This window comes from Acomys russatus, chromosome 3 (assembly GCF_903995435.1).
Source record: "Acomys russatus chromosome 3, mAcoRus1.1, whole genome shotgun sequence".
Classification (NCBI taxonomy): domain Eukaryota; kingdom Metazoa; phylum Chordata; class Mammalia; order Rodentia; family Muridae; genus Acomys; species Acomys russatus.
This window is the reverse complement of record NC_067139.1, coordinates 36,861,906-36,992,244: the sequence shown is the minus strand read 5'-3', so window position 1 is coordinate 36,992,244 and position 130,339 is coordinate 36,861,906. Positions and strand designations below refer to the sequence as shown.

At 46.2% G+C, this 130,339-nt stretch overlaps 6 protein-coding genes and 1 non-coding gene across 14 annotated transcripts; 4 read left to right on the top strand and 3 right to left on the bottom strand.

Annotated features, from left to right (window-relative positions):
* The first annotated feature begins 14,908 nt into the window (after positions 1 to 14,908).
* LOC127187263 (small nucleolar RNA SNORA48) lies at positions 14,909 to 15,052 on the top strand. Its single transcript, XR_007830424.1, has one exon. It is a non-coding gene; the product is annotated as a small nucleolar RNA SNORA48 (small nucleolar RNA).
* Positions 15,053 to 18,865: 3,813 nt separating this feature from the next.
* Positions 18,866 to 38,326, top strand: Cltb (clathrin light chain B). Of its 2 annotated transcripts, XM_051171709.1 has the most exons (6): positions 18,866 to 19,152; positions 23,630 to 23,676; positions 32,406 to 32,523; positions 32,734 to 32,845; positions 34,461 to 34,514; positions 37,769 to 38,326. In XM_051171709.1, the coding sequence occupies exons 1-6, from the start codon at positions 18,966 to 18,968 to the stop codon at positions 37,938 to 37,940; spliced, it is 690 nt and encodes a 229-aa protein (XP_051027666.1). In that variant the 5' UTR covers positions 18,866 to 18,965; the 3' UTR covers positions 37,941 to 38,326. The 2 variants fall into 2 exon arrangements, with proteins under 2 accessions (XP_051027666.1, XP_051027676.1); XM_051171719.1 differs by lacking the exon at positions 34,461 to 34,514 and having other exon boundaries at positions 18,870 to 19,152.
* Positions 38,327 to 41,092: 2,766 nt separating this feature from the next.
* Higd2a (HIG1 hypoxia inducible domain family member 2A) lies at positions 41,093 to 42,000 on the bottom strand. The gene is made up of 2 exons (XM_051171729.1): positions 41,776 to 42,000; positions 41,093 to 41,433 (listed from the first exon to the last, which is right to left on the bottom strand). Exons 1-2 carry the CDS (start codon positions 41,927 to 41,929, stop codon positions 41,267 to 41,269), a joined length of 321 nt encoding a protein of 106 aa, XP_051027686.1. The 5' UTR covers positions 41,930 to 42,000; the 3' UTR covers positions 41,093 to 41,266.
* A 91-nt stretch (positions 42,001 to 42,091) lies between these two features.
* On the top strand, positions 42,092 to 49,045 carry Nop16 (NOP16 nucleolar protein). Its single transcript, XM_051171751.1, has 5 exons — positions 42,092 to 42,321; positions 42,409 to 42,517; positions 44,131 to 44,200; positions 47,234 to 47,340; positions 48,741 to 49,045. The coding sequence occupies exons 1-5, from the start codon at positions 42,215 to 42,217 to the stop codon at positions 48,882 to 48,884; spliced, it is 537 nt and encodes a 178-aa protein (XP_051027708.1). The 5' UTR covers positions 42,092 to 42,214; the 3' UTR covers positions 48,885 to 49,045.
* Positions 49,046 to 52,629: 3,584 nt separating this feature from the next.
* On the bottom strand, positions 52,630 to 60,317 carry Arl10 (ADP ribosylation factor like GTPase 10). The gene is made up of 4 exons (XM_051171604.1): positions 60,050 to 60,317; positions 59,389 to 59,587; positions 55,663 to 55,838; positions 52,630 to 53,284 (listed from the first exon to the last, which is right to left on the bottom strand). Exons 1-4 carry the CDS (start codon positions 60,230 to 60,232, stop codon positions 53,111 to 53,113), a joined length of 732 nt encoding a protein of 243 aa, XP_051027561.1. The 5' UTR covers positions 60,233 to 60,317; the 3' UTR covers positions 52,630 to 53,110.
* Positions 60,318 to 75,806: 15,489 nt separating this feature from the next.
* Kiaa1191 (KIAA1191 ortholog) lies at positions 75,807 to 87,837 on the top strand. 7 transcript variants are annotated; one of them, XM_051171538.1, is made up of 9 exons: positions 75,811 to 75,959; positions 76,552 to 76,661; positions 76,898 to 76,985; positions 79,378 to 79,556; positions 82,322 to 82,448; positions 84,853 to 84,977; positions 86,848 to 86,951; positions 87,096 to 87,235; positions 87,320 to 87,837. In XM_051171538.1, exons 3-9 carry the CDS (start codon positions 76,958 to 76,960, stop codon positions 87,523 to 87,525), a joined length of 909 nt encoding a protein of 302 aa, XP_051027495.1. In that variant the 5' UTR covers positions 75,811 to 75,959; positions 76,552 to 76,661; positions 76,898 to 76,957; the 3' UTR covers positions 87,526 to 87,837. The 7 variants fall into 7 exon arrangements, with proteins under 7 accessions (XP_051027538.1, XP_051027547.1, XP_051027495.1 ...); XM_051171556.1 differs by lacking the exon at positions 76,898 to 76,985; XM_051171547.1 differs by lacking the exon at positions 76,552 to 76,661 and having other exon boundaries at positions 75,817 to 75,959.
* Positions 87,838 to 89,491: 1,654 nt separating this feature from the next.
* Positions 89,492 to 128,683, bottom strand: Simc1 (SUMO interacting motifs containing 1). Its single transcript, XM_051171522.1, is given in 12 exon segments — positions 89,492 to 89,894; positions 94,948 to 95,032; positions 95,167 to 95,323; positions 97,781 to 97,909; positions 99,389 to 99,541; positions 102,903 to 103,057; positions 112,601 to 112,670; positions 113,292 to 113,524; positions 116,413 to 117,038; positions 117,429 to 118,131; positions 118,133 to 118,651; positions 128,424 to 128,683. Coding segments are annotated over 12 exon segments (3,210 nt in total). The 5' UTR covers positions 128,553 to 128,683; the 3' UTR covers positions 89,492 to 89,643.
* Positions 128,684 to 130,339: the final 1,656 nt, after the last annotated feature.

The window sequence follows — 130,339 nt, the reverse complement described above, 5'->3', positions numbered from 1 at the left end:
CTCTGACGAAATAGTGCTACTTTGATGCTTAACCCTTTCCTAAAATTGGATGCCTTATTAGGAGAGACTGTGGAAAGGCATCGCGGTCACTTACTAGGACTGTTTGTAAACGGGTTAATGGGGCTGCCAGACACTCAGAACTCTGTGTCCGGCTGGGAGCCTCTTTTGGCCTGAAACCCAGGGCGTCTGGCCACTCCACCTTCATCCCTTTGACAGAGCGAAGATAGATACTTGAACTAGGTCCAGGAGACTTGACTTTAAGTGTGTTTGACACCTTGCAAACAAAGAACATCCAGGAGCAAGCCATCTGGACTCTGTTACTTTTTGTTGAATGTGATTAATTTATAGCCCTATGATTCCTCCCCTGCCTTTTCCAGGGCCATAGAGACACACTCCTATAATCCCAGCATATGGGAGGCCAAGGCAGAAGGATCTTGAATATGTTTTGGGGCTACATAATGAGACCCTGTATCAAAACAGCCACAATCAGCCAGGCGTGGTGTCCTACACCTGTAATCCCAGCACTTAGGAAGGCACAGCAGATCTCTGTGGGTTCAAGGCCAGCCTGGTCTACAAAGAGAGTTCAGGACAGCCAAGGCTACATAGAAAAACATTGTCTTGAAAAAACAAAAACAAACAGACAAACATTTCCTCTCCTGTATTTTTTTTTTTTCTAACCTTCAGAACCTTCTAGAGTAATACTATCCAATAAAAATACATGGGCCATATTTTTGTAATAGTAGTTACACTAGAGAGAAGTGATATTCTGCAGATGGGAATGTAAAATATTACTCTATTCACTAAGGGAATCAGTGTAAAGATTCTCCTCAAAATCAAAATTAGCTTTCCTAGTGGCACAGGCTTGTAATCCCAGCACTCTGGGAGGCAGATCTCTGTGAGTTCGAGGTCAGCCTGGTCTACAAAGAGAATCTAGGCCAGCCAAGGCTACACAGAGAAACCCTATCTTAAAAAAAACCAACAACCAAGCCAGGCGTGGTGGCACACGCCTTTAATCCCAGCACTTGGGAGGCAGAGGCAGGGGGATCGCTGTGAGTTTGAGGCCAGCCTGGCCTACAAAGTCCAGGACAGCTAACAGCCAAGGCTACACAGAGAGACCCTGCTTGGAATATAGTAAGTTATGAGGATTAGAGTACTTTATTTTAGTTTGTTAGTACATTAGTAACAGTTTAGATTCTGCCCAGGGTAGTGCTTGTAGCTTTGAATTATGTTTCAGTCTCATTGTGTCAGCTACTGGCTTCCCAGGCCATACAGATATAAAGATGTAGGCTCAATTTTCTTAACAATTATAGTTTATTATGAACTTATCAAATGAGCATACCTCTCTTATAACCTGGTTAGAATAAACCTAAGGAAAGAAGATTAAAGAACACAAAAACGAAACCTTCTGGGTATCAGTTCCCAGGAACGGCTCTCCTGGTGCTGTCAGCAGAATTTCTTCTGCTGGAACCCGGAGCAACTGGAACCCGAACCTCAGTCGGAGCCCAAAGCAGCAGCCAAAGCCAGAGCCCAGAAGCCTTCACTTGAGCGGTTCGCTGAAAAGCCAGCGATGAACAGCCACTCAATCCCTGAATCTCCAAAGACCATACCTCCTGTTTTTGGCTCACATTTATATCTCCTCTCAGAATTTGTTCAAAGATGTTTTTCAGCCAAGCTCCCCCAACAAAGTGGTGCGACTTCGAAGGGGATAAACATCACCTGCTCTCTCACAAGTCTGTTCCTCATCCCACACTGGGGATCTAAACAAAAACATGTTTCTCTCTCCTTTATAAATAACTGCAACAAAATGGCACCCAACGATTTAGTGTATCCACACTGTTGAAAAATCATACTTTGTTATAGTTTGGGGGGTGATGGTGTTGGGGGCCAAGGAGGAGATAGATCCCAAAGAGATAACCCAAATAATAAAATAGAGACTGCTATAGTCCCTCTCCAAGTCGCTATGGCAGAAGGTTCCTGGGTCCTTTTTGGCTTTTGTTGTTCAGTAAGAAAGGCAGAAAGCTGAGACATGCAAGGCTAAGTTACCAACAATGAGAATGGAAGAAAGAACCAAACTCTTTTTTTGTTGTTGTTGTTTGTTTTTCAAGACAGGGTTTCTCTGTGAAGCCTTGGCTGTCCTGGGCTTACTTTGTAGACCAGGCTGGCTTTGAACTCACAGTGATCCTCCTGCTTCTGCCTTTCCAGTGCTGGGATTAAAGACATGTGCCTCCACTGCCTGGCCCAAACTCTTTTTTTTAGTGGCTGGAATTCAGAACTCATTAGCTGCAAGGTGTTTGTCAGCTCTCTCTGGAAAGGGTCCACCTATGCGACTTAGCAATAACTAAATTCAAAAGAATGGCGGACAGGGCTTCACTTGCTGAAGCCTAAATTGGTGCAACTGACCCAAGACTTAGATTTTTTTTTTGTTAACTCCTGAATTTTACTTGAGATTTCTGTAAATTTTGACTGGAATTGAGATGAAATATTTGTGCAGGGTGGTGGTGGCACACACCCTTAATCTTAACACAATGGAGAAAAAGACAGGTGGGTCTCTGTGAGTTCTAGACCAGCCTGGTCTCCACAGGCTGTGACCCCTTGCTGATAAGTTACTTGCAGAGACAGTTTAGGATTTAAACTAACAATTTTTTCCTTAAATTTACTATGTAAGTTCCTTTTTCTTTTTTCCTTTTTTTTTTTTTTTCTTTTTAGGTTTTTTCAAGACAGGGTTTCTCTGTGTAGCCTTGGCTGTCCTGGACTCACTTTTGTAGACCAGGCTGGCCTTGAACTCACAGCAATCCACCTGCCTCTGCCTCCCGAGTGCTGGGATTAAAGGCGTGTGCCACCACTCCCGGCTCAAGTTCCTTTTTCTTAATAATAGATTATATGTCTTTACTGATCTAAAGGATGGATACACATCAATCTTAGGTTTATGTAAGAAAAATGATGTCACTGCTCTAAAAAGGCCAGCCATCTCCTTAAAAGCGGAGCTTCCGCCGACGTGGTGGTGCACGCCTTTAATCCCAGCACTTGGGAGGCAGAAGCAGGAGGATCTCTGTGAATTCAAGGCCAGCCTGGTCTACAAAGCCAGTCCAGGATAGCCAAGGCTACACAGAAAAACCTTGTTTCGAAAAAAAAAAAAAAAAAAAAAAAAAGAAAAAAGAAAAAAGAAAAAAAAAAGTGGAGCTTCCACGGGAGAACTGGTGCCATAGGGTCATTGGCCTAAGAGATATGTTCTTTTGGTCTATGTAAGGACCAAGGTTGGACAGGGAGACAGACACGCAAGCTGCATGCCTCCCACGTCAAAAAGCCTTTGTATGCTGAGTTGGAGTGTCATTGCTCTAGCAGCTAGCTTATCCCTCTAAATGTGAGCTACTTTCGTGGGGGACAGGTGGTGGTCACACCAGATGCAAAAAGACACAGAGGACTTACAGGTGACAAAGTACATGTCAGCCTAGCTATGTCCCCAAAACTCAAAGGCTACAATTCATACATGCTTAGAAGGTGGAAGCGTCCACCCCTATGTTATCTTGGCTGTCCTGGACTTGCTTTGTAGACCAGGCTGGCCTCAAACTCATAGCAATCGACCTGCTTCTGCCTCTTGAGTGCTAGAGTTAATGGCATGTGCTACCATGCTTTTTCTTTTGCTCAGGGCAACCAGCTTGTCTCTAAAAGGAGATACATTTTCTCAGGAGACAGGTAGCGGCCCAGCCTATACATCAGGCACCACAGAGCCTAGAGAAGGACATTTAGAACTAAAGGGTGGAAGTGTCCGTCCTGTATGGAGAGAAGAAATGAGACAAAAACACCCGCAACAAATGTAAAAACCCAGGTACAAGATGCCTAGGGTATGCATAAGTTTATTTAAAGCTTAATGCCTTTTCTTTTGCTCAGGGCAACTGGCTTGTCTCTAAAACAAGATATATTTTCCCGGGAAACAGGGAGTGGCCTGGACTATACATCAGGTGCCACAGAGCCTAGAGAAGAACATTTAGAACCATACAATCTTGTTTTGATTTCAGTTAAATAATGATGGTATGTTCTCTGGTAATGGTAATATTATACTTCTTCTTTGAAAGAGGTCAAAATGAAACAGACCTGGATGAAAGGGAGACTGCTGACTTAAGTCAGTCTATACTTACATGAATTCAAACTACAGAACCAGCCTTAATTGTTCTGTGCATCCTGCATACCTCATGCATTTATAGTTTTAGAACTGTATAATGCTTGTGAACAATGATATATTTTCAGAACAAAAGAACAGGACACTGATGCTGGATCAGACCCGACAGGATGCATCCTCCCGCATGCTGAGATGCTGACATCCTGCATTCCTCATGTTCCAGCCACGAGTGCTTCGGTCGCTGTTCATCATCAGAACAGAACACCTCCCAGGACAGCTTTGAAGAAAGCTCCTGATTCCAATTGGTCTGCATTTCAGACTGTCCCACACAGGACTTTCTTTAAGCCTGGAATATCTCAACATTAAAGATTGGACCATAGCACTCGAGAGGCAGAGGCAGGCGGATCGCTGTGAGTTCGAGGCCAGCCTGGTCTACAAAGTAAGTCAGGATGGCCAAGGCTACACAGAGAAACCCTGTCTCGAAAAACAAAAAAAAAAAAAAAAAAGATTGGACCATAAATGATATCTCTAGCTTGTTTAGCCATTTCCCCATTTTTATTTGGGCCCCTACATAGGTATCATTTGTCCCAAATCAGCCAGAAGAAGCCTTAAAAAGAGAACAATGTCCCATTTCCCTTAATGGGGGGTTGGGCAAGATTTGAGGCTATGGATGTTTATTTTCATTGGGAGTTGGTTATGTTATTATTGATCTTATTCAGAGAAAGAACAAGATTGGACTCAGGGATTTCTCTCTGAGGATATGGAAATAAATGAGGATGATAGGACAAAAGGTAATTATTGAATCTACTCTTCAACTTAAGGCCTTATTTGTTACTTACAGGTTATTTTTAATTCATTGGTATAGAATTTTGTATATTGATGTAAAATAAGTTTATTTTTAATTTGATTTACCACTCAATTTTATCACAAGAATATTTATCCTAGGTTCAATATATAGATAAGGTAAACTATTTAGATAAGGCCTTCAAAAACCTCAGAGACCTACAGAATATGACATTTAAATTTTTTTTTTGAGGATTCTTTGAAAATGAGACAGGTTGACTCCTGGCAACACCCAGCCTGCCTCAAAGAAGGTAATGAGCATTGAGGAACCTCCTTATGGAGATGGCTTCAGATGTGGCAAACCAGCCACTGGGCAAAAATGTCCTTGATTTCTGTCACGGACAGAACTCTACCTGAAATGGGCAAGCTTGGATGCAGGTGGAGTTGACAGCCAAACTCTGCCAAGACAGGGTAGGCAAGTCCTGTCCTCAATAGTCCCCGATTCACAAATATGTCTGTCAGATATACTGGACCAGAAGGCTGAAGATCATGCTCAAATGTGTTAGAGAGTTTTGGTTGACTGTTCAGGCAGCAAAATGGCCCTGTTATTTTTTCCATTTTGGAAGCTGCTAACCTGTACTTCCTATTTACTCAGGTAATTAATTTTATTCCTCCTCAAGTCTCTGATGGGGTTGAAGGCAGCAAAACACTATGAATATAACATGAATATAATGATTGTTTCATTGTTCTTGTGTGTGTGTATTGTATATTGGTGTAATAATATAAATGTATAGGTAGAGTTTTTTTTTAAAGACTTAAAAGGGGAGTTGTGGAGGAATGCCTTGAGTGGATGTAACAGTTGTCAATAAAGTGCTGTTTAGCCAATCAGCTGGGCAGAAGGACAGGAAGTGGAAGGGAGGGCTTCCTGGAGAGGAGAAGGAGGTTGCAGTTGACAGTTAAGAAGGGACAGTTGACGGAGGGAGTTGATGGAGAGAAGCTGCCCAAGGAGGATCAGATTGGCAAGTGCTTGGGATACAGTAGGTTATGAGGATTAGGGTGGTTTATTTTAGTTTACTAGGACATTAGTAGCAGTTTAGACTCTGCCCAACATAGTGCTTACAGTTTTGAATTACACTTCAGTCTCATTGTGTCAGTTGTTGGCTTCCTAGGCCTTATAGATACACTAACTGCCACAAAACCCTGTCTCCAAAAACAAACAAGCAAACAAACAAACACAACCAATCAATAAGTAAAACAAACAAACAAAAACTAAGGGGCTGGAGAGATGGCTCAGAGGTTAAGAGCACTGGTTTTCTTCTGAAGGTCCTGAGTTCAATTCCTCGGCAACTACATGGTGGCTCACAATGATCTATAAGGTGATCTGGTGCCCTCTTCTCACTTGCTTGATCACATGCAGGCTGAATACTGTATGTGAGAAAGAAAGAAAGAAATCTTTTTTAAAAAATTAAAATTAGAACTGTTATACAATCTAGCTATATCAGTAGTTCTGGTATACACCTGCAAGACTCAAAGTCAAGTTAACTATAGACCCGTATCTACTTATTTACTGATGCAAAATAAATTAGAGAATCAGCTAAGTGTCTACTAACAGATGAATGGACAAAGAAAATCCTGTGTGTAACCAGGGATGGTGTTACACACCTTTAATCCTAGTACTCGGTTAGCAGAGGCAGATCTGAGTTCCAGGCCGGCCTGGTCTATGGAGCAAATTCCCAGACAGCCAAAGCTGCACAAGAAACCCCATCTCAAAAACAAAACAAAACACAATACTGGCTGTGGAGCAATAGCTCAGTGGTTAAGAGCACTAGCTGTTCTTCCAGAGAACCTATGTTTAATGCCCAGCATCCATATGGCAGCTCACAACTCTCTGTAACTCCAGTTCCAGGGGGTCTGACACCCTCACGTCTATACACATGCAAGGAAAACACCAATGCACAGAAAACATATTTCTAAGTTCTATGTATTTGTACAATGGAATTTTATTCAGCCGTTAAGAACACAGGCATGGAGCCGGGCGTGGTGGCGCACGCCTTTAATCCCAGCACTCGGGAGGCAGAGGCAGGTGGATCGCTGTGAGTTCGAGGCCAGCCTGGTCTACAAAGTGAGTCCAGGATGGCCAAGGCTACACAGAGAAACCCTGTCTCGAAAAACAAAAAACCAAAAACCAAAAACAAAAAAAAAAAAAAAAAAAAGAACACAGGCATGTTGTTTGCAGAGAGATAGATGGGTCTGGAAAGCATGTTAAGTTAAAGTAAGCTTTTCTCACAAAATGCCACATATTTTCTATCATATGTAGAATCTGAAACTGAATGAAAAAGGATGATTATCAGAGGTGAAGGGCAAGGTGGAGTGGGTAAGGGCAAAAGAAAGGATAATGAGATGATCAAAGTATACTCACAGACACGCGGAGACATCCTTTACTTTGTGTAATTAATACAATGCTAATAAAACCTCCAAGGAAAGGGCTAGGAGCATGGCTCAGTTGACCAAGTGTCTGCCAGGCTAGCACGATCCCCAGAACTAACATAAAAGTCAGGCCCTGCAGTACTGATCTGTAGTCCCAGCACTGAGGGGCAGAGAGAGCTGGGTCCCTGGGACTCGCTGTCCAGCCAGCCTCCCTTTTATTTCATGTGCATTGGTGGTTTTGTTTGCATGTCTATCTGTGTGAAGGTGTCAGATCTTGGAGTTACAGGCATTTATGAGCTGTCATGTGGGTGCTGGGAATTGAACCCAGGTCCTGGAAAAGCAGCCAATGCTCTTAACCGCTGAGCCATCACTCCAGCTCGCATATTTGTTAATTATATTCTTCTTTGTTTGCTTTGAGGTCAGATGTCATCAAAGGTAAACAGTGCATGGTCAGTGTTCTCTAAAACCACACAGATAAGTAGAAAATGAAATGGATTTCATCAACTCTCTGGAAGTGTGTGTGTGTGTGTGTGTGTGTGTGTGTGTGTGTGTGTGACACAGATGTTATAGTATGTGCTGGGAGCTGGAGAGATGGCTCAGTGGTTAAGAGCACTGTCTGCTCTTCTAGAGGTCTTGAGTTCAATTCCCAGAAACCACATGGTGGCTTACAACCATCTATAATTTGATCTGATATACTCTTCTGGCCTGCAGGTGTACATGCAGGCAGAGCACTCATATACATAAAAATAAATAAAGAAATACAGTATGTCCTGATCCAAGTCCTATGCCTATACCATACCAAGACTTGTGACCAACAGTTATCTCAGAGATTTTAATTTGTATTTGTTCCCCTGGTGTTAAGGGTTTGCCACTGCCTTCCTATTTTGTTTCTTTTTTTTCTTTTAGTTTCTTTTGTTTTATGTGTATGGGTGTTTTGCCTGCATGTGTGTAGGTGCAGCACTTTCACGCTTGATGCCCTCAGAGTCCAGAAAGGGCATCAGACACCCTGGAACTGAGTTACAGAAGGTTGTGAGTCCGTGCCTGGGTGCTAGGAGTCAAACCCATGTCCCTGGATGACCAACTAGTAACCTTAACTGCTGAACCATCTCTCTAGGGTACTTTTTTATTTTATTTTTAAATTTTATTTTATTGAGACAGAGTTTATCAGTGTAACACCCCTAGCTATCCTGGAACTCACTTTGTAGACCAGGCCACCCTCAAACTGAGAAAGATCCACCTGCCTCTGCCTCCCGAGTGCTGGAATTAAAGGTGTGCCTAATTTATTTTTATTTCTTAAATTTGTCCTGTCCAAGCCGGGTGGTGGTGGCGCATGCCTTTAATCCCAGTACTCAGGAGGCAGAGGCAGGCGGATCGCTGTATGGTCGAGGCCAGACTGGTCTTACAAAGTTAGTCCAGAGTAGCCAAGGCTACACAAAGAAATCTTGTTTTGAAAAAAAAAAAAAAAAAAAAAAAAAGTCCTATCCATTTTTTTACTTATTTATTTTATGTGTATAGGTGTTTTGCCTGACTAAGCAAATGTGCACCATATGTGTGCCTGGTGCCTTTAGCAGTCAGAAGAGGACATGGGACTCTTGGGAACTGGATTCTGGATGGCTGTAAGCCACCAGCTGGGGGTGCCAGGAACAGAACCTAGGTCCTCTGCGGGAGCAGCACATGTTCTCAACTGTGGAGCCACCTCCTCAACCTTATAATTTGTTTGCTGACAAAGAACAAATTCTGTCCTGTAGAGACATGAAAATCCTAGAATAAGTCTGCATTTTTTGAGTATATAGAACATAGGAGGTTTTCTTTCAGTTGGAAACACAGCACCTTGATTGCAGCTGAATACAGCATGTGGTAACATGTCAGCAAGTTTTTACTGATTATCTGTTAAAGAACCTTAGGCTTCTGAGAAGGCCAGCAGGACTGATAGAACAAGTTATGCTTGGAGGCCAAGTTCTGCTCTGTGTAAGTCACAGAATACATGTCACACTCTTCAAGAAGATCTGAGTACAAATAGTTCTCGGGAGGCAGAGACAGGGAGATCTTTGTGAGTTTGAAGCCAGCCTGATCCATATAGTGAGTTCTAGGCCAGCCAGGTATAGTGGAAGTTTTAGTTTCTTTTAAAACTCAGCTATGTTATGTAAATATATATTTTTTTAAATCCCAAGTGGGGGATATTGGGCTGCTTTTAGTTTGCCCACAGCTGATAAGTGTTTCATACAGGCTTCGAGAGGGGCATGGTCCTTGCCAGCTGCCGTTGAATTCTGAGGACTCGGAGAGGGTAGAAATACCAGCGCCCAGAGAGAAGAGGCGAGCTGAGAGATAGATAGATAAATAGATAGACAGATAGATAGATAGGTAGATAGATAGATAGATAGATAGGTAGGTAGGAGAGAGAGGTTTGCTATTGTTGGTTCTGCTAGGCTGATGGATGTCCTGATGGCTGAGACTGATATTGCCCCAAAGAACCTGCTGACTTGAACAAGAGGGAAGCAGTAAAGAGACCTCCACCCCTTCTCCCCACTTACTTCCTTCTTTCCTACCTGCTGTTAGGGTGCTGCTGGTAGGTATTTAGGGTAGATAAAGGTTGGAAGGGAGGTAGAGATTCAAGAAACCATTAAAATAGTTTTGTTTTTTTTTTTTTGGTTTTTCAGACAGGGTTTCTCTACGTAGCCTTGGCTGTCCTAGACTAACTTTGTAGACCAGGCTGGCCTTGAACTCACAGCGATCCGCCTGCCTCTGCCTCCCGAGTGCTGGGATTAAAGGCGTGCGCCACCATGCCCGGCTTAAAATAGTTTTTAAAAGTAGTGTTTGGGCATGGTGGCACAAGCCTTTAATCCCAGGACTTGGAAGTCAGAAGCAGGCAGATCGCTGTGAATTTGAGATCCAACCTGGTCTACAAAGTCTAGGACAGCCAAGGCTACACAGAGAAACCCAGTCTGGAAAAAACAAAAAAGAAAAAAGAAAAAGGAAAGAAAAGTAGTACTTGCCTTTAGGGCTATGTAGAGAGACCCTAGAGCTTTTTTTCTTTTTCTTTTCTTTTCTTTTTTTTTTTTTTTTTTTTTTTTTTTTTTTTTTTTTTTTTTTGTCTCAATTCCACATGACACACTCTTTATCAAATTATACAGAGAATGGGCAACTGGGCTAGGTGGGGTATAAAAATCCTTGAATATCCAAGGGATCCCCAAGAATGCCTGTGGCTCCTTTTATACTTACAGGCATAGACTTTTGAACAATGTTTTCAACAACATTGTTGGGTATCATACACATCTTGCCAGACCATAATATTCTCAAGAATGTTACAGCTGTGCTGCCCTTCTTTCTCATTCTTTAGATGCACCAGTGTCTTTTAGAAGCTTTTCTAAACCTGTGAAACAAGGTGAGCACTGTCATCTGTGTAATGAAATCTCTTTGCAGAAATGAACAGGATGAGAAAGCACGGTCCTGAGCCACCATCCATCACAAACAGAGGGACTGTGGAGGTAATTGTAGAGGGGACTGTTCCTGATGATTGCAAGTTGGCCCCAGGAACCAGGAGCTACACAAATACTAAGTGGCCTAGTGGTTAAAAGAACTTACTGCTCCTGCAGAGGACCTGAATTTCATTCCTGGCACCTGCGTGGTGATTGACAGTCATCTGAAATTCTACTTCCAGGGGATCCAACACCCTCTTCTGGCCTCTGTGGTCACCAGACACGCATGTGGAGCACATGCATCCTTGCAAACAAATACTCATGTATCCAAATACTTATATATAAAAAATATATTAAAATAAACAATTTTCAAAAGGCCTGAATATGGTGGTGTACACCTTTATTCCCAGCACTCAGGAGGCAGAGGCAGATGGATCTCTGAGTTTGAGGTGAACCTGGTCTATGAAGCAAGTTCTAGGACAGCCAGGACTACACAGAGAAACCCTGTCTCGAAAAACCAAAAACACAGTGATGATGATGATGATGATGATGATGGAATACTTTTAAAATGCACCAGGAAGGTCTAATGCAGCAGAAAAGACCCCATCACTTATGTCAGTTGTGTCTAAAGAACAATGCTGGGCACAGTGACACAGGGTAGTAATGTAAGGTAACCCACAGGCATTCTCTAGGCTCCAGACTCCTTGGTGGCGTCTGTTGTCCTGCCATAGCCCTAGGCAGTACTGCTGGCCGTGCATGAAGGCAACCCAGGTGAGACGATCGCTTCCAGCTCCATGCCATTTCACCCATTTTATCCTGTGGAATTCCAAGACATTAAGCAAATTGATAGCCAACCATCTCTACTGTCCTGCTATTTTCCATTGTCAATCTGGCAAGGCTGGAGTCGCTTGAAAAGGGAGTCTCAACTGAGGGATTGGCCAGCTCCGATTGGCCTGTGGGTTCACCAGGGGAAATTGTCCTGGTAGTTCACTGATGTAGGAGGGGCCACAGCACTGTGGGTGGCAGTCCTGAGCTGTGTAAGAAAGCCAGCCAGGAGCTGAAGAGATGGCTCAGCCATTAAAGGCTAGGCTCACAACCAAAAATATGAGTTCAGTTCCCAGCACCAACAGTCATCTCTCCAGACACACACTCGAAAGAAAGGAAAGAAGGAAGGAAGGAAGGAAGGAAAGAAGGAAGCCGGCAGGCAGTGTTTATCTTTCAAAACCTTTCTCCAGTTCCTGTCCAGACTTCCAGTAACGATGGATTGAGACCTGTGAGCTGTCCTCCCCTCAGTTGCTTTGGCCATGGTTGTCACAGCAACAGCAACACTGTATCCTACTGTATCCACGAGCTACTCGCCATCTCCTGCTCCCTCCGCCACTAGGAAGCATTAACTTACACTTTGCCTCTGTGACTTTGCCTATCTTAGATAGTTGATATAAGTGGACAGTGCACTGTGCTGGCTTTGTACCTAGTTTACCTTAATGCTTTCAAGGTTCCCTTATGCTGAAGTATGTCTAAATAGTGTTGTACTGTTTGGTGGGACCACAGTGTTCACATGTCTGTCAGCTAATGGACATTTGAGGGTTTTTTCATATATCTTATTTTGTTGTGTTTTGTTTTGCTTGTTTGTTTTCTTTGTGAGACAGGGTCTTTGTTGTTATAAATCAACCTGTCTTCAAGCTTCTGATCCTATTGCCTGAATCCTCCAAGCGCTGGCTGTGCAGACTCACTCCCCCATGCCTTGCCTACTGTTGACTATCATTAATAACCCTGGGATTGAAGTTGCTGGGTCATCTGGTAATTCTATTTTTAACTTTTTGAAGAAACACCAGCTACATTTTTACATTCTACAGTCTGAAGAGGATCCAAGTTTTCAGTGTCCTTGTTAACACTTTTCTCTTAAAAAAATTTTTTTTTAAAGTATGTGTTATGGCAGGACTGTGAAGTGCTAAGTGAGGTTTTGATTTGCATTTCTGTAATGGCTAATGATGCTGCGTTTCTCTTTCATGTGAATGCTGGCCATTTGTACACCTTTTTTTTTTTTTTAAGGTTTATTTATTTATTATTATGTATACAGTGTTCTGCTTGCATGTACACCTGCATGCCAGAAGAGGGCATCAGATCACATTACAGATAGTTGTGAGTCACCAAGTGGTTGCTGGGAATTGAACTCAGGGCCTTTGGAAGAGCAGGTGGTGCTCTTATCCACTGAGCCATCTCTCCAGCCCTTGTACACCTTTTTTTGTTTTGTTTTGTCTTTAAGATAAGGTCACACCATATAGTCCAGCCTGGTCTTCACTTTATAGTGTTCTGCCTGCATTGTATGCCTGGACACCAGAAGAGGGCACCAATCTCATTATAGTTACTTGCAAGCCACCATGTGGTTGCTGAGAATTGAATTCAGGACTTTTGGAAGAGCAGCCAGTGCTCTTAACCTCAGAGCCATCTCTTTGACCCTTCTCCTATCTCATTTGTATACATCTTTTGGGGAGGGGGGACTGATGGCCATTGAAATCTTTTTGGTTTTTTTGTTTGTTTGTTTGTTTGTTTTTTGAGACAGGGTTTCTCTGTGTAGCCTTGGCTGTCCTGGACTTGCTTTGTAGACCAGGCTGGCCTCGAACTCACAGAGATCTGCCTGCCTCTGCCTCTCAAGTGCTGGGATTAAAGGCGTGGGCCACTACATAACTTTTTTTTAAAAGACAGAATCTTGATATGTTACCTGGTCTTGACCTCCTACAATCAAACTCCTGTTGCTTTAAACTTTTGGGTAGCCGGCACTACAGGCTCATGCCATCTCACTTAGAGCTTGCTTATTATTATTTTGGTGATACTGGGAATCAAATTCAGGGCCTTGAACAAACTACGCAAGCATCTACCACTAAACTATGCCCCAGCCTTTGCCTTAAATGTCTTAAGCAATTGAAGAGTAAAGAACATTCCATGTGGGCTGGAGAGCTGGCTCAGCAGTTAAAACACTAGCTGCTCTTTCAGAGGACCCGGGTTAAATTCGCGGCACCCACATGGAAGCTCAGAACTGTCTGAAACTCCAAGATCGGACATTCTTCACACAGATATATGTACAGGCAAAGCACCAATGAACATAAAATAAAAATAAATTATTACAAAAAAAAAAAAAAAAAAAAAAAAAGAACATTCACTGGGCATGGTGGTGCATGCCTTTAACCCCAGCACTTGGGAGGCAGAGGCAGGTGGATCTCTGTGAGTTCAAGGCCAGCCTGGTCTACAAAGTGAGTCCAGGACAGCCAAGGCTATACAGAGAAACCCTGATATATATATATATATTGTGTGTGTGTGTGTGTGTGTGTGTGTGTGTGTTTCTGTATGTGTACTGTGTGCATGCAGTGCCCATGGAGACCAGAAAAGGGCATTGGATCTCCTGAAATTGGAGCTACAGGCAGTTGTGAGCCACCTGTTGTGGGTGCTGGGAACTAACTGATCCTGGGTCATCTGAGAAAGCAGTGAGCGCTCTTAACCTCTGAGCCATCTCTCCAGCCCAGATAAACCCGTCTTTATGAATAAAGAGAGCACGATGACAGATGCACTCCCTAGGAGCAGAAAGCAGAGCAGGTGTCCTGGGGCTGGGCAGAAGTAGACAGGGGCTGACTGAGAAAGGACACAAGAAGCCTTTTGGGTGGTGGGCGTCATTTCTTCACTGAGCCAGTAGTTATGCTCATGGCACAGAGCTTTCATAGTGCTAGAAGGTGCTGGGGTGCAAAAACCATCAACAGTACCCCGATAGTCATCTCTCATGCTACGACATCAGCCTGCTTTGTAAGATGTTTCCATTGCGGATGGTAGTTAAGAGCACATGCTACTCTTGCAGGAAACCTGAACTCAGCCCTCAGCACCCACATGTAACAGCTCACATCCTCCTGTAACTCCAGCTCCTATGTATCTGGCTTTTATACCTCTGGCCTCTGCAGGTTCCTGCACACACATGCACATACCTATACACAGACACACATACATACATATAACTTATCAATTAAAAAAAAAAACATTCATGAGGGAGAAGCAGGTGGCTCTCTGTGAGTTTGAGGCTAGTCTGGTCTACATAGCAGGCTTGAGGCCAGTCAGGACTGCAAAGCGAGACCCTGACTCAAAATAAACAAAACAAAACAAAAACAAAAACAAAAACAAACAACCCTGGCAATGGGCAGAGAGACGCCTTGGTGGTGCTGTTGCTCTTTCATCAGTCAGGGGCAGAGCAGATGGCAGGCCTTTGTTCATCCTAGCTTGATGCCTGGCATGGTGGCCAAAGCTGTTTTATGCCTAGGACTCATTAAAGTCAAATCAAACCCAGGCAGCACAGAGAGGGAGGAGAAAGACACCTAGAGGCATGTGGACCACCATGCTCCTCATAGACCTGCTTTCCTATGCACACAGCACAGCAGGCCATAGACAACCACTTGCTGCCACATGATGCATCACCCAGGGCGCTGCCAGTGGCATGGCCACAGTGTGCAAGTATGTGGTGGACAGAGGAGAGAGAAAGAGAAGTGGAGCAGCCGGGACTGGAGACTCAGGGGTGGAGAGGAGTAGCCTGTTGTGAGGGGCCAGCCCCTCCATCTGGGCCATGGCAAGGGCCCAGCTAGGTTTGAGATTGTAGTTACACTATGGCAGGGGTTGATGATGATGTCTTTGGTTCATATTACCACTAGAGAACGTGGATGGGATGTCCCTGGTCAGGGCAGCTTCCAGGGTGGCCGGGGGCTGTGCAGAACTGGCCCTGCCCCTCCCTCACAGGCTGTGGCTGTCTGGAAAGTTGGCCCCATCTCTAACCGGGCAGCAGGACCTGGGCAGCACAGTAGAGCTGGCCTCGGTGGAGGAGAGCTGGCCCTGCCACTCATCTGCTGTGAGGTGGGGTGGGTGTAGGGTAATGCCTCCCCCCCCCCCCCACACACACACCTCTGCTACCTGTAGTACTTGGGAGAGCTGGTGCTGAGGGCATGGGAGCTGGAGAACTAGTGCTGCACCTCACCTGTGCAACTTAGGGGAGCTGGCCCTGATGGCAAAGGCACAGGGAAGCCAGCCCAGAGGGTAGGAGAGTGGCAGAGCTGGTCCAGCCCAAGAGGCTGGCTCTGGAGGAGAGAGGGGCAGCTCCAAGGGCATGAGAGTGGGAGAGCTACTGATGGTGGCATTGGGTGGTCTAGCCAGAGCAGTGCTGGAGAGCTCCATCCTGGTGGTGTAGATAAGGGAGAGCTAGGGCACCAACCAGCTCAGCTGCCACCCAGGCCCATATCCAGGGCACTGAGTCAGCCCACCCCCAAAATCTACATAATCTGTAAACAGTTGGGATACATGGAAGGGCCAGTCCTGCTGATCCAGCGTGGCAGGATCTCTACACACAGGGGAACAGCAGGGTAACCGGGAGGAGTCCTGTTGGGGTTCTAATACTGATGGTGCCAGAAATCTCGAACCAGATCAGTGACTCATTGCAATGAACATTTGCAAGTGAAGATGTGCGGACAGAGGGATACACTGTGGGACACGCTCTCACATACTACAGCTTCCATGATGAGATTTGTTTCATGCTTTGTGTTTTGGAGGCGGGAGGTTGCAAGAGCAAAGGGTACATAGGAGAGGATGGAGAGGAGCAGGACTGAGGTGCATGATGTGAAACTCACAAAGAATAAACCTTTTTTTTTTTTTTTTTTAAAGTTCTCACTGGTGCAGCAGTGGCATGAACATTATGGGACAACCAATGGCTTCTGGATTGGATTTGAGGCTGAATCCACAGGACAGAATTCATATCTGGTAGTGAAAACTAGTCAAAAGTACCATGGTTTGAGAGGTCACAGGCTCTAGACTGCCTTCTAAATACTTATGCTTACACCTATAAATTAGATTTGCTCCCAACTTTGGCCAAGAGAATCTTCTTCCTGCAGTGGCCAGATGTCGATGCAGACTGATAACTAGTTAAAGTGCTGAGCATAAGTGACTGTTGGGTGCCTGGCCCTAAGTGGGACAGCTATGGCAACGTCACCCACCAAGGGCCAGGAAACCCGGCAGAAGAGGAGGAAAGGATGTTAAGAAGCACAGAACGAAGGTGAATGCTGCAAAGGGCTGTTTTGGGGTCGACATCAACCATGAGCTCACTGCTGCTGTGATGACCTGTGCGAAAGCAATAAGATCAACAAACAAACATTCCCTCAGGCGTGTCGCGTGCCTTTAAGTCCAGCACTTGAGAGGCAGAGGCAGGCAGATCGCTGTGAGTTCGAGGCCTACCTGGTCTACAAGGCAGTCCAGGACAGGCAAGAAACCCTGTCTCGAAAAACCAAAACCAAACCAACAACAACGGCAACAACAACAGCAAACCCACCCCCCTAAAAACATTCTATAAGGCATTGTTAATTGAACTCAGTGGATTACTAACACAAAAAAGGAGACAAGGGGCTGGAGAGATGGCTCAGAGGTTAAGAGCACTGTTTGCTCTTCCAAAGGTCCTGAGTTCAATTCCCAGCATGGTGGCTCACAACCATCTATAATGAGATCTGGTGCCCTCTTCTGGCCTGCAGGCATATATGGGAGCATAGTACTGGATAAATAATAAATAAATAAAATCTTGTTTAAAAAAAAAAAGATGATAAAAAGGGGGAGGGAGAGGTGTTGGGGGTACCTGGGAAGAGTGACATATATGAGAAGGGGTGCATATGATCAAGATGCATTACTTATATGTGTGGAATTGTCAAAGAATGAGAAAGAGATACTAGCAGGGCAGTGGTGCTGAACATAGTTAATTCTAGCACTCCAGAGAGAGGCTGATCTCTGAATTCCAGGCTGGCTTTATCTACAGAACTAGTTCCAAGAACAGCCAGGACTACGCAGAGAAACCCATCTTGAAAAACAGAAACACGGCCAGGCGTGGTGGCACACACCTTTAATCCCAGCACTTGGGAGGCAGAGGCAGGTGGATTGATGTGAGTTCAAGGCCAGCCTGGTCTATAATGTGAGTCCAGGACAGCCACGGCTACACTGAGAAACCTTGTCTTGAAAAAAACAAAACAAAAGAAAACAAAACAAAAAACAGAACCAGAACAACAACAACAAAAGATGTTCTATTTTTAAAAAGGTCACTCACTAGTTTGAAGCCAGCCTCAGCTGTATGAGTTTGAGATCAGACAGGCTACATCTTAAAAAAAAAAAAAAAAAAAAGTGAAAATGATTGCGATGGGAGTTTGAGGCATGCCATAGAATCTGCAGTCTTTTTCTTTTTTTAAGATTCATTTATTTATTATTTATATAGTGTTCTGCCTGTATGTGAACCTGAAGAGTGTACCAGATCTCATTATAGATGGTTATGAGCCACGATGTGGTTGCTGGGAATTGAACTCAGGACCTTTGGAAAAACAGGCAGTGCTCTTAACCTCTGAACCATCTCCCTAGCCTCAGAATATGCAGTATAAATATATATTATTTACCAAAGAAAATGGCAATTTTACTGTGGAGAAAGCAGGCTCCACCTTAACTGAGTGATCAAGTTGACATTCTGCATTAAGAACTCACTTTAACCCGAATAACTAAAGAAATGTATCGACTAGCTGCTACATGAACATCAGTGTCATCATACAGAGAAAGAGGAACCAGCGCACGCCTTTAATCCCAGCTCACGGGAGGCAGAGGCAGGTGGATCGCTGTGAGTTCGAGGCCAGCATGGTCTACAAAGTGAGTCCATGACAGCCAAGAGAGAGAAACCCTGTCTCCGAAAACAAAAACAAAACAAAACAGCAACAACAACAACAACAAAAGAGGAACCGTCTCTGGTTTCAGGGGATCAATCACACAGGCGGCGGGATGCTACACGCAGCCCTGGGCCAAGTGAAACAGGCTCTGCTGCACGCACCCAGGGCAAGCCTTCCCCTTCTTCATTTCCCTCCTGTCACGCAGGAAGAGGAGCGTCGTGTCACGCAGCTCATAAAGTCCGCTCGGGAAGAAACTTTTGGTGAATAGACCTGGAGCCTGCAAGCTCTGGAGCTGTCAAAGCGGGAGGTGGGCTGCGGGGGCGGGAGGGGGGTCTGAACCAAGGGCGAGGCGGGCGGCGAGCCTCGCGGGCCCCGCCCTCCGCCGCTGACGTCACCACATTCCCGCCGCGACTCCTCCCGCCGCGACTGCAGCCGCAGTGACAGGCGAGCCGGGCGGGTGACGGGAAGTGCGGGCCGCGGGCGCGGGCGGGAGGTGACAGCAGCCACGCGGGGAAGATGGCTGAGGACTTCGGCTTCTTCTCGTCGTCGGAGAGCGGGGTCCCCGAGGGCGCCGAGGAGGACCCGGCAGCCGCGTTCCTGGCCCAGCAGGAGAGCGAGATTGCTGGCATCGAGAATGACCCGGGTTTCGGGGCACCTGCCGGCAGCCAGGTGGCCTCTGCGCAGCCGGGACTCGCGAGCGGGGGTGAGTCAGCGCAGCGGCCTGGAACCGGGAGGTAGTGCGGAGTAGGGTGCCTGAGGCCACCCCGGGGGCAGGAGGCCCAGTCTCGGTCACACCCGGTCTGGGTCCCTGCAGTAGGTTGAGCCGGGCTATCTGGGCTGACTAGGGGTACCCTGGCGGGGGGAGGGGGGCTGTGTGTGTTCCATGGGGCCTGGGCAAAGAGGGAGGAGCCGGGGTATGAGTTGGAGACTGCGCTGAGACTGGATCTGCTGACTCTGGGGACAGGAATTTAGTCATGACATTTCATCTCCAGGCCAGCTCCTCCACAGTCTGGCTCTGGAATCCAACCCCCTGCTCAGTTCTGAGAGTCCCAGGCTGTCCCAGTGTCCTAGCTAAGTGGTACAGGTGTGGAACAATGACAGTCCTCCTGACCCAGGGCTTAGCGTTCATTCTGCAGGGTAACAGGGGGACACTGCAAGAACGTGCATCTCTTCCTTGGGGACCACCTGCCGTTTTGCAGCAGTGGAGGAAACGTGTTAATTACATTTAATAATTTCACACACACATTACTGAACCCATTTCAGAACTGGCCATAGGAAGCCGCAAAAGATATACCATTAAAACGACTAGGAAGTGGCCATCAAGAATTAAACCCCTTCTGTCTGATTCTGAGTCCTTCCTGTCCAGACTACAGTCTTTCATTTGCCTGACTGTAAGTCTGGACAGGGGCACAAAGGGCCATGAGTCCTGCCCTTCCTGTTTGTAACTGACTGTTTAGTGGTTTACAAAGGTCCAGGGCCTCTGTGAAAGCTTCAGACATAAGGGCCCAAGACCTGTTTCTATTATTGACACTTCCTCTGAGGAACAATTTCTTATAAATATATTTAAATATTTAGTAAGAACATGGACCTTCCTGGTTATATTCCTAATAGATCTTGTTTCTTATTTTTTGTTGCAATTTTAGAGAGGTTTAATGGATCTGCTGCAAATACATATTTTGTGTGTATGTTCACAAAGCTCTTTAACAGTCATATTTCTTTCATACAACATTTTGCTGTGTTGCTGTCCCCACTGGGGACACAGAATGGAGAAACTGTATCGATGACTGAGGGGTTGAATCAACTCTGACATGAGAAATGCAATGAGCCTTTTGTAACACACAGAACCTGGAGTTTGGCTGGGTGTGGTGGTGCACGCCTTTAACCCCAGCACTCGGGAGGCAGAGGCAGGCGGATCGCTGTGAGTTAGAGGCCAGCCTGGTCTACAAGGTGAGTCCAGGACAGCCAAGGCTACACAGAGAAACCCTGTCTCAAAAAAACAAAACAAAACAAGAAAACCAAAACAAAACAAAAAGAAAAAGAATAAAAGAAAAGAAAAAGAAAAAGAGCTTGGAGTTTGATGGGGTTTTCAGGTTTTCAGGATGGCTTGGTGGGTAATGAATGGTAAATCAGCTTGGCCTGATGACACCTGAGCTTGGTTCCTGGAACCCATGTGGCAGAGAGAACCCACTCCTGCAAATCATCCTCACAAATATGTGTGCAACACACACACACACACACACACACACACACACACACACACACACGTAAATGAAGTGTAAATAATTAAAAAGAAAAAACTGGAGTTTGAGTATTTGGCCTAGGGTCACAGGTCACATAGGCCTGGGGCTTGACCTCAGGCCTCCTAGCTATACTCTTGTTTTTCTAAAGACCAACTGTGCACGTCTCCCTGGGAGGCGATTGGATGTGACAAGAAGAAGCAGGGAGCAAACCAAGCCAGGTCTGAAATAGCAGCTCTTAGTCCCTCAGCATGGGCCATTCATTGTCCCAGAGAACCTGGCCAGCTTCCTGCATGGGACTCGCCTGTCCACAGATACCCTTTGAGAACACTGTTCCCCCTCATCAGGAGGTCCCAAGTCATTTGAAAGGCTCGAGAAAGACAGATGCAGTTCAGGCTGAGGATGAGCATCAGGGCCTGGGGGGCTGACAGGCTGGATGGGTAGGGCACTGACTGGCCCTAGATATGAGATGACAGGGAGAGAAACAGTGGTGATAATCCTTGGGGGAGCTGCCAGGGACAAGGTCCTCTGAGAGAGAAAGAGTCTTCCCGACTCCTACACTTGACGTTGCAGTTGCTCAGCTGCCCTCCTGAATGGCAGTTTGGGGAACAAGGAGGTGCTTCAGGAGGGAGCTCAATGGGTGTTCAGGCACAAATAGAACCGACTTGATTCGCTTAAGCCTAGACAGTGTCCGGCAGTCATCCTCCTCTGGGCGGCAGACGGTGGCAGGGGCCTGGGTAGTCTGAGGGAAAGGGCCTGGGCCTTCTGGGAGCTGGAAAGAAGCTGGCTCCAACAGCAGCCACCAATGCACACCTCTGAGTCACCTTCCCTTAAACAATGAGGTCTTCTGATAGCAGCCTGGGTGCTCAGTTCACTGATGCTGGCTCTCTGGAGGCCCTGGGGAAAGCTTTGGGGTGCAGGCCTGAGCCAGAGCCCCACTGAGCCTTTGCTCTGGGCAGCTCTGCAGCCGGCCTAAGCCATGGACACTTTGTTTCCATTCATCAGTCTTGGGCAGTGCCCAAATGGTCTACACTTTCACACCCAGTTCTCCAGGCTCTCTGCCTGTTACTTATGGGCCAGCTCTGTGTAATCCTGTTGCCTCTGTGGCCTCAGTAAGCTCACAGAAATGTTCTGGATCCTTTGTCCTTCTTCCCAAAAGGGTCAGGCATCTGAGGAGCCCACACACCAAAGAGCTTATCGCTGGGACTTGTATTTGCCTTGCTGTATTTGTTTTGCGGGCTCTGTTGTAGACTCAGGGTTATAAATACACAAGAGCCAGAGAACCCTGTGGAATAGACGCCAGTAATTCTGTGAGTGGGTCTGTATGCCGCCACAAAGAGGCTAACAATGCTCCATCTTTCTGGAGGCCGAGATGGGCACCAGGAAACTCATGTAGCCTTGCCAAAGAGGGGTCTGCTGGGGCCAGAGCAGGTTGAAGAGATATAGTGCAACTTCTCCAAAAGGCTGTTCCCACAGGCACAAGCATCAGGAATGGACACTGGGGAGGTAAAGCTAGGTACGGAAGATGCCCTAGAGTCCCTCTGAGGAAGATGCTAGCTGGCGCTCATACCTTTTAGGGATCACCTTCACTTAGAGAGCAGGCCACCTGTGCAGTAGAAACCCTATCAGAGCGGGTGAGGTGAGAGCTGCCGTAGTGGGTCAAGTAACTACTGCTGGACTGTAAATAAGTTATACTTTCTGTCAGTGGCAGATGATTGACATGCGCTTTAGTATCCCCCCTCCAGCCTTTCAGGCTCAGGCCAGAAGCACTGTTGCTCCTCACAGGCCTGTCTATCCCATACAGGGCTAATGGTCCTTCTGTGGTGACCTCATTAGGCCTGCTATGGCTCAGTTGGGAGGCATGGCAGTTTCAGAGAGGCCTTGCCAATTACAGTGAGCCCCAAAGAGCAATGCAAATCTCATTTGGCCAACTGTCTGTGTTCACCCATTCTATGCAGGGAATTGCATTCGGAGTCTGCTAAGGAGTACCATGCCCCTGGGCATACCACGTCACTGCACAAGAGAGTGGGACACCCTGTGTAGTTGTCTAGAGTACCCAGAGATGAGACCTTCCTTTAGTGCTTAAGGAAGTAGAGGACAGAGGCTAAGGTTCCCTGTAGGAGGTGACTTGCACACCATTAAAAAAAAAAAAAAAAGAGTTCATTTGTTTATTCAGCATCTAGTGACTGAACCTGTAGTGACTCAGTGAACTTGAACTGACTCAGGGTCTTGCATGGGCATGACTCTGAAGAAGACAGCCATGGTGCCCTTCCCAGTGTTGACCACTAGCAGGGCAGACCAACCAAAGCAAGGGTGTAGGTATGAGATGGCGAGGGACCAGGATGGGCTGGGTATGGGAGTGAGCGGCAGGCAGCTTTGAGGGTCACCGTGGCAGCAGAAGCTACAGGTAGTCTGTGACTGACTGGATGTTGGACAAAGGGGTTGGGAGGAGCCACCAGGAAGGCAAAATGAAATCTTGGGATGGGCACAGAGAGGAAAAAAATAGGCCAAGTGTTGCCCAGGGGGAGCTGTAAGTCCTGCTCTCCTAGGCAGGGTTGTTGCTCAATGTTCCAGCAGGACATGCCTGTCTACTTACCAGGGTCTCAGCCCCACAGTTAACTTCAGGTAGGCAAGGAACAGTGCACTGGTAGGTGACCCTAAGCAATCATAGTAGCCTTTCTGAGCCTCCACTTGAGAATCTGTAAAATGGGTCACTGACAGTTTCATCATAGGGCGGTAGTAGTAAATATTAGGTATGATAGTAGTTCATATGGGAACAGTCAGGGCCCGAGCCTGCGTTGTTTAAATGTCCATCAGTTCTGGTGGGGAGGGTGTCAGTACACCCATGGGTGTATGCACAGGTTGCCTGCAGAGGCTAAGGTTGGACCATTCTGTGCCTGTAAACCGAAACTGTGAATGATGCTGTTTCCTTGTTCTTTCCAGCTGGTTCTGAGGACATGGGGACTACAGTCAATGGAGATGTGTTCCAGGTAAGCAGAGGTGGGACTGACCACCTCAGGCTCAGTAAACTGGGCCTCCACTTGAGGTCATTCAGGGCTCACCACGATTGCTGCATTGACTGTTTTCTTGTCCTGTGGGGGAAGGCAGGGACTGATGGGTCACTCGGGTTGTCTTCATGGCTTCTAGCTCTTGGAAGGAGCCACTTGGGATGAAGGAGATTGGAACTCTGCCTGAGCAGGAACCTTTGGGGGGGGCTGACCTAACTGCCTTAAACCTCCCCCCATTCCTGTGAGTACGTTAACTCTTTGATCAGAAGATTATATGTGGAATTTCCCCTAAGCAAATGGTTGGGAAAAGATACCCAGATTCTCTGAAGGATGGTTTGTAACAGCAGGCAAACTAGTTATAGCCTAATGTGTCCAGACTCAGGGGCCTAGGTAGACTGCTACACAGGGCTGTCACAGCTTCCTATTCCTATAGGTATGCCTGCCCTTATAAAGCAACTTGCAGAATGAATGGTGTGCCATCATTTTTTTATTTTGTAAGTGTTTGCACAAAATATTTGGAAAAGGCACTACAGTTGTTAACGATGGTTGGCCCTGAGAGTGAGAGGCCCTGGCTTCCTGTTTCCACCACGTGGACTGGGAGGGGGTGGATGGGAAGGTAGAGGGTGTTCCAGTTAAAGACAGTCTGGCAACGGAGCTCAGTGGAGAAGCTCTGCGTTAAATCTCCAGCACCACAAAAATGCATCAGAACACAACACACAAAGACCGAGAGCGTGCAGGTGCCAGTGGTGTCCCCAGAACCCCACCTAGGTGTGTAGAACCCCTGGTGTTGAGGTGGGGGCTTGGCCTCCACTAAGTGAGCTTTAAGACACCAAGGTCAGGGCCTGCAGCTTCCGGATCTCCTGAGCCCCACCCTGTGGAGGAGTTGGCTTCTTGGATCCTGGGAGAATAAACAATACTTTCTTATGTAAGTGGGATGGGCTCGTCCTAACACAGGAAAACTGGCCTAGCCCCATTTCTGGAAAATGACTCAACAGCGAGCTGAAAGGCTCTCTCCTAGGACCCCAGCAGCTTCATGCCCTGTTGAGTGTTGCAGAGCTGAGGAAGGGGTGCTGTTCTTGTGCTGTTCTGGTGTTTGCCTGACCGTGTTTAGCTTCTAGGGACATTCACAAGGACTTGAGCGGCCCTAAGGGTCTCGAGTACTTAGAAAATTCTGAGCAGCATACTCTCACTCTTCAGCCTAGGAGAAGCTTGAGAGTCACTGGTGCTGAAGAGACTATGGAAGTCACACAGAGTGACATCGGCCATCGCTCGGGTTTTCCTCACTTAATGACTGGGCTCTCCTGGCCTTGTCGGCACTGCTCACTCCAGCATTTCCACTTGGGGATGGGAAGAGCTCCGCCTCAGCAGTAACTCTTATTCTCCTGCTATCCCAATGCCCTGAAGTATGCTGACTTGTGGGTCACATCACGCTGGTGCTGCCCTAGAATCCCCCTGGGCAAGGAGGGTCACAGAAGAGACCGTTCATTTGGTTTAGCAGCAAAGCTCCTTCCCACCTGCATGGCCTAAACTCTGAACTGTGTTTTGTTCTGCTGTGGCTAAACTCAGAAAACTCATCTGTAGGATAAGCACAGCAGTAGGTGGCATGCGCTTTCAGGGGCAGGAGCCTGGGTCTGTGCAAACCCAGCACATCCTAGGTAGAGGCTTGTGCCTCGGTCTTTTCCTGTAGACTGCGTAGGTGACCGGCTGCAAACCCCATCCCCAGCACAGCCTGAGGATAAGCCTGCCTGCACCTGTTCCAACTTCTTTGGCCTCACAGGTGACAGGGACAGGCATGGAGGACCCCTGCAGGGCTCATCTCCTTTCCACCCTCCACCCTGCCCCCTTGCATCTCTTCTCCCCTTCCTGGGAGCTACTTAGAGGAATCAACAGCTCAGCTGAGCTTAGCTTGAGCCGCTGGATCCTGAGAGCCCGGGCCAGGAGGCTGGGAGATCAGCTGACCTGTCTGTGGCCTCCTGCTTTCTGCTCCTGACTATACTTAGCCCTTTCTTCAATGGAGCTTTGGAGGAGTTCAGAGAACTTCTTCAGCCATTAGTATGGTCATTATAGCCCTGGGCTGCTAAACCTTCTGGAAGTGACCTCATCTTCTACCTAGAAGGTTCAGATGGAATGGATGAGCCTCAGTGTGGCCTCTGATGCTTACTGGCATGGACAGGAAAATAAATCCAAAGCCACCGTGAGAAAAGCCAGTGAACTATGTCTTGGGACCTGTAAGAAAAGCCAGTGAGGTATGTCTTGGGACCTGCCTGCCAGAGACCCCACTGTGCTCATGTTGTCTGGTAGTGAGAACTCTAACCACATGGTGACAGTGAGCAGTAATAGCCATGCTTTTTACATGAGTGGGCCGTGGGAGTGATTCCGTGGTCGTGGGGTGCTGAACCTTACTTAGGTACATTGAGTGGGATACTGTCACCCCATTTCATAGGTCTGAAATCAAAGTTGCCCAGGGAAGAGTTTCTCAACAGTCACCACCCAGTGCGTGGCAGAATAAGCCCTTTAAGTCAGGCCTCTCTGATACAATGTCCGGCGTCTTTCCTGGGCCCTCCCCCGGCTTTATAATCAGCCGTTTGTTCACTTCTCAACTCCCATTCTTTGTGGGCCAGGCCTGTGCTGTGGTGGTGGATGTGAAGGCAAAGCCAATGCAGTGTGTGTCTCCAGAGTTCATGTCTAATGGGGCTCAGAAACCCGGAAAAGAAGTCACTATAGCCCAGGAGCTTGGATCTGAGGGTAATGCTGAGAGAGGAGGGTCATAAGTTCAAGGCTAGGATGGGGCACGTTTTGAGGCCCTTTAAAAAAAAACAAACCTAATAGCTTGAGTTCTTTTTGTTGTTTTTGTGTCCCAAAACAACTGGGAGCTTTACAGGGATTAACCTACTTGATCCTCTGACACCCCACTGCGCAGTTCCCTTTATTTTCCCCATTTTGCTCAAGATGATTTAATAGCTGTTCTAGTTATAAAGCCTGAGTGACTTCAGGATCTTAAGTCTGGAAGCCCAACAGGGAAGTTAGACAGGAGGTGGGCTTCAAAGCTGCTTAGGGAGGCATGGCAGGTGCTGGCTGAGGGAACTGCCATGTGTAAGGGTAAGACACTTGGTTCAGGCCTCATCTAGAGACCTATGGCGTCTGCTGCACAGAAAGACATGCCAGGAAAGCCCCAGGAGGCCACAGACACAGGGCTGGTAGGATGGCCTAAAGAGGGATCACACATAACTCCCAACCACAGCATATCAGCGGCCTCTTGCGCAGTGCAGGAGGTGGGCCCAGCTTGGGTGGGTTTCATAGCCCGGGACTGGGACAGGCCACATCTACTTCAAGGGCTGGGAGGTGTCTCCTGTGCAGTGGGTGTGTAAAACTGCTCCAAGGGCTGCCCAAGCTTCAGACACATGCACACCACAGGCAGCACCGGGAGCCCAGACTTCATTTTCTAGCTTTTCCCATCTGGAGGACCTCGGATTAGTAACTTAACCTTTCTGAGCCTGCTTTCTCATTTGTAAAATGGGGGTTCAAGGCCCTGCCCTGCTGTCCCCACAGGGTTGTTGGGAAAAGTACTCTGTACCTATGATAGCTTCTTATAAATTACTGACTTGTCCACTAAGTGAGCTGAGGAGTGGCCTGGGGGCAGGAAAGAGGTGTGAGTGTGTGTGTGTGTGTGTGCGCGCGCGCGCGCGCGCGCTATGGGGGGGGGTAGGCAGAAACCCTAATGGGACAACACCTCTAATCTTTTTTTTTTTTTTGGTTTTTCAAGACAGGGTTTCTCTGTGTAGCCTTGGCCATCCTGGACTCACTTTGTAGACCAGGCTGGCCTCGAACTCACAGCGATCCGCCTGCCTCTGCCTCCCGAGTGCTGGGATTAAAGGTGTGCGCCACCACGCCTGGCTAACACCTCTAATCTTGAGAAGGTCACTTAGCAGCAGCCAGGCTAGGGCCTGGGAGTGTGGCCAGGTGTTCGTGTTTGCTTGGCATGCTAAGGCCTTGGATGCAATCCCCAGCACACAGAGGACCAACAGAGGAGACGAGGACAACACGGAAGCAGTGGTGCTCCTGTTAGCTGTGCTCTAGCAAGGACGCTCACACCCAGTTATTCACTTTGAGCCTGGCTCTGTCACTTGCGTGCCTAAGGCGACTGTGGCACTTGGGAACTAGAGTCCCCTTACCTATAAAACAAGGGCAATAAAACCTGCCACTTGGAATTGTAAAGATTAAAGACATCTGCTTAGTCACAAGTGCTCTGGAACCCTAACTTTAGGTTGGCACCTCCGTCACTTCCTCCTACACGTTAGCACCTATGTACTTAGGAGTTTCCCAAAGGCACCTGTCCTGTTTGGTTCTTTAGCATGCTAGATTTTGGCCCACAGTGCCTCAACCCCTTTCCTGTTCTCTGCCCTCAAGCAAGAACAGCCATGCCATTTGTTGAGGCTCTTGCCTCATAGTCCCCCCATCAGCTATGGCCTTCATTGCTCAGGGACTTCCCCTCTACAGCTAACAGAGGCAGACCATCTTGTCCATCCCTGTCCATAAGTACCCCCACATATAGGAATTTACTCTTGTCATCTGGGTTGTTTTGGGGATTATACTTGAACCCAGGGTCTCATGATTGTTAGGGATGCACTCTACCATTGAGTTCTGTCCCAGGCCTCAATAAGCTCTCCCTCATCTGGGCCCTCCTGCTCTGGATACGGTATGGAGGCAGCCAATCTCTGGTTTTATGGAGCATACTTTCTTAGGTGGGTAGAGAAGGCTGGCAGGAGGACAAAAGCAACCATGTAAACAAGCAAGCCATTTGCAACAAGTGCTATGAAGACAAAACACACTTGTCCCCCAGAATCCAAGTGGGATTTGTTCTAGAACCCTTGAAAATATAAAAATCCAAGAATTCAAGTTATTTTAATAAAATGGTAAAGTGTTGGGGTTATGGTATGGCTCAGTAGTAGAACACTTCCAAGGCTCTGGGTTCAATCCCCAGCAGTGTGTGTGAGGGGAAAGGCATAGCATTTGCATGTAACCTACGCACATGCTCCTGTGTAAACTATCTTTAGATTATTTATAATCCCTAATACAATGTTGCTGCTTTGTAAATAGTTGTTCCATGATGCTATTTAGGAAACAGAGACAGAAACAAAGCTCTGCATATGTTCAGGACAGTGGCCACCATTGTGGAAGTAACCGTATAGTCCATGCTCAGTGACAGTTTGACCTCAAGGATAAGCAGATCCAGAAGGAAGGCCAATTGGATGGTGGCAATACCTGTAATCTCAGCCACTCGGAGGCCAAGGCAGAGGATCAAAAATTCAGGGCCAGGGCTGGAAAGATAACTTAGAGGTTAAGAACACTGCCCGTTCTTCCAAAGGTCCTGAGTTCAATTTCCAGCAACCGCATGGTGGCTCACAACTATCTCTAATGAGATCCGGTGCCCTCTTCTGTTGTGCTGGTGTACATGCAGGTGAAACACTGTATACTTAATACTTAATAAATACATTTATTTATTTATGCCAGATTGTGTAACTTAACACAACCCTGTCTCAAAACAGAAGGGAAAGAACGGAGGGAAGGAGGGAGGGAGGGAGAAGTTGCACTATGGCACACAGAAGGCACTTGTCCTCAATCCCAATGGCTTGAATTTGACCCCTGGGATGGATATGGTGGAAGAAGAGGATTGATTGTAAGTTGTCCTCTCACCTCCATGCTTACACCCTGGTGCACGCATACACACAAAAAATAAATAAATGTAGTTTAAAGACAAAAAGAAAGTAGGAAGGGGTCGGCTATGGATGGAGCTCAATGGACCTGAGTTTATTCTGTTACTAACACAACAAACAAGCACTGGTCGCTACTGGATTGAGACAGAGCAGGGGAGGTGGAAGTCCTAGATCTGAGGGGAAGAGACTCCAGGTGGGGTGGGAGGTACCACAGGAGTTGTTCAAGGATGGCTTGCCCAGAGTGAGTGCACTGACCAAAACGGGAATCAGGAGCAGGAGAGAGCAGACACTTCAGAGTTTTATTCAAATTGCAGTGGAAAGCCTTTGGCTTTTTGTTGTTGTTATTGTCATTGTTGTTTTTGGTGTGTGCGTGCGTGCGTGCGTGCGTGCGTGCGTGTGTGTGTTAAGACAGGCCTCTGTAGCCCTGGCTGTCCTGGAACTCTGTAGACCAGGCTGGTCTTGGACTCATAGATCCCCCAGCCTCTGCCTCCTGAGTGCTGAGGTTAAAGGCGTGCACCACCATATCAGGCTTTGGGACAGTTTAAAAGTTAAGGCTTTGCACAAGTCATTTTATTTTGCATCTGGGGATTGACTCCAGAGCCTCACACATGCTACGCAGGAACTCTGCCATTGAGCTACACCTCCAACACGTAAGCTCTCTACTACTGCTCCAGCACCATGCCTGCCTGCCTGCTGCCGTGCTCACTGCTATGATGGTCATGGACCCAAATAAACTCTTCTCTAAGACACATGGGTTGTTGTGGCCAGTAGGGGCACAGTCAGGTGAAGGCTGGAAGACCAGCCCAGGACAACGTTATCAGGGGACGAAAGGGAAGAAAATGGGAACTAATCTGATTGGGGACACGTCTTAGGGAGTACCAACACAGCTTCCTGTTAACGTGAACATGGGACAGATAAGGGGGGAAAATCAAGGACACACATGGGGCTCAGGCTTCAGCAACAGAGTCTGATGAGGTAGGAAAGAGGCATCAGCGAGTCCTAGGTGCAAGGTTGGGCATGTTTGGACCTGGGCATTTGGCCCAGGGCTGGCCTGCCCTCACTGCTCAGACACCTGACATGGAGCCCTGCTGTACTGCTTTACAAAATCGCTTGCCAAGTTCCTCCCCACAAGCAGCTCCTGCTAGCTCTGGGGTCTTGGTTCACTTAGCCACAGCTCACTAAGCACCCCCTATATGCTCAGGGCAGTGGTGGGACAGAGGGCTCCCAGAGACTGTCCTGTGGAGAAGCCATGAAACAACAGCAGAGCTAACACTGGTGTTTGCCTGCTTGGATGTCTGTGTGAGGGTCAGATCTTGGGGTTATAGACAGTTGTGAGCTGCCATGTGGGTCCTGGGATTTAAACCCAGGTTCTCTGGAAGAACAGTTGGTGCCCTTAACCATGGAGCCATCTCCAAGGTTAAGCCCCCATTCCAGCTCCCGGGAATAATAATTCTAATACCACCCACTATGTTATCATTCTGTGGCACTCTTATTTACTTTTTTGGTTTGTTCAAGACAGGGTTTCTGTGTAGCCTTGGCTCATTCCTTGACACTCTTGTCTTACAAAGGGTTGCGCATGGATCGCACCTGGAAGAGGCTTGCTAAGCACACATTTTGGGTTTCATCAATGCAATGGAACACAACACTACATAAACCTGGCATATATAGTGGCACTCATCTGTTTTCTGCACTCTGCAGGTGGAAGCAGGATAGTCAGAAGTTCAAGGTTATCTTCAGATATAAAGCAAGTTCTAGGCCATCTTAGGCTATGTGAGAGCCCCTCTCTACATAAAGAAATAAATACCTTACAAATTCTGTTGCATCAAGTCCCAGCATCAGATCTGAGAGACCATCTTGGTATGAATCCCATTTTCAGTGCAGAAAACAGGCTGGGTGTATTTGTTGAAGAACTCAGCCAGGCATCCACACACCTTGCAGCTTCAGCAATAGGAGTGTATGGCTTTGGAGTCCACGTTTACCACAACAGAGTTTTATTACTATTAGTTTAGTTTTTTTGTTGTTTTGGTTTTTCGAGACAGGGTTTCTCTGTGTATCTTTGGCTGTCCTGGACTCACTTTGTAGACCAGGTTGGCCTTGAACTCACAGCGATCCACCAGCCTCTGCCTCCTGAGTGCTGGGATTAAAGACGTGCACCACCACGCCCGGCCGAGTTTTATTATTTTATGTGCATGAATATTTTACTTTTGTCACACGTTCCTTTCTATTGCTGTGACAAGACACCATGACCAAGGCAACTTAGAGAAGAGTTTATTTAGGGCTTACAGTCTCAGAGGGTTAGAGTCTATGACCATCATAGCTGTGAGCATGGCACTAGGCAGGCACATGGTGCTGGAGCAGTAGCAGAGAGCTTACATCTTGACCCACTAGCATGAGAGAGAGCTAACTAGCAGTGGGATGGGCATCTGAAACCACCAAGACAGCCCCTAGTGACACAGCCCCTCCAAAAGGGTTGCACCTCTTAAGTCCTTCACAAACAGTTCCACCAACTGGGAACCAAGCATTTAAATATTTGAGAATATGGGGGCCATCTTCATTTAAACCACCACAGCCCTCATGTGTGTGTGCAACATGTATGCCTGGAGCGCTCACTCAGTTCCTCTGGAACCGGAGTGACAGCTCATTGTGAGCTTCCATGTGGGTGTTGGGAACCAAGCCTGGGTCCTCTGCAAGAGCAGTAATACTCTTACCTGCTAAGCCATTTCTCCAGCTGTTCCCTTCCTTACTGTCATGGCAAAGTTTTATTTTGTTTTGGTTTTTCAAGACAGGGTTTCTCTGTGTAGTCTTAGCTGCCCTGGCTCTCACTCTATAGACCAGGCTGGCTTTGAACTCACATAGAGCTGTCTCTGCCTCCTGAGTGCTAGGAGTAAAGGTGTGCCTCACTATTGTCCAACCATGGCAAAGTTTTAGTCATGGTTGCTCTGCCTGTCTCTGGGCTTCATGCTCACTCAGCAAATGTCTGTTGTGTTTATGCTGTAGGAGGCTAATGGGCCTGCTGATGGCTACGCTGCAATTGCCCAGGTGGACAGGCTGACTCAGGAGCCTGAGAGCATCCGAAAGTGGAGAGAGGAACAGAAGAAAAGGCTGCAGGAGCTGGGTGAGGGTGTATCTGGGGGAGATGGTCCCAGCAGGGATGGTTTCTGCGACACGCTGGGTGGGGACAGGGTGAGGCAGCCTTGGAGGCTGTGCAGGCCCACTTGGCTGAGGGTGGGCCCTGGGGCTGCTGGCCAGGGCCAGGAGTGGAGCAGCCAGGGTGGCTGTTCTCCACAGAGAAGTTGCTGTGCTCACTCTCCTGCTGGGCTCACAGATGCCGCCTCGAAGGTGACTGAACAGGAATGGCGGGAGAAGGCTAAAAAAGACCTAGAGGAGTGGAACCAGCGCCAAAGCGAACAGGTGGAAAAGAACAAGATCAACAACAGGTGAGTGGAGTCCTGCGGACCTGGGAGGAGCCAAGGAAGCTGAGGGGAGCCATGGGGACACAATGAGAACATGAGAGGGGCTGTGGAAACTTCCAGTGAGCCATGGGGGCAGTGAAGGGAGTGCTGGTGCTGGGGACTGTCTTGAGATGGGTGATACAGTTAAGGACAGAGAGAAACGTAGGATCCCTTACAGTATGCCCACTCCTAAGCTCTTACTCCTCTCCATTACCGAGAGGGCGCGGAATGAGTGCCAAGGCCTGGAGTGTGACCTGACTCTCCAGGGTCCTGAGCCCTCTGTGGGCAACTAGAGAGATGGCACAGCCCTGGGGGAAATGAAGAGCTAGCCTGAGTATTTGATGTCATTTCTTCTTCTTCTTCTTTTTTTTTTTCCCGAGACGGTTTCTTTGTGTAGCCTTGGCTGTCCTAGACTCACTTTGTAGGCCAGGCTGGCCTCGAACTCACATTGATCCATCTGCCTCTTGCCTCCTGAGTGCTGGGATTAAAGGTGTGTGTGCCACCATGCCCGGCTTTGATGTAATTTCTTACAGTTCTTCAACCCAATGTGACTAAAGAATGAAAGGACGTCAGTGGAGTACATGAATGAAAAGGCCAGGACCGTGAGTGGTGACAGGGCATGAATACGTCTGTTAGAGCTCACACTCTAGGGCACTCAGCTCTGCTTCCTTCAGTTCTGGCTCTGCTTTTGGACACGTACGCCTGTATGGCAATAGCAGCTTCCGGCTTCGGCCCTACCATCTTGGCGAGCTCAGTGAAAAAGCAAATATTGCTGGGCATGGTGGCGCACGCCTTTAATCCCAGCACTTGGGAGGCAGAGGCAGGCAGATTTTCATGAGTTCAAGGCCAGCCTGGTCTACAAAGTGAGTCCAGGACAGCCAGTGCTCCATAGAGAAACCCTGTCTCAAAAAACCAAAAAGAAAAGAAAAGAAAATTGCAAATATCTAGTGGCTCCTGCCTGAGCTGGCTTGGGCTATATGCCCATGCCAAGCCCCTGACAGTTAGCACGCTGGAGGTTCTCAACCTGAGGGTCGTGACCCACAGGGGGCATGTAGCAGATATTCTGTATATCCGAGGTTTATATTATGTTTCATAACAGCAAAATGCTAGTTATGAAAGCAGTAACAAAGTAACTTTATGGTTAGGGGTCACCACAACATGAGGAACTATATCAAAGGGTCGCAGGATCAGGAAGGTTGAGAATCACTGGTCTAAAGACTTTGAGGGATGGCCATGTTCATCAGGAAAGGGGGGCTGATATAAGGGAGAATTCTAGACCTGGGAGTGTCGTGGCAGGAAAGACAGGATTTGCTGTGTTGGCCTACAGCAAGTCAACGTGTAGAAGTAATGGTTTGGGGAAGTGGGTGGTGTGTGGGCGTGACACTGGAAGGGCCTTGGGAAGAGACCTCAGCGAGCAGTAGGCAGCCATCAAAGGCACAGTACTCCTAAGTCTCTTATGGGTGATTGTTAGCATCTGCACTGCACTTCTCACCCTGTCTATTGGAGGTACTAACACTGTTTCTCTTTTCTCTTTAACCCTATGCCTGCTTGTCTTACTGTCTGTCCTCCCCCACCTAACTCCTCCTAACTTTCCCTCAAGGATCGCTGACAAAGCCTTCTACCAGCAGCCAGATGCTGACGTCATTGGCTATGTGTACGTGTCTCCTTTGCTCTCTGCAGGGGCAGCTGTGAAGGGTGGCCCAGCGGTGTTTCAGTCTCTTGTCTGTGTGGTATAAATGAATGGGGCTGGGCTCAGAGCGATGGCCAGAGCAGGAGGCGACCTCCAGGACTGCCACAGGCACCAGCCCTTGCCTTCCATCCTTTCATCTCTATCCTTCCAGCAAACTGGAGGGAGCTTTGCCCAGTAGAGTTCCCAAGTGGGGGGCGGAGGAAGGAATGCACTAGCCAGCCTCACATGGGAGGGCAAAGGACAAGGCAGCCTCACTCCTCTCTGAGAAGCCTCTTGGGGCTGCATAGGTGAGATGAAGGGGACTTTTTCTGGACAAACACCAAGCATAGAGTGCTGAAGGCATAAACACTAAGAAAGGTCTTTGTGTGTCTGCCCTTGCCCCGCCTCTAAGAGCACTGACTTGCCATGAGCCCCTGCCCACTGCACAGCAGTTCCTCTCCCAGGTGTCAGGGTTTGGAGTCTGGCTGGAAATGTACCTGCTCCACGTGTGGAACAGCAAGCAGGCTTCCCTTGCGCCAGCCCTGGGTGATAGATAGGTAATGCATTCTGAGTACCGTTTACTCAGCACATTTCCTTACTGTTCCTGCTGGAACTGGGCCTTGTCAGAGCACACTCTGGAGGAGCACACTCTGGAGCCTCTCCTGTCATCTGCACTCACCCTCCCTTACACAAGGACACAGCAGGTGCAGCCTTCCTTCCTTTGCTTCCACTCACCCCCTCCTTCTCCTATCTGGCCTGTATCTGCTGGTACTTATTCTATGCCAGTCACTGGTCAAACAGAGAGAGGAGACCTCCCAGTGCAAGTTGCTCATGGGTTGGAACATTGTATTATGAGCTCTGGAAGCCATACTCGCTGCTGGGGACCAAGTGCATGCTTCAGAGACTCATGACCCTTAGTTGCATTTTATGATTTAAAAATGAATTTGCTGGCTAGCAAGGGTTGACAAGGACACTCTAGATGGGAGAAGCAGCCTGGAGAGCACAGAGAGGCTGAGTCTGCAGGGATGGATGGGAGCTTAAGCTGGGAGGCCTCCACGTGGGAGCTGGACCCTCTGTTGTGCCAGGCTAAGGAGCTTAGACTTGACTCTCAAGGCAACCATGGAAGGGGGCATCTGGTAGGTGTGGGTGCTGTAGAAAACTTCTGGGTTCAGTGCTCCTATTGAACCCAAGGAAATGGTCCAGAGAACCCCAGAAGGCTCTGAAGGAAAAAGAATTGGAACCAAGACTTCTCAGCCTTTCACCTGCCTAAGCATTGCCAAGGGAGCTTGAGCAAAGCAGATTCTGGTTATGTAGGACTGAGGTGAGGCTCAGGCTGTTGCTAACAAGCTCCATGTGATGCCCATGCTGCTGGCCAGGGCCCACAGATCAGCAGTAAAGACAGCAGTGACGCCGACAGTGTCAAGGATCAAGCACTTTACCCACACTCACTGTCTAAGCACCCAGCACAGACCTTTCACCACACTGGACGCCATGCTCCTCACCTCACAGGTTAGCTGAACACACAGCAGAAAGGCAAGACCGTGATGTAGGGTCCCACCACTGAGCCTGCGCCAGTTCTTCAGTACACAGCACTGTGGGATCACCCAGAGTGTTCTCTATCGTCCAGACCCACCTCCCAACTGCTCCCCAACTTTGTATCCCCCCCTAATATGTGAGTCCAATCTGTGCTGTTCATAAACTCCTCAGTGCAGACTCATCAGGAGCCATACCCTTAGAGAAAATTGACTTTCTCCTAGAGGCCACAGGCCATCAAACTTCCTCAGGGGTATGGTTTATGAACCCCCTCCCACTCCAGACTGTTGACTGGTTTGATGCAGCACAGGCAGCCACAGCTACTGTGAGTTCATGACTGCAAGGGTCCTGTCGTGTCCCGATGACACTGCATCTCTCCATCCCTCCTGGCCTCTGGCTGTATAAAATCTTTCTGTCCCCTTTTCCACTACGGTCACTGAATCCTGGTGTGTGCTGTAGTTGTCCCTCTTACGGCTGAATCAGTGTTCAGCCAGAACTGTCAACAGAAATTCTTGCCCGGCATACACATGGACAGAAATTCAACACCCAGCACCATCAAAATAAGCGGACTCCTGAAAAAGAAAGCACGCCAGTTCTTATCCTAACATGACTCCAGCTGGAGCAAAGCTTCCAATACAGCCTTCTCCAAGCTGTGGCTCCATCGAGACAGATCTGTTCTGGGCTTGGAAGGTGTCTGTAGTCAGACATGCCTGAGACATGGAGGAGTCAACATCCATCAAATGGTTGGTTAGACAGTTTGTCAGTGTCTTCTCTTGGTCAAGGTCTTAGAGATGTTGAAAGCGTGTGTGGTAGAAGTGGAGACATAGCTCAGTGGTAGACTTACCCATCATGTCTGAGGTCTAGGTCCAACCCCTAGTAATGAAAAAAGAAGGAAAGGAAAGGGAAAAAAAAAGCTGCTGGCTTTTATGTATCAAGAATCCCAGGTGGAAACTTCTGATGGAAAAATATTGAGTGAAAAAAAAAAAAAAGATACTGAGTGAGTCAGGTGTGATGGCACCTGTAACCTCAGCAAGATCAGGAGTTCAAGGTCAACCTTGGGTATGCACCTAGCCTGGACTATATGGAGACCCTATTTAAACAAACAAACAATGAGGACAACAAAAAAACACCACCACTACCACCACCACCAATAAAGTTACTGAACACAGACTACCTGGACTAGGAAGGCCTTTATGAGGAGGTAAAGCCTACTAAACGACAAGCAACAAGTTAGCCAGGTACAGTGGTACACACTTGTAATCTCAGAACTGGGGAGGCTGAGGCAAGATCTCTTGAGCTCAAGAGTTCAAGACCAACTTGGGATACATAGTGAACCACAGCCGCAAACAAAAAACAACAGGCCATGAGCTGGTGTGAGAAAGCCTCTCAGGAAGAAGTTAAGTGACAGTAAGTTCAAAGGCCTGAGTCCAGATGACTTAGGCCACAATTAGGCCTAGGTTTCTTTCTTTTTTTATTTCGAGACAGGGTTTCTCTGTGTAGCCCTGACTGTCCTCTTCCTCCCAAGCACTGTGATTAACAGTGTGTGCCACTGTTAGGCCTAGGTTAGGCCTAGGTTTTTTTGTCAAGGATGTGCCTGGTGGCTGAAGTCATAGGGCACCCAGTAGCTGTACAGCAGAGACTGATGGGAGCAGATGATAGTACACAGAGGACAGCCATGAACACTTCTGTCCTCTCTCCACCTTCAGGGCATCTGAAGAGGCTTTTGTGAAAGAATCCAAGGAGGAGACCCCAGGCACAGAGTGGGAGAAGGTAGCCCAGCTGTGTGACTTCAACCCCAAGAGCAGCAAGCAGTGCAAAGACGTGTCCCGCCTGCGCTCGGTGCTCATGTCCCTGAAGCAGACACCACTGTCCCGCTAGGTTCCTGCCATAAGGACGGCCATGAAGCATGGGCCTTGCTGGGGCAGAGGAGCAGCTGCTTAGCCAGGTGGGACTTCCTCTGGCAGCTGCCACACACAGCCTGTTCTGTTCCTCTGTGTCTTTGGGAGCTGGGAAGTGGCACCCTAACCCTTTACACCCCTCACTCCCTCTCGGCTCCATGTTGCAGCCCCTCATGACTCCTCTCAGTCCACTCAATTGTGACTGTCCCTCCTGATGTATTTTTCTTGGCTTAAAGGGTATGTTAACTCTTTTTACACTGACTTATTACTATCCTCATTTCTCTGGAAGCTGCAGCTGGTGTCAGGGCTCCATTTGTGCTTAGACCTTTACCAGCTTCATGTCCTAAAACGAAGCAGGAACCCCAACCTGTGTGTGTCTGCTGTCTGCCCCTCAAGAAGAAAGATGAGCTCTCATAGAACTGCCTGTGTCTGCTATCCCCTGCCCCCAAGAAGAAACGCAAACTCACAGGACACTTTGGCAACCTTGGCTCTTTGTGATTCTTTAACAAGCTGAAGGTAGGGACTCTGCTCTCCTCATACATAGCCAAGAAAAGTAAGGCTCCCCAAACAGAGTCTGCTGGAGGGTAGAAAGGAGGTGCGGCCAGTGGCCTCTAAGGAGGTGCCTAAGCCTGAGTAAGAGGCTGGTGAAGGCATCAACTGCCAGACCGTCTTCCTTGGTAGGGGCAGGGCCCTCTAGCTGTGGCAGGCCTGCTCAATTGCCTGTGTGCCTCCCTCTTGAGCTGTCCCCTCCTGTGGACTCAGGATAAACAGCAGCAACCACACCTTCTTCCTTTAGCAGAGGCTGGAAAGCAGGATGTTGCGCCATTATGATCTACGCTGTGTTTAAAAAGACTTGAGTAACTGCCAACAGTATTCATTCCCTAAGACTGCCATTAAGAAGTACCAAAGACTGGCTGCCTTAGAGCATCAGAAATGTGTTGCCTAACAGTTCAGGAGGCTAAAGTCCCAAATCAGGAACCGCCAAACCACTCCCCCTTTTTCTAGCTTCAGTAGCTCAGGCCTTCCTTGGCTTACAGATACAGCCCTTCAGTTTTGCCTATACTCTCACATGGCTGTCTTCATTTTCCTTCCAAATATGTCTTGTGTGTCCAATTAAAAAAAAAAAAAATGGCCGGGCGGTGATGGCGCACGCCTTTAATCCCAGCCCTCAGGAGGCAGAGGCAGGCAGATCTCTGTGAGTTCGAGGCCAGCCTGGTCTATGAAGTTAGTCCAGGACAGCCAAGACTACACAGAGAAACCCTGTCTCAAAAAAAAAAAAAAAAGATACCGAGCTGGGCATGTTGGTGCACATCTGTAATCCCAGCACTCAGGGAGGCAGAGACAGGAGGATCTCAGTGATATTGAGGCCAGCCTGGTCTACAAAGTAAGTCCAGGATAGCCAAAGCTACACAGGGGAAAAAAAAAAAAAGATATGCGCGCGCGCACACACACACACTCTCACACCCCAGTCTTACTATTTTAACGCCCACTTTAAAGACTGTATTTTAACTATTGATGGTTATGAAGCCCCTATTGTCGGATAAGGCCTAAAGAATTGAGAGTTGGAATTCAGCTCTGAGATGCATTTTAAGAGTGGGTATCCTAACACTAACACAAACAGTGGATATTACCTTTAAAAGTGGCATCATCTTCAGCTTTATGCCCTGTCCTTGTAGCCTGTGGGCTTCACAATGCACTTTTTGACAGTGGCAATATGCCTCACACTTAAGACCACTGTTGTGGTTAATTATCACTATGGCCTAAAGTGTTTATTTTTAGGCCTAAATTATTATTATGGCAGTATTTTCTAACCCGCTTGCCATCAATCAAGACACACACACCTGTTATATTTTAAAATAGCCTTAGTTACCCTGGGGCAGGGCAGATATTAATCCCCTAAACTACTTCCCATAGTGGGGCAGGTATGGGATCTCATGCCATCTGCTTCTAAGAATTTCTGCCAAGCTACCCCCCATCCATAACCCCAAATACTTGCTAATTATCATCATCTGGGCCAAGTCTCCATCCACACGGGCCATGTGCTTCTCCTACACCTAAACCATGGCCCAGCCTTCTCCTCTCCGCTCTCTCTGGGTCTCCTTCTCCCAAGATTCTCTCTGTCTCCCCAAGCCCTGGAACCTTAGCCATGCCTATCCCATTTGCCCTACCCAGGTGTGATGGCTTTTTATTAGTCAAACAGGTTAGGCTCTCAGGCAAAGTACAGGTGGGGCAGAGACAGCAAGCAGGAATTAGCATAAAAATACACCAGACCAACCTCCAACAGACCATAATGGATCAGAGACCTAAAACACACACGTGAGGGCACTAGAAATGTCTATTTTCTTCCCTTCTCCCAGCTTGAAGCAGGTGTTCTGAGGGGCAGAAACACTCATTCCCAGTTCCTCAAGTCAACACAGAGCTGACCACAGACCACAAATGCCTATGAGACTTTGGTGTCAAAAGCAGGAATGGGACACATCAGTGGAACACGAGGGCAGAACCGGAGAGGAAGTAGACAAAGAAAAGTGGTGGTGTGGGTTTGAACATCCTGACTCCAACAGTTCTGTGACAGGCCTCATCTAAAGGCTACAGAAACGGGAACTTGCTGACAACGCCACCCTATGCCATCACACAGCACCGGTGTTGGCCCACTGAACTAGAACCCCAAGAATGAGCATTTGAACCTCTACTGTTAACCAGCGCCCCGAGTGACTTTTCTGCTACCAGCCGAGTTTGGATGGTACTAGGCTCTATGTTCCTTTCTCACAACTGGGAAAGAACCTCACAAGGACCACATTTTGTACCACTGAGCTGTGTCCTCAAGACCGTTTTACTAAGTTACTCTTCTGCAGGCTGACCTTGAACTCTTGAAATCACTTACAGGCAAGATTCTTCTTCCTCAACCTTCAGAATAGTTGAGGCTGTAGGCATGCACTATCAGGCCCAGCTGATTTCCAAAGGCCAATCCTACCAGCAGCCTGCTCCTTCCCAAAAACATAGACCAAAAATCATGGTTTTGATCATAGAAACGAGGTTAAGAAAGAATTCATCACATATAAGTGTAGTAAGGTTTTATTAAGTAAGTAGCTAAGGAGCCGCATCACGTATGGAAGTATGCAACCCAACTGAAGCTAACCTGAGACTTCGGGGGCGGCAGAGCGGGAGTCAGTCACAAACCCGGCCATTTCCTCACCCAAATGATCATAAGGTCCTGTTAGAAAAGGAGGGAGCAAGTCTGCTAAGGCTGTTTGTTGCTCCTGGGTTTTGTAATGATTTCCATGGAGCTTTCAAGTCCCGTCCACACACTCAGGGTCGAGACTTCATAGCAGACGCCGCTAACCCCAACAAGATGGCAGCGACCGTGAAGCCCTGGGCAGCGATCCGGGTGCGCATCATTAGTTGGGAGCGGTGGCTCTGGCCGCGGTGGAAGCAGTACAGGCCATAGGAGAGGGCAGCCGCCGTACCCAGACAGCCTGGGGAGAGGACAACACACACAGGAGGCAGCAGGTTGGGTCCTGCAGGGCCCTTGAGGATGTAGCTCACCCGGCTTTCCCAGAGCCACGACTTGCAGACCACACAGGAGGGCGGCGGCAGTGGGTCGTTCTAGGGTCCGCTTCATCTAGGTCCGTAATGCGTTCCTATCCCTTTCAGTCATTCCCTCTCCCGCGAACCCCGCGTCCTTTCGTCTTATCCCTGGTCAGCTCCCCTTCCCATACCCAAGGCATATCTGGTCTTCCCTCTACTTCATCCCCCCCCCGCCCCAGCCCCCACGAAACCACTGTCGTCTCGGTCTTCGGTTCCTACAGCACACTCACCTATGGGGACCAGTGGGTTCTCACGGGTCTTGCGAATAAACTTCTCCTTGACGGTCTCTGGGTTGCTATAGACCGTGGGGCTGAAGCCCTCGATGACTGGGGCCCGAGACGGATCAAAAGGCGCCTCTGTACTCACAGGACGAGGAGCCGCCATAACCACAGGGACAAGAGAAAAATCCTGACACCGATCCGGCCTCCTGAAGGAGTCACCACGAGGGCGGGGATATGGCCTGCTGAGTATATTGCGCAGGCGCTATCGTCCGTTGCATTCTGGGAGTTGTATTAAATCAATGTGCAGGCTCTACTAATAAGACTACATTTCCCAAGAATCCCTGCGCCTGCTGGGTGACGGCGTCTGTTAACACGAGGCTCCGAGAACGTGGTTCGGGGTTTGAGCGGCTGTTTCGGGGTTTGAGCTGCTGGTGCGGCAGTGTGCACGATGCCCAAGGCCAAGGGAAAGACTCGGAGGCAGAAGTTCGGTTACAATGTTAACCGAAAGCGTCTGAACCGGAATGCTCGTCGGAAGGCAGCGCCACGGATCGAGTGGTGAGAGGCCAGTTCGGAGGCAGGGGCCTTGGCAGGGATCGACGGCGAGATGACAGAATCTCTCTCTCTCTCTCTCTTTGCGCTTAGCTCCCACATCCGACATGCCTGGGACCACACCAAATCCGTGCGGCAGAACCTGGCGGAGATGGGGTTGGCCATGGACCCCAACAAGGCGGTTCCCCTCCGTAAGAGGAAGGTACTAATAAAGCAAGGTCCAGGCACTTTCCCCATCTCCACATTAGCCCTTCCCTGTTTCCTTCCCCACCACCTTCTTTCACTGAGCTGAGTTTCAGAATTTCTCTCTCTCTCACACTCACACACACACCCGCGCGCCCCCGTTTCTATATTTGCGACTGTCTTATTTGTTTTCACTATTTCTGGTCAAAGCTTCCTAACGAACTCTTTCATTCACACTCTTTTCTCAGCACATATATGGGCTTTGTAGTTTCTTTCCTCCTCTGCTTACATTTCCTCTCGGGCCTGTTTAGCATCTCAGTGGCATTTTCTAGAATGTATCTTTTTCTGTCCTTGACTCCCCAGAGCTTGAGTTTTTTTGTTTCTTATACTGTCTTTGGTTATCCTTAACCTGAGATATACAGTTACTTCCCGACAAATCTTTCTGAACCACTCCTTGAAGTTCTCAAAAATAGCACTCACTTTACCCACTAGCCTCTCTGCTGCTTGCTTGCTTGCTTCTGGTTTTTCGAGACAGGGTTTCTCTGTGTAGCCTTGGCAGTCCTAGAGCTCACTCTGTAGACCAGGCTGGCTTTGAACTCACAAGAGATTTGTCAGCCTGTGCCTTCCAAGTGCTGGGATTAAAGGCATGCGCCACCACGCCATGCTCTTTCCTTCTTTATTACATAGTAATTGTAAGTACATAAGATTACAGGCCTGGGACAGGGCATCCAGCTTGGATGTGCTTCTCATCCCTTAACGTGATCTTGAGCTTTGTTTGCTACTAAATTCCTAGGATTCTGTTTGTTTGCTTGTTTGTTTGTTTTTGTTTTTTGAGACGGGGTTTCTCTGTGTAGCCTTGGCTGTCCTAGACTTACTTTGTAGACCTGGCTGGCCTCGAACTCAACAGCTATTCGCCTGCCTCGGCTCCTGAGTGCTGGGATTAAAGGTGTACGCCACCACCGCCTGGCTGCAAATTCCCAGGATTCTTAAGATGTTAGTTAACCTAATAACTGGGCTTGCTGAGTGAATTTGGTCCACTGACTTTAAAAACTTGCCAAAGTGGAAACTTGCCAGAGGAAAATGGCAGAACAAATTTTTAAAGCAAAGCTAAAGCTCTAACTAATACTGTCAGGTAAGTTCTTCCCATGGAAAAGACAGACATCTGACATCGCTCTCGTGTGAGCATAGAGCACTTTTCATGTGCAGTGTTTCCCTGGGTTACCACAGAGCAGAGCATAGATAGTCACAGAAAGATGAGTTGGTTATTAAAAAAGATACCGTGGCTGTGAAGTACATGAGTGAGCATGACATGCAGGGTATGTCGTGTGTGGATGTCGGAGGACAACTTTCAGGAGTTGGTTCTCTTTGCCCAGGGTTCTGGGGATTGAACTCTGGTGGGCACTTTTACCCGGTGATCCATCTTTAGAGCCCTGCTGTGTTTCTTTTGAAGATTTCAGTTGTTGGGACTTGGGATGCTAGCTCTTGTTATCTAGCTCTGCCTGATCTCGGGCAGGGATTTCCTTACACTAAGTATAGCTGGGTTGTGATAGGCAGTGTCCTTCCTTAACCCTGGCCAAGCTTTCTCTGACCAAAGCTGCTTGTCTATTGGTGTCATAGCTCTGTTCTTTACAGGTGAAGACCATGGAGGTAGACACAGAAGATAGACCCAAGGATCTAGTGAGGAAGCCCTATGTGGTAAATGGTGAGTGTGGGCTGTCTTCTGGGCGGGAAAGGGCACTCAGTCTCTTCGTTTACAGCTGGGGAGACCAAGATTGAGAGAGGAGAAAGAAACTGGTCCAGGGCTCAGAAGGAGTGCTGTGTCATAGCTGAGACTATTAATGAGATTGAAGTGTCTCAACTACGGTAAAGGGGAACATAAAGTCAGGTGTCTGAAAGGAGGAAGAAGAGAGCATTAAGTCTTAGATTTGTTCCCAGTTTCACATGAGCTTAAGGATGAACTGCTTTGTAGAGATTGTGCTGCCATTTCATCTTTCCAGTGGCAAACTTATTCCCGGGTATTCATGCTATGGAGAGTGACAAAGCCCCGCAGGAAAGAAAGAATATTCTGGAATTTTTTTTTTTTTCTTCCCCGAGACAGGGTTTCTCTGTAGCCTTGATATCTTGGACTCACTTTGTAGTCCAGGCTGGCCTCGAACTCACAATGATCCACCTGCCTCTGCCTCCCGAGTGCTGGGATTAAAGGCGTGCGCCACCACGCCCAGCTCTATTCTGGAATTCTTACCTATCCTTTTCCTTCCCTATTGTGGATTTGTTATTTTCGTTTTGTTTTTGGGTTTTGTTGTGAGACAGGGCTTCTATGTGTATAGCCTTAGCTGTCCTGGAACTCACTCTGTAGACCAGGCTGGCCTTGAACTCACAGCAATCCACCTGCCTCTGCCTCCCGAGTGCTGTTGTTATTTTTGTATTTGTATGCTGGGAATTGAGCCCAGGACCCCGTGGATGCTCAGCACTCAACCTTTTAGCTACACCTTCATTCAGATCTTTTTTTTTCCCATTCACATCTTCTGATATGAAGAAACAGATATTTAATATGAAATTACTTGAGTCCTGTCTTTTTAGCTTATCTTTAGCTGACTCATAAGAATTTTGCATAGTTCAGTGTGTGGGGGGGAAATAATTACTGTGCTCTACTGTATATATAAAGCCACATGAACTCAAAATGGTAAGATAACTGGGATTTTGTTGTTTATTTGTTTGTCTCTAGACAGGGTCTATGTTGCCTTGGTTGGTCTTAAACTCACAGAGATCCACCTGCCTCTGTCTCTTTAAGTTCTGGGATTAAAGGTGCATGCCATCATGCTCTGGAAAAAAAAAATTGTTGTTTAGTTTTAAATTGTAGCCAAAGAACTGCATAGAATTTACCTTCTTAGCCCTTTTTAAATGTTTTGCCTGGTGATGGTGGCACACACCTTTAATCCCCGCATTCGGAAGGCTGACGCAGGTAGATTTCTGAGTTCGAGGACAGCTAAGGCTACAGAGAGAAACCCTGTTTTGAGAAACAAAGAAAAGTACGGTTTAAGAATGTTGAGTGTGCCGGGCATGGTGGCGCATGCCTTTAATCCCAGCACTCGGGAGGCAGAGGCAGGCGGATTGCTGTGAGTTCGAGGCCAGCCTGGTCTACAAAGTGAGTCCAGGATGGCCAAGGCTACACAGAGAAACCTTGTCTCGGAAAAAAAAAAAAAAAAAAAAAGAGTGTTGAGTGTATTCATACTGCTATATAATACACCCCTGAACTCTGGTTTTGCAAAGCTGAGACTGCCTAACAACTAGGTCAAAATGATTCTGACTGTAAGAAATTTTAGTGCCTCACACTTAGATCAGATTTGACTATATCATTTCTGTATTTTGCCCACTTGCCTGGTTCTTTCCCCCTAGCTGTGCTGGAGATGGAATGCAGGGTCTTGTATATGCCAGGGAAGCATGCTCTGCTACTGAGCTGTACTCAGTTTGGCTTTTTTCTTTTATTGGTGGGTCTTGATTGTTTGGACAGAGTCTTTTTATGTAGCTGAAGCTAGCTGTGGACCTTGCTTTTGCCTCCTAAGTGCTGTGTAGACACATTTTAATGTAGCAGCATGGCTACTCTGGCTGGAATACAGACACACCTTTAATCCAGGAGACAGAGGCAAGCAGATCTCTGAGTTCAAGGCCAGCCTGGTACAGAACAAATTTCAGATAAAGAAAAGCTTAGGTCCAGGTGTGCTGGGGCATGCCATTAATTCCAGCACCCAGGAGCTAGAGGGATGCAGATCTCTTGAGTTCTGTCAGTGCTGTTCGGGCATTTCAGTTGAGTCAGTGAGTTGAAAGGCAGTGCAGTAGGGTTGAGTTTGTGACAGTTCAGTTAGTGGAAGTCAGAGGCAGTTTTACAGAGAAGTTGAAGAGATAGCAAGCCAGAGTGAGCCTTAGAATGAGGAGCCAGAAGATGAGAACAGATTGCTAGAATTAGTTCAAGAACAAGCAGAGCTATTCCATGAGACACTGAGAAAAGCCAGGTTGAGTCAGTCAGCTTGGAGAGAATTTTGAGCCAGAACAGCTAAGTTGAACCAGTCAGAGTTCAGAAAAATCTAGAAAGGGTGAGTTTATTAGGCAGTAAGTCTCAGGATGAAAACATCCTAGGTCTAGATTAGATTGCACAGAGGCTAGAACCCTTCTGTCTAGGTTAGCAGATGGAGACAGTAAGCTTCCAAGAGAGCAATTATCTCAGGAGAATAAAAGTTCCTTTTACAGTGTAGTGCTACCTCCCCATTTTAAAAGTGCAACTATTGTCACCATGGTCAAGTTTTCTCTTCATGTGGAGCAGTGAGGTATCTGGGTCTAGCCCTGCAGCTGTAGTGTTCAGCAACTCAGACCTTCCCATGTCAGATACTGGCATAGTGCCCCAAGAAGAGACACTCTAGTGGTAGCAGGGCTGAGAGGGACCCACCTTTTCATCTTCCTGCCCCTGGGGACCAGCACTAATTAAGATTGGTGAGCTCAGGGTTTCTCATTTGAAATCATAAGTTGAGAATTGCTTTTCAAGGAGTTTAACACTGATGGGTGAGTAAGTGGCAGAATTTGGGGTTCCGGGGCCTGAAAAAGTGGCTCCTGGATTTGAATTTGGGCCTGTGCTGCTGGTACAATAATTCTTATGTCATGGGATTGGATGGAGGGTGTTTGGGCAGCTCAAGTAATGCAGACGGTAAAACTTTATTCCATTTCCTGGCTTCTTTTACCCCAGACCTGGAGGCAGAAGCCAGCCTCCCAGAGAAGAAAGGAAACACCTTATCTCGTGACCTCATTGACTATGTTCAGTACATGGTGGAGAGCCACGGGGAGGACTACAAGGTGAGGCCCACCAGGAAGAACCACTGGCCTTGTCAGGAAACACGGGGCTATTTCAGCCTGGTCTGCACTGAATAGAAAAAGAAGAGTCTAGGAAGGCACCCATTGTTTAAATATTTTTCGTGTATGTGAGCATTTTGCCTGTATGTGTGTGGGTGGGTACCACTTGCGTGCCTGGTGCCTTTGGGAGTCAGAAAGAGGGTATTGGGTCCTTTGGAACTGGAGTTGCAATTATGAGATTCCATGTATTTGAGAACTCTTAACTGCTAAGCCATCTCTCCAGCCCTTTGGGTTTTCTTTGAGTTTGTGTGTGTGTGTGTGTGTGTGTGTGTCTGTCTGTCTGTCTGTCTACACACACACATGTACAAATGTGCCATGGTGTCTGTGTAGGTGTCAGAAGAGAGTTTTCAGGTTACTTCTTGACATTTTCCTTATTGAGGCAGGGTTTTCCATTTTTGTTCCTGTGCTGTATAGTCCAGGCTAGCTGGCCTCCTAGGAGCTTCTTCTCTTTCTGCCTCCCATCCTACTGGAGTAGTGCTGGGATTACAGGTGCACATCACTCAGGGCACCATGTCTGGAGTCGCTTTGTAGACCAGGCTGGCCTCGAACTCACAGCGATCCACTTGTCTCTGCCTCCCGAGTGCTGGGATTACAGGTGTGCACCACCAAGCCCGGCTGTAGGATTTTTGTTGTTGTTGTTGTTTTAAAGATTTATTATTTATAGTGTTCTGCCTACATATATGCCTGCACTCCAGAAGAGGGCACCAGATCTCTTTACAAATCATTGGGAGTCACCATGTGGTTGCTGGGAATTGAACTCAGGACCTTTGTAAGAACACACAGTGCTCTTAACCTCTGAGCCATCTCTCCAACCCCCGTAGGGCATTTTCTTAATTGGTGATTGAAGAGAGGTGCAGCCATTCCTAGGCTGGCCCCTTCCTTAAGGAGGGTGCTCTTTTCCTCAGCCCTTTAGTGCAGAAGGGCTCTAAGTCTATGGCTGTTTTTTGTTTTGTTAGAGACAGGGTTTCTCTGTGTAGCCCTGGATGTTCTGGAGTTCACTCTGTAGACAAGGCTGGCCTCAAACTGACAGAGATCTGCCTGCCTTCGCCTCCTTTATTACTTTATGTGTGTGAGTGTTTGCCTGCACGTGTATGTGCACCACATGAGTGGTGCCTGTGGAGGTCAGAAGAGGGCACCAGATCCCTTAGGATTGGAGTTACAGACAGCCGTGAATCTGCTGGTCCTCTAGGGCAGCCAGTGCTTTTAATCACTAAACCAACTCTCCAGCCTCTGATGGCTTTTGGGGTGAGAAAGCTGGACCTCAGAGATAGGAAGTGACATGTTCAGTTCAGATGAAGCTAGGGTTTGGATTTGAACTTCTGTGTGTTGTCCTTCCTTCACAGGCCATGGCTCGAGATGAGAAGAATTACTATCAAGATACCCCCAAACAGATTCGGAATAAGATCAATGTCTATAAGCGCTTTTATCCAACGGAATGGCAAGCCTTCACCGATTCTTTGCAGAATAAGAAGATGGAGGTAGACTGAGTGGTGTACATCCCCAGACTCAGGCCTACTGGACCAAAGAAACCAAAGCCAGGCTTTAAAAAGGCAAGGAACGTACAGTTTCAGATGATGCTGGCAAAGTCCTGTGGAATCAGGTTTTACACACTTTCTCTCTCTCCTGGAGAAGGAGCTCAGGGTTTTTTGTTTTGTTTTGTTTTTGTTTTAGAGAAGGTCTCTAATACTGCTGGCTGTTCTGTAGACTAGGCTGGCTTTGACCTTACAGAGATCAGCCTGCCTCTGCCTCTCGAGTGCTGGGATTACCACTTCTGGAAGAAGGACCTGTTTTGAGGCCATGGTTTATGTTCAGTTGGGCCTCACAGAAAGCTAGGGCTTGCTGTTCTGTGTTCAGAGGGGATGCTTTATTTGACTGTGGAGTATTTTACCTGTGTAACATGGTTTGTTTTTGTTTTTGAGACAAGGCTTCTCTGTGTAGCCCTGGCTGGGATTAAAGGCGTATACCGCTACTTGTATACTAGTTTTGTGTCCACTATGCTCAACGAAGCTCTGAGCTGTCCCAGGGAAAGCTAACCTTATTAGTGCAGATGGATCATCCACCTCTGCAGCAAGTACTGCAGTTGGGGGCTTTTGTAGGCCCCACATTCTTCCTCTTGGATACTCCCATCATTGGTTTCCTCCAGACACTTGCCAAGAGGCCTGGGCTGCCTGTAGAAGAGTAAGGAGCTGGGTCTTGTTTGCTCTCTTTTGATTGGTTTTGTTGGCCATAGCTTGAATCAAACATCAGGGACCCAGCCTGCTAGGGTTGGACTGTCAGCCTGCTAGGTACTACACAACTGGGTGCCACCCACTGGGTTTGCCTGTCTAGTTGCAAGGATTGCTCTTTTCTTCAGCACTCTTAAAAAGCATTTTATACTTTGCCTATGACATTTGGTAAGATGTACTTATATCTTTATTATAGGGAAGGAGAAAGGTCAGAAGTGTCCAAAGTGGCCATGGGGTATGGCATCAAGTGTGTTCTGAAGGTAGCGGGCCCATCCTTCCATTGTATTAGGTGGCTTAGAGGGTCCTACACGCGTGAAGTACATAGAACAGTCCTTAGGATCCAGTGTGTACAAGAGCTCCTGTCATTTGCTTTATATCTGCTGCCCTCTACAGAATACAAATTTGTGTCAATGACTAGAAGGTCCCTTTAACTTGTTTATAAAGTTCGGATAACAACTTCCAGAAGCCATCTGTTCTGCCTTCCTGCTCCCAAGGCACATCAACTTCCTGTGCTCTTTCACCTGTCATGGCCAGGGTTGCCTGGTTTCACAGTTGCTGGAGGTAAAGCCACTATGCAAGCATTCTTGACTGAGCTGCACTCTCACCCGTGATGCCTTTCATTTTGCCTGGTGGCTGGGACTCTAGCATCTGGCCCAAGGCACATGCATGAGACATGCTTCCAGAATGTCCTGTGTGTGCTCTCCTAGGCCTGAGCATAGAGGCAGTTTTGAAACACTGTTGTAGACCAGGCTGGCCTCCAGCTTGGATCCACCTGCTTGAGTGTTTAAAGGCGTGCCCATTATGCCCAGCTGACAGAAGACAGTTGAGCTAGTTTCTGACTGCTCACTCTGTCCCTATCACCTAGATCCCCTCTCAAGGGTTAGAAGGCTCTGTGTCACGGTCTGTCTAAGAACTGTCAACTTTCCAGAGTTTCCTGGACTGGAACTATAAGCACTCAACACACGCATCAGGATGAGGATTCACTGAACATAGCATTTAGCATTTATAGTGTACCTCAGAAAGAAAGCTAGTGACACAGTTCACACAGGTGTCCTTGGTGGCCCTGTGCTCCTGGGTTCATGGGGTAGACAGACCATTTCCACACTGAGGAATTCCACTCCTGGTCTCAATAGTCATCTTCCAGATACAGCAGTGAGGGAAGGAGAGCCCCTTTTCATAGCACCCAGAGGTAAAGTATCTGCTCAGACCTGAATCTGGCTTGAGGTCTGGACCTGTGGCAGTAGGTGCATGCCAGCCCGCAGCTGGCTTCTCTTAGCAGTTCTTCCCCAACTAGTCTGAGTATACAATGGCCAGAGAGTGGCTGTTTTGGTTTTTTCCTCTAGTACACACTGGGCGAGCATTCTGCACTGTGAACTACATCCCAGATCTGCTTCTGAGGCGTCAATTCTCTCCATCCTCCTTTACATGGACCCTGGGGATCAAACTCAGGCTACCATCAGGCTTGCATGGCCAATGCCAAGGGGCTGTCTGGCTTTTATTTTTGTGTCAAGGTCTCACCTAATTGTCCAGGCTGTCCATGAACTCACTCTGTAAACAGGCAGACCATAACTGTCTCCTAAGTAGCTGGGGCGACAGACCACTAAGCCTGGCTTCAGATAAAGTTAGTTCAGCAAACACAGTGAAATTCTTTTATTTTTAAGTTCACCCCTCCCCCCCACCTTGGGAAATATGATAGTTGTACATGATGATACTCATTAGACAAGGGACTTTAAATTAGGAAAAAGAGTCCCTCTCAGCAAGTCTGATTCCAAGGTAAGCTTTGAGCACTGGACAGTAAGGTGGGATCCTCAGAACAAACAAGGTTTCTCACCTTCCCGCCAACAAGATGAAAAGTTGCCAACAAAATTTCAAATACTCTAAAATCCAAGTCATTTCTTAAATGTTTAATACAAAATCCACTTCTAAACAGAATGATTTGTCTTGTTGTAATTCCATTCTCATGGGCTGGAGTCCAGGGCACATTAAGTAGGCCTCTCTTCTGATGATTGTGCTCACTTCAACTCGGAAGCTTTCCACTTCCTGGGTTGCAAGTTGGACATCTGGCAAGCACAGCACACAGTCTATTTTCCAAAAGCAAACTGAAAGCCAGGCATGATGGCACTACAATCCCAGCACATGGGAGGTTGAGGAAGGAGGACTGCCATGAGTTCAAGGCTAGCCTGGGCTACAAAGAGGCACCCTGTCTTTAAAAAGAAAAAGAAAAAGCATGGGACATAGCCTCTGAGAAAAACAGTCAGACAGTAGCCCCTGGGAGCCCACAGGCTCCTTTGTCTGCACCAGTGTCAACACAAAGACCAGCTTTGCACTGGTTGATCACTGGTCAGGGAATAATCACTGCAGAGAACACAAAATTTCAGTCTCTGCTTTGGCTGGCAAGTAAATGGCCCCAGAGGCTTGGTGACATGCCCAGGGCCGCTCTGATGGCTCTTCTAGTAGTCCTGTCTTGTGTTCTGGACCATATGGTAGCATCTGTGTACTAGATTCTGAAGTACTTGTCTCCAGTTATGGTTTCAAGGCCAGGCTGGGGGAAGGGAAAGCTATAGTTCTGTCTCCATTGACACCCATAGGTTACCTCATGCCATGATTCCAGGCAGTGCTCAAAGTTCACATTTTCTATGACAGTCTCCTAGGGTTTTCATTACAGCACCTAGAAACAGAACTTAGAACTTTGGCCTATTCATTTGATAAATACATAAATAAATAAAATGCCATTCTGAGGTTAACCCTCCAGTCTTGTCCAGGACGCAGGCTCCCTCTAGGTTTATGTAAACATGGGCATTGGCACAATTAGTACAAAAGAGCAGGCTGTCTCCAGACCTGGAGGAAGCTATTCTACCCCCCTGTTTGGTGCACTGCACTTTGTAGTCAATAAAGGTGGGCAGGCCAGGCCTTAACCGCAGGGAGGTGTTCAGAAAATTCTTAGCTAATGTCTAGAGGTTGATCCTCATTTGGCATTGCCAGAGCTGGCTTTGAGAAAACATGGATATCCCCTGCCTTTGAAATGATGGCTCCGGGGCCAGAGGGGCAGAAACACAAGGCCACAGAGAGAGTAGGGGCTGGAGGATAATGAAGGCCTGGGAGCAAAGACATGACGTGCTCCACCCAGAACCTTCCCACACAGCAGGTGTATGATGTCACCAGGAGTGGACAGTGAGGTGGGAAACCCAAAGGCTCAGGAGTACCTGTGATATCCACACTGGTTCTTCAACCTGTGGGAGGGCCCTGCAGGGAAGGACCAGTGAGCCTGCGGGGCATCAGACTGTGCAGGAAAGCAAGGGAAGCTAGAGCTGCAGTCAGCGCCCTGCGGCAGGCCCATGTTCACCTTCTGCACGGTTTGGCCTCACTCTTGAGGGGAGAGAGGAAGTGCTGCTACAGTGCTCCTGCCCAAGGCCTAGGCTGGCAGTGAAGATGCAGGAGGCAGCGGGACTGTGGTCTCCAAGGCTGGGCAGCAAGCAGGTGGCTCCAGTTTAGGAGAGAAGCTCCAAGAGCAGTTTCCAGATGCGCACAGTGCCAGGTTCCTCGAAGCCAGATCCTGCAGGGGCAATGCTGGCTGCCAAGAGGAAAACCTCCCTCTGGTTGTCACTGGCAAGCAGGCCCAGCTCCTGCTGCAGCTCCACCATACTCATGGCCCCACTCAGGTCCTGCAGTGAACACAAGCCAGCAGCGTGGCTGTCAGACAATGCTCCTAGTGTGATGCCACCCTTGCCGTCCATGACAGAAATGTTCAGCTACTCCAGGAAAAAGCAGGACCTGAAATCCCAGGAGGTGCCTGTAGATCCCATGATTAGGCTCAGTGCCCTCCTTCATCCTGACTCTCCTTTATGGCACTCTTTTTATGGAGCTACCTACCAGTGTCTAAAGAAGGAGCCCTTACTATTAAGACACCTACCTGCCAAGTCTGACTCTCACAGTCCACTTAACTGATGAGGAGGCTGGCTTGGTAAGTCATTTCACTCCACAGTGACAAATGACAGAGCTAGGTTCCAAGTTCATGTTGATGACCAAAGGTTTAAACTTTTGGAACCCCAACCCATGTCTTATATAATGTAAGAGCATATAGTGGGGTAACTTCTGGACAATCTAGCTTGGGTGGGGACGGGAAAAGGCTACTGGACACTAGCTGGCAATGATACTTTTGCATTTCATCATTGCTTCAAGATTCTTGGAGCAGGTCCTCCATGATAGGACCTCACCTGTTGACTCCTGTGTGGTGTGAATGAAAATGGCCACCATGAGCCGGGCGTGGTGGCGCGCGCCTTTAATCCCAGCACTAGGGAGGCAGAGGCAGGCGGATTGGTGTGAGTTCGAGGCCAGCCTGGTCTACAAAGTGAGTCCAGGATGGCCAAGGCTACACAGAGAAACCCTGTCTCGAAAAACCAAAAACAAAACAAAAAAAAAAAAAAAAGAAAGAAAAGAAAAGAAAATGGCCACCATACGCTCATATATCGGAATGCTTGGTCCAAGGTTAGTAGAACTATTTGAGGTGTTAGGAAGTGTGGCTTTGTTGGGGGAAGTGTAAGGGTGGTCTTCAAGATTTCAAAAGTGAAACTGTAAGCAAGCCACCAATACACTCTTCTGTTAGTTGCCTTGGTCATGGTATCTTCACAGTAACAGAATAGTAAGTTAACTCTTGCTGGCTCAAAATGCTATAAAGTCATTTTTAAATTCATTGTCCTGGGTAGTTCTAAAGCTCCAAGAAAATACCATTACTAGTGGCATGAGGGCTGGGCTTGGTGGCACAAGCCTTTAATCCTAGCACTTGGGAGACAAGAGGCTGGTAGATTGTCAAATCTTAAGACCAGGCTGGTCTACATATCTGTATCAAGACCCCATGTCCCAAACAAACAAGTTAGACCAGAACAGGCATAAATGGGGATTGTCCCAGGTGGGCCAGGACATATGGTAGCCGTGTGTGTGTGTGTGTGTGTGTGTGTGTGTGTGTGTGTGTGTGTGTGTGTGTGTGTGTAAAACCTTGGCTGTCTGGAACTCACTCTGTAGACTAAGCTCACCCTACACTCAAAGAGATCAGCCTGCCACTGCCTCCCAAGTGCTGGGATTAAAGGTGTGCACCCCACTGCCATGTGATAGCCATATTTATAATTATGAAGTGTCTCTTGATAGGCAGGACAAATCTGAGATCAAAGAGACAAGTTAGAAATGTGGGCACAAGCCCCAAGGAAAACAGAACGCTATACAGTGGTGTTTGCCCTGGAGTTGATGGTGCATAAAATGCCTTCTGTGATCCTGGGGGCTTCTGGGCCAAAGAAAGCCCTCTAGATCCAAGGAGGGTATAGTGACCTCCAGGTCTCATGCACACTACATAAGTGACGCTACCAGAGTTCCAGTTTGGTCCAACAACACCAACTCTGGGGAAGACCTGAATTCTCAAATCAGCCTTTGCTCCAGTAGTAACTTCAGGCATTGCGACAACAGAGCCTGCCATAGGGTGTGGCAGGACTGCAGTGGGGTGATGGCTATTTGGTATTCACAATGTGCCCAAATACTGAGTGCTCATATAATTATTGCTAATGTACCCAACTTCTTAGTGCAGGGGCAGGATGGTCCTAGAAGCAGGCATTCCAGCTCCGCCCCTGTAGAGTTCCCACGTGTAAAGCAGAAGCAGTGTTCTATACCTTGGATTAGACCAATAAAAAACGCCATTCAGGACAGGTGTGGCAGTGCACAACTACAATCCCAGCACTCAGGAGGGGCAGAATTATGAGTTCCAGGTCAGCCTAGGTTGCATGGTACAGCTATCTAAGTGCTCAAGACAGGTGTCTCGGGAATACAGGAAAAGAAAATAGTTAAAACTACACCTGACATACAATACTTAATAACTGTTTCTTGTATCTCTCCAGGGTAACAGAAGACAGAGAGACAAAGAGAAAAGATAGGTTAGAATGGGAAAGATGAGAGGCAGAAGAGGTGGGGATAGTATCTTAGACAGAGCTCAGGCTCCAATCCTTCTATGCACCCCCTTGCCGTGCCTAGGCCTCAGCTCACATCCCCGAGTTCTCACCTGCTTGTTGGCCACTACAACAACAGGCAGATCAGGGTCCTTGTCCAGCAGTCTCTGCAGCTCCTGCCGAGCCCAGGGCAACCTTAGCCGATCGGTCGAGTCCACCATGAACACCAGCACATCCACTTCATTCACAAACTCCTTCCAATAGAAGCGCAGGTTCTGGCTGCCACCAACTGAGGAGAAGCCAAGGGCCAGCTCAGAGCCCAATGCTCCCTGTAGCATGGCTCTGACCATGGCCCCAACCCACTTCCAGCTCCTAAGTTTTCATTAGTCAGGGACAAAAGAAGTGCCATAGTCCAGAGCCAGTTAGATCTCTTAAGAGAGGCCACCATCTTTGTGTGCCAGTCTCTTACTGAGTGAAGAGGTGTCAGCACGCCCTAGATGTACCATCTGTGACGTTCCCTTCACAGGACTGGCACACTATGCTCTACAAATGGTAGTCATCAGCTGTCTGTCTTAGGCTGCCTTGTCCCTTACCAGTTCCTAGCCCCTGGTCAGAAGCTGGGGGCCCGATGCCTAGCAAGCCAGAATCCCTTGCTTTGCAGTGTGCTGCTTTTCTCAACTCAGTCCCCATTCAAGCTTGTCATCCCTTTCTCCTGGAAACACTGTAGGGACTCATACTGAACAGGGTTACCCCACATAGTGTCTGCTTTTCCGTTCCTCTTTGCTCCTCTGCTCAGTTTCCCCCGAACCCCATTCTGCTCTGCTTCTATTAGCTCCACTCTAAATCCCCCCAAAGCCTCAGCACAATGCCTTGGCACACAGCAGGCACTCATCAAGTCTTTACTGAGTGCTTACCAGGTGCCAAGCACTGATCTGGGTGCTGGGGATATGGAAATGAGCAGGCTGGAGTCAGGCTTTTAAGGAACTCATTCCCTCCCCAACCAGAACAGACCAGGCAACCAGATAAGACATACTCTAGAAAGCCAGGAATCAGAACAAGCGAAGGTGGCTGGAGGGCTGTGGGTGGTCGTCTGGAAATGTCTCTTCAAGGAGGCTGGGTGTGAGCTGAGTAGAGGATGAGGAGGAGCGAACCATGGAGCAAACAAAAGCATCTCAGGCAGAGCAAAGAAATGAGCTCTGTGCATAAGAGAAAGATAGTGGGCAAGACACCTCCAGAGAGTGAGGAGAAAAGACAGAAGCTAGCCCTTAATGGTCCAGAATGTGTTTCTGAAAATACACTGCAGGAAGATCTGTAAGGAAGCAATTGTAGTATTGATGGGAAAGACTAAAGTGGCTGGAACCAGGCAGCAATAACAGAGGGTGTAAGAGAAAGACAGTCTATCCAAGTCCACAGCTAACACAACACAGATTCCATGGGTGAGTTAAAGTGTCACCAGTAATGAATTTGCCCCCTTAGCAGTTTTGCCAAAGAGTGCATTCTCAGTTGGACCCCAGGCCAGAAGGGATTGTGGAGGAGGAAACCTCTGGGACTTAACTGGAAATTTGGGATTTTTTTGTTGTTTAGTTTTTTGAGGCTGAGTCTCACTATAAAGACCAGGATGGAGCCGGGCGGTGGTGGCGCACACCTTTAATCCCAGCACTCGGGAGGCAGAGGCAGGTGGATCGCTGTGAGTTCGAGGCCAGCCTGGTCTACAAAGCGAGTCCAGGACAGCCAAGGCTACATAGAGAAACCCTGTCTCGAAAAACCAAAAAAAAAAAAAGACCAGGATGGACTCAAATTTGTGGCAATTTTCCTGCCATAGCCTCCTGAGTGCTGGGATTATAGGTGTGACCCACTATGCCTGACAGCAATCTGGGTTTGAATCCCAGATGAGTGGATCCACTGTACCTGGACTGTTTGGATGACCCACACATATTGTCTCAGCTGACTGTGAAAATGAGTTCCTATATTCTCAATTGTTACTTCTTGTGCCAGCCGCACCAGGCTAGCAGGATATGAAAATGTTTGTTGCTTCCTCACCTGCTCAAAAAAGAAGCCGCAAGCTGCCTGGTGAAGGCCACCTAGTCCCCAGTGCCAGCTGGATGAGTGAGGAGTGCAGCTTTTGCATAATAAAAGAGCTGAGGGCTGGAGCTGGGGCAGAAGGACCAAGAGAAGGGAGGGAAGCAGAGATGTGGGAAGAGAAGCAGCAGGGAACTAGCAGGGAGGTAGAGCACACAGAAAGCCGCGTGGAGAGGGGCAGTGGCGGAGAAGGTAAGTTAGATGGCCTACCTGAGAGACTTCCCCAGCAAACAGGCCATCAGCCTCACACTATATAGATGTCCCTGTGTCTTTATTATTAAACCTCAGCCTCCCCAAAGCCCACAATACTGGATTGTCACCGGTGAGCACACAGGCACATGAAAACACCTCACATGGGTGGGAAAATGAATACTATTTCTGTCAAACAGTACTGTCACTGTACTCATGTCCTTGTCATAAGAGACAGAGAACAGCCAGGCGGTGGTGGCGCACACCTTTAATCCCAGCACTTGGAAGGCAGAGGCAGGTGGATCTCTTGAGTTCGAGGCCAGACTGGGCTACAAAGCGAGTCCAGGACAGCCAAAGAAACCCTATCTCCAAAAACCAAAAAAAAAAAAAAAAAAAAAAGAGAGAGAGAGAGAAAACTTGATGCGAGTCCAAAGTCCTAAGTAAACATTACTGTTTGTCACAATCAGGAAGAAAAGGAGTGACCAGGCGTGGCCAGATCACAAAGGCCTAAGACCAGAAGAATGAAGCCCACTCAGGCCAAGAGTTAAGCTCTCAGACCTTAAGCCCATGGCCTAGCACTTAAACACATCAGTCTTGATGGTTTTAGCCCTGTGACTCCACAAGAGACTGTGGCTAGACTTCGGTGACCAAGAACTGCTTCCTTCTGCATATTCTGTCGCCCCCTTCCTAAGCCCCAAGACATTTAGGACCGAGGATAGGCCTACTCTGTCCCCTCTCTGGTTACTCACTCAATATGCCCTCTCAAACGCCTGTTGAAGGACTGACCCTTTGGGCCAGAAATGAATAACATCAGTCTGTGACCAGGGTGTGCCTGGCCTCATCAGGAACAGTGGGTGATGTCACCAATCCTGCAGCTGAAGGGGGACCAGATACAGGGAGCAGCCAGGAAAGCTTCAAAGAAGGTTATTCTCAAAACTACAGTTGAAAACTAGTGGCAGTGTGTACCTGTAACTCCAACACTCAGATAGTGGAGAGACAAAAGTTCAAGAGTTCAAGACCAGCCTCAATACCATGAAACAATCTCAAACACACAACAAAACCCTAAATAATGGAAGAAAAGAAACTACAGTTTAAACGAGTGGTAGTAGCTTATCAAGCATTTCATGTGTACAAAGAACGGATAAGCCAGCAAGCACCCTTCAAAAGGGCCTAGGGGAGCCTGTTGTGTTACAACACTGGAAAGCTGGGGAACCTTTTATGATTTAACTCGTTGGGAACTTGTTTCTACAAGTATCTACTCGGCAGATTAGCTGATGGTAGTTTCAGGGAGTTATGGGGGGGGGGGGGCGGCGGTACATACAAACCCTTAGCTGTTAGTCTGTCAGTTTAAGGAAGGCACAAGCCATGAAGGGTGGGGGCGCCATTTGGAAACACTGGATAAGGAAGAACCCGAAGTGCCACAGTGTTCTATATCTTGAGCCCTGAAGAGAAGCAGGAAGGATTTCATAAAGGGGGAAATTTCCTGCTTAGAAACGCATTTCGTGGATTCCTCCAAAGAATCTAGGGCGGGGCCAGCAGTGATGCTGGGGAGAAGGGGGTTTCTTGCTCACTCTCTAACAGGTCCACCTCGAAATTCTTGGTGGGCAGCCGCACGGAGTTGAAGCCCCAAGTGGGGACGTGACCTTCCAGCGGTGGCTTCCCTGAAAGCATGCGCAGGAAGGTGCTTTTCCCAGAGCCATCCAACCCCAGCACCAGCACTTCGCGTTGCTCCAGCTCCTCCAAGGCCGGCTCATCTTCCTCATCCCCCGGCTGCGGAAGACAGATCAAAGCTGCAGTCTCCAACCCCGCTTTTGACCCTTCCTTCCCTAGGGACAACACAATGCACGGCGGTGCCCAAGCATGCCCTCCACGCGTCCCAGAGCAGGAGGCAGTAGTCTGGAATAACAGGGGCAGGGGCTGCTTTTCGAGTTCTAAACTAAAAAAAAAAAAAAAAAAAAAAAAAAAAAAAAAAAAATCTCATTTCCCTGATTCCCAGCGATTCCGGGCACATTCTCCTCTATCGCAAATCCTTGGTTTCCACCGACTGTAAGCCCAAGACAGTCCCCAAATCTCAGGGTTTAGCCGCAATCGGGCTGAAGGTTCTACCCGGCATCCCCCGGGGCGGCGCCACCGCGCAGGTGCCAGGCTGGCTACCGCCGCACCCTCTGGGTTACAGAACCCAGCTGCCCTGTCCAGCGTGCACCCCACGCGCTCGAGCCTCGCAGCACTCACCTCCCACTCGTCCCACTGAGGGAGGCGGGGGGTTTCAGCGCCCCACCAGGCCTCGCCCCGGTCCCACCGCCGCTCCCGGCCGCTGCCGAAGTAAGTTTTCCAGAGGATAAAGAGCACCGAGCCTAGCACGGCCGCGGCGCCACCCAGAGCCAGCACCAGTGGGCCCAGTGGCCGCGGCGCCATTTGGTTTGGGAGCGTCGCTGGGGCGGGTGCAAGAACGACCAGCCTGCTGCGGAAGATGGTGCTGTGGCCGCGCCCACCCGCCGGACCCCGCCACACTACAAGCCCCACAATGCACCGTTCGCTGCCTGCTATGGTGCACAGGGATAGGGGGCTCGGGTGGGGCGGACCTTCCAGGAGGGGCGCGGGTTCTGGCCGGTGTAGTAGGCGTGAACCTCTGAGGGTCTGTGGAGCTCCCCGAATCCCCCTTCCCACCCACCCCACCCCCGGCCCAGCACTTCAGAGTAGGAAACATTGAGACTTGGGAGGTTGCCCAACGTAGCACTGTAGTCTAATTTTACATTCAAACCCAGTCTATGTCACCTGGGTATCTCTCAGGACCAACTATTTGTATGGAATCATACGCCAATGGGATGGCAGAAAGAACTACAAGTTCCCTATTGGAAGCAGCTTCTAAACCTTCTTTGGCTGCCTCCTGGAGGCCAAGGCTTCTTGTGGTGCTGTGCACGGTGATGAATGTGGGGCCAGTAAAGTTTAGAAATATCACCTTGTCCGCAATTCCCAGAGATTGCAGGACTTCCAGGTACCGCATCAGAAAGAGGAGGAACAGGAAAAATGATCTCCAAGTTACAGCAGTCCTTTGGGCCTTCGCAGTGGCTGCGGGATAATGGGAGCGAGCCCTTGACTCCCAGTGTCCAGCTATGCCTGACCCTTTATAAAGTGTCCCACATACAACACACACCTTATAGTGCCAGTTTCTCTGTGTCCCAGACTCTGTCTTTCTTGGGTCCCTTTTACTTTTGGCTATGTATCTATGCAGCTATCTTGACATCCTGTTTCTTATTTTAAAACATGGGGCTGGAGAGATGGCTCAGCAGTTAAGAGCGCTAACTGCTCTTCCAGAGCACACCCGGGTTCAATTCCCAGCCAGCACATGGTAGCTCACAACTCTCTGTAACTTCAAGATCTGATACTTTCACACAGACATACACAAAGGCACATAAAATAAAAATAAATAATTTTAAAAAATCATTTTATATTTTTGAGGTTGGAGAGATGACTCATGGGTTTAGAGCACTGGCTGCTCTTCCAGAGGACCTACATTCCATGCCTAACACCCACATAGTTGCTCACAACTGTCTGTAACTCCAGTTCTAGAGAATTCCACACCCTTATGTGGCTTCTCCAAGCACCATGCATATTCATGCTCATAGTGCCCAGACATACAAGCAGGGAAAACACCTATACAAAACAAAACAAAAATCTATATAGCAACACTGTTGTGGGGGAGCAGTTCATGTAGCTTATTTGAGAATCGAAATCAAACTAACAGAAGAAGATAGACTAGTATAAAAGGTTTTACCTGAAGTGGTTCTCAACCCTCCTGTGAGTTCCTTATAGTTTATATAGTTCCTTATGTTGCGTTGACTCTCCCAACTATAAAACTGTTTTATTTGCTGCTTTATAACTAATTTTTCTGCAGTTATAAATCATAATATGAATATGAATAGTGGGGTTATGACCCACAGGTTGAGAACCACTGCTTTACTGTTACTGTATGGCAGAAAAGGTTAGCCAAGGCTAACACAGAGAGGCCCTGTCTCGACAAACAAACAACAACAACAAAACAAAAAAGAAAATGGCCCACAGATCAAAGCCCCTTTGCTCAATGATGACTTTTAGATAATTACACTACTTTATGAGAGAGCTGTGGTGCTGAGGGGAAAATCATCATTTTGTATACTAGGAAAAGACAAATTATCTTTTTTCCTCCTACCTATTATAGCTTTGTTCTGTAACCATTTTTTTAGAAATATTTATTAATTATTACAAATACAATGCTCTGCCTGCATGTACACCTGCAGCCCAGAAGAGGGCATCAGAGCACATTATAGATGGTTGTGAGCTACCATGTGGTTGCTGGGAATTGAACTCAGGACCTCTGGAAGAGCAGACAGTGTTCTTGACTGCTGAGCCATCTCTCCAGCCCAAGACCTCTGGAAGAGCAGACAGTGTTCTTGACTGCTGAGCCATCTCTCCAGCCCATTGTTCTGTAACTATTTTAAAGCACCTACCCCTTGCCACTTGAACCACACCCTTTCTTGGAACCCCTCCCACTTTGAAAGTTTCTCTTTCTTTAAAAAAAAAAAGCATCTCATTTATTTTTAAATTTTGTTTTATATGTATGTGTAGTGAGAACTTTGCAATTTTGGTTTCTTTAAAATTATAGAAATGAGCCGGGCGTGGTGGCGCACGCCTTTAATCCCAGCACTCGGGAGGCAGAGGCAGGCGGATCGCTGTGAGTTCCAGGCCAGACTGGTGTACAAAGTAAGTCCATGATGGCCAAGGCTACACAGAGGAAACCCTGTCTCGAGAAACCAAAAATAAAAAATAAAAAATAAATAAATAAATAAATAAAATTATAGAAATGTTATGGGAAGCTGGGTGTGGTGGTGCACGCCTTTAATCCCAGCACTCAGGAGGCAGAGGCAAGCAGGTCGCTGTGAGTTCGAGGCCAGCCTGGTCTACAAAGTGAGTCCAGGATGGCCAAGGCTGCACAGGTTCTATCTCAGAATCCTTTTTGTCTGCTTCTATTCTGCCCTTTTCTATAGGCCATGGGTTTTTTAAATTGATAGGCAATTCTTCAGTACAATGCAGATGATATTCTCTCTGCAGTGAGCTGCCATGTGGGTGCTGTACTGGATATTGCTCCTGGGCCCTGGAAGAGCAGCCAGTGCTTCCAACCCTGAGCCATCACTCTAGCCCCCTCTTCCTCTTTCTAATAAATGATGTTAAAGCATTTGACTCTTTTGGTAGGGGGAGGTTGAGACAGGGTTTCTCTGTGTAGCCTTGACTGTCCTGGACTTGCTTTGTAGACCAGGCTGGCCTCGAACTCACAGAGTTCTGCCTGCCTCTGCTTCTGTTGTGCCCAGATTGATCCTCCCCAAAAGAACCAGAAAACACATGAAACTGCTGTAAAATACAAGAAGAATCTTTAATTCAGCTCCGAGCTGGGTCGCACCGGATCCCCCCAAATGCTAGGTTTCAAGAGCGTGCCACAGCCTTCATCTCTGGTCCTTTTACCCTCTCAATGTCCTTTAAGCAGAAAAGGGCTTCAAGACCACCCGTGGCTCAACTTCTTTTGTTCTCTCCGATGGGATGGGTCATGGGATGGGTCGGTTGTTAGGTATAGCTGTCTCTGGTGGGCAGGAAGGAATGTGGCCATAAAACTGGGTCTCTTATGAACTCTTATCTCCGGTGGGACCCTTTGGGTCAGTCACTAGGCATTGTTATCTCTAGTGGGGGCTGCTCTTTGCAGCTGGCCAGATTATCTCCTGTAGGCCTATTTCTTAACCTTTGTCCCAGTAACCCTGAAATCCATTTTTAGTTCTTCTGGTATCTCACTTCTCAGGTGCCAGGATTAAGGGTGTGCCAGCTTGCCTGCTATTTAAACAGAAACATCATTCCAGGACCCTGAAGATGTACTCCAGGGGTCATTATGAAGCAGAATAAAGTAAAAAAGATCAATTATTAGATTTACTTAAAGTACTGCCTGTACAGCTGACTTCCAAACAGGATTCCACTTTGTTACCAGGACCAGAAGGACCTGATAAAGTAGCTAAAACACAAGAGATTGCTGCCATAGCAACCTGTTAACAAACGCTGATATCTGCCAATCCAACACATGCCTTTGAAGGCACTCCCAAAGCTAACTGCTGGCCCGGCCTGCTGGGTCTTCAATGGGTACCTGTGGAGGGGGCAGACAAGTGGGGGGACAGGAGACACAAAGAAATGAGGGCAAGTCTGGACTCTGATCAAACCCCGTTTATTGAAAACTACAAAAAAAAAAAAAAAAAAAAAAAAAAAAAAAGAAAGAAAGAAAAAAACAAACAAACAACAACACAGAGTTTTCTTAGGCCTTCTGGAGGCTAGCTGAGGAGGGTTCTGTCCTGAGAACCAGTCACTAGGAAGGCCTCCTGGGCAGGGAGGAAGCTTTCTGGCCAGATCCCCCAGCTTGAGGGAGCGCAGGGTGGCTGTGCAGGGGCTGAGAGAGTGGGAGTCTGTGTCCCTTCCAGCGGGATAAGGGAACCTCGAACTTGTAAAAGGCCAGGTAACCTACCTCACTTGGTTAAAGAAAAAATAGTCAAGAGTCAGAGAGCTAGATTTTAATTCACTAAGCTTAATGATAAAAGACAAAAGACAGGGAGCTATGGAGGGAGAAACAGGGAGTGTGCCCCTCCTATCCCTGCCCCAGACCTCTGGGTTTTTAAACCAAGGGTATCTGAATTGTAGGACACAGGACCAGGACACTTCCCGGGGCTTGTCTCCAGAGCAGCTTTTGATGTGTATTTCTTCAAAGAGCCCGCTTTTGACACCTTTTGGCTTAGGGCCTGTGCTTTGCAAGTGTCCCTGCAAGAAACTAGCCTTTTAACACATTTCTGGCTGTAGGTGGGTGGGTGGGGGTCTGGCGGGTTGCTGCCCCCAGGGGTTCTGCTCACCTATGTTGGAAGCTCCTCCACCTACAGACAAAGGCCCACAGTTTTGTTGCTTGACTCCTGCTCAAGGACAGAGTTGGTCCCCACGTGGAGATGGGGAGAGACCTCTCTCTCATCCAGGGTCTCCTGCCACCTAAGTGGCATGCACACAGGGAGGGGGACACTGTTCCCGAGGTGTGCATTCCTTCTGCCCTGCTCTGAGCAACACTAGGGAAGGGAGAAAGTTCTGGGCTCAGCCCAAAGGAAAAGAAGTTCCGCTCCTTCCTCTCTCATAATTTATGTCGTGTTTTTAACCAATGATCTGTAAAACTCAACATTCTGTGAAAATTTTTTTTAAAAAATCAGTCCTTGGGCTGAACACAGCCTGGACAATACGATTTTCCCTTCTGTCCAACACTGACCAAGGAGACTTCAAACAACTTTCACTAGGTCCTTTTTAAAAGCATAAAGCCAGATACTAAAAAGATTTCCTTTGTTACCTAGTTGGCCTCAGATATTAGGGGGAAAAAGATAGAAAAATGTAAAAGTATAAGAAGGTTCCAGTTGCTGGAGGTAGCTTAAAGGGTTAACAACAGAGGACGCATTGGGACAAGATCTTTTGCCTAAGCTGAAAGCTACCTTCACCTTCTCTGTGGATGAGATGCAGTTAGACTTAGAAAACGCCAAAGCAAAAGTTTTGTATCTCCCCCTCTGTCAGAAGAAGCCAACCTTCCAGGATTGGCCCAAGTCCAAGCTACTATAATTGTTCCACTAACCAGTTCAGCTACCTTTGTCCAGATGAGTAATACCCAATGGTCCCGAATCAGAAGGGGGAAATTTCAGTCCATATTGCCTGGCTTGACAAGACAGGAATCCTGGTGCCCTGTCAGTCACCATGGGATACACCTCCCCTGCCCGTGAAGAAACTGATTCTCATGAGTCGGATTATTCCAGAGAAACAGGTTTTCACTGGCTTGGACCTAAGGTGTGCTCTTCCGCATTCCATTGGCAGGTGAGTCAACTCATACTCACTTTGTAGACCAGGCTGGCCTCGAATTCACAGTGATCCGCCTGCCTCTGCCTCCCGAGTGCTGGGATTAAAGGCGTGCACCACCACTCCCGGCTCGAGTCAACTCATGTTTGCTTTCTTTCAAGTAGATAGACTTAGGAGGTTACATACCTGGACCGTGTTGCCCTAGGATTTTTGTTTGTTTGTTTTTTCGAGACAGGGTTTCTCTGTGTAACAGCCCTGGCTGTCATGGACTTGCTTTGTAGACCAGGCTGGCCTCGAACTCAGAGATCCACTTGCCTCTGCCTCCCGAGTACTGGGATTAAAGGCGTGCGCCACCACCGCCCGGCTTCTGGGTTGGATTTTTTATCCATGTCGTCGGCCATGTGCTTTTCCTCCAGCTAACCCATGGCGGCCTTTTTCTCTTTACTTTAGGTCTCTCTCCTCCTGGCAGTCTTCCCACCTCCGCCCCACCCCCACCCCCGCTCCACCCCCCCAGAATTTCTCTCTCTCCTAGCCCCACCTATTTTCTGCCCCTGCCCAGGTGGGATGGCTTTTTATTAAGCAAAAGTTGGGTCACAGAGATAGCAAGCTGTAATTAGCATCAAAATACATCAGACTACCATCCCCCAACAGCCTACCTCTGCCACCACCTGAAGGGAGGCAAAAGGTGCCTGTCTCAGAGTAGGATTGCTGCTGTTTTTTTGTTTTTTTGTTTTTCTCAGATCCCAACTCTAAAGACCAAGAGACAGGTTTGTGAGTCTGATACAGGTGCAGCTGTGTGCTGCTACCTCTGGACACCAGAGTTTGTGGAAACTGCAAGGCCTCTATGCCCCAGCATAAGGGGGAAGGGGCATTAAGCCCTTAATCTGGACTGGACTCTGTGGCAGCAGGATGGCTGTACGTGTCTGAGAGCTGTGGCAGCTACTGCTAGTTTAATGAAAGAAAGCAAACACGTTGACTCTGGGTCAGGATCTTTTTTGTTTTGTTTTGTTTTTCGAGACAGGGTTTCTTTGTGTAGCCTTGGCCATCCTGGACTCACTTTGTAGACCCGCCTGCCTCTGCCTCCCGAGTGCTGGGATTAAAGGTGTGCGCCACCACGCCCGGCCTGGGTCAGGATCTTATACTCACAGCACCCATGGCACAGTTGAGGGCCTCCTGTGAGGAGCACCAGAATGCTGGCTGTCTAATGACTGTGTGACCCAGTACCCCGCCCTACCCCTGGCCTACCCTCGAGTCTGATTTGAGAAACCCACCGCCATCAATCCTCCTAACCCTCTTGTCTGGCGACGACCTACAGGTGCTCAATCATGACTCTCATGAGATGAAAGGTTAAACCAGGTATGCGGAAGCTGCAGTAGTTACTTTAACTGAAGTGATTTGGGCCCAAGCCTGGTACCTCAGCCCAGACAGCAGAAATGATTGATCTGAGCCAGGCTCTTGGATAGAGAAAATGAAAATCCATCAGTTGGTATGTTTTTACTACTGGGCGTCTTTATGGTATGATCTATAGATGGAGAGGACTTCTCACCACTGGGAAAAAGACCATTTAAAAAATATCCTATAGGGCTGGAGAGATGGCTCAAAGGTTAAGGGCACTGACTGCTTTTCCAGAGGTCCTGAGTTCAATTCCCAGCAACCACACATGGTGGCTCACAACCATCTATAATGTGATCTGATGCCCTCTTCTGGCCTGCAAGTGTACATGTAGGCAGAGCCTGTATACATAATAATAAATATTAAAAAAAAAAAAATATCCTATAGAGGCATTTGGCTTCCCCTACAAATAGCTGTCCTCCACTGCACGGCCCGGCCTGCCAGGGTTCGACTAAAGTTCGGGAGGAGAGTCAATCTGTTTGAAGAAGAGAACACAAGACACGAAGAAATGGGGGCAAGTCTGGACTCTGATCAAACCCCGTTTATTGAAAAATTTCACAGAGTTTTTATAGGCACTCGAGCATGGGTATTTGCATAAGCGAGGGTTGCTATGGATACCTAACTCTGGAATGCTCCAGCAGGTGTCTGCCTTTACAGCTGATATCATCACAGAAGAAGGAGAAATTCCAGAGAGAAAGGGAAGTTGTAAAAGATCTGGTTAGTCAGGAAAAAGTTCCCGGAACTTCTGCTCACAGGCAGCTGGCCTTTAATCTGATTTTACCAGTAGTCTTACTGGAAAAGCTAGCTTATAGCCAGAAAGGAGTAGCTCTTAGTATGAACTTGGGGGGTCTCAGAATGACCGTCTCCCACAATAAACCACAACAAGTGTCTAACTGCCGAGCCCCGACAGGGTCAGCTGGTTTCTGGTAAATGACAGACTGCTGGAGAAATCGAAGCCTAAAGGTGTAGGCTCTGACAAGATGGCTGAACGCTGGCCATATGGCCTACTGTCTCCAACAACTGCTGGCCTTCTGACCTGGCTGCCCAACAACGGGCTCTAAGCCCAGTGGATCTGTTGATATTCTGATGATATACCACCACTTGGTACGGCCTGAGACTCCATGGTAAAGAAGAAATGGACAGCTCAAATCCACAAGTTGACGGAGGACTGTTGTTATAATGCAAGATTTTACCATTGAAGACTCAGGAGCTAGATGCTGGGGGCAAAACCTGCTAACTCAGAGAGGCAGAGAAAACACTCAGCTGGCCTTCCTACTCAGCTCACATCCCGAAGGAAAAATCCAAAACCCAAAAGCTACAAGCCAAAAGCCAAAGCCCAAGGCCAAAAGCTTGCTAGCTCAGCTGACAACCCAGGAGGAAAAGGCTTGCTAGCTCCCCCAACAGCCCAGAGGAAAAAGCCAAAGGCTCTTTGATGAGCTACTTACAAAGACAGTCTAAGATTCAAAATTACAAAATTTTCCTTCAAATTACTATGTAAGTTCCTTTTTCTTTTCTTTTCTTTTTTTAGTTTTCCGAGACAGGGGTTTTCTGTGTTATCTTGGCTGTCCTGGACTCGCTTTGTAGACCAGGCTGGTCTTGAACTCACAGTGATCCACCTGCCTCTGCCTCTGCCTCCTGAGTGCTAGGACTACAGGTGTGTGCCACCACGCCCACCTAAGTTCCTTTTTTCTTTTCTTTTTTTAACAAAGATTTATTTATTATGTATACAATGTTCTGTCTGCATGTGTGCCTACCCACCAGAAGAGGGCACCAGATCTCATTATAGATGGTTGTGAGCCACCACGTGGTTGCTGAGAATTGAACTCAGGACCCCTAGAAGAGCTCTAGAAATGCTCTTAACCACTGAACCATCTCTCCAGCCCCTCCTTTTTTTTTTTTCTTTTTTCTTAATAATGGATTATATGTCCTTACTGGTCTAAAGGTTGGATACACATCAATCTTAGGTTTATGTAAGAAAAATGATGTCACTGCTCTAAAAAGGCCAGCCAATCTCCTTAAATCTTCCACAGGAGAACTGGTGCCAAAGGGTAATTGGCCTAAGAGATATGTTCTGTTGGTCTATGTAAGGACCAAGGTTGTGCAGGGAGACAGGCAAGCTGCATGCCTCCCATGTCAAAAAGCCTTTGTATGCTGAGTTGAAGTGTCACTGCTCTGGCAACCAGCTTATCCCTCTAAATGTGAGCTACTTTCATGGAGGACAGGTGGCAGTCACGCCAAATGTAAAGAGACACAGCAGACTTACAGGTGACTGTAGTGGATATAAACATGCTTTTGTTTTGATTCCAAGTGTGGGATCAGACTTGTGAGAGAACGGATGATGCTTATCCACTGGAGGTGAACCTTGTGTGGAGGCTTGGTTTTTGCCAGCTGAAAAACATCCTAGTACAGATTCTCAGAGAGGATATATTAGCCCAAAACAGGAGGCGGGGCCTTTTGGGTCTTGGTATTGTTTGGCTGCTCATCACTCCACTTTGAGACACTCCAAGGGAGGACTGCTCCAGCGAAGGCTTCGAGGCTCCAGGCTTTGGCTGCTGTTCCAGGTTCCAGCAGCAACTTTGGTGAAATTGCTGGTCTGCTGAAATCCTGCTGACTACACCAGGGGAATCGCTCCCAGTAACTGAATCCAACAAGGTCTACTTCCCTGTTCCCATAAACCTCCTTTCTCTTCTATCTAGGGCAGGTGGGTTGGAAGGGAGGTTTAGGCATTTAAAGAAACCCAAATAAAGTAGGCTTGGAAAAGTTGGAGCCTACAGGGGACAAACTACACATCAGCCTTGCTAGGGCCCAGAAATTCTAAGACTACAATTCATATACTTAATAGGTGGAAGTGTCCATTCTCTATGGAGACAAGGTTGAGACAAAAACACCCACAACAAATGTAAAATCCCAGGTACAAGATGTCTAGGGTAAGCTTAATGACTTTTCTTTTGCTCAGGCCAACTGGCCTGTCTCTAAAACAGGACGCATTTTCTCAGGAGACAGGTAGCGGCCCAGCCTATACACCAGGCGCCATAGAGCCCAGAGAAGGACATTTAGACCTAAAGGGTGAAAGTGTCCGTCCCAGCCCCCGGGTGTGGTGGCGCACGCCTTTAATCCCAGCACTCGGGAGGCAGAGGCAGGCGGATCACTGTGAGTTCGAGGCCAGCCTGGTCTACAAAGTGAGTCCAGGACAGCCAAGGCTACACAGAGAAACCCTGTCTCAAAAAAACAAAAAAAAAAAAAAAAAAGAAAAAGAAAAAAAAAGAAAGTGTCCGTCCCCTATGGAGAGAAGGGATGAGACAAAACCACCCACAACAAATGTACAAACCCAGGCACAAGATGCCTAGAGTATACATAAACTCTAAAATAAAATGAGAGTTTATATAAAGTTTATTTAAAACTTAATGCCTTTTCTTTTGCTCAGGGCAACCAACCTGTCTCTAAAACAGGATGCATTTTCTCAGGAAATAGGTAGCGGCCTGGCCTATACATCTGACCCGGCCTGCCAGGGTTTGACTAACGCTCAGGAGGAGAATTCTCCTGTATAGAGACAGAACACAAGACACAAAGAAGAGCAAGTCTTTCATCAAGCTCTCATAACTTTATTGTTCAGGTAGAAGGTTTTATAAGGCAGGGGGCAGGGAAGCATATTGCTATGGCAACCCAGCTGCAGGCTATCTCAAGATTCGAGGAATTCCAAATAGGTCACGATGTCCTGCCACACCGAATATTTTGCTATCTTTATCTAATCTAACTGCTAAACTACAACAGGGTGGCTCCATCTAAATCTTATCTTTAGTCTAACTGCCGAACCACGACAAGGTCACGACAGACTGCTGGAGAAATAGGAACCTAGGCTTTGACAAGATGGCTGATCATTGGCCATATGGCCTGTCCCCAACATACATCAGGCACCATAGAGCCCAGAGAAGGACATTTAGAACTATACAATCTTGTTTTGATTTCAATATGATAATGATTGTGTGTTCATTGGTAATGGTGATGTTATACTTCCTCCTTGAAGGAGATCAAAATGAAACAGACCCGGATGAAAGAGAGACTGCTGACTTAAGTCAGTCTGCCCTTACATGAATTCAAACTGCAGAACAAGCAGGTCACTTACTGCTAATCCCACTACATAGGAACAGCTCTGAGAGTGGCTGAGGCACGACTGTCTATGCCTAGCCAAAGCTTCTTGTTGGTTACAGAGTCCATGTGATTTATTACTAGATGCCATTTTTCATAGGGCACGAATGAAGATTTACAGATGTCTTTCTTCTACTCATCCAAAGAGCAGAGAACCAGCCTTGGTTGTTCTGTGCATCCTGCCCACCTCATACATTTATAGTTTTAGGACTGTATAATGCTTGTGAGAAATTATACGTTTTCAGAACAAAAGAACTGGACACTGATGTTGGATCAGACCTGCCAGGATCCATTCCTCCAGCATGCTGAGGTGCTGACATTGTGCATCCTTCTGGTTCCAGTTCCAACTGCTTCGGTTGCTGTTCCTTATCAGAACAGGACAGCTTCGAAGAAAGATCCTGATCCTAATTGGTCCAGTATTTCAGACTGTCCCACATGGGACTTCTATTAAGCCTGGAATTTCTCAACATTTAGAGACTGGACTACAATGCTATTCCTAGCTTGTTTAACCATTTTCCCCAATTTTATGTGGGACCCTACAAAGGTATTATTATTCATGCCAAATCAGCCAGAAGAAACCTTACGAGAATGATACTCCATTTCCCTTAAGGGGGGTTGGGTAGGTTTTGGTTGTTTTTTTGAGCTATGGATGTTTATTTTCTTTTTTTCTTCCTTTCTTTTTTTTTGGTTTTTCGAAACAGGGTTTCTTTGTGTTAGCCTTGGCTGTACTGGACTGGCAGTGTACACCAGGCTGGCCTCAAACTCACAGCGATCCAACTGCCTCTGATTCCCGAGTGCTGGGATTAAAGGTGTGCGCCACCACCGCCTGGCTTCTTTTTTTCTTTTTTTGTTTGTTTTGAGACAGAGTTTCTCTGTGTAGCCCTGATTGTCCTGGACTTACTTTGTAGACCAGGCTGGCTTCAAACTCACAATGATCTGCCTGCCTCTACTTCCCAAGTGCTGGGATTAAAGGCGTGTGTCACCATGCTCGGTTTGGATGTTTATTTTCATTGGGAGTTGGTTATAAATTAATATTGGTCTTATTCAGAGAGAAACTGAGGTTGGACTTAGAGATGTCTCTCCTTTTCTTTCTTTCATAGGTATGGAGACAGGAGTTGAAAAAAATGAAAAATATAAAAATATGTAGCGATGATAGGACAAAAAGTAGATTATTGAATCTACTCCTCAATTTAAGGCCTTAATTGTTACTCACAAATAAGATTAATTTTAATTCATTGATATATAATTTTGTATATTAGCGTAAAATAAGTTTAATTTTGATACATTGACATAGAATTCAGATTTGAGATTATTCTTCATACACATTATATATATTTCTACTCTAATTATGAGATATTGAACCCATACAACTCAATTATAATACAAGGTTTACTTCCAATACTTTGATAGTACTATTGCAAGCTGTTTAGGATAATTAAGTAATGTAAGTCAACTGTTAGTTGATCAACTCATGGTCATGTCAAGTACAAAAATATACCACCTACGCTTAACAGATAGATATAATTCTATAGATAGATGAGGTCTTCAAAATCCTTAGAGACCTACAGAATATGGCATTTTAAAATGTTATTATTTTAAGGATTCTTAATAAGATAGGTTTACTCCTGGCAACACCCAGCCTACCTCAAAGAAGATGATGAGCAGCGAAGAAACTCCTTGTGGAGATGGCTTCACGTGTGACGAAACACCCACCGGGCAAAAATGTCCTTATTTCTCCCACAGACAAAATTCTGCCTAAAATGGGCAAGCTTAGATGCTGGCAAACTCTGCCAAGGCAGGGTAAGCAAGTCTTCAATAGTTCCTACTTCACAAATACGTCTGTCAGATATATTGGGCCAGAAGGCTGAAGATGATGTGTAGTGGATACAAATATGTTTTTGTTTTGATCCCAAGTGTGGAATGGGGAACAGACTTGTGAGAGATTAGGTGATGTTTATCCACTAGAAGATGAACCACCTCCTGTGAGGGCTTGGTTTTTGCCAGCTGAAACACATCTTGGTACAGACTCCAAGAGGCCATATACCCAAAACAGGAGGGGGGCCTTTTGGGGTGTTTGGCTGTTCATCGCGCCACTTCAAGACGCTCCTAGAGAGAACCGCTCCAGAGAACGCTTCCGGGTTCAGGGTTCTGGCTGCTGTTCCAGGTTCCTGCCACAGCTTTGGCTGAATTGCTGGTCTGCTGAAATCCTGCCGATTACACCAGGGGAATCGCTCCCAGGAACTGAGTCCAAAAAGGTCTCCTTTTTCTGTTCCCATTAATCTCTTTTCTCTCCTGTCTGGGATAGATGGGTTGGAAGGGAGGTATAAGCATTAAAGAAACCCAAATAAAGTAGATTTGGAAAAGGCCGAAGCCTATAATGATGCTCCAAAGTTTTAGGTGCCTGTTCAGGCAGCAAACTGTCTCTGTCTTTTTTTTTTTTTTTTCCATTTTGGAAGCTGCTAACCTGCACTTCCAGTTTTCTCAGGTAGTTAAATTTATTCTTTCTCAAGTCTCTCATGGGGTTGAAGACCAGATAGTTTGAAAATTAAGCTTAGTTGTTTAGGAGTTAAGAAGATACCTTTAGGTCTAGACAGATATTTTTAGGTCAATAGATATGAGCTTTGATAGGTGTTGATTTAGGTTGAAAACTTTTGATTCACCAAGATATTTTCTTCAAGGTTGCCAAAATACCTTTCGATTTGACATTATGTATGTTAGTCTTACCTTTTGGTTTTTATAATTTTTCATAAATGTTCTTACTGTATATTTTTAAAAAGGCTTATTTGTTTAAACAGAGAGGGGAATTGTTGGAGGTTGGTCTGGTGTATTTTCTGCTAATTCCTGCATGCTGCCTCTGTGCCCCACCTGTACTTTGCCTGAGAGCCTAACCTGTTTGACTCTGGGCAGGGCAAATGGGATAGGCATGGCTAAGATTCCAGAGCTTGGGGAGACAGAAGCTTGGAGGAAGGGAGACCAGAGAAGAAGGCTGCGCCATGGGTTAGGTGGAGGAGAAGCACGTGGCTGGCATGGATGGAGACTTGGCCTAGATGATAGATAATTAGCAAGCATTTGGGATTATGGATAGGAGGTAGCTTGAGAAAAATTATTAGAAGCAGATGGCATTGGATTGGGGCAGGTATGGCATATCTCTAGGAAGTAGTTTAGGGGATTAATATCTGCCCTGCCTCAGGTTAACTAAGGCTATTTTAAAATATAACATGTGTCTGTGTCTTGATTGATTGCTAGTGTGTCAAAAAAAATACTGTCATAATAATAATTATAGACCTAGTAATAAACATTATTAGGCCATACTGGTAAAATAACTGCAATACCAAACTTTGATTTTACCAATAAAGACTTGGGAATCAGATGCTGAGGTGAAATTCTGCTAGCTCAGATAGGCAGAAAAAGCACCCAGCTGACCTTCCTACTCAGCTGATGTCCCAGAAGGAAAAAGCCCTTTCTCTTTCTTCACGCTGTCTTACATACCCTTCAGCTCAATGACCCTCCTTCCTGTGGGTACTTATGTTCACTCCCTGTCAGCTGGTTTCTTGCTTTGCCTATTCACCTGGGATTAATTTTATTTAGTCTTGTTTCAGAAAGCACTTGGATTGAAGGTATGGCCGGGCAGTGGTGGTGCACGCCTTTAATTCCAGCACTTAGGAAGCAGAGGCTGGCGGATATCTGTGAGTTCAAGGCCAGTCTGATTTACAAAGCGCGTAGCCAGGGCTACACAGAAAAACCCTGTCTTGAAAAAACAAAAACCATTAAAAAAAAAAAAAAAAAAAAAAAAGGGGTTAGCCACACCACAACTAGAAACAGTTTTTCCCAGGCAGCCTAAATTAATGTTCTACTCTAAGAGCTTTGATTTCAAGGTGTTTACTATGCTCTTTCCAGCTTCTTTTTTTTTTTTTTTTTTTTTTTGAGACAGGGTTTCTCTGTGCTATCTTGACTGTCGTGAACTTGCCTTGTAGACCAGGCTGGCCTCGAACTCACAGTGATCCGCCTGCCTCTACCCAGCAAGTGCTGGGATTAAAGGTGTGCGCTACCACACCCGGCTTCATCTTATTTTATAGGTATTACGGTTGTGGCACTGTATGTGTCCATGCAGTGTCCTTGGAAGCCAGAAGATGGCGGCAGATTCCGTGAAGCTGTAGTTACAAGAGGTAGTGAGACACCAAAAGTGGGTGCTGGGAACACACTTTGGTTCTCTGCAAGTGCAGTAGCTGTTCTTTTTAACTGCAGAACCATCTCTAGCCATCAATTTTCATTCTTTTCCTCTCACCCCACCCCTCACCCGGTTCCCTGGTGCAAGTACTGCTCCTGTCTCAGCCTCCAAGTTGCTGCGATTACAAGCACAGAGAAAGTGCTAGTAACAGGTGACTTTCTGTCCGGGAATCCCGTGGGACCCCTCTTTAGAGTGCAACCTACTGGGCCGCCAAAGGTGTTTGGAGGCAGGTGGTAGTGGTGGTTATGGTGCTGCGCCCAGAACGCGGACTACAACTCCCAGCACACCCGGCGAACCTCGGTGCCAAGTCTCGCGTGACTTGCGGCGGGACTGGTACGTGGTTCAGCTGCCGGCTGGCTGCAGTCTACCGTCTGATAGCGTTTCTTGCGCACTCAAGATGGCTTGGCTCTGCTCAACCCCACAGCCTCTTGGGCCATCTTGGGCCTCGGAACCTCTTTAGTGCGGGAGTTCGGGCCGCAGGCGGCGGGCTAGCAGGTGAGGAACTGCGGCCTGGCTGTGCTGGGAACATCCTGAGCCCCGGGGCTCCGCGGCCTGGGGGCCGAGTGGGGACCTTGTTCCACCGTCGCGAGGCTCGAAGGTCCTCAGGAAAATCCTCCTAGGGAGCCTCCGAGCACCCGCTCCCTGCCAGCTGAGCCCTAAGGGGTGGGACCCTGGAGGGGTCTGACCAGGCACTACACATCCCAGAGGCTTTGCTTTATACCTCCGGAAGGAGAGTTGTAGGCTTGGGGTCGCTCAGGGAGAGGAAGGGCGTGTGTCTGCCTTGCAGATGTTCTCTGGACCGCGGTGAGTGAGCCCTGTGAACTTGAACAAAAATTCAGGTCAGTAATGTCTGCTGTGCACTGCAGTCCAAGGGTTTTGTTTTGTTTTGTTTTGTTTTTTTGTTTTTTTTTCAGTCCAAGGGTTTTAAAGACAAGTTTTGTGTATGTTGCATAGCCCACTTCTGTCAAGGACTAATGCTATATAATACGGCTCGTGAGGCTGATAATGGGGAATGAACGGATGTACAGGGCATCGTTTGGTGGACTTAGGAGTGCTGTACCAAACCCTGGTTGTTTATTGATACTAGAACTTCTGGATGGACCCTTCCTGGGAAGCTTTGCTGATGTGCAGCAACTGGGCAGTGCTCCTCATCATTAACATCTGTCTGTCAGCCTAGTCCCGCGTCATTTCACTGTGGTAAGGTGTCTTCACTGGTGTCTTGCTTTACCTTCTCAGTTGTCAAGATGACCCAGTGGATAAGGTGAATCCTTGAACTTTATCCATTTCAGGGTGTGTTTGTCACTCATTGCTTCTAGTGTGTGTGTGTTTGCACCTGTTAACAAGCCATAAGTCTCTGTGTGTCTCAAGAGAACAGCACTGGAGTGATCCTCTGCTGTTCGGCATAAGAAAATGGCCTTTGTTGTTTTTATTAGGTGGCATATACTCAGCTCCAAATTCTGTGTAGAAAAAAACACCTGGATCCCAGTCTTATAATGGCTTCAAGACAGCCAGGAGTGCCTGGTAAATGTAGTTTTTGATTGTCATTTTAATATTACCTCATTACCCTCTCAGCCAAAATCATAACTTAGAGCCTCTTCCCTTAGTGTATGAGAATATGACAAATGCATTATTTTACCAAAGGGGAAGTCTTAGCAGTGTGTAGGATGTCAGTGAGAGCAAATTGCTCTGTTTTGAGGGTGGTAAAGGTAGGATGGAGGTGCGGGCAAAAGGTACAAGTCACTGTTAAATCTTAGTTTTAAAAGGACTTGCATCGCTACACAGAGAAACCCTGTCTCAAAAACCAAAAACAAAACCAAAAACAAAAGTTGTTACTAAATCTGCACGTACTGCTCAAAAAAAGTGTTTGTTGTTTTCTGTTTGGGAGAGAAAATCACTGTGTAGACCTGGCTGTCCTGGAACTCACAGAGATCCTCCTGTGCTTGGCTCAAAAAAGTATTTGATCTGTTGATTGATTTCCTAGTGGATATTAGCTGACTTTATTGCTATTGTTTTTATGAAGCCATTGAGAGAGATCTTAGAAAAAGTTTTGAAATTGCTCCCCAGTTAGGTAGGTTAATGGAAGCTTCCTTTTTGTGCCCTAATATCTCGTCTTTGCCATCATGTATGTCTTGCATTCTTCCTGGATTGTCACAAACTTCTTGTAAACCTGCAGAGCGAGGTGGTGCGCTCATTAGGCTAATGCCTTGTAGCATGGGAGCATGAAACGGTGGCGCAAGGTGAGCACTGGCCTAGGTTCCTACTGCACATTCGTCAGCTGTGTGGTATTGCTTATGTTAATGCCATAGTTTTCTGAGCTGGGAAATGGGAAGAGACTTTGCTTAATGAGGATCAGATAGAAGGAGGGATGTAAGTGCCTGGTAATTTTTGTTTGCATGTCTGTTTTAGTTGTGATAACAATGCAGTACTGTAAATTCACCCACGTAAAGTGGGTAATTTACTGGTTGGTGTGCTCATAAGTTTGTGCCATCTATCAAATTAATCTACTTACAGAGCATTTTCATGCCCCCAGAAAGCCTTTGTACCCATTAGGAGATACACCTGATTGCCCTCTCCCTGGCCCTTGGCAACCAGTACCCTCTTGGGTTTGTCAGTTATTAATATTGGTAATAGTCACATGGTATCCCTGGGTCTCTTCGCTGTTTAAGTGGAAATTCCGGGGTTTGAGACTTGCTGCCAGGCAGGCTGCTGTCTTGACGAGCATGATTATGTAACAGGAAAGTATCACCTTGAAGGCAGGTTCTGGATCAGTAAAGCAGACAAATGAACCTTGCTCTCCAGGCGCTGGGCTGGCACAGTTGAAAGTGCCCTTGAAGCATGGTACCGTCGTCACAATTGGACATTCCAGCAGTCAGTTCCCGTGCAAAGGAATGGCAGGGTTAAGCTGGTAGTGTTGATGAGAGTGGCTGTCAGTAATGTCTGCCATAGAAATGCTGAAGTCATTAGAACACCAGAAACTAGAGGTGGTGCCAGACCACAGACTGAACTGTTTCTTATAGCTCTCTTTGTGGGGAAGACACAAAAGGCGCAGCACTTGTCATAAGCTTGGTTGAGCCTGAGCTAGCCATTTTCTTTATGTAGTGAGGCAGAACCTTTTACAACTGGGTTTTAGTTTCCTCATCAAATGAGACAGTGACGGGCTATAGAGTGAGGGGAAAAGAAGAGAAGATACCTTTAGTCACTTTCTAGCCTCTTTAGTCTTGTATGACTGAGTTTAGCATACAAGTTTTGAAATGAGAAATGTTTGAGTTTTGACTGGAAATTTTTCTTTGAAGTTGAAACTTTGCATAGGTAATTTAAATTGAGGTTAAGGTTCTTTAGTCTATAAGAATGGATTAGAACCTGGTTTGGTGGTTTGTGCCTTTAGTCCCAGCACCTGGAAAGAGCTAAGGCAGGATGACTCACAGGATTTGAGGCCAGCTGTGAAAGCTATATGCTGAGTACAGGACTACATAGCAAGATCCTATCTGAAAAAGGACTAAAAACAGGATTGTGAGCCGGATGTGGTACGCCTTTAATTCCAGCACTTGGGAGGCAGAGGCAGGCAGATCTCTGTGAGCGAGCTTGTTCTACAAATCGAGTCCAGGAGAGGTAAGGCTACACAGAGAAACCCTGTCTTGAAAAACAAACAAAGCTACACACACACACACACACACACACACACACACACACAAAACAAAACAGGATCATGTTGGTGAGTGGGTGTAGTAGAGATTCTTAGAGTGCTGTGAGTAAAGAAGGCAATTAGCACTATTATTACCTTCCCTTGAATGGATTAGTTGTCACAGACAAACTGTCCCTAAGTAAGTTTCACAGCTTTCTTGTCTACAGATGAACTTAAATCCACTAGTATGTTCAGTTGATATTCCATATTGACAGGTGTCTTTGTTCTTAGCTCTTGCGCCCAGTGGGCCCCTAGGCAAGATGTCCCTGCCCATCGGGATGTGTCGCCGGGCATTCAGCTATGATGATGCCCTAGAGGACCCTGCACCCATGACTCCTCCTCCATCGGACATGGGCAGCATCCCCTGGAAGCCTGTGATTCCAGAGCGCAAGTATCAGCGTCTTGACAAGGTACCTTAGCCTGCTGACTGCTTCTGTCAGGCTTACCCCTTCATGCTTCTGCTCCAGAAGCCTTCAGTGATTCTCTGTCCCACAAAATGAGGCAGAGCCGGTCCCTTTGTGTATCTTCTGTAACTTTTAGAAGCCCACAGCTTGAACAGTAGTGTCTACATCATCTGGACTCCACTTCCACAACTAAAAAGCCAAACTCCACACCATACCTGAGTTCTGATGAATCCTTGCCTCTTTGTAGCTTCTCTATTATCCATCCATAGAATTCCTGGAGTAACTGCCGAGACACAATGAGGTAGTTAGGGACTAGGACCTATGTTGTATACATTCCTTCTCCTCATAGCCTAATTACTTTTATGTAGTCATATTTTTGTACATGAAATGAAGTTTTACACTGCGGGATGTGCTGTCACGGCAGTGTGCAAGGTTCAGATTTTGGGACACTTGAGTGTTTATTTAGGCTTTATTGCCCAAATAAACCAAAAGCTCAGAAGCCATTTTACCTGCAGCTTCAGCTGGGGCCCTGGGAAGAGGTGCGGAGGGAGGATTTGCTTAAGCAGACCTGGAGTGGATCTCAAGTAGTTTGTGACTTGGACAGTTTTACCCCTGAGCATAGCGCCTCTGTCTTAGAGGGGGAATTCTTTGTCTTAGAGTGTTGAGGGAGTAAATAGGAGATTCAGAGGCTTACCTGGTGTGTAGCTGATGTGAAATGAGTCTGTCTGAGCTCTTCCTTCTGATGAGGGATTTCTGTTTCTCTTGTTACACTCTCAGAACAGGGGATTCTTTCTAAGAACTGCTCCACTGCTCTGTAGAGAACTCCTTATGTCAGCTGTCTCCTGTAATCTGACCCAGCAGCTGTTGGAGAAAAAAATGTTCTGTTTAAAGACAGTGGAAAGACCATAAGAACTGTGGCAGCCTGCATAAGGAGAGTCTTGAGTCTCAGGCCAGCCTGAGCTCCAGCCAAAGGCTCCGCCAAAGAAAAAGACCCCTAGAATCCCAGCACTCGGGAGGCAGAGGCAGGTGGATCGCTGTGAGTTCGAGGCCAGCCTGGTCTACAGAGTGAGTCCAGGATGGCCAAGGCTACACAGAGAAACCCTGTCTCGAAAAACCAAAAAAAAAAAAAAAAAAAAAAAAGAGAAAGACCCCTAGACAACAACTGCAGTAAAAACAAACTTACAAAAACCGCAGCTATTTCCAAGGCTGCTGCAGGAGAATTGCCTGCTTGGCTACAGATGATTCAAGGGAAGTTCAGGCAACTTAGAGCGATCTTGTCTCAAAATAGATGCAACAAAAGAGCAAGGGATATGGTAGAGTGCTCAGTGAGCATGTGCAAGGCCCTGGGTTCAGTCCTCGGCCTGGGGGACCATTGTGTGAGCCTTGTGCTGTGGTCCAGTAGTATGATGTGCTGGCCTGGTTTACTTCCTGTTGCTGTGTAAAATACTCTGACAGAGGCAACTTCAGGGAAGGGGGCTTATTGATTTTTGAGACAGGGTTTCTCTGTGTAGCCTTGTTGCCCTGGACTCGCTTGGTGGTCCATGCTGGCCTCGAACTCACAGAGATCTGTCTGCCTCTGCCTCTCCAAGTACTGGGATTATAGACCCGTCTAGAAGAGAGCTTATTTTAGCTCACAGTTCAAGGTACAGTCTATCCTGCTGGGGAAGTCAATGTGGAAGAACTTGAAGGACTGGGCATGTCTCATTCACAGCCAGGAACAGAGAGGTGAATGCATGCTGCTGCTCTGTCCCTGTCTCTAGTTTATACAGCCCAGGATCCCCTGCCAGGGGATGGTGCCTCCTATAATAAAAATGGGTCTTTCCACATCAATTAACAAGTGTCAAGATAATCCCTCGCAGACACTCACAAAGGCTAACCTAATTTAGCAAACTCCTCATGGGGCCAAAGGTCTCTCTTCTAAGTGATTTTAGATTCTGTCAAGGTAGCACTAACCATCACACTTGGGAATTTATTAGAAATATAACTTTAATTTAAAATTATTATTATATTTATTTTTCTGGGTGCTGGGGATAGAATCTGAATAAGCTAGGCTAGAAACCCAATTTGTTTTCTTCAATCATAGGGTCTCACTGTGCAGCCCAGTCTTCAGCCTGCAGAGTGCTGGGACTACAGTGGGCAACAGGAAACGTTATGTGCTCCTAGAATGGAGCCCTTGTCTCACATCTAACAGCCCAGACCTGCCCAACAGTCTGAAGCTTATGTGGCCAGAACTCAGGGGACTGATGCAGGGCCAAGCCTGAGGATGTTTTGCCCGGCTGAGGAAAGCTTAGTGCTTGGCCTGTGGTCAGTGCTTTGTAGGGGGCACTGGCTTCATTTTGTTTCTGCCCTTCCTGTTTGTGCTTTCTTCTCTCTGTCCCTCATTAATGTTTCCTCAGTTTGGAGACAGGGTTTGACTTACTGTGTAGCCCAGGCTGGACTTGTGCTCACACCAATCCTCTCACCTCAGCCTCTCTAGCGTAGGGATCCGTGTGCCATCAAACGCAGCTTCATCTGTAGTCTAATGGGCAGCCAGAGGCTGGCAAGTTAGGCCTCAGGGCTCCAGACTGTGCTTTATCATGTGATTCCAGGCTTTTTCCATAGAGTCTATTCTTGTTGTCACTTGGGGCAGGTAGCGGTGACCATTACTGTCCCTTTCAAATATTTCTTCACTTAGTAGGTTACATATTCTTAGGACTCTTTCTCCAAAGAAGTAAGTTCAGGTGTGCAGCTCCCCTGCCCTGCTCATGTGCTTCCTTACCTCTCTTGAACAGACAGAGGAAGGAGCGGCCAGTGTCTCTTCCCTTGCTGTGACTCCATCAACAGCCACTGACAATTCAGACAACGCCCCCGTGGTGAAGGCTAAAGCTACCCATGTCATCATGAATTCCCTGATCACAAGTAAGCACCCTTCAGTCTTAGCAGAGTGAATCAAGTGAAGAAGAACGTGGGCCTCAGCTGCCCATGGTCCTCAGGCAGGGCTGCTTTCGTGGGGCCTCACAGGAGTGGCTGCTGATCCCCTCAGCTCTACCTCATGCAGGAGAAAGAGTCCTTATTTTTGTGACAGGGTTTCTCTGTGTAGCCTTGGCTGTCTGGATTCTCTTTGTAGACCAGGCTGGCCTCAAACTTACAGTGATCAGCCTGCCTGAGTGCTGGGGTTACAGGTGTGCACCGCTATGCCAGGGGGGTTTGCTGACTATTAAGTACCTCATTGGTCCTGCTGTTGGTTGATACAGTCTTATTTCCCTATTTTGACCAGTGTGGTCTTGGAAAGTTACTTAATACTAGACACTGTACCCACTGTTGTAGGTAGGGAGGAGGCTGACAGGTTGGTTGTAAAGCTGAGTGGTTCCTTAGCAGAGCTTTGGATCTAGCTGCATTGCTAGAGAAGATGGCACACTGGAGGGTAGCCTCTGGCCTGGCACGGCTACATAGAGTGTTTTTTATTTTGTTTTGAGATAAAGTCTTGTTGTACTGCTAATGGCTTCAAACTCAAAATAGTTCTCCCTCCTTAGTGCTCTTGAGTGCTGGAATGAACAGTTGTGCACCACCACACCCAGCTACTTGAGAAATTGTTTACATAGCACTTATAATTTATATGTACTTTCACAAACAAATTTTTGTTTTTGCTTGTTTTGTTTTTTTGAGACAGGGTTTCTCTGTGTAGCTTTGCTATCCTAAACTCACTTTGTAGACTAGGATGGCCTCAAACTTGCAGAGATCTGCCTGCCTCTGCCTCCCTGAGTGCTGGGATTATAGGTGTGAATCATTGCGCCCAGCTTACAAATGAACTTTTGATAGTGCCGACCAAGGCCTTGTATGTGTTGGTCCACCAGGAAGACCAGGTTTGGTGCCTCAGTTTCTTTAGTTTTTAGAGTGTGTCATTGATGATCGTAATGAGGCCTGATTAAAAAAGAATTTTTTGAGACAGGATTCCTCTGTATAACAGTACTGGTTATCCTGGTCTCATTTTTGTAGACCAGGCTGTCCTCGATCTGCCTGCCTCTGCCTCCCAAGTGCTGGGATTAAAGGCGTGCGCCACCATGCCTGGCTCAGAGATCCATTCTTTTTTTCTTTTAAAACTTATTATTTAAAAAAAATTATTTATGTCTATAGTCTGTGTGCTTGAGAGTGTTTGGGAGAGGGTAGGATGTGTGTGTGTACACACATCTGGCCTTGTACCCGAGGAGGCCAGAAGACATCAGATCTCCAGGAATTAGAGCTACAGACAGTTGTGAGCCATCCAATAGAGTGCTGGGATCTGATCCCAGGTCCTCTGAAAGAGGAGCAAGATGGCACTGAGCCATCTCTCCAGCTCCATATTTTAAATTTCTGTCACAAGTTACCTAACCTGCTTGCTTCTCAAGGCCATTCTGGTTGGTGTGGGAAGTTAATTATTTAGTGTGCAGCTCTGCATGTCAGCACTGAGCTGCCCAGAGGTTCTCCTTGGTTGGCTCTTTTTCTGTCAAAGCTCTTTATTTTTCTCCTGGAGGGCATTGGTTTGTCTTGGTCAGTTCTGGGCATTTACTCAAAAAGTCAAAGTCTAGAACCACTTTGGCTTTCTGTTACTGACCCACTCAAAGCTGCAGCTACTACTTGTATTTGTAGCTTGAGTGTTGTGGCTTCCGAGGGCACCAGGCATATATGTGATACACAGGTGTACATGCAGACAGCATGCCTGCACATAGAAGAAGGAAGTGGAATGTCCAAACGCCACAGTGCACAGCTGCCATACTCGTATGTAGTTTGCAGAGTTTGTGGCTTAAGAAAAATATCATCTTTTTCCATTCCATTGTGTGACTTGTGAAATAACTGAATAAATAGCTGAAAGAACATGGTTAGGTAGGCCAGGAATAGCAACAGGAAGATTGTACATATAAAACTTGGAGTCTGTAGGCCTGGGCTACTTCAAGGCAGGCTGTTGTGTTGTGACTCTGGCTAGTGCCAGCTGGCAGAAGCAAGAACTTTGGCAAAGTTTCTGTGCAGGTGGTAAGACTCTCAGGGAGCTTAGTGACTTGGGAATTCTTACTATGTCCAGACGTCAGACGCCTTCTGCTTGCTATTACTGAATAGAGTCTGAGAAGAGGCAAGGCATCCAGCATCCCTTGAGGGCAGCTTGCTTTTAGTGTGCTGTGAGGGAAGGCTGGCTTCTGAGGGGATCTTTGTGTCAGGGCCTGTCTAGGGCACCCCTTCCTCTCCAGTGGTCAGTGTGGCCTCTTGCTTCTGGGCAGAACAACAGATACCTGTGTTGTTTTGACTGGTTTATGACTAATTGTGGGTTGGTGTGACTGTCCTCTCTTTTCAGAACAGACCCAGGAGAACATCCAGCGTTTTGAACAACAGGCAGGACTGAGAGATGCTGGCTACACACCCCATAAGGGCCTCACCACCGAGGAGACCAAGTACCTCCGAGTGGCAGAAGCACTCCATGTAAGTGACCAGAATCTTTCATGGTTGAAGTATGGCTGTGATTTAGAAGTTTCCAGCTTAGTTGTCCGGAAACTCTGGAGAGTGACAAAAAGAGAACGAGCAAACAGACCAGGACTGCCCTGCTAAGGTCACACGTCCTGGATGAAGGCCTGGAAGTCTTAGCTGCAGATCTTTTTGCTTGCTGGCCTGTAAAGTGAGGACATACATGATTTGTTGATACATGACATGCATGAGAGCTCTGAACTGTTTTATATGCCAGAGTGGTTGGCTGTGAGGGAGGGAGGAAGGGAATCGCACAGTTCTACGTGTCAGTAGTTCAGCTGGACAGCAACATCATTCTCTGTCTGTTTATTTAGAGATGGGGTGTTTGTATATAAACCCAGGCTGGTGTGGTGGCACACCTTTATTCACAGTGTGTATGTGAGCATGGGGGTTTCCAGGCTAGCCAGGGTGCATAGTGAGAACCTGTTTCAAACAAACAAACACCCTCAGCTTAGCCTTGAACTGTGATCCTCCTGCCTCTGCCTCCCAAGTGCTGGGATTAGAGATATGCACCACCATGCGTAAGTCACCAGTTTAGACTTTAAAAAAAAATTCAGAAGCTAGGTGTGGTGGTGCACATCTTTAATCCTAGCATTTGTGAGGCAGAGACAGGATTTCTGTGAGTTTGAGGCCAGCCTGGTCTACAAAGTGAGTCCAGGACAGTAAGATCTGTTACACAGAGAAACCCTGTTGTTAAACAGAGAAACCCTGTCTTTTTTTTTTTTTTGGTGTTTCGAGACAGGGTTTCTCTGTGTAGCCTTGGCCATCCTGGACTCACTTTGTAGACCAGGCTGGCCTCGAACTCACAGCGATCCGCGAGAAACCCTGTCTTAAAACAAACAAACAAACAAACAAAACCCCAAAAACCACCTCCACCAAAAACCCCTCAACAAGGTGGATGGCTGAGTAGTGACACGAGGCTGATTTTCATATGCACACCCTACCCACTAACAGCACATATACATACATGCAGGTGATCACTTACACACATAAAAAGTAAATCTTTAAAGAGAAAAAAAAACCAAACAGGTAACTGTTACAAGTTCCTTTGGGCATAGGGAGAACAATAAAAGCACAGGAGATGGTATGTGTGGGGGTGGGGAAGATACAAGATACCATGGATGGGTGGCATTGTGGGATGACTATTCCAGATGAATCTGCAGGCCAAGTTTCTCATTCCTGTGTGAAATCTGTGTTGAGCTGGTGTCCATTTGAGTTTTGACAAGACGGATGCTTCTCGAGAGGGGCACTCAGTTTTTGCCACTCATCTTGTTACAGGTTGTCAACATAAACAAATGGATGTGTTGAGAGAAACTCAGGTTAGGTCCAGGAGAGGCATATCCCTTACGAAGGACAGACATAACTACTGTGGAGCTTTAGCTTAACCCTGAGAGGTAGCTGGCTCTCTCTGCTCTCAGTGTCAGTCGGTATTTTGACAATGCTGTGGAAGGGTGGTTGGTTATGGGAGAGAAGAGAGAATGAGCTAGGCTTCTCAGAGGAAGCACCTTGCTAAAGAGGACAGTAAGCCTGGGTCCTGGCTTTGAAAGCCGAAAGACAGGAGCAGAATTGAAGGCCAGGCCTAAGGGCTCTGCAGCATGGTGGCTCTTCCCCTAAACCACTTGGCTTTGTTGGAAACCTGTTCTAGCACCTAGCTTGTAGCACAAGAGTGTTTGAGGTGCCGTACAGTTCCTTAGGAGTATGGGACCCACCTGGTGTGGAAGAAGAGTTACTTGTGCCTAGCGTTAGCATGTCTGTCAGGCTGCTTATGCTCAGGCTGATCTGCTCTCTGAGCTCACTGTGAATAGCCTTTTCTTACCCATCTGAACAGAAACTAAAGCTGCAGAGTGGGGAGACAAGAGAGGAGAAGCACCCTGCCTCAGCCCAGTCCAGCCCGAGCAGCACCCCTCACGCATCCCCTAAGCACAAGTCGAGGTGAGCTTTCCTAGTTGCTCCAAGCTGCTGTCTCTGGGAGTCCAGTGGGGAGGTGACGCTGGGCTCCAGCCTGTGCTCTTTTGTTGCTTTGATATGAGACACAGAGAGAGAACATACAGGAGTGTGTACTTGATTCTGTTCTAGAGGCTGGTTCCCCTCTGACTCTTCCTCAGCCTTACCTGCCCCCAATCCTCACACCATGGATCCTGGGAGTGGAAATGACAGGAGCTCAGCAGACAAATGGAGCCTCTTTGGACCTCGACCCACGCAGAAGTCTGATCCTGGTAAGGCAGCTTCTTGAGAAAGAGCAGCGAGGCACCTGACTACCGTGTGGGCTGGGGTTTGTAATCTTTGGTTTTTCTTGGCAGGTTTTGCCATCCAGGCTTACAAAGGTGCACCGAAACCCTCTCCTATGGAGCTCATGCGTGCCCAGGCCACACGAGTAGGTGAAGATTCAGCAACCTTCAAGCTGCCTAAGATGGATGTCCCAACGGTAGAAGGGAAGAAACCACCACCTCGAGCCCATAATATCAAGCCCCGTGACCTGAATGTGCTCACACCCACTGGCTTCTAGTATGCTTGCTGTCCAGGGTCTTCCGTTTCCCCTGGGCTCTGACATAGGAGTGATGTAGTTAACTGAGGCCTGAGTGACTTTGTGCAGATTGTCCTTGTGTGAGAGAAACCATTTTGCACTGCTTTCAGGTTAGTAGAAAATGTCAGAGGTGTAGAGTGGAGACCCTATTATTATTATTATTTTTAAAATCATTTATCCCAGAGAAGGGACTCTGATCCTTGCTCTCCTAGGTAAATAGTGCTGGTGCGCTTCTGAAACTAAAGCCTCTTGATTCTTTTCCCATGTTCAACATGAGCAGTGACAAATCATGACTAGTGTGGAAAGCTGTGGCCTCCTGATGTGCTTTAGCCTTGTGAGTGGGCCTGGGCTTGTGTGAGAGCTTAGTGCAGCTTACAGTAACTCTTGGCAGGACCCTAGCTCTCTAAGCTGAACCACAGGTTCTTTCTTCTCCCTTCCCCTTCCTTTCCTCCCTTCAAGCCAGGTGCAGAGCCCTGGCTGTTCTGGAGCTGGTTCAGTAGACCAGGCTGGCCTTGGATTCAGAGAAGACCGCCTGTGTCTGCCTCCCAGGTGCTGGGATTAAAGGTGTGTACTACCCCTGCCCAGCCCGGTTCTTTTTTTTTTTTTTTTTTCCCTCTGGTTTTTCGAGACAGGGTTTCTCTGTGTAGCCTTGGCCATCCTGGACTCACTTTGTAGACCAGGCTGGCCTCGAACTCACAGCGATCCGCCTGCCTCTGCTTCCCAAGTGCTGGGATTAAAGGCGTGCACCACCATGCCCGGCTCAGTAGTTCTTTTGAGTAGTCACTGCACCACCTTTTTGTGTTCCTGGGCCCATGCAGGTGGCGGGCTGCTTATCTGCTGTGTTACAGAACAGTAGTCTCACATGGCCCTTTTCTCTTTTGCACTTTAATATGGAATTAACTCTTGATTCAATCTACTGGTTTCATACCCCTTCCGGTTCCGCACCCCTTCATTACAGGAGATTGAACCAGGGCCTTGCTTATGGTAAGCAAGTGCTCTACCACCAAGCTTCACCCCTCGTTCTTAGATAGTATGCTTTTTTAGTTGTGTGTTTTGGTTTTTGAGACAGGGTCTATGTAGTCTTGGCAAGTCTGGAATTCACCAGTAGACACACAGAGATCTACTTGCCTCTGCTTCCCAGTGCTGGGATTAAAGGTGTGCTCGACCACACCCAGCTTGAGTGTTTGTTAGAGTAAACTCTCATGAACTTGGTGTCACCTTATTTTGATTAACTTTGAGACCATTTTCTACCAGATTAGCTTCATATGTTCAGTAACACATCTCATGGAGGTAAGGAAGCAAGGAAATGCCCTTTTCTTTTCATTGTCCACAGGTCTGTTGGCTGAACACTCACAAACGATTGCTAGATCACTTTAGGTAGTAGTTTGTTTACATAATGAGCTAACCTCACAGAGAAGCCCTGGAGTCTAAGATTGCTGTAAAATTAATTTATTTATGTTATCTTGTTGTATTGACAATAAAAATCTTTACTACTTTCTCAAACCCAGGTCAGTCTTGTCCATTCTGCCTGTCCCACAGTGGAGCCCAAGCATTGTACACTTAGAGACTTTTGACTCTTTTTGACATTAGATGTTTCTTTAACAGGCTCTGTTCTTTTGCTTCTTTGCCTGCTTTGTTATGTTAGATTTAGAGAACTGGCCAGTCATCTTCATAGGCCACATAACAAGTTTAATGTACACAGTGTGCTATATTCAGGAAAAACTACTGTCTTTCCAGAAACAGGCTGCCAGTGCCTTGAGCAGTGTAACACGGGTGGAGATGGTTCAGCAGAAGGGCTCTTTCACATCGTGACTGGAAATGTTGACATATAGTGCATATCGTATTGCCTGTTTCAAAAGCATAGATAAATAATTTAATAGAAAATATATACACCTTGTATATTTAAGCCATATATTGAATAGGCTAAGATAAAGATTAGAAAAAAAAAAGATATACACTGAAGTTATAAAGTTATTATAACCTACAGATAAATAAGATAGGTTTGGTCTTATGCTAACTGCTGTTCATACTTCAGAGCTTCTAAGTCGCTGGCGAGTCAGGAGGTATTTTTGGTGCTCAGTGCTTACAAGTCTGGCTGCCTCAGTGCTGTGGGACAGGTTCTATGTCAGGGTTCAAGTCAGCAGCATAGAAGAGCAGCAGCTTCAACAAATGCACTTTGTCTTGGAGCTGGGGGACAAGAGGTTCTCCCAGTATGTGGACCAGGCGGCTGCGGAAGGCCTCAATCTGCTTCTCCACATCCACCACTGTGATATCATCTCCTTGCTGGGGTTTGGGCTTAATTCTTTTGATGATTAAGTCTTTTCGATCAATCACCGAACTCCGTAGGTGCTCTGCAAGAGGGAAGAAGTCAAACAAGATATACTTTATTCCCTGGTATCTTAAAGCTAAAGTCCAATTTTTATAAGGAAGGCCTGGTGCCTAGCTACTAGGAGACAAGTCAAAAGGTCATGTAAATTACTGTGGGAACCCCATTTACAAAAGGTCTATGTTCTTGCCTCACTGATTGTCAAAAATCAACCTACTTTGCTGGGCATGGTGGCAAACACCTTTAATCCTAGCATTTGGAAGACCGAGCCAGTGGATCTCTGAGTTTTAAGGCCACTCTGGGCTACATCATGAGTTCCAGGATAGCCAGGCCAGGGCTAAATACACCTTGTCTCAGTAAATAGAAAAAAAAACCTTAACGATATAGTTACTTTTAAAATTTATGTGTCTGTGTCTACGTGAGGATGCCATATGTGCAAGTGCCCACAGAGGCCAAAAGAGGACATAGGATTAGACTGGAGTTACAGGCAGCTGTGAGCTTCCTGGTGTAGGTTCTGGGAACTGAACTGCCGTTCTCCAGAAGGAAGAGTAAGTGATCTTACCTGTTGAGCAATCTCTCCAATTCAAGAAACTATATAACAATATTTTGATTTTTTTTCCATTGGACTTAATAACTCTATACTAAATAAAAACTATTTTGTAGGCTGGGCATGGTGGCACACACCTTTAATCCCAGCACTTTGGGAGGCAGATCTCTGAAATCAAGGCCAGCTTGCTCTACAGAGTGAGTCCAGGACAGCCAAGATTACAAGAGAATCCCTGTCTCGAAAAACCAACAAAACAAAACTATTGTGATAATCACATAAGAAAAATTCCTGTGGACTTATTTATTTTTACTACTTAGTGTGTTTGTACCTTTCATTGAGGCTTGGGCTCACTTTTTAGCACCACAACCCCAACCTCTGAAGTTTTAATTGTAAGAATTTGAAATGGGTGTGGGTGGGGTGTATGGCTGGAGAGATGGCTCAGAGGTTAAGAGCACTGGCTGTTCTTCCAAAAGCCCTGAGTTCAGTTCCCACAACCATCTATGAGATCTGGTACCTTCTGGCATGCAGGCAGAATACTGTATACAAAATAAATCTTAAAAAAAAAAAGTTTGAAACAGAAAAGAGCCCTGTAAGTCAGCCCCAGGTAGGCTGAAATTAAGGTAACAGGAATAGAATATTTACTACTTTTCTTCATACAAGAATAATTCTAAGTTAAAAATCACCAACATTGTAGACCAGAACCTAGAAGCCTGTGTAATCCAGGATTTAGGAGGTTGAGGCAGGAGCATAGCTATGAGTTTAGAGCCAGCTTGAGGGAGGGGCAGAGAATTAATTCAGTGCTAATATTTTTTCAAAAGTCCTGCACCATTGGTCTCCTTGTGGAGCTCCTTCCAGGTCCTTCTATCCCCGACTCTTCTGCTCTGATCCCCTGCTGGGTGGAGTCTTTCAGAGGACCTCTGTGGTAGGTTCGTGTTTAGCTCCTTCTGAATGAGAACTGAGCATCCTCCCTGGGTCCTTGTTACTGAGCTTCTTTAGGTCTGTGGATTGTAGTGTGGGCATCCTGTAGCATGTGGCTAATAAGTAGCATGTGGCTTATAAGTGGGCATGTACTATTCATGTCTTTCTGTGTCTGGATTACCTCACTCTTTTCTAGCTTGAACCGTTTGCCTGCAAATTTCAAGATTTCTGCCTGGCATGGTGGTGCATGCCTTTAACCAGCACTCGGGAGGCAGGCAGATTGCTGGGAGTTCGAGGCCAGCCTGGTCTACAAAGCGAATCCAGGACAGCCAAGATAACAGAGAAACCCCGTCTGGAAAAACAAACAAAAACAACAAAAATTCAGGATTTCCTTGTTTGTCTTTTTAATATGTATTTATTATTTATACAGTGTTTTGACTGTAACAGACAGCTCTTTACCTCTGACCCACCTCTCTGGCCTCCAGATTTCCTGAGTAGTATTCCATTGTGTAAATGTACCACAGTTTATCCATTCTTTTTTTTTTTTTTTTTTTTTTTTTTGGTTTTTCAAGATAGGGTTTCTCTGTGTAGCCTTGGCTGTCCTGGACTCACTTTGTAGACCAGGCTGGCCTCGAACTCACAGCGATCCGCCTGCCTCTGCCTCCTAAGTGCTGGGATTAAAGGCATGCGCCACCACCGCCCGGCTAGTTTATTCATTCTTTAGTTGAGGGACATCTAGGTTGTTTCCAGATTCTGGCTATTACAAATAAAGGTGCTAGAACATAGTTGAGCAAATGTCCTTGTATGGTGGAGCGTCTTTCAGGTATATGCCCAGGAGTGGTATAGCTGGGTCTTGAGGTAGCACTATTCCTAATTTTCTGGGAAGGAGCCAGATTATTTCCAAAGTGGGTATACAAGTTTACACTCCCACCATCAATGGAGGAGCTCCACAGGAAGACCAATGGAACCACTAAATCTGGGCCCGGCTGTTGGGGGCCCTTTAGAGATTGATACACCAACCAAAGACCATGCGAGGCGAGGACCTAGACCCCTGGTCAGATGTAGTTAATAGGCAGCACAGCCTCCTTGTGAGTCCCACAATATGGGGAGTAGGGGCTGCCTCTGACATGCACTCTGGTGTCACTTTCCCTGATGGAGTGGCCTTGCCAGGCCACAGAGGAAGAGGATGCAGGCAGTCCAGATCAGACTTGATAGGCTTGAGTCAGATGATAGGGGAAGGGAGGGTGAAGGAAGGAGGGTGAGACTGGGAGATGAGAGAAGAGTCTACAATTGGGATGTAAAGTGAATTTAAAAAAAAAAAAGTCCCACACAGTGTTCTTGGCTCCAGTCCTGAGCAGGTCTGTGAGGTCTCTTACTTTCTATGTGACATCACTGACTTAAAGCCAACATGATGTCCTCCTTACTATGTGAGGACGATCAACAGTACCATGTTCAATATTGCAGCATGGATTTCCTAAGACCTAGGACACTTACTAATTTAACCTGGTATAATTATTGAAAATAAACAATATCAACACAACACAATATGGTAGACTCTTCAGATTCACCAACTGTCTCAACATTTTTGTAGTCCTGAGACTGGGACCCATGGCCTTGCATGTGCTAGGCAAGCGCTTTATCAGTGATTCACAGCCGCCCAATACCACCTTTCCCAACCTAGAATCCTGTGTAAGGTCACGTGTTATATTTAGTATTCATATGCTTTAGCGTCTCTCTAATCAGGAACAGTACTTTGGGAAAACACAGGTCAGTCATTTATCAATAGTCTCTTCCTGGCAAATTTAATGTCAAATTGACACTAGCTAGAGTCATCTGGGAGGAGGGCTCTCAGTTGAGAAGATGCCTCTGTAAGACTGGTCTAGTTTATGTAGTGCTGGGGCTGAGCCCAGGGCTCTGGAAACTTGGAAAGCACTCAACCAACTGAGTTATAGTCCCAGCCTTTCTAATTATTAATCTGCAGTTCTTCAGCTTTACCAAGGTCCTCAACAATCCCTGCCCTAAGAAAACTGTTCTCAGTTGACACAGTTATTCTGCATGATTCTTGCCAACATGTGCCTCCTGCATGCCACCCAGCCTAACTCTCCCAGCAGCCCTTGAGAGCACTTTCATCGGCGTTAGGGTCTCCCTCTCCCTGTCTGGCAGTACTGGGGACTGAACCCTGGGACTCCTGCATTCAAGGGATATGCTCTACCCGAGCTACAGCCCCAGCCACTTTAAGGTCTCTTATATCTATCTGTCTTACTGACACCTGTTTATAATGTTAGTCTGTGAGCCACTGATCCAACAAAGGTGTTATCAGGAGCCAGGGCTCTCATGAAGTGGCTTTGCTTATCTACACAACCTCATAATTAGCAGGACTGCTGTATTAACACCAGGTGTAACAAAATAAGAATGTTTTCACCTGGGTGGTGGCGGCACACCTTTAATCTCAACACTCAGGAGACAGAAGCAGGTGGATCTCTATAAGTTTGAGGCCCGCCTGGTCTACAGAGTTAGTTCTAGAACAGCCCAGGCTATACAGAGAAACCCTGTCTTGAAGAAAAACAAATAACCAAAAAACAAAACAAAAATGTTTTCATATCATCACAGTGATTTCAGCTACTTTTCCTGTACCCCATGGTTGTAATCAACGAAAAATGTTTAAAAGTTTTGTTCTTTTGTTATTATTATTTAAAAAAAAATTTTTTTTGATTTTTCGAGACAGGATTTCTCTGTGTAGCCTTGGCTGTCCTGAACTTTGTAGACCCTAAGTTTGTAGACCAGGCAGGCCTTGAACTCACAGTGATCCGCCTGCTTCTGCCTCCTGAGTGCTGGATTAAAGGCTTGCGCCACCACCACTCTTGTTGTTATTATTATTATTTTTTTTTATTTTTGGTTTTTCGAGACAGGGTTTCTCTGTGTAGCCTTGGCCATCCTGGACTCACTTTGTAGACCAGGCTGGCCTCGAACTCACAGCAATCTGCCTGCCTCTGCCTCCCGAGTGCTGGGATTAAAGGCGTGCGCCACCACGCCCGGCTTTTTGTTATTATTTTTAAAGATTAAAAAAAAAATACTTTTTGCCAGGCGTGGTGGTGCACGCCTTTAATTCCAGCACTTGGGAGGCAGAGGCAGGCAAATCGCTGTGAGTTTGAGACCAGCCTGGTCTACAAAAGCGAGTCCAGGATAGCCAGGACTGTTACACAGAGAAACCCTGTCTCAAAAAAACCTAAAAAAACCCAACAAAAAACAAACCTTTTATGTTATATATCGGCATTTTTACCTTGCATCTGTTTATTCACCACGTTATGTACTATGCCCGTGGAGGACAGAAGAAGACATTGGATCCCCTGGAACTAGAGTTACAGTTGTTAGTTACCATGTAGGTGTTGGGAATCGAACCTGGGTCCTCTATAGGAGCAGCAAGTGCTCTTAATCACTAAGCCATCTTTCCAGATCATATGATTACTATTTTTTTTTTTTAAGACACACTATTACTATACAGCCTTCAACTCTTCATCCTGCTGCCTCAGCTTCCTGGGTCCTGGGATTTCAGGCAAGTGTCAGCACAGCTGCCTAGAATGATGCTTTACTTAGGTGAACAAGTGCTCCTTACCTCTCAGCACATGCTGATAGCTGGACAACAGGAACTGCAGGTGCTCAAGCAGCTCATCCCATGTCTGCCACTGGGTTTTATCTGACTGCAGAGAGAGTAAACACAGCGGGTAATAAATGTTTCTCCAGCTAAGTTCCCCATTAAAACAGTGTCCAAACCTCTCCCATGATGCCCAAACAGCAGGATGAGGGGAGTGCTCTGAAGGAGAAAGGGATGTACCTGACACTTGAGCAGTGACGTGGAGTTGTTCAGAAAATAGAGGGCCTGGGCCAGAGACAAGGGGAGACGGGTGGGTATCTCACAGCTGTGGAGGAATATGATTTCTAACACTTTGCAGCGCAGAAGGTGGCTTTCCATGGTAGTAAAGAACATCTCCCTGTGTGGAGGAGAGGGAGTTAAGCAGAAGTGCTTTTAAAGAGCATGTAGCACAGTTGTCCTCAAATTTCTAAAGTAACAGAGATCTACAAATCTGCAGTGCTTCTAGACAGAAATGGCTTTATCCATAAACCAGTAACTTACAGGATGATGGAACAGCCTTTGGCTTTTGAAAAGGACAAAGCCAGGTATCCTGGTGCACATCCATAATCCCCGAGCTAGGGAGGCAGGCAGGAGAATCCTGTGCTTGAGGCTAGCCTGTTGGGGACTGAAGCCAGGGCCTTGGGCCTCAGTATATACTCTACCAGAGATGTACCCTTGACCTGAAATTTCTAATGCTTCTCATTACAGATAATACACTCAGGGAAAATGGAACATCTTTAAAATATATAAAATACGTAGCAATTAGGAATTGTATTCAGCAAAATTCCCTTCACAAATGATGGTGCAATTTATTTTTATTTTTAAAAACACTTATTTAATTATTATTTATACATATTCTGTCTGCATGTGAGCCAGCCGGCCAGAAGAGGGCACCAGATCTGATTATAGATGGTTGTGCCCCACTATGTGGTTGCTGGGAATTGAACTCAGGACCTTTGGAACAACAGACAGTGCTCTTAATCTCTGAACCATCTCTCCAGCCCCCTTGATGGTGAAATTTAAAAGAAATCAAGATAAATAAAACAATGTAGTGAGCCAGGTGTGATGTCATACACCTTTAATCCCAGCACTGGGGTGGTAGGAGGATCTCTGTGAGTTTGAGGCCAGCCTGGTCTATAAATAGAGTCCAGGACAGCCAAGGTTATACAGAGAAACCCTGTTTTAAACCCAGCCTCCAAAATAAAAATAAGACCATGTAGCTAGGTTGATTTTCTTGCTTCTTCTGAGTGCTGAGATCACAGGCTTTGAATACCACATCCAGCTCTTATTTATTTATTTTACTTTTCTTTTTTTCTTTCTTTCTTTTTTTTTTTTTTGGAGACAAGATCTCTCTGTGTAGCCTTGGCTGTCCTGAACTCATTTTGTATACCAGGATGGCCTCGAACTCATGGAGATCTGCCTGCCTCTGCTTCCCCAAGTGCTGGGATTACAGGTGTGTGCCACCACCACCTGGCTAGTTTTTACTTTTTTTCCCCCATTTTTTAAAAAAAGATTTATTTATTATTATGTATACATTCTCTGCCTGCATGCATACTCGCAGGCCAGAAGAAGGCATCACATCACATTATAGATGGCTGTGAGTCACCATGTGGTTGCTGGGAATCAAACTCAGGACCTCTGGAAGAGCAGTCAATGCTCTTAACTACTGAGCCATCTTTCCAGCCCTAGTTTTTATTTTTTAAAAGATATAGGTAGTAAAGTTGAACATTATAGGAGAATAAAATTACAGATCACTATCCTTGTAACAAAGATGCAAAAACCTTAACAAATATTAGCAACATGAATCCATTAACATATTAAAAGGATAGCATGCAACCAAGCAGGGTTTTGGTTCCTAGAATGTAAGGCTAATTAAACTTCAAGAAATTAATTAACATAATTACCCAATCCAGAGACTAAAGAGGAAAAATTATGATTATCTCAATAGATGCTGAAATCCTCAGTATTTATTTACTCTTTAGAAAAATACCAGTCAAGTAGAAGCGGAAGAACTCTTCCTTAGTCTGACAAGATGGCTGAAAGCATCTGTAGGTCATCTTATAGGTAATGCTCAAGACCAAATGGTTCCCCTAAGATAAGGAATGAGGCAAGGCTGTTTGCTCTGCTCTCTCCATTTCTCTAACACTCTGCTGGGAAGTTTTGGTGTAGTAAGGCAAGGGAAAACAGGCAAAAGCCATACAGATTACAAAGGAGAATGTCAAACACCATTTGCAGACAAGATGATTATATATGTAGAGAGGGCTAATATAACTACCAAAAAAATCCTAGTAGGTGAATTTGTCAGCCAGGTGTGATGGTGCATGCCTTTAATCCCAGCACTCACGGAGGCAGAGGCAGGCAAATCTCTTGTGAATGCAAGGCCAGCCTGGTCTACAAGGTGACATGTTAGATTTAGCATCCTGATTCTTCCCAGGAAATGACAGCTTGCCTGCACACCAATTACTTGGGAACCTGATCCTTTCAACTCATCAAAGACATAAATAGGCCCCTATCATTTTCTTCCCCTTTCAATTACAGTTTGTGCTTTTCTCTCTTGAAATTCTGTGTCTGGCAGGCAGAAATAAAAACAGTTCATTTAAGGGGGGGGCAGGAAAGACTTTTTTGTTCTCTGTCTCTTCTGAGACAGGGTTTCTTTGTGTTATTCTGGAACTCCCTGTGTAGACCAGGCTTATCCTTACACTTACAGAGATCCACTTGCCTTTGCATCCTGAGTGCTGTGCCACCACCTGGCTTAGTACTCTTTTTAATGGAGAAACCAACCAAAACCAAAACAAACTGATTCAACTACACTCACCTCTGACTCCTTTCAGGGATGTCCAGCACGAACCCGAACATCATCTCAGCTATTTTATTGGAGCTGCAGGTAGGAGTCCTGTCCACCTCCACAGCAATGGACAGCATCCTCTGAAGCTGACACACAATCCTGGACCCAGAACACAGGGTACGAGTGAGTGGGAAGACTTGGTGAGAGGCTTCCTGAAGCTAGAGAAGGTCCCACCAGTGTGTACCACCCTCAGACAGCTGGGTGTGGAGGTGCAGACCTTTAATTCTGGCACTCAGAATGCAGAGGCAGGCAGGCCAGCCTGGTCTACATGTTGAGTTTCAGGCCAGCTAGTTACATGTTGAGATTTTGTCTCAAAATAAAACAAACAAGCAAACAACAACAGAACAAAGAACAGCAGTTCTTACTAAAACAAGTCTCAGAATTCCCACTGGTGGACCCTGGCCTCCCCTCCCATCAGACACAAATAAAGAGAGGCAGACAAGGCACGGAGAAGACAAGCAACCGTGTAGCAGGACCAGCCTGACTTGACGCCACTTATGTAAACACCTATTAAGTGATGGAAGAGTATTGGTTTCAGAAAAATTGCAGATAGTGACAAATAATTGGCTACGGCAGGCCAGATTCTGAGTCTACAATGATACGTTTATAAGTTACTATATTTCTTCCCCCCCCCCCCCAAGACAGGGTTTCTCTGTGTAGCCCAGGCTGTCCTGGATTCACTTTGTAGACCAGGCTGACCTTGAACTCACAGCGACCCACCTGCCTCTGCCTCCCCAGTGCTGGGATTAAAGGCGTGCGCCACCACTGCCCAGCCGGTACTGTTATTTTTATGAAGCATCCCTGCCTCGGTATTTTGTAAACATTATTTCCTATCACCTTCTGATTGGTAGAATAAAGAGCTGAATGGCTTATGAAAAAGGCAGGAGATAATAGGCAGGACTTCCAGAGAGACAGGAACTCTGGGAAAGAATCAGGAGGTGCGAAGATCTGCCCACAAGATGGACTATGAAAAATAAGAGGTAACGAGCCACATGGCAGAACATTGGCTAATATAAAGGGACAATTTAAGTTAAGAGCTAGTTGGGAATAAGAGTAAGCTGAGGCCTAAAGCTAGTAAATATAAGTCTCTGCATCATTATTCAGAGCTGGGGTGGGCACAGAAAGTCCATATGGTTTTAGAGAAGAAGGGACACTTTCTAAATTAGAACGTGAAGGTGGGGAGGCTTAGCAGTGAGAACCTGTAAGCTGTGCCTTTCTTTTCTGCAGATGGGTCTAAGTTCTGATGCACGCCACACAATCATCACACTCCTAGCCTAGGCAAGTCTTTTATGAGAGCTAGGCATGGTGGCACACGCCTTTAATCTCAGCATTCGCGAGGCAGAGGCAGGCGGATCGCTGTGAGTTCGAGGCTAGCCTGGTCTACAAAGTGAGTCCAGGATGGCCAAGGTTACACAGAGAAACCCTGTCTCGGAAAAAAAAAAAAAAAAAAAAAGTCTTTTATGAGAACCAGACTATGTTCCGAGAGTTGGTCGTCTGGGGCAAGTTGCTCTCGGGCTAGTCCTATTTGTAAGATACCAAACCCTCGAAGCCCTGGAGACAACTTTGCCTGTTTCTTACAGCTGACTGGTGTTCCTGGTCAGGTTGGGCTGGGGAGACAGATGGTCACTGCTAGCTTTTAGCACTCCTGTTCCTGGAGAGGTCTGCGTCCCATCTGGGGGCACTGTTAATTCGTTTTCAGTCACTGCTTTGACCAGCCACTTGATAACATCTCTGGAATACAAAAGAGATTAGAAAGAAAGATGAACACTGCTGTTGTGCTTACAGTGTTCGGACCTGCATACTTACACTGGGCTCAAACAAAAACCACATATTAAACATGTTATACAAGCTAACTTTTTTCTTCTCTTGTGTACTGGAGACTCAGCCTAGGACCTTGTGCGTGCACGTTAGCCAAGTGTCCTACCACCGGGCTGCAGCTCAGCCCCTGGCACTTTCCTACAAGTTATACAGCAGTTACATTTTATCACTGCTGTGACAAACACCTGACAGAAACACCTAGGGAGAGGAAGGATTTATTTCAGCTCACAGTTTTAGAGAGTTCAGTTAATGGTTGCCTGGACCCATGCAGTCAGGCAGAACATCCTGGTGGTGGGAACATGTAGAAGATGCCATTCTTCACTTCTTCGTGGATAAAAAACAGAGAAATGAGGACCGTAGGAAGGATGAGCTATAATACCCAGGGCAGCCCCCACTCCATGACCTGCACCTGCCCAATTAGGCCAATGCCTCCAAATAATGTGTATTGTGAATTCATCAACATTCATTAGGGCAGAGGCCCCAAGATCTGTTTCTGGAAACACTGTGCTTTACTAATCCAATCAACTGGACAGTCAAAATTGGCTACCACAAATTACAATTATGGGAAAGCATCTCTGGAAGCAGACGCAACTTTCTGAGCAGCAACACTACCTAACTAGGTGGAAAACTGGACTAGGATCTAGTGCAGGCAGGTCTTCACTAGCTCTCTGCCACGTGCGTCATCTATTAACGGTGAAAGGATGTATAGTGGAGACTTACTTCATATAGAGCTTAGGATTCATCAGCAAGGCGAAAACATCTCATATGGTTAAAGTTTATTACTGATTACTTAAATAATCAAGATTTTAAAAAAAGCTATATTGACTCTCAGCTGCGTAGTGGTGGTGCACGCCTTTAATTCCAGCACTCAGGAGGCAGGTTGATCTCTGTGAGTTCAAGGCCAGTCTGGTCTACAAAGTGAGTCTAGGACAGCCAGGGCTGTTACACAGAGAAACCTTGTCTCAAAAAACCTAAAAAAACAAAATCAAAAACCAAACACACACACACACACACAACTATATTGAATACATACATCTAATTATTTCTCTCCTAGTAACACTAGAGAAAATAAAATTGTGAAATACTGAGCTGGGTGTATGGCACATCCCTTTAATTTCAGCACTCAGGAGACAAAGGCAGGAAGATCTTATGAGTTTGAAGGCAGCCTGGTCTACACAGTAAGTTCCAGGCCAGCCAGGGCTATATATAGAGAACATGTCTCAAAAACCAAAAACAAAGAAATCAAGAGACCAAAATAGCCAAAATCCCACTGTCCTGCAAAAGGCAGCTAACTTGGGGGGGGGGGGGGCGAACAGATGTTATGTACAAAATTAGAGGACAATTATAAAAGAGATGTGTGTGTCCAGGTTTTTTTACAAAATGGAATATTATCTGCTCATTTTAAATAGAAACAAGTAGGGTGACCCCTTGAAGAACAATGAAAAAATATTTTTCAGAAACCAAGGATTATTTTCATCTTATACTGGCCTATAGGATGCTGAGCACAATGCATGTCTGTATAACTGTAGATCTACACACATAGTCCTTTCCCAACTAGCTTAATACACTTTGTCTCTTTTTGCTTTTGTCTGTTTTTTTCTTCTGTGTAGCCTTGGATGTCCTAGAATTCACTCTGTAGATCAGGTTGACCTTGAATTCAAAAGATCTGCCTGCCTCTGCCTCCCAGGTGCTGGGATTAAAGGCGTGTGCCACTATGCTTGGTTTAAGACTCCTTTTTAAAACATTTTACATTTACTTTATATATATTGTTTTTTGCTTGCATATATGTATGTGCACCATGGTTGCTTGGTGTCTGCAGAGGCCAGGAGTCACTGTGTCCCCTGGAACTGGAGTTATGGATGGTTGTGAGCTGCCATATAACCCGAGTCCTCTGAAAGAGCAACATGTGCTCTAAACCTCTGAGCCATCTCCCCAGTCCCTTCATTTCTTTTTTTTTTTTTACCCCCATACATTATTACTGATGAAAATTTAGACAATTCTTTATTTTTTATTTTATGTATATGCTTGTTTTGTCTACATGTATGTCTATGCACAAAGTGTGTGCCTGGTGCCCAAGGAGGCCAAAAGGCAGTGTCGTATCTCCTAGAATTGGAGTTACATAGGGTTTTGAGTTGCCGTGTGGATGCTGGGAATAAAATTCAGGCCCTCTAGAAGTGCAGCCAGTGCTCTTAACCACTAAGCCACTTCTCCATCCCTGCTTCAGATTTTAAAATATTTATTTATTAGTGCTCTACTTGCATGTATGCATGCATGACAGAAGACGGCATCAGATCCCAGTATATAGATGGCTGTGAGTCACCATGTGGTTGCTGGAAACTGAACTCAGGACCTCTGGAAGAGCAGTCAGTGCTCTCAACCACCAAACCATCTCTCCAACTTTGCTTCTGATTTCTTGTTTGTTTTGTTTTTCAAGTCAAGGTTTCTCTGTGTAGCCTTGGCTGTCCTGGAACAACCTGTGTAGATCAGGCTGCCCTCAAACTCAGAGATCTGCCTGCCTCTGCCTCCCTAGTGCTGGGATTACAGGCGAGTGCTGCCACCTCCAGCTCTGCTTCAGATTTCTTACCAGTACTTCTGCCAGCTAGTAGACAATTTCTTCAAAGTACTACACAAAATTTATTTCTAAATATGTAAACAAAAATATTTAGCCTGCTTATTAGTCAATACATGAGAGAAAGCTATTTTCTGACATATGAGGTCTCAACACTTGACTTTCCAGATACTCTTCAGAGTAAAGGAGTGTCCCAGCTCCTTAGGAGTCCACGTGACCAATTTAGAGAGCTTTCTTTAGATTCTCTGAATTCCACTTACGGTATTTAGTCATGAGGAGAATCTCATCCTCTTATAGTCTCTGGGTGCGCCCTGACACCTGAAAAACACCTAGCAGATTAGTGTCTGTGAGCATCCTTCCTAAGACAATTAGGCCTTGCAAGCACGGAAGTTCTCTAATTAATAGTCCATTCTATTGATGAATATAAAATCTGAGTAGACTATTGAGAGATGGTGAAATCATGGCAAGGGGGTCCTAGCTGGACTAGTGGATCACTGGGGATGCAGCCTTGGGGCTGTATGCTGGTTGGCCCCTTCCTTTTCCTGAGTTCCTTTGCTTCCTGGCTGCCATGACAAGATCCAAACCCCTGACACTGTGAACGTAAATAAATCCTCTCTCTATGACTTGCCTTTTTTACACAGCTGTCACAGTGACAATAAACCTAACATATTGGCCTTTACTGGTCATGTTCTAGTAGCTGGTTACCTGACATTATGGGGCTGTTTGTCACATGACAGAACAGTATTTGCAATGGATTGCTGTAGGTGCTGACGCTGTCTCCTCAAGATCTGTTGGAAGTCATCTTCCAGGGTCTGCACTACATAACGTAGAAAGAGGACACGTCCAGGCAGAGTTTGTCCCTGTGGAAGAAGTAATAGGAAGTCAGGTTTGCATTTTGCTCTCTTGGATGACAGAAAACCATGGCTGTCAAAACCAAAGGTCCAAGAAAATGCCACGAGTTAGCAAGGTTGTCTGTGTCAAAGAGAGATTTGTGAGAGAAGCAGGTATTCTGAGTCATGGCAACAGAAACTACCCACTGTCTTCCAAACTGGCTGTACCATTCGCAACCTCATCAGCAATGATTCAGACTCACTCACTCACTTCTTCAACTTCTTGCCTTAAAATTTATGGTAAGAAACCAAGCATGGTGGCACACGCCTTTAATCCTAGCATTTAGGAGGCAGAGGCAGACTGATTTCTGTGAGTTCTAGGCCAGCCTGGTCCACAGAGCGAGTCCATACACAGAGAAACCCTGTCTCAAAAAACAGATCCAGCCAAGCACAGACTAATAGCTCTGAAACCAGGAGCCCAGGTAAATCTGTTCTTTTAAATTCCTTCAAGTATTTGTCACTGAGGAAAATTCATAGTACTGCACAAGGCTACAAAAGCTTTCATCCTGCAAAGCTGGCTACACAATGACTGCTCATTTGTTGGTGTACACTGTGTGAAGGTGTGTCTCTGTATAATCAATTGTTGATTCTGCACCAGCAGAGAGCTATGGTCTCATATTTTATCAATATTTGTTATATTTGTTCCTTCCTCACCTGCCTAAGGCAATCTATAATTGTATCTGGTTGGCTTTAGTAAAGAGCTGATGGCCAATGGCTGGGCAGAAGGGGAAAGTGGATCTTCTGGGCAGAGAGAGGGACTCTAGGAGTTTCGCCAGCATTGACACAAGAAGGAACAGAAGTTGGGGGCTGAAAGAGAGAAGTAAAGAACTAGCCCTGGGATGGGTCTTGGTCTAGAATAGCCAGGATGAGCTAGTTGAGAGTCTGTCCAGCTAAGGCCTAGGCTTTTAAATATTAATAAGTTTCCATGTCTTTATTTAATCGCTGGCAGGCCCAAGGAAGTCCTGCTATACTTATTTCTCACTCCTCCCATCCTTTGGCAATCATCATTTTCTTTTCTCTTGTTTTTCTTGGCTTTTAGTCTTTGGCAAGGAAGAACATCATAGCCAAAGGACCACCTAATGGTGAGAGAAGATAAATCCCAAAGGAATATCCCAGAATGCCTCTAGATTCCAACTCCCTCCAACCAGTACCAACCTCCTAATGCTTCAACACCTAACAGCTTCCTGGCTGACTGCCCTTCTTTCATCGTCGTCTTCTTGAGTCTTCATATAGTTCACTATGTGATGTGTGTGTGTGTGTGTGTGTTTCTCTGTGTAGCCTTGGCTGCCTGGAACTCACAGCGATCGACCTGCCTCTGCCTTTCAAATGCTGGGATTGAAGGTGTGCACCACTACGTCCAGTGCGCTCTCTCTCTCTCTCTCTCTCTATATATATATATATATGTATATATATATATATATATAATGTTTTTTTTTTTGAGACAGGGTTTCTCTGTGTAGCCTTGACTATCCTGGGCTCACTTTGCAGACTAGGCTGGCCTTGAACTCATAGTGATCTGCCTGCCTCTGCCTCCCACGTGCTAGGATTAAAGGCGTGTGCCACCACACCTGGCTTTTTTTTTTTTTTTTTCAAGACAGGGTTTCTCTGTGTAGTCTTGGCTGTCCTGGACTCACTTTGTAGACCAGGCTGGCCTTGAACTCACAGCGATCCGCCTGCCTCTGCCTCCTGAGTGCTGGGATTAAAGGCATGCGCGGCATGCGCCACCACTGCCCGGCTTTCTACATGATTTTTTTTTTTTGTTTTTGTTTTTGTTTTTGGAGACAGGGTGTCTCTGTGTAGCCTTGGCCATCCTGGACTCACTTTGTAGACCAGGCTGGCCTTGAACTCACAGCGATCCGCCTGCCTCTGCCTCCCAAGTGCTGGGATTAAAGGCGTGTGCCACCACGCCTGGCTCTATATGATATTTTTAAAGCAGAGACCACACCTCATTTTTTAGCATACCAGTGGGCTTATGCTAGATTTAAAATAAGACTATCCCAGCTACTAGGGGAACTGAGGTGGTGGGTTACAAGGTCAAGGCCAGCTTGAGGCAATTTAAAGAAACCCTGCCTCAAAATAAGTAAAAAATAAATAAAAATTAAGGGCAAGATGCTAGGTCTGAATCTCTTAATAATGGGAAAAAGAAACAAAAAGGTCAACCTCCTTCCAAGGCTTGCACATTCCACCAGGCCTCTCTGGCCATCGCTCTCCTTGCCTCCAAGCATATTCTTGTCTCAGGGCCCCTTTGCATCTTGCAATTCCTTTTGCTTAAAACACTTTTTCAGCTGGGCTCAGTAGCTCACACTTGTAACTGCAGCACTCAAGGAGGCAAAGGCAGATGGGTCACTGTGAGTTTGGGGCCAGCCTGGTTTACAAAGTGAATCCAGGACCCCCAAGGCTACACAGAGAAACACTGTCTCAAACAAACAAACAAACAAAACCCAAAACAAAGAAACCCCAAGCATTTATAGGATTACAGGAGGTGGTATTATATATAGTTATCCATGATTTATGTATGGTAAAATGTACAAGTCTAGAAATTTACCCATTTCTTCTATGCTATCAATTTTATGTTCAAACTAATCTCTAATAATCTATGTTTCTATAGTGTAAATTGTGTTATATCCTTTTTTTTCTATAGCACAATTCAAGTTTATTCCATTTGTTCTTGCATCTTTTTTTATCTCTTAAAAAAAAAAAAAAGATTTATTATTTATATAGTATTTTGCCTGCATGTGGCCTGCACACCAGAAGAGGGCAACAGATCTCATTAGAGATGGTTATGAGCCAGTATGTGGTTGCTGGGAATTGAACTCTCAGGACCTTTGGAAGGGTAGCCAATGTTCTTATCCTCTGAACCATCTCTCCAGCCTTTCCTTTTCTTCCCTTATTTAAGGATTTTGCTCCTTTTTTTTTTTTTTTTTTCCTTTTTTAGTCTAGATAAAGGCTTTATTTTTAATTTTTGGAAAATGAGCTCTTAGCTTGTGACTTTCTTTTTTTTTTTTTGAGAATTAGGTATTTGAAGAAAGTGATTTTTCTAGTATGTACAGATTGAATATATTTAAGGTAAGACATTTAGTGCTGGGCGTGATGGCTGTAATCCCAGCACTTGGGGGGCAGAGGCAGGCGGCTCTCTATGAGTTGAAGGCCAGCCTGGTCTACAAAGCCAGTCCAGGACAGCCAAAGTTACACAGAGAAACCCTGTCTTGAAAAAACAAAAACCAAAAAATTAAAAATAAACCAAACCAAACCAAACCAACCAGTCAAACAACAAAAGACATTTAGCAGTCATCATGGCTTGAAATTCTGGACCTGTCCCTTTTCTAGTAAACACCCACTTTAGGCATGTGCACATGCTGTCCTTATTCTGTTTTATTTTGTATATGTGGTATATATATATACACAATGTGTGTATGCATGCAAGGCAGAGGAGGACATCATGTGTCTTGTTCCATTACTTTGTCTTATCCCTTTGAGACATGTCTCTCACTTAACCTGGAAGTAGGAGGATGGCATGCAAGCCTCAGCAACCCTCATGTCTCTACCCCCACAGTGCAGGGTTACAGGTATGTACAGCCACACCTATCTTTTTACATGGATGTTAGAGATTTGAACTCAGGTCCTCATGCTTGCACAGTAAGTACTCTGACCTGCTGAGGCATATTCCCAGCCTTATACAGTATACTAAAAAAACCCTTTTCATGTTGGTCAGAAGTGGTGCACATCTTTAGTTCAAGCACTCAGGAGGCAGAGGCAGCTAGATTTCTGAGTTCAGGGTCAGCCTGGTCTACACAAGTGAGTTCCAGAACATCCAAGAGTTTACAAACAAAGCCAAACCTTTTTGTTTAAATACTTATCATGCTTATTTATTTATTTATCTACTCACTCATTTATTTGGGTATGTGTCCATATGCATGTGAGGAACCTAGAGGACAACTCATGGATGTCAGTCTCTCCTCCTGCCACCTGGGTCCAGGGGATTAAACTCAGGCTGTTAGGCTTGACATCAAGTCCCTTCACCTGGTGAGCCATCATGCTGGTCCTTAGATACCAAAACTTAAATGTATATTTTCACTTGCCATGATTTTTATGTGGCAGTTAAGTGTCAGAAGATAACTTTTGAGAATCCTTTCTTTGCTTCCACTTTGTTGATCAGGTTGTTTCTTGTTGATTTACTGTTTACTCCAGGGTCACTAAACTGCCATCTCCTGGGGGATTCCTTCCTCAGTATCAACTCACCATGCTCACTACAGAAGTGCTGGGATTACAGATTTGCAACTTTTCACCATTGGGGATCAAATTTAGGATGTCATGATTTCACCCACTGAATTATCTTGCTGGCCCCAATGTTCTGTACTTTTTAACTGTCTTTCCCCAAGAGGCTTGTTCCTGTTTCTTCTCAGAGCTCATAATCTCTTGCTTCCCCTGGTATATGCCTGCCATGCCACCTCCAGTAGAGTCCGCATGACAATGCTGTTCCGAGGACTTGAGGTGATGACCCCAAAAGGGAGAGTCTCCTGGAAAAGGCCATGGTGTTCTTTCCCTTGGAGTGTTGGTAGCGACCTGCTTCCTGGTATTCCTTCCTATTTGCTCTATTATTCTTCTCACTCATAGTCGAGGCAACAACAAGGTGACCAGGGACACGGTGCCAGGAGGTGAACTGGACAAAGCACCAGCCTAGAAACCGCAGGATGAGATGCCTCCTCCAAATGCGCCTGATTTATTATTAGTCATCCTGAAAGTTTTTTTAAAAAAGATTTATTTATTTATTATTTTGTATATAGTGCTCTGCCTGCATGTGTACCTGCAGACCAGAAGAGGGCATCAGATCACATTATAGATGGTTGTGAGCCACCGTATGGTTGCTGGGAATTGAACTCAGGATCTCCAGAAGTGCAATCCATGTGCTTAACCTCTGAGCCTGAAAGTTCTTAAGAATAATAAAACAATGGAGAACTTTTTCAATGAATTACAGCAAAAGGAAGTGGTTAAAAAAAATCCCCTGTGGGCTGGAGAGATGGCTCAGCGGTTAAGAGTACTGCCTGCTCTTCCAAAGGTCCTGAATTCAATTCCCAGCAACCACATGGTGGCTCACAATATAATGAGATCTGGTGCCGCCTTCGGGCCTGTAGGTGTATATGCAGGCAAAACATTGTATACATAATAAATAAATAAATAAATCTTAAAAAAAAAAAATCCCCTCAATTAAATGAAGGGTCTTTATCAAAGGCAGTCATCAATGGGAAAAAGGTGTCAGACACTGACTAACAGCACAAAGTTAATTTTACAGAGGACGGTCTCTGGTCCCTGGCTCAGCCTGAGAATGTAGTATCTGCCTGTGCCAAGTTAATGTCATAGAAACAATGATGTTATTACTATGCACTTTGAACTGTGTATTCTATATGCCTGACTGCTTCACTGACCCCCTTGAATCTACTCCATGGAAAATGTAACCACAACGCACTCCCTGTTTCAAAATGTAAAAATCTAGACTGCTTGCCTTCAAAGTACACTCAGATTCAAACTGCCTCTGTGTTTGTCTCTGTTTGTCCCCGTCGAATCCTTGCCCACCAAGTCTTAAAGGATCCTCACCCCAGGGATCCCCATAACCAACTGGGGTGGTCTGTGGCATCTGCTATGGAATTGCAGGCACCAACAGCAGTTTTTATTTTGTTTGTTTGTTTGGTTTGGTTTTTCAAAACAGGGTTACTCTGTGTAGCCTTGGCTGTCCTGTACTCACTTTGTAGAGCAGGCTGGCCTCGAACTCACAGAGATCCACCTGCCTCTGCCTCCTCGAGTGCTTTGATTATAGGTGTGTGCCCCTGCACTCAGCCTGTACAAGAGTTTTGATGTGATTATGTCTTAAGCTTTGTTGTGTATAAGGGATTGAGTTAATTATCAAGTTTATCCAAATTTTTTTATCCAACAATTGTCCAAATTGTGCAGTACTTACAGATGGCTAAAATAAGCTACCCAGGCCAGACTCTTGAGGTTTGAACCAAGCTGACTATTGAGTCAGGTTGGACCTAATTTCCTGCTTGCCTCCCCTGGCTTGATACTCTGCTGGCCTTGCTGTCTGTAGAGATTTCCTACCTTACTGTGACAAACAATGACTATGAGGTTGGTTTATTGTTTTTGGATGAAATGAGGACTTTGGAACATTGGACTCAAGAGTTTTCTGAGAGGGACAATATTTGCAACTAGGCTAGAGACTTTTTAATTTAAGATTTATTTTTATTTTATATGCATTGGTGTTTTGCCGGCATGTCCATCTGTGTGAGGGTGTCGGACACCATGGAACTGGAGTTACAGACGGCCATGTACACTCTGGGAATTGAACCCGGGTCCCTTGGAAGAACAGCCAGTGCTCTTAACCACACAGTCATCTCTCTAACCCCAAGACTGTTCTTGTGATAGTCTGGCAAAGAACATGGCTGTTTTCTGACCTTGTCCTAAGAATTTGCCTGAGGCTAGATTGAGATGTATTAGACTGACTTCCTTGGAAGATATTTCCAGACAGCCTAACACTGTGTTGTGGTTATTAGTCATCACTCTTATGCAGGTCTACAGTGATGACATCCAAGTGGGGCAGGAAGAAATTCAAGATGTACACTTTGGCAAGAGAAGCATCCAGGAAATTTAAATGTTGGAGCTAGCTTGTGCTGAAAGGGATTAAGGTGATTAAGAAGGCCTGATCCACATTACAATAAATGAAAGGTCACCCTCCTGGAAATACACCCCCCCCCCCCAAGTAAGCTGAAAGGAAAAGGGATGAGGGATTTTCTGCTCCTAAAAAAGCAACAACAAAAGCTGCGATTCAATGTGATTCAATGCCAAGCAAGCAACCAAATTTGGCATTGTTGTCCATGTAGTTCTTTCTGGCTTTAGGACATGAAGGAAACACAAGTCCAGGGGTTGTGGAATCCTTCCCCCCAGCCAAGGACAGCTGCATGTGACACAGGAGTCCGTACACAGTAGGCCTGACAGGTCACTGAACAAAGCTGTGAAAGTGAAGCCTGTATTGTACTAGAGACCCGAAAATTCAGAAGATGCTAGAATCATTAAACCTCTGCCAAGAGGAACTGCATTTGTGGGGTGAGACTAGCTCAAGAAAGAGAAGATGTTGCAGGCAGCCAAGCTGGAAGGGCTGAACCATCTAAGTCCTTTGACATCTGTTGTAGAGATACAAGATTTGGAGTTGGCTCTGCTGTTTCCCTTGGTCCAGCATTTCCTCACCATGCCCCCTTTCCTCCCTTTTGGAATGGTAATATATATTCTGTGCCACTGTAGAGGGAACTGTATAATGTATGCTTTGAGTTTATTGGGGGTTACAGTTAAGAGACTGCCTTGGGTCTCAGAAGGGACCATAGACTTTGGACTGAAAGACTATGGGGCTTTTGAAGTTGGATTGAATGTATTTGCAGTATGAGATGGACACAAGGGAGGAATGTGGGGTTTGAATGCCACTGACCTTGTACGTTCATATATTTGAATACTTGGTCCCCACTTAGTGGGACTGTTTGAAGGAGGTGTATCTCTGGGGTGGTCTTAAGGTTTCAAAAGCCCCCTTTGACCCCCAGGGTGCTCCCTTGCTTCCTGTTTGTGGATCCAGATGAGAGCTCTCATCTGCTGTTCCAGTGCTATGCCTGCCTGCTTACCTGCTGCTATGCTCCCCACTGTTTCCTAATGGCCAGGCATTCAAATACATAAGTCTATATGGGAGCCATTCCTATTCAAACCACCACACAGACAATGTGAGCTGTCGTGCTTGCTGGGAATCGAACCTGAGTCCTTTGCAAGACTAGCCAGTACTTTTTTAAAAAATCAGTTCTTTTTTTCTTTCTTTCTTATAGACTTATTTATTTTTAATTAATTAATTAATTAATTAATTAATTTTTTGGTTTTTCGAGACAGAGTTTCTCTGTGTAGCCTTGGCCATCCTAGACTCACTTTGTAGACCAGGCTGGCCTCGAACTCACAATGATCCGCCTGCCTCTGCCTCCCGAGTGCTGGGATTAAAGACGTGCGCCACCACGCCCGGCTGACTTATTTATTTTTATTTATTGTGTATGAGTGCTTTATTTTCAGAAGAGGGCATCAGATCTCATTATGGATGGCTGTGAGCCCCCATGTGGTTGCTGGGAATTGAACTCAAGACCTCTGGAAGAGCAGGCAGTGCTCTTAACCTCTCAGCTATCTCTCCAAGCCCCAGCCAGTGCTCTTAACCACTGAACCATCTTTCCAGCCCACATCTTTTTTTTTTTTTTTGGTTTTTCGAGACAGTGTTTCTCTGTGTAGCCTTGGCCATCCTGGACTCACTTTGTAGACCAGGCTGGCCTCGAACTCTCAGCGATCTGCCTGCCTCTGCCTCCCGAGTGCTGGGATTAAAGGCATGCGCCACCACGCCCGGCTCCAGCCCACATCTTTATTTCATCCTCATACCTAAAACTCAGTTTGGCTGTGTATAGATTTTTTTTTTTCTTCTGTTTTTTAAGACACAGTTTTTCTGTGTAGGCCTGGCTGGCTTTGAACTTACAGAGATCCACCTGCCTCTGCCTCCCAAGTGCTGGGATTAAAGGACTGCGCCACCACGCTTGGCTGAATATAGAATTTAAAGTAGAAACTCTTTTGTTTAACTACCTTAAGATGAGCAGACAGAATGCTGGCAGATAAACTTGGAGGTCACTAAATATAGAACGTGGAAATTTTCTGAATTACTAACTTGATAACATGTTTTTGTTTATTACAGATGGTTCATGTCATTTCTTTAGACATTTTGCCTGCTGTGTTCCAGAGTGTAGTAGCTGATGGCTCCACATAATGGTTTTCAGCAGATGCCCACTCACTTTCTGTACTGGACTTGTTCCCACCTCTCAGCATAATGTTGCATTTCTGAGTGGAAAGCTTCTTTGGTGTTCTGATGTATAGACCTCCCCTCGCTGGCCACGACAGTCTCCTCTACATGTGTTCTAGCTCGTGCTGCCTCTGCCCAGCTTCTCTTGAATCTTGATTCACATGTACCATCCTTCCCCTTGTTTTCATAGCTATGGATTATAACTTCCCCCATTTATTGACTAGCGTCTTAACATTATATGTTTGCAGTACTAGGGATTGCACTCAGGACCTCATGTGCAGTAGGCAAGTGCTCCACCACTGAGCTGTATCACTAGCCTTTCTAATAATATCTTTAGTTGGATCTCAAGGAGAGAAGACCTGAATATATTAATATTTGAGTTGGGAGACTGCATGTTTCAAAAGTAACCTTTGGTACAGTAGTATTGTCGGCAGGGAACAGTGGCAGAGACTCTACTAACAGATGAAGGCAGTTGCTGCCAAGCCTTACAACACGAGTTCAACCCCCAAGACCCAGAGGATGGAAGCAGAGAACCAACTCCTGAAGCTGTCTTCTGACTCCCACACACACCATGGTGCTCTCAAATACACTCATACTCTGCCCACACACACACACATTTAAAATTCCTCTGCAAACGATGTGTCATCATAGTCTGTTACCTCTTCCTCCATGACATAGGTGAGCAGTTTCCAGTCCCACTCCACAGTCTTGGCATTGGCTGGATGCAACCTGAAAGTCAAGTGACATCAATTACAATTCTGGACAATGTAGTGGCAGAAGGGTTAGGGTCTGGATGGCGACAGGAGGAAAAGCCTCTTTGTATCCTAAGCGCTCTGGCCTGCCCTCCGGTTCCACACCACACACGGTGTAGACTGGCTCATAGGCAGTGAGCCTCACGTACCAGGACTGCAAGAAGCATGTGATTTGTTGAGCTAATCACAAGATTCTACTCTTTAAGTCACTGTGATTGTCTCAAAAACGGACTCATATGCCATGCTAAGCCAATTATAATACGACTCAGTTTCAGAACTGTGTAATTATGGAAGTTGATTTTCTAACTCAAAATACCATAAAAATCTGAAGCTAAAGACTACAGAACCAAGGCAGAGTTGAAAACTGGGTCCCAGCAGCCATTTATAAAAACAGTATCAAATAATATTCCCAGGTTTCTAGTGAAATAAGACATTATATTCTTTTACTGGCAATTTAAGCCATTGATTGGGTTTCCTGCCACAATTAACACTATTAAGAAAGCTCCCCAGGTGAGCTGATGAAGCTTAGACAAGGGAAGCCTTGCCCTGCACTTAGGCTCCCTAGAAGACGCGGCCAAGCAGCGCTAACAATTCCTACTGTTGGATTTTCATGAGAAGCATGTAGGCCTCCTTAAGGACGTCCACAGTCTCAGAGCCACTGAGCAGGATTTTCTGGATGATGTGAGCCACAATATCTCTGGGTGGGTAATGCTGGGGTGAAACAAAGTCCATTAGAAACTGCACAGTCCCCAGAGGGAAGTTTTCTTCAATGGTGTTTGCCACCATTCTTAGTCTTCGATGAGGGATGGGCTCTAATTTCTGACTCTTGCTCTGTAGAGACAAAGAGATAGAGAGGCATCAGGGTGGGTGCTGCACTTGAGCAAGAGGTTCTGCAACAGGTTGAAAACAAAGTTTTCTTTGCTTTTGAAATATTTTATTAAAGAGAGAGACAAGAAAGCTCTACTTAAAAAACAATAAACAAATCTCTCAATGATGTGGGGAGGTTACAATACAGAAATTCTAAATTCTACATACAATATGACTTCATCTGTAATAAAAAGTAAAAGAAAGGAAAATACCAAAGAGCCAAGAGCAGTCAGAGATGGGCTTTGAGTTCCTGACCCTCCTGTTTCCACCTTCTACCTCCCAGGATGAGGGGCCCAAGAGACTTACGGGTAGGGACAAAGGCACATTAGATACTTTATACAGATAAGATTTGGGCATACTGTATTGCTTCCTTCCCCTTCTCTTTCTCTGGTATTTCTTTTTTCTTTTTGAGAGGGTATCACATAGCCCAAGTTGATATGGAGTTTACTATGTTTGTAGCAGAGACTGGTCTTGGCCTCCTGCTTATCCTGCCTCCAGCTCCCAAGCACTAGAATTACAAGCATGTACCACCATACATTTGTTTGTTTTTCGAGACACTCTATGTAGCCTTGGCTGTCTTGTATTTACTGTGTAGACCAGGCTGGCCTCAAACTCATAGAGATCTGCCTGTCTCTGCTTCCCCAGCTGCTGGGATTACAGGTGTGCACAAACACAACTGGCTCCATGGATGGTTTTTAACCATTACATTCTATAAACAACAAAACTAATAACAAGTACATATGTTTTTTAAAAATCCCAATTATTAGCTGGGCGGTGGCATATACTTTTAATCCCAGCATTCAGGGAGGCAGAGGTAGGCAGATCTCTGTGAGTTTGAGGCCAGCCTGGTCTATAAAGCATGTCCAGGAAAGCCAGGGCTACACTGGGAACCAAACACTCCACCCTACCCTGCCCACTCCAAAAGGCAATTGGGAAGGGACTGCATGGAATCATTCATAGCAACGCTGTCTGACAGCACTACAGGTGACTTCAAACACATTCAACAAGCACTTTTTTGTTTTGGTTTTTCTCTCTCTCTTTCTTTTTTCTTTTCTTTTCTTTTTTCTTTTTTTTTTTTTTGGTTTTTCGAGACAGGGTTTTTCTATGTAGCCTTGGCTGTCCTAGACCTGCTTTGTAGACCAGGCTGGCCTCAAACTCACAGCAATCCGCCTGCCTCTGCTCCCCAAGTGCTGAGATTAAAGGTGTGCGCCACCACGCCTGGAGTTATTTTGGTTTTTCAAGACAGAGTTCCTCTGTGTAGCTCTGACTGTGCTGGACTAACTTTGTAGATCAGGGTGGCCTCAAACTCACAGAGATCATCTGCCTCTGCCTCCCTGAGTGCTGGGATTAAAGGTATATGCCACCATGCCTGGCTTTAAAAAAAAAAAATCACTTTAAAAAAAATATATTTTTTGAGTTTTCTGTATGCAAGTGTTTCTGGGTGTGCATTTGTGCATGTGACAGTGGCACCTGCAGAGGAGGAAGAGAACAGTGGGTGCACTGGGGCTAGAGAATTACTGAGGTCATGAGTCACCTAGTTGGCTGCTGGGAACTGAACTTAGGTCGTCTGGAAAAGTAGAAGGCAGTACTAAGTACTGAGCTATCTTTCCAACCCTACCCTTTTGGCTTTTAAAAATCACATTTTGTTTATTTATTTACATATTTATTTGTATGTGTGTGTATTTATGAGCAGGGATCAGAGCACAATTTGTGGGAGTCAGTTCTCTTCTTCTACCATGTGGGTCTGGGCCATAGAACACAAATTACCAGGCTTGGTAGCAAGTGCCTTTATTCCCTGAGCCACTTTGCTAGTATGCCTATTTTTTGACTTTTTGAACTACTTTTAAACAGATTTTAAGGTTGAGGGTGAGATTTTGGATAACAAAAAGGTTTCATGCTGTGTGACTGTTATTTTTTTTCCACATAATCTTATTTAGTTTTCATAGGTCAATGAAGACAAATAGGAAAATGGTATCCTCATTAAAAGTTAAATTGAACTTCTACTCCTAAATAATAATAATAATAATAATAATAATAATAATAATAATAATAATAATAATAATAATAATTCTTCCTCTTCCTCCTCCTCTTCCTCCTCTTCTTCTTCTTCTTCCTGGTTTTTCGAGATAGGGTTTCTCTGTGTAACAGCTCTAGCTATCCTGGAACTTAATCTGTAGACCAGACTAACCTCGAACTCACAGAGATCCACCTGTGTCTGCCTCCTAAGTGCTGGGATTAAAGGTGTACGCCACTACTGCCTGGCCTAAAATCTTTTTTTTAAAGATTTATTTATTCATTTTATGCATGAGTACTTTATCTGCATGTATACCTGCACACCAGAAGAAGGCATCAGATGATGGTGTGAGGCACCATTTGGTTGCTGGGAATTGAACTCAGGACCTCTGGAAGAGCACTGAGCCATCCCTGCAGCCTCTCTTAAATTCTAAGGATTGATTTGAGGCATTGAAGAGACAAGAGTCTTCTCTTTGTGATATGGAAACTATACGGGCCTCAGGAAGAGACGTATAAAGGAACTGAAGAATCTAACAAAGGCCAGTAACAAATCAGACACTAACATGCACTTTATATACAACACGTCATTTAGCGGGCCTAGGAGGTGTTTTATTTTAACCTCTACTGTACAATATAGGAGCTAAGGTTCACAAAGAAAAGTGACACGCATAGAATGCTGGTTTTTAAGTGTGGGCTGGGATCTGAACAGATCTAATTCCCCCTCAAATGGGAGAAGATAAAAAGTTCCTTTGTATTTGGCCCATTCTTTAATGCATGGACTCCAGTCACAGTAACTTTATCCACGGTCTATGGGAAGGGGAGTGAGTGTGTTTGCTTACCTCCCGTGTGTCTTTATCTGGTATTAACGTCTGGAAGAAGAGATGGTGTACTGGAGGCCGTAAGAAGTATTTCAGTCTGTGCAGGCACGGTCTGTTGTACACCCCAACTTGTGGTATTTGTCCTTGTATCTGGGCAGACCCAGGGTTGGCAAGCTGTGGCAGTGATCTCTCTTTTTTGGCTGAACTGTCTGTAACAGAGAGCCAAGGAACTTTTTCTAAGGAATATTCAGACTGTGGAGACAGTGGGCTAGCAGAGCAACTTGGAGAGGGCGGAGCTGAGATATCCATATGAATATCATGGCTCTGCATAGCATCCAGGGAAGACTTTGGCCTGTCTCTTGCTAAATCCAATAACCTTGGCGGTGAGTGCGACACATCTCCTGATAAGTGTGGTATATTTCCAAGTAACGGTGACAAATTGCCTGGTGACTGCAATGCATTGCTAGGTGACTGTGGTACAACTTCTGGTGGTTGTACATCTCCTGATGGTGGTGGTACTGCTTCTGGTGACTGTATCACATCTCCTGATGACTGTGGTACAGTTTTTGGTGACTGTATCATATCTCCTGATGACTGTGGTACAGCTTCTGGTGATTGTATCATATCTCCTGATGATGGTGGCACACCTGGTGACTTTATCACATCTCCTGATGGTGGCACATCTACTGATGACTGTGGCACACGTCCTGGTGACTGCATCATATCTCTTGATGACTGAGTCACACTTGATAACTGCATCATACCTCCTGGTGACTGTGTCACACCTCCTGATGACTGCATTATACCTCCCGAGGACTGCATCACACTTCTTAGTGACTGTGTCACACCACCTGATGACTGCATTAAACCTCTTGATGACTGCATTAAACCTCTTGATGACTGCACCACACCTCTTAGTGACTGCACCACACCTCCTGGTGACTGCACCACACCTCTTAGTGACTGCACCACACCTCCTGGTGACTGCACCACACCTCTTAGTGACTGCACCACACCTCCTGGTGACTGCACCACACCTCCTGGTGACTGCATCACACCTCCTGGTGACTGTACCATCTCTCTTGATGACTGCATCACACCTCTTGACTGCATCACACCTCTTGACTGCATCACACCTCTTGACTGCATCACACTTCTGGATGACTGCATCGCACCTTCTGATGACCGTATCACACCTCTTCGTGGCTGTATCATCTCTCTTGATGACTGTGTCATATATCCTGGTAACTGCATCACCTCTGGTGACTGTGTTACATCTCCCAGCAATGGTGGCACATCTTGCAGTGACTGCAGCATGTCTTGTAGTGACAGTGGCATGTCTTGCAGTAACCATGGCATATCTTGTAGTTGTGTCACATCTTGCGGGTATAATAGGTTTTGAGGTCGGCCTGGAACATCTTGAAGTATGCCCAGAGTGTTTTGTGGTGGGTATAGTGGGTGTTGAGGGTGCCATGACAAGTCTTGAGCTGTGCTTGGCATATTCTGCTGAGAGCATGACACATCTTGAGTAGGGCATGGCACTTCTTGAGGTGAATGAGGTAAAGCTTGGAGTTGGCACTGCACAGTTTGTGAGGGGCATGACAAGGTTTGTGAGGGGCATGACAAAGTTTGTGATGGACATGACAAAGCTTGTGGTGGGCATGAGGAGGCTCGTGGTGGACACGGTGAAGCTCTTAGTGGGCACGATAAGGCCTGTAGTGGGCATAGCAAGCCTTGTGGGTTGGCAAGACACATCTTGCTGTGAGCATGGCAAAGAGGCCCTCTGATTGCTGCTGCTGCTGCTGCTGCTGCTGCTGCTGCTGCTGCTACTACTGTTATTGTTTGTGGAGGAGAAAGAGCTGACATCTGTCAAGAAGCTGAGGCCACCTTTGTACGTGATTGAGCCACAGTTTGGTTCTGGAGGATAAACAGAGTCCTGGCTGATAGATGTAGGGGGTCGAGAATGTTCAAACACGTTGTCCTCCAACAAATCCAAATCTACAGGGTCATTGTTAATGATGCTTTGTCCTGCAGGCTGAGAGAGTCTGTCTCCATGGGCTCCCACTGCCTCTTTGCCTGAGAGATTGGTACATGTCTGAAGACTAGGTGGCTCCTTCTGAGAGGAAGGTACAGGTTCTAGAGTCAAGTCAAGAGTGGCAATAGGCCTATTTTCTTCCTCACTTCTTGTCAGATCAATCACACAGAGTCCATTACGATCTTTTGCCCTCGCTCTGGTTTCTCTAGTTAAGTCAATGAAGTCCTGTTAAAGATGTGGGAAGAGAAGGGTGAGAGAAGGACACAGAAACTCTACTTGAGAAGACTGAGCTTTTAGCTTTTCTCATTTCACTGGCATTTCTCTATACATTTGCAGTGCTAGTGACTGAACCCAGGGCCTGGAGCATGTTATGTAACTGCTTCACCTCTGAGCTGTATCTCCAGCTTTCTAGATATCACCTGTAACATAAGTATTTGTTTATTTCATCAGCAAACATGTTGCTAATGTCAAAGCAGTCAACTTCTATAGATTCATAAATTATTCAAATGTAAGATGTGTGTGGGAATGTGATGGGATCCAAGAAAGATATGTGAGTAGGAGGGAAAGCTCCATCCTTCATAAACAGAAAGCAACCTTTGCTTGGAAAAGCAAATTCCCAGAATAATCTACAACAGAAGCTAAGCAAGTCGGTAAGTTACTATGAGGACCTGGGTACCAAGAACATGCTGAGTATTTGTAACTGGACTCGGGAGTCCCTAAGATTCTTAGTTTCATCAGAGAAGGCTCTCAAGGATGGACATATGAGAAGAAGCAGATTTACTGGGAAAAATAATCCAAAGGGGAGAAAAGTAGGCAACTTAGCTGGAAAGTTGAGTTTTTAAGGCTGAAGAAAAATCTTCCATTAATCTTATTCATATTTAAGTGTAAAATTTTCTGGAAATTGGGAGGGCTTTTGGGAATCAGATGAGAGTTTTAACTAAACACAGAATGTTTAGAAGCAAAATGTTGATATGAAGGGCAGCATCCGTGTGAAAGTACAGCTGGAATGCGAAAGAAGCCGATGGGGCTTCTGGTCTTGAAATCTGGAGAACACAGCTAATACCCCTTGTACAGCACAGGCAACTAGGAGAGTGTTGTGCAGTGTGGGTCTGGGTGAAGCTATAACCATGATGTTAAATTTACATCAGTGGGCTGGAGAGATAGCCTAGCAGAGAGCACTGGATATTCTTCCAGAGGACTGGGTTAGACTCCCAGCATCCATAAGGTGGTTTACAAGCATCTGCACCTCTAGTCCCAGGGGACTGGGTGCTCTTTTCTGGCCTTCATGTGCATAAGACACATACCTTGTACACAGACACAAATACAGGCAAAACACCCATAACATATTTTTAAAAATTACATCCCATTATCTTGTCTCCCTGACTACATGTCATTTTTCTATGATTTCTTTCTTTCTTTTTTTTTTTTTTTTAAAGATTTATTTATTTTACTGTCTGCATGTATACCAGCCTGCCAGAAGAGGGCATCAAATCACATTATAGATGATTGTAAGCTACCATGTGGTTGCTAGGAACTGAACTCAGGACCTCCGGGAGAGCAGTCAGTGTTTTTTTTTTTTTTTTTTTTTCCGAGACAGGGTTTCTCTGTGTAGCCTTGGCTGTCCTGGACTCACTTTTGTAGACCAGGCTGGCCTCAAACTCACAGCAATCTGCCTGCCTCTGCCTCCTGAGTGCTGGGATTAAAGGCATGCGCCACCACGCCCAGCTCTGAGCCATCTCTCCAGCCCTCTATGATTTCTTAAATTTCAGAATGATACTGCAGGACAGCATTGCCATTTCCATCACACACATGCAGAAGTTAGTTTTGTGGGACCAGGTTATTTATCTGAGGATTAGACAGCTAAGTAGTAGGGGCAGACATTAAATCCACTCTATCTGCCTTTCCTGTTAAGGGCCTAGGCATGTACAACTTTTCCCAGTATGTAACCAGTTTGTCTGTTTTATTGAGACTGGATCTCACTTTGTAGCTCTGGCTAGCATGGAACTGACTATGTAGACCAGGCCAGCCTTGAAATCACAGGTATCCATTTGCTTCTGCCTCCTGAATGCTGGGATTACAGGCATGTACCACTACACCTGGCCTGTAATCAATCTTAAAAGAGAATATATATAGTTGATCAAACAATTTATAAAGCTTGATGATGCCAGCCAGGGGTACTGTCACCAACCTTTGTGCCATGAACCTGGAATAACTCTGCTGTGGTCTCCAGGTGTCTTCTCACCTGACTGGGTACCATCACTATTGGCATATTATAGTCTGGCGATGCACTCTGTTACCAGCATAACCAACATGCTATTTCTCTCTCTTAACTGTACTATTGTTATTTAACTAACATTTGAAGTGTTTTACCATGATACTTTTACACATATCCTTATACTTTGTTCTGGTTTGTCTTGGTGGCCATGAACTTCTTTCTTCCTCTTATCTACTCCTTGTTGGTTACCCTTCTTCTCGTCCCCTCCCCCAAATAGTCTCTCCCACTTGCATGCTGCTTCTCTTAATAGATGTGATGCTCACCACTGTCAACAGGTTCAAAGCTATGGAGTTCTGAGTGGGCCAATAAGAACCTGGTATGTACCCAGTCCTAGAATAGAACGGTTTGGCAAAACTGAAAGCCTCAATTTCTAGGAAAGAGCCAGACAGCATCAGTACCTTTGATGATACTCAAAAGCCAGCTGAATGTACACAGCTGAAAGTCTGCTCCAAAGGCCAGAATTTAACTCAGCTCCCATAGCCAACCGCTAAAACGCAACATCACCAGGTTGGGGCAGGGGAGAGGGATCTTAGTGGTAGAACACTTGCTTAGCTTGTAAAAAGCCCTGGATTCAATCTGCAGCAACACACACACACATACACACATATTTACCACCATGACACTCCTGCTTTCCAGCACTATCAGTTTGACATGAACTTCAGGATTAAAGTCAAATGCCTCACAAGATTCATAATGTTCTTCATTACAAGCCTGGCACTTGCCGGGCGGTGGTGGCGCACACCTTTAATCCCAGCACTCGAGAAGCAGAGGCAGGTGGGTTGCTGTGAGTCTACAAAGCAAGTCCAGGATACCCAAGGCTACACAGAGAAACCATGTCTTGAAAAGCCAAAAGCCTGGCACGTATGCCTAACCTGTCTATTGCAGATACACATTATATGATGTATCTGCTAAATTTCTCAAGAACCTTTTTTGTCTCTGCCCTTTCCTTTACCTGCAGTGACTGTGATTACTTTTTTGATTTTCTAACTATCTCTTTTTAATTCCTCTTGCTTTCCTAGCTACTCATCTGTTAATTATATTTTCAGTGGCTGACATGGGGATTGTGGTTTGGAAACTCAGGATGTGCTAGTATGCTGAGGAAAATATGGACTAGTTAGGGTAAAAATACAGGAAACTTGTAAAATATTCTGCTTACCTTGTTCCTCATCCATTTTTGTGATGAATATTTATAAATGCTTATATACTAATTTAAGTATTTTTGTTTGTTTGTTTGTTTTTTTCGAGACAGGGTTTCTCTGTGTAGCCTTGGTCATCCTGGACTCACTTTGTAGACCAGGCTGGCCTCGAACTCACAGTGATCCACCTGCCACTGCCTCCCGAGTGCTGGGATTAAAAGTGTGCGCCACCACGCCCGGCTCTTAAGTCTTTATATGTGTGAGCCCCTCATTTTTATGACTCTGTAGGGGACACTCACATGCAGTAGAAAAATCTGGAACATTAAGCACACAAGGTTGTTCCTTCAAGGAAAGGCAAAACCTGTTTTCCACCCAGAAGGCTGGAGTGGATGTGTTTTCTAGCTTGGTGACCTTTGCACTATCTGTGTGGCCAAGGACTTTCCAGCACAGGACCCTCCTCTGTAGAAGGAATCTCTTGTGTGTTGTATGAATGCAACACCTGTCAATTAAACATCCTATGGCCTATGGCTGAGCCGGGAAATAGGTGGGACATCTGGCAGGCAAAAGAGATTCTAGAATAGAGCCAAGTATGTGGGATTTGGCCGCCCAAATGTGAAGAGGATGGATGCATGGTGCTCAGGTAACCACCGACATGGCAGAATGTAAATTAGTATAAGTTGGCTATTTTAAGTTATAAGCTAGTCAGAGAAGGGCCTAGCTGTATGGCCTAGGTATTTGTAAAATGTTTAATAAGTCTCATAAGTTACTGCAGGAGCTTATAAGTATACACATAAGGTTATTGTATAATTTAGATTCCAATTTACTAAATGGTGTGTAAACTCTGCTCCCCAATTGTCTCCCTGTTACGCCAATAAAGCAGCTCAGAGCCAATCGATGAGCAGGGGAGAGAATAGGGCGGGACTTCCTGCCAGCCAGGGGAGGAGGAGTTAGGAGAGGAAGCAGGGGATTCAGCCATGGGTAGAGAGGTCCAAGGAAGATCAGGAGGAAGGATCGGGAACTGAGGAAAGCTACAAAGTGCAAGTATCCCTGGGATGTTTGCTGGGAGTAAGACAAAATAGCACAAAGGGTTAAGAACAGACTTAAAGTGCTCAGATTGTGTTGTGAAGCCTTGTATTATAAAAGAGTCTCAATTATTTGTGTGATAGCCAGGTTAAGAGAGAAACTAAGAAAAACACTGTTTTATAAAAATAACTTCAACATATGGGGAAGGGAAGAAAAATCCTGTACTACACTCCTCCAGACTCTTCTCAGAACCTGTTCTCTCAGTCACTCTATAGAATCTACCTATATGGAAGGTGTCACATGTACTTTATAATGAGTTTTGATGTCTCACATCTGATCTGATGTCCATTTACTTTGTTCCTCAAAGAGACTTAGAAATGATTTGTTGTGCACTCAGGATTGAGATGGTCATCACAAGGGTGGTTTTCATTAGACTGTGCTGTGCTTAAATAAACTGCATGGGCTAGACTCCCAAAGTTTGAATCCATACTGGCTACTGGCTCATGTTACACTGAACTGCCTTCTTGCCTCCCACAGCTGCCCATGAAGGTCAGAGATACAACCCCATCACTCTACTAATGTTCACTTTTTATTTGTCTCAACCCTCTTATAATAAATAGTTATTACTCCATTTTTTTCAAGCAAGTTATTGTTTTTTGTTTTTTTGTTTTTTTCCGAGACAGGGTTTCTCTGTGTAGTCTTGGCTGTCTTGGACTCACTTTGTAGACCTCGAACTCACAGCGATCCACCTGCCTCTGCCTCCTGAGTGCTGGGATTAAAGGCGTGCACCACCACGCTGGCTCAAGCAAGTTATTGTTAAAGAAACTTTTTTTTTTAAAAAAAATGTGCATTGGTGTTTTGCCTGCATTCATGCCTGTGTGAGGGTGTTAAATCCCCCGAAACTGGAGTTAACAGTTTTGAGCTGCAGTACGGGTGCTAGGAGTTGAACTCTGGTCCACTGGAAAAGCAGGTAGTGAGTGCTCTTAACCACAGAACCATCTCTCTAGCCACTGTTTCTTAAAGTGTTAAGTTTTTAAGCACATATTCAGAATTTCTGTTGCTCTTTATTTCTTTGTGGAAATATATATTTCCACTTGATGCCATCTCTTTTCAGCCTAAATATCTTTTAGTGCAGGGGTATTACTGAAAAGTTCAGTTTATTTAAAAAACATTAATTTTGCTCTTTTTCCTTGGCGGGTAATTCTATAGACATAGAGTTCTTAACTGAAAAGTTTCTTCCACTATTTGAATATGTCAATCTAAGTCTTTTAGGCTCCACAATTATGTCAACTTTTCTCTGTGTAACATGTAATTTTTCTCTGTATATATAAAAAGAGTTTTGCTTATTCTTCTGTGTGTCTTAATTTTTGGGTCTGTACATTAATGCCCCCAGTCAAATCTGATAAATTTCATCAATTTTTAAAAAATTTTTTGCTCTAATCTATCCCTGTTCTTCTAAGCCATTACATGTACTGTGGACTGCTTCATATTACCCTGTATAACTATGCAGTTATTGAGTTTTCCTTACGCTCCCTGCCCACTCTGTTTTGAACTTGATAATTTCTATTCATCTGTTTCAATTTCCCTGTTTGACACTGTTTTCCAATTTTTTGATGAGTTCATTTAGTATATTTAAAAGGAAAAAGTTTCAGAGCTGGGCAGTGGTGGCACACACCTTTAATCTCAGCACTTGGGAGGCAGGGGCAAGCAGATCTCTGAGTTCAAGGCCAGCCTGGTCTACAAAGCAAGTATAGGACAGCCAGGGCTGTTACACAGAGAATCTCTGTCTCAAAAAACAAAACCCAAAATAACAACAACAAAAAATTTAGTTATGGCAGATCTTTAACTTTCCCTCCTCCTCCAACTCCAGTCCCTGGTCCCACCCCCACCCTCTTCACCCCCCACCCCACTGCACCCCCACCCCTGCCTCCAGTGGCTCACACAGACTTTCCCCTTTCAGTTCCCTCCCACTACTAATGCTTTATTCCAGCCCCCAATTCCAGCAGGCACCAGAAGAGGGAAAGCTCTTCTATGTTCATGGATCAGTAGGATTAACACCTAAAGCAATCTACAGATTCAGTGCAGGTCCCATCAGAGTCCTAACACCACTCTTTACAGGCCTTGAAACGACAATTCTCACCTTCATATGGAGGGGGAAAAAAAGAACAACCAGGGTTGTTAAAACAATCCTGAACAGTAAAAGAGCTGCTGGAGGTCTCACCATTCCCAATTTCCAGTTGTACTAACAGAGATCTAGTAATAAAAACCGCATGGCATTGGCACAAAAGACACATGTTGATCAATAGAATCCAACTGAAGACCCAGACATAAGTCCACACACCTATGGACACCTGATTTTTATTAAAGAAGCCAGAAATACATACTGGAAAAAAGATAGCATCTTTAACACATGGCACTGGTCAAGCTGGATGACTGCATGTAGAAGAATCCAATTAGATCCATTCACACTTAGCACCTTCCACAAAACTCAAGTCCAAATGGATCAAAGATCTCAACATAAACCAGATACACTGAACTTGATAAAAGAGAAAGTGAGAACAGCCTGGAACTCGCTGGCGCGGGAAGAGACTTTTTGAAGAGAATACTGTTAGTGCAGGCACCAAAATCAACAATTAAAAAAAGAACATAAAGAAGCCTCTGCACAGCAAAGGGCACATTCATTTGGTCCACAGGAAAGTGGTTTGGTTATTTTGGTTTTTTGTTGTTGTTGTTTTTTTTCAAGACAGGGTTTCTCTGTGTACCTCTGGCTGTCCAGGAACTCTCTCTGTAGACCAGGCTGGCTTTGAACTCAAGAGATCTGCCTGCCTCTGCCTCTGTCTCCTGAGTGCTGGGAAAAAAGTGTGCAGCACTACCACCCAGTGGGAAAAGATCCTTAATAACTACACATCTGATATAAGGTACTATACAATATATAAAGAACAACAAAAAAAAAATAGCTATCAAAAAATAAACCAGGGCTGGGGAGATGGCTCAGTGATTAAGAGCACTGGCTGCTCTTCCAGAGGCTCTGAGTTCAATTCTCAGCACCCATGTGGTGTCTCACAAGCATCTGCAATGGGAATCTGATTCCCTCTTCTAGTGTGCTTGAAAATAGAGCACTCATATACATAAAATAATTTTGTTTTTGTTTTGTTTTTTGAGACAGGATTTTTCTCTGTAACCTTGCCTGTCCTGGAACTCTCTTTGTAGACCAGGCTGGCCTCGAACTCACAGTGATCCACCTGCCTCTGTCTCCCAAGTGCTGGGATTAAAGGCATGTGCCACCACACCCAGCTCTAATAAATCAGTTTTTTTTTAAGCCAATTAAAAACTGAGGTAGCATATATTTCATTGTAAGGAACTTGTCCTATAGACATGGCATCACAGTCTTCAATAGCAAAAGCAAAACAGGTCCAGTTGAATCATTTTTATGTCAGAACATGAAATTAATAAATTACTATGTGCCAGGGTCCTTACTGTATACAGGGAATACCAACATCAACAAATGGCCTATAATCTAAATAAGTGGAGATGTTTAATTTAAACACCTAAAGTTATTAAGAGATTAAAAAAAGTTACTCCAACCTCATAGTTGGGAACAGACGCCAGTTTGTACAGTGCCTACCTAAGACTTGGGGCCCTAAGTTTGACTCCCCAACACCCCATATACCAAGTACAGTCATACACGCCTGTGGTCTCAACACTCAGGAGGTGGCAGAGGGGGAATCAGAAGTGAAGGTCATCCTCAGCTACACAGCAAATTTCAGGCTAGCCTGAGCTACAGGAGACCCTGCCTCAAAAGAGAAGAAAAGTTAGTACAACCCCGTTAGAAAACAATTAGACACTTAAATACATTTGTGTGTATATATAGGGAAAATTTCCTGTAGTGATATACACACACACACAAAACTGTAGCTCTAGACAGAAATAGCAAGGCATTGCTTCCAATTCTAAATTTTACCTCTATTTAAAATCATGCTTATAATTCAAAGTGGTGAAAATTCACTTTTTCAAAGGTAACTGTGGGGCCTCAAAACAATAAGGATTCCTTTTAGAGTGAACCAAATGATTTATTAGCTATGATGGTTGTACAGTTCAAGGTATTGTATGGACGAGTCATGCTATAATAAAGATACTGTTAAAAGACAAACTAGCATAAAGGTATATATACAAGTTAGAGAGTACAAAAATGCAAAATTTAGTTCCTTTCCTAAGGGAGAGAGAACACCTACTGTGCTGGCTAGTTTTATATCACAAGCTACTGTGCTCTGAGAGAAAGTACCTCTCTCAGATTTTCTCATGTTAGTTGAGAAAATGTCTCCTAAGATCTGGCTGTGAGCAAGCCTGAGGGGCATTTTCTTATTTAGTGATTGATGTGGGAGGGCCCAGCTCATTGTGGGTGGTGCCACCCTAGCTGGTGGTCCAGGGTTCCTTTCAAAAACAGGCTGAGCAAGACCGTGCGCATCACTCCTCCGTGGCCTCTGCACAGCCTGTGCCTTCAGGTTCCTGCCCTGGTTGAGTTCTTGTCCTGACTTCTTTCGATGAGGAACAGTGATGAGGAAGTGTAAGCTAAATAAACCATTTCCTCCCCGGGTTGCTTTTGGTCATGGTGTTTCATCACAGCAGTAGTAATACTTAGACACCTACTTTTGGGTGTAGGAAACCCTCCAACTTCCCAAAGGCAACCTAGAATGAGCACTCAAAAAGTGATTTACAGGCTTATGTACTAATGGACCTTGATCTAGGACATATATTAGAAAGAACGGAGAATGATGCCTGGACTAACCTCAGCCACAGCATCTGGATCATGGTAGGGGTTCACTAAATTTCTGTGAAGGGTTCTAGAAAGGCAAAGACCACAAATATTTTTATTCACCACTTCAAGAGCAAGGACAAAGGTAAAGGACCTGAAAGGGGAAAAAAAACCACCCCCCCCCCAAAAACAAAAACAAACAAAAAAAACAAACCAAAGGTGCGAGTGCCCCGCCCCCCGGGCTTTGTATGTAATTCGCGTTTGCAAAGCAAAATAAACCGTCCTTCTCCACAACTCAAAAATCGGGCCCCTGGCTGGGGAACTAGGCCTGGAGCGCAGCCGCCACCGTGCCAAGGGCGGCGCTTCGCTCGCTCGCTCGCAGCTGGGGCTCCTGTTACCTCCCAGTACACATCTGTGCCCATCACAAGCCAAACAATTACGCGCTCCCGCGCGCCCGCCTCGAGGTCCTGGTGGCGGCTGCGGCCTGGCCAGGACCCCCACCTCCTCCCGCTGCCAAGGCTCTGGGGCCACCCCGGGCCGGAAACCACCGGCGGGCACCGCTTGGCAGCTCGCACTGGTGCACACTGTGTCGCCCATGTGCTCGGCCCGCTGCGCGGCACAGTCCTGTACGGCTCAGAGCTGACTAGCCCGAGGCCTGCCTTCCCGGCGGCGCCGCCTCGCTCCTCGAGGCCGGAGGCCGCCAAAGGCGGGAAGACACGGCGGCGGCGAGCAGGGGTGGCAACGCCGAGGCCCCGAAGAGGCGACGCTCGGTCCCCGTCGGGCGTGGCGAGCGGCAGCGGACTCACTCACCACGGTTCGGCGGGGCAGCGCGCCGGGGGTCCGCGACAGGGCCCGGCGCAGCCTCCGCGCCCGGCCCGAGCGGGTCCCGGCCGAGCTCTCGGAGCCGCTGTCGTCGGAGATCACGATAAAGTCCTCCATGGCTACGGGCTCGCGTGAGCCACGCGAGAGCGGCCGGCGACCCTGGCGACAGAGTCTTCTTCGGTTCCAGGGGGCTGAGGCGACTGCAGCGACGGCGTCGCCGATACCGGGGTTAGTACCCCGCCGGCCCCGCCCCCTCCATTGCCCCGCCTCCAAAGGACCCGTCCCACCCCGGAGCCCCGCCCACCGCGGGGCAGCCGCGCGCGCGCCGCGCGGGTCAGGGCACGGTCGCAGAACTCCGAGGTCGCGAGTCTCCCAATCCCTGAGAGAAGGAAAAAGAGGGAAGGGAGGGAAGGGAGGAAAGGAAGGAAGAGAACCGAGATGGTGGGCCGAGTGGCCGGCAAGCATGAAAGACACTGAGGTTGAGGGAGCGTGCACCGGTGCTCTCAACTGACCATAACGTGTGGTGCTGGCAGCCCCTGGCTTCAGGTGTGAGGAGGTGTAATTAGCCAGCTTGATTCACACGAAGACGGGTCACTGGAGGTGGGCTGACCGTGGGCCTCTGATAGAGCAGTTCATTGACCAGGCAATTGACAGACAGACAGTGGGCGACTCCAACAGGTTAGAAAAGCCCTGAATGGTTGAGAAGGGTAACCTGAACCTGGTGTCTTACTGACTAGGGCAGAGCCATTCGATTAGAGGGTGACCGACTTCTGGCTGACATAAGGGAGAGACCCCAACTCTTGTGTGTGCAGGTAGATCAGTAGGATGAATTCCCAGAAGTGGGATCACTGGATTGAATCTCCATTTTTATTGCTATTTTGGCAAATGGTACCAAGTTATCCTAAGTTGTACTAATTTGCAGTTTCACCAACAATATGTGTTGTAGGAATTTAGATTGTCAAATATAAGAGTTGTTGAGTTGCTACTTGACTGAGACGCTGAAAGGACACGTAGGTAAAGCCATGAGGTACCAGAATGCCTGTATTCTCTGATGCTGTGAACAAATAGAAGCTACTAGGATAAAATTGAGTCCCCAACAGAGGGAAATGTTGGGAAGTAGCGAATTGTTTGATTGGTTTATTGTAGGGTAGGGACATTAAAAATCAAAATAGCACCAATGGCTATTTTTAAAATGTGGGATATTGACAAAATCCTGCTGCTTGGCCTCAAAAAACATTGGAAAATAGACTAATCAATTCAAATTAAAATGTCCTTAACAAAAAAAGTTGGTTTGTTTTTCCTACAGGAATAGCTGTTGGGTGCTATCTAAGCAGTGTCTAGTGTTTAGTGAACTTCTGAATCAGCCAGAGGATGTGTTATAAAGGTTGCAGGACCACACACCAGTGTTTTTGTCTGAGAAATTGAGTTTTGAGAGTAAGGCACCAACATTAGTATTTCTTTCTGGTTCCTAGGTGATTTTGACATTTCATAAAGTCTGGTGAACACACTTTAAGACTGACGGGTCTAGCCAGGCATAGTGGTACAGGCCTTCCTTTCTAGTACTTGAAAGATTAAGGTCAGCTAGGATGAGAGAAAGAGGAGGAGGAGGAAGAAGAAGAAAGATGAGGAAGAGGGAAAAGGAGAGAGACGAGATCACTGGCCTGGTGGGCAAGTAATTTATGAGCCATAGATTTCAGATGTTTTGGTCCAATGGGTGAATTGTTATGAAGGGATTCAGTAAGTTGAGCTTTCTTGTAATGCTATCAAACATTCGTTTCAACACACACACACATGCTGGACATTGAGTCTAGGACTGGATCTAGGCTATAGCCCTGGCTTTCTGGCCTAAAGTCTCTTCTTTTTGAAACATTGTGTTTTCTAGGCTTTGTGACTGCATTTATCTA

What these genes read in the sequence shown, in the direction of transcription:
- Cltb (XM_051171709.1), top strand. Translation starts at nt 18,966, where the DNA reads ATGGCTGAGGACTTCGGCTTCTTCTCGTCGTCGGAGAGCGGGGTCCCC. An exon ending in TCAATGGAGATGTGTTCCAG is followed by an intron (nt 23,677 to 32,405) that starts GTAAGCAGAGGT and finishes TTTATGCTGTAG; the next exon opens with GAGGCTAATGGGCCTGCTGA. An exon ending in GCTGACGTCATTGGCTATGT is followed by an intron (nt 34,515 to 37,768) that starts GTACGTGTCTCC and finishes CTCCACCTTCAG; the next exon opens with GGCATCTGAAGAGGCTTTTG.
- Higd2a (XM_051171729.1), bottom strand. Translation starts at nt 41,929, where the DNA reads ATGGCGGCTCCTCGTCCTGTGAGTACAGAGGCGCCTTTTGATCCGTCT. An exon ending in GAACCCACTGGTCCCCATAG is followed by an intron (nt 41,434 to 41,775) that starts GTGAGTGTGCTG and finishes TCCTCTCCCCAG; the next exon opens with GCTGTCTGGGTACGGCGGCT.
- Nop16 (XM_051171751.1), top strand. Translation starts at nt 42,215, where the DNA reads ATGCCCAAGGCCAAGGGAAAGACTCGGAGGCAGAAGTTCGGTTACAAT. An exon ending in GCAGCGCCACGGATCGAGTG is followed by an intron (nt 42,322 to 42,408) that starts GTGAGAGGCCAG and finishes CTTTGCGCTTAG; the next exon opens with CTCCCACATCCGACATGCCT. An exon ending in GAAGCCCTATGTGGTAAATG is followed by an intron (nt 44,201 to 47,233) that starts GTGAGTGTGGGC and finishes CTTTTACCCCAG; the next exon opens with ACCTGGAGGCAGAAGCCAGC.
- Arl10 (XM_051171604.1), bottom strand. Translation starts at nt 60,232, where the DNA reads ATGGCGCCGCGGCCACTGGGCCCACTGGTGCTGGCTCTGGGTGGCGCC. An exon ending in CTCAGTGGGACGAGTGGGAG is followed by an intron (nt 59,588 to 60,049) that starts GTGAGTGCTGCG and finishes TGTCTTCCGCAG; the next exon opens with CCGGGGGATGAGGAAGATGA. An exon ending in TTGTAGTGGCCAACAAGCAG is followed by an intron (nt 53,285 to 55,662) that starts GTGAGAACTCGG and finishes TGTTCACTGCAG; the next exon opens with GACCTGAGTGGGGCCATGAG.
- Kiaa1191 (XM_051171538.1), top strand. Translation starts at nt 76,958, where the DNA reads ATGGCTTCAAGACAGCCAGGAGTGCCTG. An exon ending in AAGACAGCCAGGAGTGCCTG is followed by an intron (nt 76,986 to 79,377) that starts GTAAATGTAGTT and finishes CTTTGTTCTTAG; the next exon opens with CTCTTGCGCCCAGTGGGCCC. An exon ending in AGTATCAGCGTCTTGACAAG is followed by an intron (nt 79,557 to 82,321) that starts GTACCTTAGCCT and finishes TCTCTTGAACAG; the next exon opens with ACAGAGGAAGGAGCGGCCAG.